The 144,179-nt window shown below is 43.9% G+C and overlaps 1 pseudogene; it reads right to left on the reverse strand.

The window, feature by feature from the left end:
* Nucleotides 1-11,493: 11,493 nt before the first annotated feature.
* On the reverse strand, nt 11,494-118,010 carry LOC118895528 (annotated as a pseudogene).
* Between the last annotated feature and the right edge of the window lie 26,169 nt (nt 118,011-144,179).

The raw sequence follows: 144,179 nt of genomic DNA on the forward strand, positions 1-144,179 counted from the left end.
TGGTTTTTATTCTTCAGTTTGTTAATATGGTGTATCACATTGGTTGATTTGTGTACGTTGAAGAATCCTTGCATCCCTAGGATAAATCCCATTTGATCATGGTGTATGATCCTTTTAAGGTGTTGTTGGATTCTGTTTGCTAGTATTTTGTTGAGGATTTTTGAATCTTTGTTCATCAGTGATATTGGTCTGTAGTTTTCTTTTTTTGTAGTATCTTTGTCTGGTTTTGGTATCAGGGTGGTGGTGGCCTCATCAGATGAGTTTGGGAGTGCTCCTTCCTCTGAAATTTTTTGGAACAGTTTGAGAAAGATGGGTGTTAGCTCTTCTCTAAATATTTGATAGAATTCACCTATGAAGCCATCTGGTCCTGGACTTGTGTTTGTTAGAAGATTTTTAATCACAGTTTCAATTTCATTACTTGTGATTGGTCTGTTCATATTTTCTATTTCTTCCTGTTTAAGTCTTGGAAGGTTATACCTTTCTAAGAATTTGTCCATTTCTTCCAGGTTGTCCAAATTATTGGCATAGAGTTGCTTGTAGTAGTCTCATATGATGCTTTGCATTTCTGCAGTGTCTGTTGTAACTTCTCCTTTTTCATTTCTAATTTTATTGATTTGAGTCCTCTCCCTCTTTTTCTTGATGTGTCTGGCTAAAGGTTTATCAATTTTGTTTATCTTCTCAAAGAACCAGTTTTTAGTTTTATTGATCTTTGTTGTTGTTTTCTTTGTTTCTATTTCATTTATTTCTGCTCTGATCTTTATGATTTCTTTCCTTCTGCTAACTTTGGGTTTTGTTTGTTCTTCTTTCTCTAGTTCCTTTAGATGTAAGGTTAGATTGTTTATTTGAGATTTTTCTTGTTTCTTGAGGTAGGATTGTATTGCTATAAACTTCCCTGTTAGAACTGCTTTTGCTGCATTCCATAGCTTTTGGATCATCGTGTTTTCATTGTCATTTGTCTCTAGTTATTTTTTGATTTCCTCTTTGATTTCTTCAGTAATCTCTTGGTTATTTAGTAACGTATTGTTAGGCTCCATGTGTTTCTATTTTTTACGTTTTTTCCCCTGTAATTGATTTCTAATCTCATAGCGCTGTGGTCAGAAAAGATGCTTGATATGATTCCAATTTTCTTAAATTTACTGAGGCTTTATTTGTGACCAAAAATATGATCTATCCTGGAGAATGTTCCATGTGCACTTGAGAAGAAAGTGTAATCTGATGGTTTTGGATGGAATGTCCTATAAATATCAATTAAGTCCATCTTGTTTAATGTGTCATTTAAAGCTTGTGTTTCCTTATTAATTTTCTGTCTGGATGATCTGTCCATTGGTGTAAGTGAGGTGTTAAAGTTCCCCACTGTTTTTCTGTTACAGTCGATTTCTTCTTTTAGAGCTGTTAGCATTTGCCTTTTATATTGAGGTGCTCCTATGTTGGGTGAATATATATTTATAATTGTTATATCTTCTTCTTGGATTGATCCCTTCATCATTATGTAGTGTCCTTCCTCGTCTCTTGTAACATTCTTTATTTTAAAGTCTATTTTATCTGATATGAGTATTGCTACTCCAACACTTTCTTTTGATTTCCATTTGCATGGAATATCTTTTTCCATCCCCTCACTTTCAGTCTGTATGTGTCCTTAGGTCTGAAGTGGGTCTCTTGTAGACATCATATATATGGGTCTTTTTTTTGTAACCATTCAGCGAGTCTGTGTCTTTTGGTTGGAGCATTTAATCCATTCACATTTAAGGTAATTGTCGATATGTATGTTCCTAGTACCATTTCCTTAATTGTTTTGGGTTTGTTTTTGTAGGTCCTTTTCTTCTCTTGTGTTTCCCACTTAGAGAAGTTCCTTTAGCATTTGTTGTAGGGCTGGTTTGGTGGTGCTGAATTCTCTTAGCTTTTGCTTGTCTGTAAAGCTTCTGATTTCTCCATCAAATCTGAATGAGATCCTTGCCAGGTAGAGTAATCTTTGTTGTAGGTTCTTCCCTTTTATCACTTTAAATATATCATGCTACTCCCTTCTGGCTTGTAGAGTTTCTGCTGAGAAATCAGCTGTTAATCTTATGGGAGTTCCCTTGTATGTTATCTGTTGTTTTTCCCTTGTTGCATTTAATAACTTTTCTTGGCCTTTAATTTTTGTCAATTTGATTACTCTGTGTCTCGGCGTGTTTCTCCTTGGGTTTATCCTGCCTGGGACTCTCTGTGCTTCCTGGACTTGGGTGGCTATTTCCTTTCCCTTGTTAGCGAAGTGTTCAACTATAATCTCTTCAAATATTTTCTCAGGTCCTTTCTCTATGTCTTCTCATTCCGGGGCCTCTATAATGTGAGTGTTGGTGCACGATGTTGTCCCAGAGGTCTCTTGGGCAGTCGTCATTTCTTTTCATTCTTTTTTCTTTATTCTGTTCTGTGGCAGTGAATTCCACCATTCTGTCTTCCAGGTCACTTATCTGTTCTTTTGCCTCAGTTATTCTGCTATTGATTCTTTCTAATGTATTTTTCATTTAAGTTATTGTATTGTTTATTTCTGTTTATTTGTTCTTTAATTCTTCTAGGTGTTTGTTAAACATTTCTTGCATCTTCTCCATCTTTGCCTCCATTCTTTTTCCGAGGTTCTGGATCATCTTCACTATCTTTATTCTGAATTCTTTTTCTGGAAGATTGCCTATCCCCACTTCATTTAGTTTTCTGGGGTTTTGTCTTGTTCCTTCATCTGGTACATAGTCCTCTGCTTTTTCATTTCGTCTATCTTTCTGTGAATGTGGTTTTCGTTCCACAGGCTGCAGGATTGTAATTCTTCTTGCTTCTGCTGTCTGCCCTCTGGTGGATGAGGCTATCTAAGAGGCTTGTGCAAGCTTCCTGATGGGAGGTACTTGTGGTGCATAGAGCTGGGTGTTGCTCTGGTGAGCAGAGCTCAGTGAAACTTTAATCTGATTGTCTGCTGATGAGTAGGGTTGAGTTCCCTCCCTGTTGGTTGTTTGGCCTGAGGTGACCCAGCACTAGAGGCTACAGTCTCTTTGATGGGGCTAATGGCGGACTCCAGGAGGGCTCATGCCACAGAGTACTTACCAGAACTTCTGCTGCCTGTGTCCTTGTCCCCACAGTGAGCCACATCCAACCCCTGCCTCTGCTGGAGACCCTCCAACTTTAGCAGATAGGTCTGGTTCAGTCTCCTATGGGGTCACTGCTCCTTCCCCCTGGGTCCTGATATGCACACTACTTTGTGTGTGCCCTCCAAGAGTCTCTGTTTCCCCCAGTCCTGTGGAAGTCCTGCAATCAAATCCCACTAGCCTTCAAGTCTAATTCTCTGGGAATTCCTTCTCCCATTGCCAGACCCCCAGATTGGGATGCCTGACATAGGGCTCAGAACCTTCACTCCAGTAGGTGGGCTTCTGAGGTATAACTGTTCTCCAGTTTGTGAGTCACCCACCCAGCAGTTATGAGATTTGATTTGATTGTGATTGCGCCCCTTATACCACCTCACTGTGGCTTCTCCTTTGTCTTTGGATGTGGGGGTATCTTTTTTGGTGAGTTCCAGTGTCTTCCTGTCGATGCTGTTCAGCAGTTAGTTGTGATTCCAGTGCTTTCGCAAGAGAGAGTGAGTGCACATCCTTCTACACTGCCATCTTGAACCAATGTCACAGCCAATTTAAAGTAGGCCTTTTCTACTTTCAAGTATACCAAGGTATCAAAGTCTGAAGCTAGCAGAGGGAAAAAATCATTCTTGTCCTGAGGAACTGGCCTGTGACCTCATTTCTGATCATCTGTGTTTTGTAACTTCCATATTTGACTTTTTGCCTGGACTTCTGGGAAGCTAAGTATGGTTCTGCTCCCAGTTCCAGTGTGTGGGTTTTTCCCACACCACCAAGCAATTCTGGGACATCAGCTGGCTGTCCTACAATTCTATTCAATTCTGAGATGATCTACCAAGTGCTAGCATCAGATCCCACAGGTTAAGGGCTCAGTCCTACAAAACTGCCCCCTACCCTGACACCAATCACAAGTCCAGGTTGTCACCTGTGCTTCCAACTGACCAACTATAGACTGGAGGTTTCAACAACCCCTTCCTTGGATTCAATCAATTTGCTAGAGTGGCTCACAGAACTCAGAGAAACATTTTACTTACTAGGTTACTGGCTTATTATAAAAGGCTATAACCCAGGAAGAGCCAGATGGAAGATATCCACAGGGCAAGGTACATGGGAAGGGACTCGGAGCTTCCATGGCCTCTCTGGACATACCACTCTCCAAGCATCAACATAGTTAATCAACCTGGAAGCTCTCAAAACCCTGTCCTTTGCATCTTTACAGAGACTTCATTACATAGGCATGCCTGATTAAATCATTGGCCATTGGTGATTGATTCCATCTCCAGCCCTGCTCCCCTCCCCTGAGATCAGGTGAGTGAGACTAAAAGTTCCAACCTCCTAATCACCCAGCTGATTCTCCAAGCAACCAACAACCCCCATCCTTAGATGCAGTCCAAAACTCACCTCATTAACATAACAAAAGAGCACTTTGTCTCTCTCATCACTTAGGAAATTCCAAATATTTTAGGAGCTTTGTGCCAGAAATGGGGACAATATCTATTTCTTATTATATATCTATATTTCTTATTATAAATCACAATATAACACTAAGTCAAGCTTTGTTGTTGTCATGTTTTAGTTTCTCTTTTATCCTTGGTCCCAAATTTTCCTTAGTGTCCATCCTTCACTAAAACAATTGAATATGTATGTTGTAGACAAAGTGTCTCAAATCTTTTGTAGAAAGAGGCAGCACATTAATTATGGACAAATTCTGAAGCTGCTCCCTGGACGAGCAGCACAGACTTTCATCAGCCTTCTCAGCCTCTTTACTGCCTTTGACTAGGTTAGTCCCACAGCCCTTCCCCCAGCCTCCTTTTTTGCTTTTTCTAACACATGATACTCTAGCTAGTTTTCTTCCTACATTTCTGTCCTTTCTTTCTGGGTCCCCTTTTCCCAATGTAGAAATTTCCCTGCCTGAAACATTTACTCTCTTTTCATATGTGTCCAATGGTGTCTAGAAAGCTAGGATGGTCCAAAAGCCATCTTGTCACATCAACAAAGTTTATCTTAAGGCCACTCTAGAGCTACTTATTCTTTTTTTTAAATTTTTATTTTATATTGGAGTATAGTTGATTAACAATGTTGTGTTAGTTTCAGGTGTACAGCAAAGTGATTCAGTTATACATATACATGTATCTATTCTTTTTCAAATTCTTTTCCCATTTAGGTTATTACAGAATATTGAGCAGCATTCCCTGTGCTATACAGTAGGTCCTTGTTGGTTATCTATTTTAAATATAGCAGTGTGTACATGTCAATCCCAAACACCCAATCTATCCGTCTCCCCCAACCCTTCCTCTCTGGTAACCATAAGTTTGTTCTCTAAGTATGTGTGAGTCTGTTTCTGATTGGTAAATAACTTCATTTGTAAAATTCCTTTTTTTAGATTATGTATATAAGAGATATCATATGATATTTGTCTTTCTCTGTCTGACTTCACTTACTATGATAATCTCCAGGTCCATCCATGTTGCTGCAAATGGCATTATTTCGTTCTTTTTAATGGCTGAGTAATATTCCATTGTATATATGTACCACCTTCTTTTTATCCATTCATCTGTCAATGGACATTTAGGTTGCTTCCATGTCTTGGCTATTGTAAACAGCACTACAATGAACATTGGGGTGCATGTATCCTTACAAGCAATTTTTTTCTCCAGATATATGCCCAGGAGTGGGATTGGTGGATCATATGATAGCTCTATTTTTGTTTATTAAGGAATCTCCATACTGTTCACAGTGCCTGTACCAATTTACATTCCCACCAACTGTGTAGGAGGGTTCCCTTTTCTCCACACCCTTAGAGTTACTTATTCTGATGCCCACTCTCTCAACCTGCCCAGACTCATTTTATTTTTTAGCCTATTATGTAGTATTTAAGGTAGACAAAAGGTTTAAAAATAATGCAATGAACGTTGTGCACCCTATCCAGCTTAAGCAATAAAACATGGCTACAGAGGTAATGCTTTCTACTTCCAGCTCATTTTCAATTATTAAAAGAAGCAGTGGGGGCAGAGTCAAGATGGCATACTAGGAGGATGTGGAATTCATGTCTCCACACAACTAGGGCACCTACCAGGCACCAGTGGGGGACCACGGACACCTAAGGGGACGGGAGGAACCCCCAGTGACTGGGTAGGACGTGGGGCATGGGGGGAGTGAAGGGGGAGGAGAAGTGTAGGCGGGAAGGGACTGGTGCCCCGAGGGGTGGCTGGGGGAGGGGAAGGGTTTCCCACACCCAAAGGGGGAAATTGGGGAACCACTGGGAGGGCAGAGGATCAAAAGGGAGCATGGCCAGGTTTCCCCTGCCCACTTGTTCTCCCAGGAACCTGCTGAGATCCCGGGCCTGATCCTCTGCCCACCAAGGCCCCCTCCAGCAGGGCGGGTCCTGAGGGAGTGGGAGGGGGGGAAGAGGAAGCAAAAGTAAAGGCTGGACCTCCGGGACAGCACCCCTGAGGGGTGGCTGGGGGAGGGGAGGAGTTCCTATACCCAGCAGGACCCACCCACAGTTAGGGGTCCAGCGGCAATGGGGGAAACCCTGGGGGAGGGGTGCAAAGGAACAGAAGGGAACGCAGCCAGTGCTTTCCCTGTCCACTTAGGCACTGGGGAGCCTGTTGGGATCCTGGGCCTAATCCTCTGCCCTCAGGGTCTCTCTCCTGCTGCACAGAACCCAAGCCCTGCCCCTACACCCCCACCCAGGGCCCTACCTCTACACTCAGAGACCCCCTCCAACGATCTGGGCCTAAACCCCACCCACACACCCTCACTCAGGGCCCTACCTCCAAACTCCGGAACTCCACACTCCAGAGGCCTTCCTTGTGACCGGCTGCCTCTCCCCTTCTGAGCAGGTCCCCAACAGAGGCCCCGCCCCATGCTTGAACATAGCCCCGCCTAGGCCCCGTCCCCCAGGGCCTTTTCCGGCTCCATGTGTCCTGAGCCTAGGCCCCACCCCACGCTCAAACGTAACCCCCCCCACCCGCCTAGGTCCCGCCCCAGCCTAAGTTCCACCCCCGCCTAAACTCCGCCCCCATAGCCAAGGCTTTTTTTTTTTTTCCTCTTTTAGATTGGGGTTCTGTTTTACCTTGTTGATTCATTGTTGCTCATTCTTTTATATTTTTATTTTTCCTAATAAATCTTTTATTTTTCTACTTTTATTTTATTTTTTATACTTTGTTATTGCTCTCTCCTTTTGGCTTGTTCCCCCCCCCTTTATTTGTTTCCTTTTTTCTGTTGTGGTTTTATTATACTTTATTGCAGTTGTTTCAATTACAGTTTTATTTTTCCTAATATATTTTTATATCTTTCTAATTTTATTTTGTTTTTTATTCTTTGATATTGTACTGCTTCTTTCTTTCTTTCTTTCTTTTTTTTACCATGCCACAAAGTTTGCAGGATCTTGGCTCCCAGGCCAGAGGTCGGGCCTGAGCTCCTGTGGTGGGAGCTCCAAGTCCAACCCTCTGGACTAACAGGGAACCTCAGAATCCAGGGAATATTAATTGGAGTGAGGCCTCCAAGAGTTCCTAACCCAGCTCCATCCAACTGCCTGCAAACTCCAGTGCTGGACATCTCAGGCCAAACAACCAGTAAGACAGGAACACAGCACCACCCATCAAAAAAAAAAAAATGAAATGACAAAACAATATGTTACAGAAGAAGGAGCAAGGTAAAAACCTACAAGACCAAATAAATGAAGACAAAATAGGCAAACTACCTGGAAAAGATTTCAGAGTAATGATAGTAAAGATGATCCAAAATCTCGGAAATGGAATGGAGAAAATACAAGAAATATTTAACAAGGATCTAGAAGAACTAAAGAACAAACAAACAGTGACAAAAAACATGCTTACTGAAATTAAAAATACTCTAGAAGGAATCAATAGCAGAATAACTGAGGCAGAGAATGGATAAGTGACCTGGAAGATAAAATGGTGGAAATAACTACCAGGGAGAAGAATAAAGAAAAAAGAATTGAAGACAATCTCAGAGACCTCTGGGAAAACATTAAACACACCAACATTCTAATTATAGGGGTTCCAGAAGAAGAAGAGAAAAAGAAAGGGTCTGAGAAAATATTTGAAGAGATTATAGTCAAAAACTTCCCTGACATGGGAAAGGAAATAGTCAATCAAGTCCAGGAAGCACAGAGAGTACCATACAGGATAAACCCAAAGAGAAACATGCCAAGACACATATTAATCAAACTATCAAAAATTAAATACAAAGAAAAAATATTAAAAGCAGCAAGGGAAAAGCAACAAATAACATACAAGGGAATCCCAATAAGGTTAACAGCTGATCTTTCAGCAGAAACTTGGCAAGCCAGAAGGAAGTGGCAGGACATATTTAAAGTGATGAAAGGAAAAACCTACAACAAAGATTACTCTACCCAGCAAGGATCTCATTCAGATTCGATAGAGAAATTAAAACCTATGCAGATAAGCAAAAGTTAAGAGAATTCAACACCACTGGCCTTCCCTGGTGGTGCAGTGATTAAGAATCCACCTGCCAGTGCAGGGGACACAGGTTTAAGCCCTGGACTGGGAAGATCCCACATGCAGCAGAGCAAGTAAGCCCGTGTGCCACAACTACTGATCCCACGTGCTGCAACTACTGAAGCCCACACACCTAGAGCCCGTGTTCCACAACAAGAGAAGCCACCACAATGAGAAGCCCGCACACCACACGGAGAGTAGTCCCCCACTCGCCACAACTAGAGAAAGCCTGCACACAGCAACAAAGACCCAACACAGCCAAAAATAAAATAAATAAATTGTTAAAAAAAGAGAGAGAGAATTCAGCACCACCAAACCAGCTCTACAACAAATGTTAAAGGAAATTCTCTAGGCAGGAAACACAAAAGAAGGAAAAGACCTAGAAAAACAAACTCAAAACAATTAAGAAAATGGTACTAGGAACATACATATTGATAATTACCTTAAATGTGAATGGATTAAATGCTCCAACCAAAAGACATAGACTGGTTGAATGGATACAAAAACAAGACCCGTATGTATAATGTCTACAAGAGACCCACTTCAGACCTAGGGACACATACAGACTGAAAGTGAGGGGATGGAAAAAGATATTCCATGCAAATGGAAATCAAAAGAACACTGAAGTAGCAATTCTCATATCAGACAAAATAGACTTTAAAATAAAGACTATTACAAGAGACAAAGAAGGACACTACATAATGATCAAGAGACCAATCCAAGAAGGCATAGCAATTGTAAATATTTATGCACCCAACATAGGAGCACCTCTATACATAAGGCAAATGCTAACAGCCATAAAAGGGGAAATCAACAGTAACACAATCATAGTAGGGGACTTTAACAGCCCACTTTCACCAATGGACAGATCATCCAAACTGAAAATAAATAAGGAAACACAAGCTTTAAATGACACATTAAACAAGATGGACTTAATTGATATTTATAGGACATTCCATCCAAAAACAACAGAATACACTTTCTTCTCCAGTGCTCATGGAACATTCTCCAGGGTAGACCATATCTTGGGTCACAAATTAAGCCTTGGTAAATTTAAGAAAATTGAAATGGTATCAAGTATCTTCTCCGACCACAATGCTATGAGACTAGATATCAATTACAGGAAAAAAATTGTAAAAAATACAAACACATGGAGGCTAAACAATACACTACTAAATAACCAAGAGATCATGGAAGAAATCAAAGAGGAAATCAAAAAATACCTAGAAACAAATGACAATGAAAACACAATGACCCAAAACCTATGGGATGCAGCAAAAGCAGTTCTAACAGGGAAGTTTATAGCAATACAATCCTACCTCAAGAAGCAAGAAAAATCTCAAATAAACAACCTAACATTTCACCTAAAGCAATTAGAGAAAGAAGAATTTTTTAAAAAACCAAAATTAGCAGAAGGAAAGAAATCATAAAGATCAGATGAGAAATAAATGAAAAAGAAATGAAGGAAACAATAGCAAAGATCAATAAAATAAAAGCTAGTTCTCTGAGACAATAAACAAAATTGATAAACCATTAGCCAGACTCATCACGAAAAAAAGGGAGAAGACTCAAATCAACAGAATTCGAAATGAAAAAGGAGAAGTAACAACTGACGCTGCAGAAATACAAAGGATCATGAGAGATTACTACAAGCAACTATATGCCTATAAAATGGGCAACCTGGAAGAAATGGACAAATTCTTAGAAAAGCACAACCTCTGAGACTGAACCAGGAAGAAATAGAAAATATGAACAGACCAATCACAAGCACTGAAATTGAAACTGCGATTAAAAATCTTCCAACAAACAATAGTCCAGGACCAGATGACTTCGCAGGTGAATTCTATTAAACATTTAGCGAAGAGCTAACACCTATCTTTCTCAAACTCTTCCAAAATATAGCAGAGGGAGGATCACTCCCAAACTCATTCTACGAGGCCACCATCACCCTAATACCAAAACCAGAAAAAGATGTTACAAAAAAGAAAACTACAGGCCAATAGCTCTGATGAACATAGATGCAAAAAAACTCAACAAAATACTAGCAAACAGAATCCAACAGCACATTAAAAGGATCATACACCATGATCAAGTGGGGTTTATCCCAGGAATGCAAGGATTCTTCAATATATGCAAATCAGTCAATGTGATACACCATATTAACAAATTGAAGGATAAAAACCATATGATCATCTCAACAGATGCAGAAAAAGCTTTTGACAAAATTCAACACTCATTTATGATAAAAACCCTCCAGAAAGTGGGCATAGAGGGAACTTACCTCAACATAATAAAGGCCATATATGACAAATCCACAGCCAACATCATTCTCAATGGTGAAAAACTGAAAGCATTTCCTCTAAGATCAGGAACAAGACAAGGTTGCCCACTCTCACCACTATTATTCAACATAGTTTTGGAAGTCCTAGCCACAGCAATCAGAGAAGAAAAAGAAATAAAAGGATTACAAATTAGAAAAGAAGAAGTAAAACTGTCACTGTTTACAGATGACATGATACTATACATAGAGAACCCTAAAGATGTTACTAGAAAACTACGAGAGCCAATCAATGAATTTGGTAAAGTAGCAGGGTACAAAATTAATGCACAGAAATCTCTAGCATTCCTATACACTAATGATGAAAAATCTGAAAGAGAAGTTAAGGAAACACTCCCATTTACCATTGCAACAAAATGCATAAAATACCTAGGAATAAACCTACCTAAGGAGACAAAAGACCTGTATGCAGAAAACTATAAGACACTGATGAAGGGTAGTTTTATTTTATTTTATTTTATTTTATTTTATTTTATTTTATTTTATTTTATTTTATTTTATTTTATTTATTTTATTTTATTTTATTTTATTTTATTTTATTTTATTTTATTTTATTTTATTTTATTTTATTGACAGTGAAATAATTCTTTATTTGGGTGGGTTGGGAGAGGGCAGGTGAGGCTAAGCTGGACCCCCATGGGGGGTGGCAACCAGGAGCTCCTCAGGGGGCCAGCCCCTGTGCCCCTTGGCTATGTCACAGGAGCAGCCACGGGCAGCCCCCTGGATGGACGTGGTGGCTCCCTCTGTCCTTCCTACTTGTGTGGCCAGGCCTCGGGGGCCCTCTGCAGGCAGTACTGGGTGGCAGGCAGTGACAAGACCAGGCTGCTGGCATGGCGCCCCAACCAGTACAGGCTGTAGCCCAGGAGGTCCAAGAAGGTGGCCTTCATGGCCAGCCAGGACACTCTGCCAGAGACGGACAACAGGGGGACAATCATTATCTCCTGGATGTTGAGGTCAGTGGTCCAGTTCTTCTCAATGCCGGGGATGTGGCCCAGGCCCACAATGCCCACCACCACGGAGGGGACGCACTTTCTGCGCTCGTCATCAGAGGCACGCGGCAACTCCAGGCACCAGGCCACCTGCCTCAGCATGTAGGTCAGGTAGATGTCCCGCTCAGACGCAATGGTGCAGTGCAAGTCGGGGAACTCGCCAGTCATCTCAGCCATCATCTGCTCCAGCAGGTCCTGCTTGCACCACTCCACATCATCCTTGCTGATAGGGTCTGACAGGAAACATAGGCCCCAGGCCAGCTTGATCTTCTGCCAGAAAGAGAGGGTGGTGATGGCCCTCTTGAAGGTGGCAGGGATAGGCTGGTCACCCAGGTGGAACTTGCAGAAAGGCACCTAGCTGGCCTCCTTGAAAGCCTCCCTGAACTCACCTCCAGGGGCCATGCCCAGCTTCTCAGTGATGTGGGTGGACACCTTCAGCAGCAGCATCTGCATGAGTCCTGACATGACCCCGTTCTGCCTGATGGCCTACTGCAGCTTCTCCAGGCTGATCTCCTTGGCCTCATGCAGCAGTGTACACTCGTTCATCTTCAGCATGGACACATGGTACTGCTACAACTCCACCACAACCACGTCAGGCTGCACCTCCCAGATGGTCTTCACCATGTCCTTCTTGCTGTCGTCGCTGAAGTGTGCCATGCCCACCATGTACACCCAGCTCCCATCCTCAGCCACCAGCTCGGTCACCAGGGAAGATGATACAAACGACAGAGAGATATACCATATTGTTGGATTGGAAAAATAAACATTGTGAAAATGACTATACAGATTCAACGCAATCCCTATCAAACTACCACTGGCATTTTTCACAGAACTAGAACAAAAAATTTCACAATTTGTATAGAAACACAAAAGACCCCGAATAGCCAAAGCAATCTTGAGAAAGAAAAACAGAGTTAGAGGAATCAGGCTCCCTGACTTCAGACTATACTGCAAAGCTACAGAAATCAAGACAGTATGGTACTGGCACAAAAACAGAAATATAGATCAATGGAACAGGATAGAAAGCCCATAGATAAACCCATGCACATATGGTCACCTTATCTTTGATAAAGGAGGCAAGAGTATACAATGGAGAAAAGACAGCCTCTTCAATTAGTGGTGCTGGGAAAACTGGACAGCTACATATAAATGAATGAAATTAGAACACTCCCTAACACCATACACAAAAGTAAACTTAACATGGATTAAAGACCTAAATGTAAGGCCAGACACTATCAGACTCTTAGAGGAAAACATAGACAGAACACTCTATGACATAAATCACAGCAAGATCCTTTTTGACCCACCTTCTAGAGAAATGGAAATAAAAACAAAAATAAACAAATGGGACCTAATGAAACTTAAAAGCTTTTGCATGGCAAAGGAAACCATAAAAAAGATGAAAAGACAACCATCAGAATAGAAGAAAATATTTGCAAACGAAGCAACTGACAAAGGATTAATCTCTAAAATTTAGAAGCAACTCATGCAGCTCAATATAAAAAAAAAAAAACCCAATCCAAAAATGGGCAGAAGACCTAAATAGACATTTCTCCAAAGAAGATATACAGATTGCCAACAAATACATGAAAGGATGCTCAACATCACCAATCATTAGAGAAATGCAAATCAAAACTACAATGAGGTATCACCTCACACCAGTCAGTGGCCATCATCAAAAAATCTAGAAACAATAAATGCTGGAGAGGGTGTGGAGAAAAGGGAACCCTCTTGCACTGTTGGTGGGAATGTAAGTTGAGACAGCCACTATGCAGAACAGTATGGAGGTTCCTTTCAAAACTAAAAATAGAACTACCATATGACCCAGCAATCCCACTACTGGGCATACACCCTGAGAAAACCATAATTCAAAAAATTCATGTACCACAATGTTCATTGCAGCTCTATTTACAATAGCCAGGACATGGAAGCAATCTAAGTGTCCATCGACAGATGAATGGATAAAGAAGATGTGGCACATATGTACAATGGAATATTACTCAGCCATAAAAAGAAACAAAACTGAGTTATTTGTAGTGAGGTGGATGGACCTAGAGTGTGTCATACAGAGTGAAGTAAGTCAGAAAGAGAAAAACAAATAACGTATGCTAACACATATATATGGAATGTAAAAAAAAAAAAAAAAAAAGAAATGGTTCTAAGAACCTAGGGGAAGGACAGGAATAAAGATGCAGACGTAGAGAACGGACTTGAGGATGCGGGGAAGGTGAAGGGTAAGCTGAGACAAAGTGAGAGAGTGGCATGGACATATATACGCAACCAAATGTAAAATAGATAGCTAGTGGGAAGCAGCTGCATAGCACAGGGAGATCAGCTTGGTGCTTTGTGACCACCTAGTGGGGTCGGATAGGGAGGATGGGAGGGAGATGCAAGAAGGAGGAGATATGGGGATATATGTATATGTATAGCTGATTCAGTTTGTTATAAAGCAGAAACTAACACACCATTGTAAAGCAATTATATTCCAATAAAGAAGTAAAATAAATAAATAAATAAATAAACAATAAAAACTATTCTTCCATGCAAAAAAAAAAAAAGTAATGGGGAAAAATAAAGACAAACAAACAAACAAGCAAATGGGACCTAATGAAACTTAAAACTTTTGCTCACAGGAAAAGATGCTCAACATCACTAACCATTAGAGAAATTCAAATTAAAACTACAATGAGGTATCACCACATACCTGTCAGAATGACCATCATCACAAATTCTACAAACAACAAATCCTAGAGAGGGTGTGGAGAAAAGGGAACCCTCTTGCACTGTTGGTGGGAATGTAAATTGATACAGCCACTATGGAGAACAGTATGGAGGTTCCTTAAAAAACTAAAAATAGAACTACCATATGACCCAGCAATCCCACTACTGGGCATATACCCTGAGAAAACCATAATTCAAAAAGAGTCATGTACCACAATGTTCACTGCAGCTCTATTTACAATAGCCAGGACATGGGAGCAACCTAAGTGTCCATCGACAGATGAATGGATAAAGAAGATGTGGCACATATATACAATGGAATATTACTCAGCCATAAAAAGAAACGAAATTGAGTTATCCGTAGTGAGGCAGATGGACCTAAAGTCTGTCATACAGAGTGAGATAAGTCAGAAAGAGAAAAACAAATACCATGTGGTAACACATATATATGGAATCTTAAAAAAAAAAAATGGTTCTGATGAACCTAGGGGCAGGACAGGAATAAAGACACAAGACGTAGAGAACGGACTTGAGGACACAGGGAGGGAGAAGGGTAAGCTGGGTCGAAGTAAGAGAGTAACATTGACATATATACACTACCAAATGTAAAATAGATAGCTAGTGGGAAGCTGCTGCATAGCACAGCTCGGTGCTTTGCGATCACCTAGAGGGGTGGGATAAGGAGGGTGGGAGGGAGATGCAAGAGGGAGGGGATATGGGGATATATCTATGCATATAGCTGATTCACTTTGTTATACAGCAGAAACTAACACAACATTGTAAAACAATTATACTCCAATAAAGATGTTAAAAAAAAAAAAAAAAAGCAAGCAGTGACTTCCCTGGTGGTACAGTGGTTAAGAATCCGCCTGCCAATGCAGGGGACACGGGTTCGATCCCTGGTCCAGGAAGATCCCAAATGCCACAGAGCAACTAAGCCCATGTGCACCACAACTACTGAGCCTGCACTCTAGAGTCTATGAGCCACAACTACTGAGCCCACGTGCCACAACTACTGAAGCCCGTGCGCCTAGAGCCCATGTTCCACAACAAGAGAAGCCACCACAATGAGAAGTCCACGCACCACAATGAAGAGTAGCCCCCACCCACCACAACTAGAGAAAGCCCGCACGCAGCAATGAAGATCCAGAGCAACCAAATATAAATAAATAAAAGCAATCATTTATTAAAAAAAGAAAAAGAAGAAGAAGAAGAAGAAGAAACAGGCAGAGGGGTTGTATTTGAGGGTAGCCTGGGGATTGTAGCAATCACGAATAATGAACATAGGGACCATAATTTCTGGCTTACATGTACTCCCACAGATATTTAATCTTCCCTACATTCTGATGAGGTGTCTATTGTTCTTCCCACTTAGGGATGAGTAAAAAAGTTCAGAAATCATCTGATGTGATAGATGCAGTAGGAAGATATGGACCACGGAGCAGATGCTTGGGTTTCAACTCTGTCTCCAATAAGTGCTGGCAGTGCAATACAGTTGCAACTACTTAAATGTTCTATGCCTCTAGCTTTCTCATCTCTAAAATGGGGTAATAATATTACTTACTTCATGAGATTTTCCTAAAGATTAAATGTATGCTTAGAAGGAGAGCTTGGCACATTATAAGTGGTATATAGGTGCTGTTGCTGTCACTACTACTATTACTACTGTGATTATTATTATTACCTGAATTGCCAACTAAGGAGAGCTGTATTCTCCTACATAATTCTCTGTCGCCAAGAGTCTCAAATGTCTACAGCTATAGCCAATCAGCTTCCACCACAGATTTAGCTACACCTCAGGCTCAGAACCCAATCATCTGGTACTTAGAAGAATTTAAGAAGCCCATAGCCTGCTGTTCAAGATTCATCTTGTCAGCCTTGGTGCTTGGACCCATTCTGATCTTGTGCCCCATGAACACTGGGTATCTGTCTCATGCCTCAGCATCCATTTTCCCAAGGCTATGAGGGACCGAGGTGCAGGGGTTGTCCTGCAACCAGCAAGCTAACCACCTGCTGAGACTACTCCATCCTGGCACATCCTTGCCTGGCTGGTGCGACACCCTTGAGCTTCTGATCATACCACCACCAAGTGAATCTCCTTCCCTGGTAAACATGCTTGCCCTCTGGATCTGAGACCTCCCTGGCCTACATCAGCCCTCCACTAACTAGGTCTTCTTCCAACAAGAGTCACCCAGTTTGGGAATGGCACTTCTTCATTTCTACCAAGTTCCAGTTTCCCTTTTAACTACATAATTTGATTTTTTTTAAAAATCAATGGCCTCTTGCTAATCAACCTCCTGCCTTGGCATTTGTGCCCTGAGCTTATACAGCAATCCAAAGCACTAGGCTAGGTTAGGCCTTCACACAAATGCAATTGCACTTTTATTGCTGCCATAATTTTGAGTTGCTGGGTAACGAGACTGATTTCTCAGAGAAGTGAAAGGCAAATATGTGACCACTCAGCAGCCAACTTCTTTTTTTTTTTTAATTTATTTATTTTATTTTTGGCTGTGTTTGGTCTTCGCTACTGTGTGCAGGCTTTCTCTAGTTGCGGTGAACAGGGGCTACTCTTTGCTGTGGTATGTGGGCTTCTCATTGCAGTGGCTTCTCTCGCTGTGGAGCATGGGCTCTAGGTGCGTGGGCTTCAGTAGTTGCAGCATGTGGGCTCAGTAGTTGTGGCTCACAGGCTCTAGAGAGCAGGCTCAGTAGTTGTGGTGCACGGGTTTAGTTGTTCCACGGCATGTGGGATCTTCCTGGATTAGGGCTCAAACTCATACCCCCTGCATTGGCAGGAGGATTATGAACCACTACACCACCAGGGAAGCCCATCAGCAGCCAACTTCTATTTTTTATAATTTGGTGCCACCAAGGACTATGTCTCGTTTTTCCTCCTTTCTGGTCACATCAACCTCAACTGTCGAGAATACCTGGGTGGTGTTCAACCCAAGCAGGCTACACTTAGTCCTATTTATTCTTTTAAAAATATACATGAAGGGGAAATACTTCCTGAAAGGTGCAAAAGGAGCTTGGCAGACTCTCTCTCCAGCAAAACAACTATTTAATTGGTGAAAATTATTTTTAAAAAATTATTTAAAGTCTCTAGAAATTGTCCTAAATATGTATAGCAATGGGAGAAACATTCATTCTAGAAAACCTACTAAACCTCAGTAAGAACAGTGAGAGTCTTTGGTATTTGAGCCACAACTCACTCCCTTACCCCCTACCCGACAGCTCTACATTACAGAAGCTCTGCCTCAAGTCAACGTGTCCAAGAAGAAGAGGGCTCCATCCCCTCCAGCTCCCAGTGTGGAGCTCCTGTTTCATCTTGTCAGGGGGCAGTCTACTGGTTTTTCTCATCCCCCTCCCCAGCCCCAGGTTGCAGAAGTTCTATTCTGGTTGATGCTGCAGAGAGGACCAGTCTCCCTTCCCTCACTCAGCCCCTACTCATAGGGGAAAAGCTCTACTCTAGGCTCAGCAGGCTGAGATGACTGGGGACCCAATCACTCTATCCCCAGTTTGCCTGTAGGGAAGAGGTTTCATGTTACTAGAGATAAAGAGGGACATTTTATAATGGTAAAAAAGTCAATCCATCAGAAAGTATAACAAGCATAAACATATATGCATCTAACAACACAGACCTAAAATACATGAAGCAAAAGCTGACAGAACTGAAGGGAAAAATAGACAATTCACCAATAATAACTGCAGGCTTATAAATACTCTTCTTTCAGTAACAGATGGAACAACTAGGCAAAAGCTCAAAAAGAAAATAGAAGAGTTGGACAATACTATAAACCAACTAGGCCTAAAAGACGTCTATAAACCACTCCACATATTGGCAGCAGAATACACATTCTTCTCACATGCACATGGAACATTCTCTAAGATAGGTCTTATTCTAGGCCGCAAAACAAGCCTCAGTAAGGAATTAAATTGGAAATCAATAACAGAAGGAAATATGGGAAATTTTAAAATATGTGGAAATTAAACAAAATACTACTATTTAACCAATGGGGCAAAGAAGAAATTGCAGGGAAAATTTGAAAATACTTTGAGATGAATGAGAACGAGTACACAACATACCAGAATTTATGGAATGTGTGAAAGTAGTGCTCAGAGGGAAATTTATAGCCGTAAACACCTATTTTTAAAAAAATAAGAAAGAACTCAAATTAATAACCTAGTCTTTCAACTAGAAAAATAAGAGTAAACCAAACCCCTAAAAATGCAGAAGGAAAGAAAGATTAGAGCAGAAAATAAAGATTAGAGCAGAAAAGATGAAATAGAGAATAGAAAAATGATTTAAAAAAATAAAAACAAAAATTTGGTCCTTTAAAAAGACTAAGAAAATTGACAAACCTTTAGCTAGAGTGACCAAGAAAAAAGCAGAGAAAGAATACTTGACACTAAAATTAGAAATGAAAATGAGAACATCACTACCGGCCTTACAGAAATAAAAAGAATTGTAAAGGAATACTACAAATAACTTTATGCCAACAAATCAGATAAAATAGATGAAGTAGGAAGTTCTTAGAAAAACACAAATTGCCAAATCTGACCTGAGAAGAAATAGAAAATCTGAATATACCTGTAACAAGTAAAGAAATCAAATTTGTAATTTTAAAACTTCCCACAAGGGAAAGCCGAGGCCCAAATAAGTTCACTGGTAAATTCTACCAAAACTCAAAGAAGAATCAATACTAATCCTTCATGACATCTTCCAAAAAATAGAAGAAGAGAAACATTTCTCAATTCATTCTGAGGTCATTACTACCCCGATATCAAAACAAAACAAAGACATCACAAGAAAACTACATACCAGTATCCCTTACGAATATATTTGCACAAATCATTAACAAAATACTAGCAAACTGATGCCAGCAACATGTGAAAAGGATTATATACCATAACCAAATGAGATTTATCCCAGGAATGCAAATTAGTTTAATATCTGAAAATCAGTTAATGTAATGCACCATATTAATAGAATAAATGGCAAAAAATATCATTTCAAAAGATGCAGAAAAATAATTTGACAGAATCCAATAACATTTCAAAATTTAAAAAAAAACCTCAAGAAATTATAAATAGAAGGAAACTTTTTCAACTTCCTAAAGGGATCGAAGAAAACCCACAGCATCTTACTTAATGGTGAAAGTCTGAGTGCTTTTCTCCTAATGTCAGGAACAAGACAAGGATGTCCACTCTTGCCACTTCTATTCAATATTGTACTGGGGCGGGGGGGGGGGCACTCAGCAAAGACGCAACACACATGATTAATTTATAAAAATGTTTTATTTCTATACATTGGCAATAAACATTATGGAAAAAATTAAGAAATCAATTCTATTTACAATAGCATGCTATTTCATACTAAGAAATAGAATGAAAAAGAATAACATAGTCAGGAAAAAGAAGTACAAGACTTGTACACTTAAAACTACAAAACATTGTTGAAAGAAATTAGAGATATAAATGAATGGAAAGACATTCCATGTTCATGGATTGGAAGGGTTAATATTAAGATAGCAATACTCACAAAATTAATCTACAGATTTAACACAACCCCTATCAAAATCCTAACTTCCTTTTTCGCAGAAACAGAAAAGCTGATCTTCAAATTCATATGGAAATTAAAGGGACCCAGAATAGCCAAAAGAATCTTGTAAAAAAAAGTTGGAAGACTCACACTCCCCAAGTTCAAAACTTGCTGCAAAATTACACTGCAATCAAGACAGTGTGGTACTGGCATAAGGGTAGATCAATGGAATTGAATTGAGAGTCTAGAATTAAACATTTACATTCGGCAAGACAACTCAATGGAGAAAGAACACTCTTTCAACAAATGAAGCTGGGACAACTGGATATCCACAAGCAAATGAATAAATTTGCACTCCTACCTCAATTATATACAAAAATTGGCTCAAAATGGAAAGTAGACTTAAATATAAGTGCTAAGTTATAAAAGTCTTAAACAAAAACATAGAAGCAAATTTGTGACTTTGGATTAAGTAATGGTTTCTAAGTACTATAACAAAAGTACAAGCAATAAAAGGGGGGGGGGAAAGGAAATTGGACTATATCAATATAAAAACTTTTGTGCCACAAATGATACCATCAAGAAAGTGAAAAGATGACCCATAGAATGAAATAAAATATTTGCAAATCTTATACCTAATATGGGACTTGTATTCAGAATATATTTTAAAATTCTTAAAACTAACAATGACAAAAACAAATAACAGTTTTTAAGTGGGTAAAGATCTGAATAGATATTTTTCCAAGGAAGATATACAAATGATCAATAAGTGCATAAAAAGATATTCAACATCATTATTCATAGGGAAATGCAAATCAAAACCACAATGAGATACCACTTTACACCCACTACGGTGGCTATAATTTAAAATACAGGCAATGACAAACATTGGTGAGAATGTGGAGAAATTAGAAGCCTCACACATTGCTGGCAGATTTTTAAATGGTGCAGCCACTTTGCATAAGAGTTTGGCAGCTACTCAAAACGTTAAATATAAAGTTACCATGTGACTCGGCAATTCCACTCCTAGGCATATACCCAAGAGAAATGAAAACATATATTCACACGCTTGTACAGAAATGTTCATGGCAGCATTAGTCATAACAGCCAAAAAGTAAAAACAATCCAAATGCCCATCAACTGATGAATGGTTAAATAAAATCTGGTATATCTATACAATGAAATATTATTCCACAATAAGAACGAATAATGTACAGATACATGCTACCACGTGCATGAACCTTGAAAACATTATGCTAAGTGAAAGAAGCTAGTCTCAAAGACAACACCTTGTGTTTATATGAACTATCCATTTATATAAAATGTCCAGAAATGTCCAGAATTGGAAAGTCTGTAGAGAGAGAAAGTATATTAGTCGTTGGGCCGGAGTAGTGGTTGGGAAGAAATGGGGAGTACTAACAGGCATGGAATTTATTTGGGGGAGACAAAAAATTTCTAAAATTAGATAGTGCTGATAGTTACACAAACTTGTGAATATACTAAAAAACATCGAAATCTACTCTTTAAATGGTTTAATTGTGTGGCATGTGAGTTATCTCTCAATAAAGCTGTCTAAAAATCATCATGGTTCATGGATAGGAAGACAACATTGTTAAGATGTCAGTTCTTCCCAACTTGACCTATAGATTCAATACAATGCAGTCAAAATCCAAGCAAGTCATTTTGTGGATATCAACAAAATGATTCTGAAGTTTATATGGAGAAGCAAAAGGCCTACGCTAGCCAACACAATATTGAAGGAGAGCAACAAAGTCACAGGACTGACACGACTTGACTTAAAGACTTACTATAAAGCTAAAGTAACCAAGATAACATGGTATTAGTGAGAGAACAGATAAATTAATGGGACAAAATAGAGAGCCCAGAAATAGATCCACACAAACACAGTCAACTGATCTTTGTCAAAAGAGCAAAGGCAATACAATGGAGAAAAGATAGTCTTTTCAACAAATGATGCTAGAAAAACTGGACAGCCACGTGCAGAAAAAAGCAAACAAACAAACAATTTAGACACAAACTTTATACCTTTTGCAAAATTTAACTCAAAAATGGATCACAGATATAAATGTAAAGCACAAAACTATAAAACTAGAAGATAATGTAAGAGATAATCCAAGTAACCATGGGCTTGGAGATGAACTTTTAGATACAACACCAAAAGCATAATCTATGAATGAAAAAAATTTGTATTAATTAAACTTCATTAAAACTAAAAATTTCTGCCTGCAAGACACACTGTTGAATGAAAAAAAAGAGCCACAATGGAAGAAAATATTTGCAAAACACATACCTGATAAATGATTTGTATTAAAAATATATGAAGAACTTTTAAAACTTAACGAGAAAAAAACTACCCACTCTAAAAATGCGCAAAAGATCTAAACAAACACCTCACCAAAGAAAACATAATAATGGCAAATAAACATAGGAAAAGATGCTAAATATCACATGCCATTAGGGAACTGCAAATTAAAACAAGATACCACTTCACACCTATTAGAATGGCAAAATCCAAAACACTGACAACAAATATTGACAATGCTGTGGAGCAACAGCAACACTCATTAGGTTCTGGTGGGAATGCAAAATGGTACAGCCACTTTGGAAGACAGTTTAGCAGTTTCTTACCAAACCAAACATACTCTTAATATACAATCCAGTAATTGCACTCCTTGGTATTTACCCAAATGAGTTGAAAATGTCTATCCACAGAAAAGCCTGCACACAGATGTTTATAGCAGCTTTATTCATAATTGCCAAAACAACAAATATGTCTTTCAATAGGTGAATAGGTAAACTGTAGCATATCCAAACAATGGAACACTATTCAGAGATAAAGACAAATGACCTATCAAGCCATGTAAAGACACGGAGGAAACTTAAATGCATATTGTTAAATGAAAGAAGCCAGTCTGGAAAAGTCTACGTACTGTATGATTCCAACTATATGATATCTGTAAAAGGCAAAACTACGGAGACAATAAAAAGATCAGTGATTGCCAGGAGTTGGGGAGAGGAAGGGACGAATAGGTGGAGCAAAGGGAATTTTTAGGGCAGTGAAACTATTCTTTATGATTCTATAATGGTAGATATTTGCCATTATGCATTTGTCAAGACCCATAGAATGTACAACACAAGAGTGAATCCTAATGTAAACTACGGGCTTTTGTTAATAACGATGTATAAATATTGTCATCAATTATAACAAATGTTCCACAATAATGCAATACTTCAATAATAGGGGAAACTAGGGATGGGGAACTCTCTGTACCTTCCACTAAATTTTTCTATAAACCTAAAACTGCTCTAAAAAAAAAATAAAGTCTCTTAATTAAAAAAGAAAAAGTTCGGGGCTTGCCTGGTGAAGTAGTGGTTAAGAATCCGCCTGCCAGTGCAGGGGACACAGGTTCGAGCCCTGGTCCGGGAAGACCCTATATGCTGCAGAGCAACTAAGCCTGTGCACCACAACTACCGAGCCTGCGCTCTAAAGCCCACCAGCCACAACTACTGAAGCCTGCACACCTAGAGCCCATGCTCCGCAACAAGAGAAGCCACTGCAATGAGAAGCCCGCGCACCGCAATGAAGAGTAGCGCCAGCTCGCTGCAACTAGAGAAAGCCCGTGCGCAGCAACGAAGACCCAACGCAGCCAAAAACAAATAAATAAATACAAAAAAAAGAAAAAAGAAAAAGTTCCCCAGTCGTTTCTCATGTGCAATCCTGTTGCATATCACCAATTCAAGCACATACAGATGCTTGATTCTTGAGAGTTAGTGTTTGCTCTTATCTCTTTCCACAAGGAAACAAGTAAATAAATTATAAAATAATAATAATTTGTCATGTAATATTTGGTACATCCAAAAGAAAACATGTAATCTGCATGTGAGTTATACAGTGTATAGTAAAGTGAATACCGACTTAAAAACTAGAATATCATCAGTATTGCTACATCCACCTATATGCTCCTCCTTATCCTATCTCTTTCCTCCCATCAAAGGGAATAACACTTTTCCTGAGTTCTGTGTTTACCATTCTTTTGCATCTTGTGAAACAGCTTGGTGTTAGGAAGGCAGCTCTGGAACTTCACTGCCTACATCACTGCCATGGTGGTAGGCAGCTTCTAAAATGACCGCCAATGATTCCAGCCAGCTGGCATATTTACTCCTTTGTGTAATCTCCTTCCCTTGAGCAAGGACTGGACTTAAAGGCTTGCTTCTCTTCTGAGGAGACTATGGCAACCATGATGGGATGTCATTTCCAAGACTGGGTTGCAGAAAGATTCTAGCAGCCATCGTGCTCTCTCTCTCTTGCTTTTTCTCTTGCTGGCCCTGATGGAAGCCAAGTGCCATGATCTGAGCTGCCCTATGGTAAGAATCACATACCGTCAGTCCAACAAGCCCAAGGACCTGCATCCTTCTGACAGCCACATGAGTGAGCTTGGAAACGGATCCTCCTCTAGTTGAGGCTTGAGATGACCCACTCTACCTAATGTGTATTCGTGTGATACTGACATTTTCCTGATCTGTTGATAATGGATATGCAAGAAGTCCAGGTGTAAGGACTCTGGGAGCCCTAGTGGACACTGTGACTGCACCCTTGTAAGGAACCCTGAGCAAGAGGACCCTGCTAAGCCATACCTAGATTTCTGACCCGCAGAAACTGTGAAATAATTTTGTTTTCTTAAGCTGCTAGATTTGGGAATACAATATTCTCCCCTTATCCACGGGGGAATACGTCCCAAGACCCCCAGTGGTTGCCTGAAACTATGGATGGTACCAAACCCTATATATAGTATGTTTTTTCCTATATATAATACCTATGATAAAGTTTAATCTATAAATTAAGCACAGTAAGAAACTAACAATAATCACAAATAATAAAATAGAACAATTATATTGTAATAAAAGTTTTCTGAATGTGGTCTCTCTCTCTCTCTTTCTGTCAAAATATCTTATTGTACACTGGACAAACAGATGATTCATGTCCTGGGCAGGACAGAGCAGAATGGCGAGAGATTTCATCACACTACGCAGAATGACATGTACCTTACAACTTATGAGTTGTCTCTTTCTGGAACTTTCCATTTAATATTTTTGGACCACAGCTGACCATGGGTAACTGAAGCCACAGAAAGTGAAACTGCAAATAAGGGGGTACTACTGGTAATTTGTTATGCAGCAATAGATAACTAATATGGGCATTTTATTAGCTATGTGATCTTGGGCAAATAACTTATAATTTCTGTGCCTCAGTTTCATAGCTATGAAATAAAGTTATCTTCTCATGGTGTCTAGAGAGGATAAAATAAGTTAATATACAAAGGCTTAAAGTTGTTTGTGGTGCATAGTAAGTGCATAGCAAATATGAGCTATCTGTTTGGGTTGCATGATATATGTATGGATTCCTCACTGAAGGTGCAGACAAGACCCAACCTCTCCTCACTTTAGCATGAACATGCACTGCTGATGTTGGGATATTGGAGAAGGGGCTGCAGGTCCACAACATTTATGCCTGTTTATAAGAGCTTGCCCCTCTTTTTTGAGGTGGGGGACTAGTTTCAGGAGCTGGTCCCCCACTGATAAGATGAAATTTGTTGAAGTTTGTCTAAACTGACTGTGTTCAATGTTCAGGGAGCTTCCATGTCAAGAACTTGGTGAGTCCCCACTGAAGACATTGATGTTACAAAAGGAGAGAAGACATCTCTGTTTAACCCTCAGTTTCCCTGACTGACAAACACAGATCTCTATACCTTCTTTTCATGGGTTATACCTACCATTCATCCCCAGCCTCTCTATAGCACCTCAGACCAGAAGTGCCAGAAGCAATACACAGGGATCTGGGTATGAACACATGGAAGTTAAACAAGATACTGAGATGTGTAATTCCAAAATTTAGTGATTTGCTTATGCTTCAGTCATTGATTTATGCCCACTGCAAGCCAGGCACTCTGCTAGTTCATGAGGTTCAACACCAAATAAGTTAAGGGGTTTCAGTTGGGATTTGAGGATTCATGCAGATCCCTCACCTAAGTGTAGGGGTCTGTGGTCCTGTTTGCCTGGGTTCACCATTCTTCCTTTCTTTTCCTAGCACTGGGTTCTGTTACTCCACCATCCTGCATTTCCTCCTTTGTTAAGCAGGGGTTCCTGGAAACCCACCCTCCTTTAGAACAGTTTCCAGACAGGCTGATGGCATTAGTCAGGTGGGTGTTTACTAAGTACAGATTCCCAGTTCTCACTCCAGACCTCTTGAATCCAAATCTCCTGGGGAAGAGTCTGGAATCTATTTTTAACAAGCACTTCCGGGCAATTCTTATCGTCAGCCAAGTTTGGGAAACACTGTCTTAGAACATTGTACTTTCAACTTTCCCCTGGTTCTGGGCTGGTGAATAACTTCCCAGGCAGACATCACTAATGGATCACAGGACTCTTTCATACCAAACCTGGTTAAGGCCTCAGAACCCTTAACAAGCACTTCAGGCAGACTCTACTTATCAGGTGGAACTACACTGGAGGTGAAATGTAATTGCTATTCCCACTCTACCTAATGTGTATTCATGTGATATTGACATTTTCCTGATCTGTTGCTAATGGATATGCAAGAAGTCCAGGTGTAAAGACTCTGGGAGAACCCAGCTCCATCTGGGACTTTATGCTCACAGTTGATTGACACCTCTACCGACAGATGTCTTCCGAGGGAGGTCAAAGCTCCTCATGATGGGTGTTTCTGTTTCTCCAGATAATAGGTCCACTCTGGCTGTGGGATGTGGTAGTTAAATAGTGATATGAGTGTGTTTGCTCGCCATCCTACGAGGACACTAGGAAAGTGTGGGGCAAGAGGTTTTGTAGGCTTTTGAAAACTTGCATAAGTCTTAGTGAAAATGTAGCCCTTTGAATTGGGCTTAGATGTCTGTGATGGTAACAGGTCCATAAATTTTCCTTGATTTCTGAGAAGTGTCTCTATCTTCTTTATATTATCCCAAGATGACAAAGTGTCACTATTGCTAAAGGAACTGGCTGGACCAGGACCAGATAACAGAATAAGAGAGCTCCTGACCTTGAAAGACACTGAGGTTAGTGGAGGAGACAAACAAGCAAGAAATCATGATATTGCAGCATTGGATTCCCACTGAGAACCTCTGGGAACTATTAGGGCAGACAGCAGGGAGAGGCTAACTCTGTCCTGGAATGGTGAGGAGGGGAAAATTGCAGAAACAAAAGAAATGATTATAACAGACTCTATTAAGTAAGTAAGAGTTTGCCCCGTGAAGGAGTTAGGGAGTGACAAAAGGCATTCCGAACAAACATATGCACAGAGAAGCCTACAACTGCTCACTTCTGGGGGTCAGCAGGGAGTGGCAGTATGGCTGGAGAACAGCCTAACTGCTTGGGTGGGGGAAAGGGTGGGGAGAGCAGAATATGGCTGTCCATGGAGCTGGAGAGGGCAGCAACTGATCAATCCAAAAGAAGAGACCTTATGGTATTGGCATTTATGAGTTCATAATTGAACAACTGGGTCCTGCTCGATCATCCTAGGGGAAGTCACTAGTCCGTAAAGCTATACTCATGGAACTTCCATTGAGCATTTTGGTGCCTCCCTTTTAAATACAAAAGGCACTGGGGCTCACCAGATGTTTGAGGAACTGCTCTATCATGGAAGAAAGACTAACATAAGCAAACGGGGGGAAAAAATTGGGAAATAGAAACAAGGTATTGATAGATTAAAAAAAAAAACCTGTAACTAATATCCTCAGAGAAATAGGGAAAACTATTGTATCCTTAAAACAAGAACTTATAATGATTAAAGAGAAATATTAAAAGAACTCTTGAAAATTAAAAATATTATAACAAGTAAACAACTCAGTAGAACGTTGTAAGAGTAAGTTAAGGGAACCTCCAAAGAGACGCACAGAGCACCAGAGAAGTGAAAAATGGGAGAAAGTACAAGAAGATTATAACACCAATGAGAATAGCCAATATTTGAATAACAGAGGCTCCTAATAAGTACCTACTGCACAGCACAGGGAACTCTACTCAATACTTTGTCACGGCCTATGTGGGAAAAGAATCTAAACAAGAGTGGATGTATGTACATGTGTAAAGATGCACTGTGCTGCACACCTGAAACTAGCACAACATTGTAAATCAACGATACCCCAACAAAAAGTTTAAAAAAATAACAGAAGCTCCAGAAAGAGAGAAACCAAGAGGGGAAATTATTGAAGCAATAAACCAGGACATGAATTTCCAGATTGAAAGGGCCCCCAAGTACCAGAACAAAGGATGGGAAACATCGCCCACCAAAGGACACTCAAAAAATCAGGAACAAGGGTTTCCCTGGTGGCACAGTGGTTGGGAATCCGCCTGCCAATGCAGGGGACACGGGTTCGAGCCCTGGTCCGGGAAGATCCCACATGCCACGGAGCAGCTAAGCCCGTGCGCCACAACTACTGAAGCCCACGCACCTGGAGCCTGTGCTCCCCAACAAGAGAGGCCACCGTGATGAGAGGCCCGCGCACCGCAGCGAAGAGTAGCCCCCTCGTTGCAACTAGAGAAAGTCCGCAAGCAGCAACGAAGACCCAACGCAGCCAAAAATAAATAAATAAATAATTTTTAAAAAAAATCAGAACAAGAATAGCATCAGACTTCTCAATATCAACACTGCAAGGCGGAAACAATGGAGAAATACGTTAAAAATCCTGAGAGTCAGGGGAGAGATGATCTCCATTCTATAATTTTATATTCAGCCAAACTGTTAAGAAAGTGGGAGGATATAATAAAAAATCACCTCACACATACAAGATCTCAAAAATAGTGCCTCCCATGAACCCTTCCTCAGAAAACTGCTAAAGGATGTTCTCCACCAAGATGAGGGAGAAAATCAAAAAAGAGAAAACCTGGCATCCAGGAAATCAAGAATTTAATACAGGAGAGAGACAAGGGAATTTCCAATTTGATGATGAAGGGAAGTTCCAGGATGACAGATGAGCGAGAAACCAAGTTGGAGCAGGAGGACCAAGCATTAAATCAATACATAATTTTACATGTGTCAACATATTTAAGAGAAAATTATAATTCTGCCAGGGAGCTTGGGGATAAAGTAGTGATAGGTACATAGAAAACCAAGTAAATGACAAATCAGGGCAATTACAACCCAAGGAAAACAACAAAGTTGTACAAGAAAAGAAATATAGTCATGATACACTATGTAACTCAAGCTGAGATTAATACAACCATAATAACATAAATACTGAATACTAATATTACCCAAAAATGATAATATAATCATATTAGGAAGATAGAAAGAAATGTGTTTTGTGAGATAAGAGAGATAAATCCTCTTCTTACACAAAAAGAAGTTAATAAATAGTAAGTAGATTTTTTTTTAAAAAAACAGAATAAGCATGTTATTTAGAAACATGGAGTTAATACTGGAAGAAAACAGCTAAAAGAGTTGGAAATGGTTGCCTGAGGGAGAAAAAAAATCAGGAGAAAGGAAAAGTGCTGCCTTCCCTTCAAAGACTTATATGGATATTTATTCTTTTAAACTAAGTACATGAAATTTAAATATGGACTGCATAGTAGATGATAATGTTGAATTAACTTTAAAATCCCTAGTTATTATAATGGTATTATGATTATATAGAAGAATGCCTTTAATTCTTAGGAGATACATGATGAAGTATATAGGTATAAAGCAATACAGTATCTGTAATATACTTTTAAATTATTCAGCAAAAATAAATAATAAGATAGGTAGATGATAGATGGGTAGGTAGATAGAGAGATAGATAGTTGATAGACTGACAGAGATGAGAATAAAGAAATGTAACAAAATGTAATTGGTGAGACTAGATAAAGGGTATGTAGATGTTCACTGTACTTTTCTTTCAACTTTTCAATCATCTTTTAAATTTTTCAAAATAAAATGTTTGTGGGAAAACCACAACATTTTATTAGGTACATTGTTACTCTGATAAAAATAAAACACTTGGCCCAATGCCTGATATATTTACATAGGCATACTAGCTATCATTAGTATTTTTATCATTATCACCTTTATTATTTCTCACCAAGTGGTCCAATTTAACAGATAAGAAAGTGATAGACCACTGATTTTACTCCTGGGTAATAAGAAAAAATATTAACCAAAGACAATTTTTACTTCACCACTCACCCACCCACCTATCTACCCAGGGTCTAGGGCCTAATGTGTAGCACTGGAAACATAAGCAAATATGATCTTTCCTCTTACATAATGCTCATGGGCCATACCTGAATGATAGTTGTGGTCACCTCTGGTTTGAGATGGTCCAGAAAATGACCAATGGCCTGGCTAAAGAGATATAAAGGAAACAGAATCACAAATGTTTAAAGGAAAGGTAGTTTAAGGTACCGCTCAGGTGTCCAACTTGGTGGATCTGGGTGAGTGATAGGATGTTGCCTAGAACGAGACCAGCCACCTTGACCTTTACAGTACCTTGTTCAGAGTTGTTTAAGGATCTACGCTGACTTCCCACCCCAAGAGCCATCCCGAGACCTGGAGCCTGTCGTGTCATAACTATTCATTCTAAATGTATTACATTCACACCTGGCCCTATTTCATGTTACCATTTTCTGTCTACTTGAGAAGAGTTGAAGGTCTTCCCAGAGTCTAGCTGAACAACTTAATAACTTATGTCCTAAAAAAGCTCAGTAGAACTGCAGATTTAGAAACACCAGTGTGCACCTCCCTACCCGGTCACTTATAAATGCTTAGAAGTCCGTTATAATAATGAGACAACTTCAAAGGAACTCATCTTCACGTGTCTCTGTTCCAAAGCATCAGGTCAAATCCAATTGGTGTTTTCTGCCTCTAGGTTGAGTCCCTAACCTCTGAGTAACATGTCATTTTTGTGTGTGTGTGTGAGTGTGAGTGTGTGTACACAGACTAGCAAGTATATATACAGCCGATCCTCACTATTCACAGATTCCATGTTCATGAATTCCCCTGCTTGGTAAAATTTATTTGTAACACCAAAATCAATACTTTCACAGTCATTTATGGACATGTCCAGAGCAGCAAAAAAATTGAGTGGCCTGACATGCACATTCCCAGCTGAGGTTGAACAAGGCAACACTCTTGTTTCAGCTCTTATACTATAAACAAGTGTCTTATCCGAAGTCTATTTAATGCCCCACCCCATTTTTCTTTTTTTGCATTTTTGTGCTTTTTCTGGTGATTTTGCTATTTTCTTCTTTTTTTTTTTTTATAGCTACTTTATTTATTTATTTATTATTTATTTTTGGCTGTGTTGGGTCTTCGGTTTGTGCGAGGGCTTTCTCCAGTTGCGGCAAGCGGGGGCCACTCTTCATCGCGGTGCGCGGGCCTTTCACTATCGCGGCCCCTCCCGTTGCGGGGCACAGGCTCCAGACGCGCAGGCTCAGTAGTTGTGGCTCACGGGCCCAGCCATTCCGTGGCATGTGGGATCTTCCCAGACCAGGGCTCGAACCCATGTCCCCTGCATTAGCAAGCAGATTCTCAACCACTGCGCCACCAGGGAAGCCCCTGATTTTGCTATTTTAAAAGGCCCCCCAAGCATAGCGATGAAGTGCTGTCTAGTGTTCCCAAGCACAAGAAAGTTGCGGTGGGCCTCGGGGAGAAAATACATGTGTTAGATGAGCTTCATTCAGGCGTGAGTTACAGTGCTGTTGGCCATGAGTTCAATGTTAGTGAGTCAACAAATATATTAGAGAAAGTGTCTTTAAAGAGAAACACATAAAACAAGGTTATGTATTGATTGGCTGACAGAAATGTTGCAACCTGAGGCTTGCAGGAACCTGACCCTTTTACTTCCCCTAGAAGCAATGATTCAGTATCCACTAAGTCAGTGTTTGTGGCAACTTTGTAGACCACAACCCCCAAAAATAATAAGAATCAACTATGCAATATGTGTTTGTGTGTCTATAGGTTTATGTACGTATATTATGTATGTATATATATATACATATGTATATATCTTTCCAATGGCTCTTTGAAAAGTAATATGAACAGGTCCTCCTTTGTTGCTTGATTTTTTTCAAAACAACCACCAAATGCACTTCCCCCAAGGTCACATGTTAAAATTCTAGGATGTAGCTGAAAAGGGGCAGGAATTCAAATGACACGGCTGACAAGGGATTAATCTCTAAAATATACAAATAGCTTATACAGCTCAATACCAAAAAACCAAACAACCCAATCAAAAAATGGGCAGAAGATCTAAAAAGACATTTCTCCAAAGAAGACATACAGATGGCCAATAGGCACATGAAGAGATGCTCATCATCCCTAATTATTAGAACAATGAAAATCAAAACTACAATGAGGTATCACCTCACACTGTTCAGAGTGGCCATCATCAAAAAATCTAGGAATAATAAATGCTAGAGAAGGTGTGGAGAAAAAGGAACCCTCCTACACTGTTGACGGGAATTCCTTTAAAAAACTAAAAATAGAGCTACCATACAATCCTGCAATCCCACTCCTAGGCATATATCCAGAGAAGAACACAATTCAAAAAGGTACATGCACTGCAGTGTTCATAGCAGCACTATTTATAACAGCCAAGACATGGAAGCAACCTAAGTGTTCATCAACAGATGAATGGATAAAGAAGATGTGGTATATATACACACAGTGGAATATTACTCAGCCATAAAAAAGAATGAAATAATGTCATTTGTAGCAACATGGATGGACCTAGAGATAATCATACTAAGTGAAGTAAGCCAGAGAAAGACAAATATCATATTATATCGCTTATATATGGAATCTAAAAAAAAAAAGGATACAAATGAACTTATTTACAAAACAAATAGACTCACAGACATAGAAAACAAACTTATGGTTACCAAAGGGGAGGCGGGGAGAGGGATAAGTTAGAAGTTTTAACTTCAAATATACACACTACTATATATAAAATAGATAACCAACAAGGACCTACTGTAATAGCACAGGGAACTCTACTCAATATCTTTTAATAACCTACAGTGCAAGAGAATGTAAAAGAAGAATATATATATTTATACATATATGTATAACTGAATCACTTTACTGTGCACCTGAAACTAATACAACATTGTGAAACAACTGTATTTCAATTCCAAAAAAAATTTTTTAAGGGGGCAGGAATGATATAGGAAAAGTGTGGACCTAATGAAACTTAAAAGCTTTTGCACAGCAAAGGAAACCATAAACAAGACCAAAAGACAACCCTCAGAATGGGAGAAAATATTTGCAAATGAAGCAACTGAAAAAGGATTAATCTCCAAGATTTACAAGCAGCTCATGCAGCTCAAAAAAACAAACAACCCAATCCAAAAATTGGCAGAAGACCTAAATAGACATTTCTTCAAAGAAGATATACAGATTGCCAACAAACACATGAAAGAATGCTCAACATCATTAATCATTAGAGAAATGCAAATCCAAACTACAATGAGATATCATCTCACACCAGTCAGAATGGCCAGCATCAAAAAATCTAGAAACAATAAATGCTGGAGAGGGTGTGGAGAAAAGGGAACCCTCTTGCACTGTTGGTGGGAATGTAAATTGATACAGCCACTATGGAGAACAGTATGGAGGTTCCTTAAAAAACTAAAAATAGAACTACCATACGACCCAGCAATCCCACTACTGGGCATATACCCTGAGAAAACCATAATTCATAAAGAGTCATGTACCAAAATGTTCATTGCAGCTCTATTTACAATAGCCAGGACATGGAAACAACCTAAATGTCCATAATCGGATGAATGGATAAAGAAGATGTGGCACATATATACAATGGAATATTACTCGGCCATAAAAAGAAACGAAATTGAGATATTTGTAGTGAGGTGGACGGACCTAGAGTCTATCATACAGAGTGAAGTAAGTCAGAAAGAGAAAAACAAATACGGTATGCTAACACATATATATGGAATCTAAGAAAAAAAAAAAAAGGTCATGAAGAAACTAGGGGCAAGATGGGAATAAAGACACAGACCTACTAGAGAATGGACTTGAGGATATGGGGAGGGGGGAGGGTAAGCTGTGACAAAGTGAAAGAGTGGCATGGACATATATACACTACCAAATGTAAAACAGATAGCTAGCGGGAAGCAGCCGCATAGCACAGGGAGATCAGCTCTGTGCTTTGTGACCACCTAGAGGGGTGGGATAGGGAGGGTGGGAGGGAGGGAGATGCAAGAGGGAAGAGATATGGGAACATATGTATATGTATAACTGATTCACTTTGTTGTAAAGCGGAAGCTAACACACCATTGTAAAGCAATTATACTCCAATAAAGATGTTTAAAAAAAAACAGTGTGGAAATGATAAGTGTAGCTAGATAAGTCAGAAAATCATCTCCCTTTGCAGAAGTGTTCAGGTCCCCTCACTCTGAGCTGCACCCCTCACAACCAGCACCTCTAAGACCCCCACGGCTCTGGTCTGCAATTGTGTACCTACCGTGGTCCTTCACACTGCCCTCAGCCTAGGCCCCTATAGATTAGGGGTAATGATTGTTTCCCATGAGAAGAAAGGATGAAGGGGAGAGTCTTCCCCACCTTCCTGGCCTCAGCCATGGAGCATTCACTTACAGTGGGTAACAAGTACACAAACAACCCCAGGTACTTTATCTTGAGCCCTGGTCATCTAGGTATGATTATTTATACAATGTCTGGCACATAGTAGGCATTCAGCAAGTATGAACAAATTAACATCTTAGCATAAATAGTCATTCTTTCCCTTTAAAATATGATCCTGAAAGATCTGTCCCATTCCTAATGATGGTTTTATTATTCTTAAGGACATTTTCTTTTCTTTGCATCAGAGAAACACATCTTCAATTCTGCATCAAAAGTCACTGGGTAAAGACAGTTTGATTCAGTGACCTTGATTTACTGAAACTGCTTGAAGAGAACATCAGGGCCATCAACAGTGGTAAGTGCGCAGCCGAGACACCATCCAGTCTCAACTTGGTCCATGCTGGCACCCCTGTTCTCACAGCTGGCACCCCAGTCCACACAGCTGGCTGGCACCCCAGCCCACACAGTGAGCACCTAGTTTACACAGCTGGCTGCTAATCCAGTCCACACCTGGCTGGCACCCCAAGGCACACAACTGGCACTCCAGTCCCTTCAACCGGCTGGCACTTGGATTCTCACAGCTGGCACCCCAGTCCACTCAGATGGTGACCCAGTCCACACACCTGGCTGGAATCCAGGCCCTCACAGCTGGCACCCACTCCACACAACTGGTGCCCCAGAATGGCTCCTGCTCCACTGGGAAGCTTCTTCTCACCGTTCCTTGCTCTTGACAACAAAGTCTGTACTGGCCTCTGAACACACCTCAGGGGACTTCTCTGTTCTCACTAAACAAAACAAGCTTCGATGACACTGAAAGGGGGTTAGGTAAGACACCTAGCAAAGCTTTCCAGGCAGAAGAGTTTAAGACACGACCACAAGGAACGTCTTTTATGGAGGATTCCCAGAAAGGAAAGCACTTACAGGTTTCTCAGATGGTGTGAATGCAGTTCTAGTAAGGGGCCTCTTGGAGCCCCTTTGACCCGAGCTGGGATGCAGGTTGTTCTCTTCAGGGTGTCCAGGCTACTCCAGGCACAGCAAAGTCAAAAGCATGGCTCAGGCCTGCATCAGGAGCAAAGGCCCTGTGAAGTCAGGCCCTGACCCTTGTGGAGGTATAGTGACCATGGTGTGGGGACTCCACGTTGTCCAAAAAACCCACCAGGCAAGCCTAGCACAGATGAACACTGGAGTCCAACTGCAGGTAGAAAGGAGCATCATGGGAGTCTCGGACGCTGGACTAGACAGTGCACAGTGGGTCTGGAACAGTGTTCTTCTCAGATGGAACATACTTTGAAGGGCACACACACCCGTTCCTAACTCTTTATGATCTTTAGAGAGACACCTGAATACAACACCTGTTGGAAACATGTAGAAGGGGAAACGCAGAAAGTACTTCCCTAAGCCCAGGCCAGGAATGTTGCTGAGAGAATATCCAGGAAGGGCAGCTCCCCTGAGCTCAGTGGCACTGTCACTCATTATCTTGGGAGTGCATCTTCCCCTCTATCAGCCTTGGTTTGTTTAACTTGGAAATGAAAATGATAGTGCTTATCTCTCAGCAGCTCCTTCCACCATTGCCTCAGTCTGAGCTGATCCAATTAGATTCTCCCTCTTGGGCATTTGAAAGTGAGATGGAAAGACCACATAAGTTAGCCATGGATATCCTCCATTTGCCCCTCCAAATCCACTCCCTATCCTTCTCTGCCCTGCTCTGTGCCCTGGGAAGCTGACCTCTATCTGGATTGTATCAGCTGGCCTCCCTGACCTCCTGGATTCTAGCCTGATCTGGCCAACATGAGGCACCAGCAAGAGAGAGAAGAGTGGAAGGAGAGAAAGGTAGGGGGACTTATTCCCACAGTTCCCTCTCTTCCAGGTTATGGTTTGGCAGTGGCTGAATTCCTCTACCAAAGGCCATGACTCGTGTCAGGCAGCCCTTCTCCCATTGCCACAGGCTTTGCCAGGTTCAAGGGCACCACTCCCTCCCCTTGCCCCTTCTGATGTACAAGAAGAAATGGTTTCCCACTTTGCCAGCCCCAAGGTGCTTCAGGGTCCCTTGTTGGTTTCCCTGAACCCTTTACTGGTAAGTAATCTCTGCTCTAAGCTCTCTTTGACCTCCCCTTTCGAGCAGACTGTCTGTGTCCTGCTGGACCCCTGACAATATAGGCAGCCAAGCTGGAAAGCCTCAAAGATTTAATGACCTGAGGTCACAACTTGGGAGCATTATGATAGCCCTTGTAGAAGCAGGATCATGTAACAGTAGAGAGCATCCAAGGAACAGATGGCTGCCTGGTGACTTTCCAGGACCCACAAGGCATGACCACGCGTCCCATACGTCAGAGTCCCTTCCAGCAACCTCTCTGGCTGAGCTAGCTTGAGCAGGCTTCTGAGTCTTGCGCTCATGGGTCCCTGATTGAAACACACGCCTGTCTTTATCCGGCTCTAGGAGAGTGGCTGCCTGTTATTTCTCACAAGGACTGGAATTCCTACCGGTGAAAAGGCCTATCCCTTTTTAGGTATGAAGTGCCAAATGGGTGGGTTCCATGTCTGATCTTGAGCACGCAGGATGATCAGTACCCAGCCTAGCACATGGCAGAGTAGACACTCAAAAATATATCCTATTGAAGGAATAAAAAAATAATCTCCAAGCAAATGTGTTTGTTGGGTGCACAAACACAAGATCATTTCGAAGATGCTTAGTTGAGAAGGACTGTTGGGCATTTTGCTAACTGGCTGAATGTACACTGGAGTCCACTTTTCTCTTCCATCCAAACTGCCTTTGATTTATCAATGTTCTATAAAGCCGGCTGCCACAGATGACCAGGAATGCCTTCCCGGGCACGTAGGGGTCACTGGAAGAGGAGCAACTTGCCTCCAGGTACACAAGACCTGAGCATTCTGCTTTCTGGTTTTGAAATGTAGGAGAAACAACAAAGGGTTGAAGGAAGAAATTTTGGCTGGATGTAGAGGATAAATATTCCTAGAACTGTAGGTTCTCAGAATTGGAAGGAATGTTCAAGGTTGGCAAGTCCAATCTTCCACAAGTGGTAAAATAGCCCTCAGCAAAGGCTGGGGACCCCTCTTGGCCAGCCCAGGGAGGTGTTGTATCTCCTCAGAATCCTCCCTCTCCCAGCAAAGGCCTGGCGTTCCAAAGGAGGCAGGCAGGGGGGTGTCCTAGGCTCACCTGCACCTGTGGAAGACGGGGTGATGGCATCCTCACTGTGGGTTCCACGGGACACAGGCAGCACATGGAAGTGGCAGAGACAGGGTCAGGCATGGCAGTCACGGTCATGCTCTGTCCATGCCCCTGTGAACACGGGGTCTCACAGGGCAGGGGCTTTGGCTAAGCAGGCCCAGTCATGGGTGCCCACACCAGCCCAGGCAGGTCCTCTTCACAGAACTCAAGGGCTCGTCGAATGTTGCCACGTCTCTGTCTCTCGGCTTGCAGTGGTCAGGTGCGGCCTCCACCACCCTCAGGAGCCTGGACTGGAGCTGCTGTCAAAGAATGTACCACCCCCCCAGGTTGCCATCCAGAATGAGCCGGCAGTGCCAGGTCCATCTCACAAAAGAGATGCTCAGAACTGCTCTATCGTACGTATATATCATATCATACTCTATCATATCATATTGTATCATGTATCATATCGTACCATGTCATATCATATATCATATTGTATAGTATCATATGTTATTACATCATATCGTATCATATCACATCATGTGGTATTATATTGTATCATATCTTATTATCATCTCTATTTTACAGATAAAGAAACTGAGGCCCAGAGGGACTAAGTCACTTGTCAATGGCTAGGAAGAGGGGAACCAAGAATGTGAATCACAGTTGGGCTCAGAAGCACGTGATCTTTCAAGAGCAACAGGTGTTTGGTGGAGAGTGAATGGGGGGCAGGGCAGGGAGGATCAAAACCTGCCTGGAGAATAGGAGAGGCTTGGAGGAAAACATGGGCCAAGCTCTCAAAGTCAGGCAGAGGTTCTCCTGGTATCACAGAAAGGGCATTCCAGTCAGGGCACAAGTTTGCCTCCTGGGTGCCAAACGCTTTTCTAGGAGTTGGGAATTCAGCCTTCAACAAGATATACAGAATTTCCTGCCCTGGGGAAGCTTATACTCTGGTGAGAAAGATAGACAACAAAAAATAATAATAATTAACTCTGTAGTGTGTTGGGTGATAAATGCTGTGCAGAAAAATTAAGCAGGGAATGGGAGTTAAGGAAGGAGTTCTGGAAGAATAAGATGGTCAGGGAAGGCTTCAAATATCCATTTGAGCAAATACTTGAAGGGCTAAGAATGAGCCATTCAAGTATGTACAAGAAGGGCATTCCAGGCAGAGGAAATAGCAAGTGCAAAGGCCCTGAGGCAGAGGCATTCTGGGTATTTGCAGAGCATCAAGAATCCAGGGGAAGGAGTGGGAAGAAGGTAACTGGACTGAATGGACTCTAGGGTTACCCATTGGGGGAACCTTTCTGTGCCTCAGTCTTTTCATCTATATAAGGAATGCACCCTCCCCAGGCATTCAGGGACCAGGATGCTCCAAGCCTATGATTTCCACTGCCTTCTCCCCTGAGGTCTGAGTCTTCTTCTGTCTCAGTAAAAAGGACCTCAAGTAAAAGCCAAGGGGCAGCTGGCTGGGAAGCCAGAGCAGGCAGCACAGGGAAGGGGCAGGATAAAGAGGGGAGTGAGGGGGTGCACTCCAGGGAGAGAGGGGCAGCGGACAACTCCCATGTCCTCTGGACAGGACTCGTGGTCCAGGAGGAGGGAGTGGGGAAGAGGGTAGGGAGGAGGCTGAGTCAGCTTCTTCAGTCCTGGGGCTGCCATCTTGCCTGGGGCAGGAGCCCTACTCAGGAAACCAGTGTCGGGAGGGTCTCACCTGGAAAGTGAGTACTCCTCCCTTCCCCAGGCCAAGCCAGAAGGAGGGAGCATGGTCCATCAAAGGGCCACTAAAGGAGTCTCTCAGAGATTCCCACTGAAGCCCTGACTCTACAGCTGCACCTTGCCTTTCTCCGCCCATGTCCACCCCAGGCCCCTCCCCTGCCTGTCCATGGGGCCTGCAACTTCCAAAAGCCACCAACCCTCACCCCAGCCCCGGGATTGGAGAAAGGGCTGTCATTTCCAGGGGCTTGGCTTCTGACTTTTAGAAATGCCCCCAGGGAATGGGGCATGGCAAGAGGAGGAGGATTTCCCAACAAGGGGTGGGGATGCATAGCTTCAATTATGCCCCGCTGTTCCCCTCACTCCCCTTAGTTCTCCAATAGAGAAACTAGGAGACCCATGTCCTGTGCAGAGAGGCTGAGACACATAGAGAAACAGGAAAGACACACCAGAGAGGTAGAGAACTAGCACGACAGACACAAGGAGAGGCAGCAAAGGAGAGAGAGAAACAGAGGCAGAGAGAGGGAGTGACACAGAGAGGGAGAGATGGAAAACAGAGTGACAGCCAGACAGACAGAGAAATAGAGGGGAAGACAGACAAAAGTGTGAGTGGGGAAGCAATGAGTCGGAGACAGAGAGGCAGAAAAAACAGGCAAATTCTGGGCTTCAGCAGGAGAACCAGCGATGGCTGTCCCTGCTATGGGAATCCCTTCATCTATTTGTAGAGAACACAGAAGACATAGGATAAAGGGACCCCAACCCAAGACTCCCAGTAAAGCCTCTTAAAGGAGAGCTCTCACCCCATACAGTCTTTGTGTCCCTCCAAATCCAGACGGATCCCATCACCTGCCCTCTCCCAAACCTTGCCCCTCCCACCCATGCGGGCTCTGGGCTCACTCCCCTTGCCAGTGGGTACCTGGGGCAGGGCAGTGGGGAAGTCCACCCCAGCGCAGGAAATACAGGGATGTGTTGTCTGTACAGATGCTTAAAACAGTAATAAAGCCAACTAAAAGTCCGTCTCTTTTTATTATCACCAGGAACTGACAATTCTAAACATTGCAGTGATAAAAATACTCTTCCACCAAAAATCCTTTTGTTGGTAAAATGCTAACAATTGCTGTGGTTACTGTTGAGTTTTAACATATACATTTAATATAGATACAATATATATTCAGATTATCTCTTTTTATTACTTGTCCTTTAATGAACATTGTATTCTTCATGGATGGTAATACAGAGCCCTTTCAGTCATACAGTTGGCTCCCACACGTGGGGCCTCAGTTACACATGTTTATTTTCAGAGTGTTCCAACATTCAGAATCACTCAAGCCCACTTCAGGGGCACTTTATGTCTCTAACCCCCATGATACTACATATTCCTGTGTTTAAATAGAAGCTTCTAAATAAACAATGATAGCACAGTGATGGTAAAGATAGTCTTTGGAAAACAAAGAAACTGAGCTTGAGTTACTTCCATTCTGTCTTTCCATGTGACCACATAGAATTTTTATTTGTATATAAATTTTTAAAGCAGTGAAACAGAATGCAAACTGCAAGGGTACTATCTTTTGTTTAGGAGGTGCAAATTTTAGTTCAGAAACTACTTTACTGGATTTGGATCATATCTTTAACATTGAAGTGAATTCTTTTTCAATTGTTGCCTATTTTAAAGCTAAAAAGTGAATCAAGAAAAGAGAAATTGTAGTGCTATCATCTGTTATTGCAACAGACCAATAAGTAAGTTGAAGTTTCCCCTTTCTTTCAAAACATATGTTAATACAATTTAAAAGTATTAATCCATTACTTCTTAAAATTTTTGTACTGTAATATTTTACTTATTTTACTTTTTTACTGGCATAATGATATATATGAAGTTCAATACAAGATAACTTTTACTGAGTTTCTTCTCTGGTCATTATCATCATCATTATTATTATTATTATTGGTTTTATTTCATAATTAGTACTAAAAATAATTTTATTAAATAGAGGAGGGGGACTGTTTAAAGACTGATCTATTCCAGGTGTCAAAATGCACCATTGCCCCTGACCAAACTTCAGCGGACCGGATGGGCCCCCATCTTGCACACCTCACCCCTGCATCCCCTCCCCTTCTTAGTTCCCCTCCATTTCTTGGGAGAAGTGAGACCAACTCTGCTCCAGGCCTCATTCTCTTAAGCCCCCAGGGCTTCAGTGTAGAGGGGTGGGCAGCGTGGGAGGAAGTCTCCACCCTCCTCGCCATGGTTACCGTCTCACATAGGGACGCCTTCCTAGGGGCTCGGCCACCCCACCCCCACCTCACTGCTGCCACACCTGACCTCCCAGTCACACCTTCACCTCCCTGGAGGACTCTGGCCCTGGCTCAGGGTCTTGCTCTCTGCTCAGCCTCAGCCAGGCCGACCTCACTGTCCATGTGGGCTCCACAATCCCTATGCCTTTGCAGCAACTTGATAATCTCAAACCCAGTGAAGGTCTGCATCCCACACAGTACATCTCAACTAATGGCACCCACATTCACTCCAATACTCAAACCCACATTCACTCCCACACCTAGACCAGCAGCAAGTCCAGGCAGCTCTACCCTGGACTTGGCCATCCTCTGGAACTGTCCAGTATCTTCAAATCTTAAATTTTAGTATTTCAGGATCTGGCCATCATCTCTGATTTTTCCAGGTCTTTCCCACCCTCTCCTGCCCTTTCACACACTCCTCCTTCAAAGTTCCATTTTTAGCCAATGGACCACCATCCGTTAGTTCCAAAAGTCAGAAACTTGGGAATCGGGACTTCCTTGGTGGTGCAGTGGTTAAGAATCTGCCTGCCAATGCAGGGGACACGGGTTTGATCCCTGGCCCGGGAAGATCCCGCGTGCCGCGGAGCAACTAAGCCCGTGCACCACAGCTACTGAGCCTGCACTCTAGAGCCCATGAGCCACAACTACTGAGCCCGAGTGCCACAACTACTGAAGCCCACGCGCCTAGAGCCCGTGCTCCACAACAAGAGAAGCCACCACAATGAGAAGCCTGCACACCACAACGAAGAGTAGCCCCAACTTGACGCAACTAGAGAAAGCCTGCACGCAGCAACGAAGACCCCAAGCAGCCAAAAATACATAAATAAATATAAAAAAGAGAGAAACTTGGGAATGCTCCTTACCTCTTCCCCCTTCCCACCTTCTATGTCCAAATCTATTTCCACATCCCACCCATTCTACCTCATACATATCATTTGAATTCATCTACTTCTCTCCACCTCGTTGTCACCCCCTGAGTCCAAGGCATTTTATCTCCAAGCTGGAACACAAAAGCTTCCTAACCAGTCTCCATCCCTCCACATCCCCTACCCCCAGCAAGCTATTTGTCCCATAGAATCCAGAAAATTCTTTTAAAATGGTAATTTCATCACAATACTCCCACTCCTCAAAACCTTCAGTGACTTTCCATTATCCATAGAATGAAGATGAAACTCTTGAATAGAGACCATTATTATCCAACAGTGCCCTGGCCTCCACCTACCTGTCTCCCTTTTCTCTTACCATCCGCCCTCTTGCTCATTAAAATCCAGCCATACTATTTTCCCTTCTATTCCTATATGTACCTTGCTCCTTTTAACTCAATAATTTAATATATATTTATTGAGGCAAACTATATATTGGACACTGGGGTGGATATACAGTGGTGAACAAAAGAGGTGAAAATAGTTGCCCTCATGAAGCTTATATTCTAGTGAGTGAAGACAGATCATAAACAAATCTGTATATAATATAAAAGCATGGGATGAATAAGTGCTATGAAGAAACACGAAGCAGGGAAAGGGAATAACAAATGTCCAGGGATGCTGTTCTAGCCAAAAAGCCAGGAAAGGCATCTCTGAGGATGTGATCTTTGAGCAAAGAGTGAGTCATCAGATTATCTGGAGAGAGGGCTTTCTAGGCAGAAGAAACAGCAAAGACCAAAGGAAGAAAAATGCTGAACACATATATCTGAAGAACAGCAAGAAATGCCAGGGCATTTGTAAGGGTCTGGAACCCTTTTCTCAGCCCCAGCTTTGCCCTTTTAAACCTCCAAATCGCCTTTAGATGTCCAATCAAAGATCATTTCCTCGGGCAGCCTTTTCTGACCCCTGCCCTAAATCAAATCCACTGTCCCAAGCTCCCAAGTTTCTCTGCTCTCTTCCTTAGTAGCCTTAAGCACCATTTAGCTTATGTATGTGGGAAACTAATTAAGGTCTGTCTACTTTGCTAGACTCTCTGGCTCACACTTAACATTATGCCACCCTGTTCATTGGCCTCTTTCCCCTGGCCAGGGCAGAAGAGAGTCTGTCACATCTTGCTCTCTGATTGACCGCTTGCTATCTCCTCCCTGCTAGTTAAAACACCCTATTTTCAAGCACGATTCAGTATAATTGATCAGGCTACAGCTTGCTTCACCACAATCACATCTTCCTGGGACTACTGCTTCATTCCCTTGATTGGACTCAGATGTTTTGTCATCACTCAAGATGGGTCTCTACCATCTCAAGATGCTGATTTAGTCCATCAAATGTTGAGTCTTCATAGTTTCAGTCTCAGAGATTGTTGAATTTAGCAGTCTCCTTATTTGCCCACCCATACCCTCTTCTAAAAGAGATTACGCCCATATCCCTGCTACACAACTTCCATGCTTTATTTTACCTGACCCTTTTCTTGACCTGCCATATTCAAGTGGGTCAGAGAGTGAACACATGAGCAAAGGCCAGAACCACCTTAGATCCAGAAGTAGCCACTCCTTCCAAGCCTTGTAGAGCTCAGTCCACTATTCCTTCTCTTCTTGGATGGCTTTGAGAGTTCCCATCTCTGCATTTATTCTTAAAATCCATGGGCCATCCAGAGACCGTGTGGCCTGGCTTTAAAAAGAAAAAAAAATAAAAATAAAAGCTGGATCAATTTAATGCTTTCTTGAGACTTTGACCAAAAGGAAAAAAGTTTTTCAGTTAGTGGCCAAGAAAGAATTTGAAAGGATGCTTTGAGTTGGGACAATGGCAAACCAAGGCCAAATGCAATGGAAAATTAGAAGGAAAAGAACTAGACATTGGCTGGAAGTAGCTGATGCATATTAATGGCAGAACAGGGGAGGGATTCTGCTGCTTGAAGAATCCAGAACCACAACAAATCCAAAAGCAGCCACCAACATTCCACCTTTATGGGATGGAAAATAAAAGGAGATGTCAAGGTCAAGGTTGGTTTCTGACAACCAAAATGGGACTTGACTTGTATAGAAGGTAACTGATATCCAAACCACAAGGCTCCTTGACTGGACAGCCTCTACACTGACTGAAGGTCTCTAATCCACTCTAGGGAAAGGTGGGGTGAGCATGCCAAGGTAATGGGCTGTTCCCTTCTCCCCCACCTCCATCCCAGCTGGGCTCTGAGAACTTCAGCGTTACTGAAGTGACCTGGAAATACTTGGAGCAAGGCTCTGCAGTGCAATTACGGCCTGAGCAGACCCCACCCTTCATTACCCTCTGCGATCAGGGCAGGGAAACACTGCTCAAAAGACGTGTGCAATTGATAAAGTGAAGTAATGTGGAGGCACTGCTAACTGGGGAGAGGAATAATTTTATTATTTCATGGCTCTACTAGCAGCCCAGTGTGAAGGCAGAGAGGGGGTGAGAAGCAGCAAACACAATCTAAGCTACTCCCTGAAGGGTTGACAAAGAAAAGAACAAGCCTGGAAATTTTTCAGCAAATATTCGCAGTTGGTGAAAACATCTGGCAGCTGCTCTTACACAGATCCAGGAAAAGGGAAACTGAAGCAGACACAGGGGTGGACCCCTCCACATGTACCAGGCTGTTGATCATCACTATGCTGGGTACTCTGTACACATTTTGTCATTTAATTCCCACAAACTCTATACCAAGGGTATAAATACACTCATCTTATAGATGTGGCTCATAAGTGAAGGGCTGCCAATAATTGAGAATTTGCCATTTATTGAGAATTTAGAACATGCAGATCCCAGGCTATTGCACTGTGTTATTTCATTAACCCACAGAGCAGCTGTGTCAGTTAAGTACCGTTATCTCCACTTTACAGGTGAGGAAATGGAGGCACAAAGACGCTTGCCCAAGGTCAACAGGGAAAGAAGATGCTTCGAGGTGATTTGGTATAGTAGAAAGTCTCCACGGCTCCTAAAGAGCAGAGCTTGGGTTTAAACCCAGAGAGATCTGACCCTGAAACTCATGCCCTTTCACTACACTGTGCTGCTTCCTGCCGTGACCAAGAGAGGTCATGTGATGTCTGGGTATGTGGACCTGTGAACACCAGAGCTTTTGACCCCTGAGTCCTGCAGACCTGAATTCTATCCCTGTGGGGCTCCAGAAGGGTGTGGGAGGCTGTGCCAGCCCCCAGGAGCTGGAAGGCTCACCATCGCTGTCTGCCAGCACAGGGATGCCCCGGACCTCTGCAGCTGCCCTTGTCTTGGCTCCAGTGTGTCTTCCCCAAGCAGCACCCAGGGCCTGGGATGACGCTCTGAGGCAAGAGAAGAGTTTCTCTTAAGTTTCCAGAAAGGACCTAGAAGAATAAACTTGACTTGCAGCCCAGTAATTGGGGGAAAAGTCCCAGTTGTACCACTCACTTGGTGTTCTTGGAAAAACTGCTTCACCTCTGAGGTTAGAATCCTTACCTTAAAATGAGGATAACCGTCCCTACCTCCTAGATGATCACATGGATTAACCACCCCCAGCTCTGTGCCTAGAATGCAGAAGGGACTCCACAATGTCCGTGTCTGCCTCTTCCTCTCCCCACTTATATCTAAAATGAGACTCTTTTTTTTTTTTGCACGCCTCATAAGGCTGCTGTGAGCATGAAATGACATAATCCAGCCTGGCCAATTTTAGGCACTCAGTAAATGTTAATTAAAACCGAATATTCTAAAATGATTGACTTGATGCTGTCCCCAGGAAGCCTCAGCGTTTGCACAGGGAGCTGGAAGGAGAGTCCAGCCCATTTCGCCCAGGCCTTTGATCTTGGGTCCTGGCTGCACTTTGCTGTCTTTCAACACCATCACAGAGGCTCTGAAAGGGCCCTGGTTCTAGGAAAAGACTCAGCATGCACAGTGAAGCCAGAATGATCTTCCTAGAAGGCAAAATGAAGCATGCCCCTCCCAAAAGCTAAAAACTCTTCAATGGCTCCCTGTGGGCTCAGGATCAAGTTCAAATCCTTGAACATATTTTCAAGCCCTGTGTGATCTGGCCTGCGTCCATTTCCAGCCTGATCTTCTGTCACTCTCTTCCTCCTTCTCTACAACTCCAAACACTCTGAGTTTCTTTCAGGTCCTTCAAGGGGCTGGGTTCCTCCCCTTATCACACACTCCCAGAGCATCCCAAGTGTCCTCCTTCATAACGTGCATCCCATGTACCAGACATGTTTTACATCCGTCGACACCATAAGAACATCGGGTGTGTGAGGGCAGAAGGGTCGAGTCCATGCCTTCTTTGCTTATTGTTATATGTCCAGTGCCTAGCACAGAGCCTGGCACATGGTGAAGACTGAGAATATTACTTTTACAAGCAGAAATATGTGTTCTTATTCAGGTTAGTGAGAAATGTCACTTTTCTCTGTGTACCTCACCATCTTGCTCAGTCTGGTACGCCAATACAGTGTTCTGAGCTCCACTTCTGCAAACCTAGCAATTCTGATCCCAGCAGGGTCTCGTGGTGTGGGGGAAGTGGAAGGGTGAAGGGTTAATACAGACGACATGTTCATAAGGCTTAGAGAGCAGCTGTCTCATACACACACACACACACACACACACACACACACACACACATGGATTCACTTGCATGCATCCAAATAACTTCATGCTTGTATGTGAGGATGTCTCAGTGTAACACATGTCTCAGTGTAACATCTCTAATACAAGGGTGCATCTCTGTGCATGTATATTTATGTGAGTAGCCCAACCCCTTTTTAAAGTCCCTCTGAAATGCTTCCATCTTTTCCTCAAAGTCTCTTCTCTCTTGGGCCACCACTTGACTCTTTCTTCTCTCCCATAGCCCCATGAATGTCCCTCTCCCCCACCATTCAGACTAATTCAGCTCTGCTCCCAGACTCACAGGCCTCACTCAGTCTCTGCTCAGCAAGACAAAACTCCTGCAATTAACAGGACTTACCCTCTTTAGAAGGCAGTTTAGCTATAATCCGTTTTACTTAAGGACAATCGCAAAGGTTTCACCCAATCCCCAACCCAAGCCACTTATCAAAGCAGCTCTTCCAAACACATCTATCATTTGGTCCAAGAATCTTTCATCCCAGCGGCTTAGAGGATAACATGAAAGGTAACACTTCCTCTTTAGAATTACAAACTCATACATAAAATCAAGGTGGGGTCCTCCCTAATCCATCTAGCAGTGCTGTGGGTGACGCAGTTTATGTAGGATCTGGGCATAGGAAGAGGAAGGAAATTCATACTGGGTGTGCACCTATGTTTGCCCAGCCTATTCTTTGATAATTTATGACACTAATTTCATCTTCACAACATTATTCCTAGGTTTAGATAAAGAGGCTGAGGGTCAGAAAGGGTAAGTAACTTGTCCAAGGTCCAGCAAGTAAAAGGCAGAACCAGGACTTGAACCCATGCTTGTCTGACTCCTGGGTCCATACTCTTTACACTACACCAGGATGCCTCCTCTCCCCATCCTCTCCACCTCGGTATAACAAATGCACTGACTTACTTCACTCTGTATGACAGACTCTAGGACCATCCACATCTCTACAAATGACCCAATTTCACTCCTTTTCATGGCTGAGTAATATTCCATTGTATATATGTACCACGTCTTATTTATCCATTCATCTTTTGATAGACATTTAGGTTGTTTCCATGTCCTGGATATTGTAAATAGTGCTGCAAAGAACATAGGGGTACATGTGTCTTTTTGAATTATGGTTTTCTCAGGTATATTGACACATATATGTGAAATCTAGAAAAATGGTACAGATGAACCTATTTGTAGGGCAGGAATAGAGACGCAGACTTAGAGAACGGATGTGTGGACACGGAGGGAAGGGGAGGGTGGGATGAATTTGGAGATTAGGTTTGACATAAATACACTACCATGTGTAAAATAGATAGCTAGTGGGAACCTGTGGTATAGCACAGGGAGCTCAGCTCGGTGCTCTGTGATGACCTAGATGGGTGGGATGGGGGGAGAGGGAGGTCCAAGAAGGAGAGGATGTAAGTATACCTATAGCTGATTCACTTCACTGTACAGCAGAAACCAACACAACATTGTAAAGCAATTATACTCCAATAAAAAAATGCACTGGGTCCAACATTGTAATAAGGGGTCTGAATATGTGTAAAATACATAAGTCATATTTGGAGAGAGGGATAGATAGAAAGAGGGAAGTTTTGGGGGCATGATCAATAAGGAGACACAGATCACAGCACATTGGAAGTAGGCAGGACCTCAGATTCTTTTGTCTAACCACCTCATTTTACAGGTAGGGAAACTGAGGTCCAGAGAAGAAAAGTGACTTGCTTGCTAATCATCACACAAGTGCCAAGTCAGACAACGTCTCAGGTGTGATAACAGCCTTGCCAAGCTCTTCCAACTATATCCCCTTGCTGTTCTACAAATAATTTATATCTTATTCTGATGTTGACTTGCATAAAATCTCCAGTGTCGTCCAGAACTTGAAATCAAAAATTTATCAGTCCCACCCAGGAAAAAACTGCTGAAAGAGCTCTTCCCTGGAAGCCCCTACATTTCCTGCCTCCAGAGCGCATCACTTCAGGACTGGAAGCCCCACCAGAAAAGTCACGTCTAGTGCAGCCTTTGGATGGTCCAGCAGCTGATGAGGGTCATGACTGATGCTACGGATGCTAAGTCTTGGTCAACATCCTGTCTGGAGATGCAGGCATCATGCTTTGCTTTCCAGTGAAAAAGGCTGGAGTGTCTCCTATCCCAACAGTCAAATCTTTCCCACTTTCATGGGGCAGATTTAAGGCTGCTCCTGGGAGGACTGATGATGGGATGGTGGTTTCTATCCTGCAGGCCAATTTTGGCGGCAGCCCAGAACTCTCCATCTCTGGTGCAGTGCGGCTCTCTTGAAACCAAAGACTGAGTACAAAAAGATATGCCTTTGGCTCAATATGTAAAAACTCTTCAGCAATAAATTTAAGCAGTTCCATTTGGGGCTCTCACAATTTCCTCCACTCAGACAAACTGCTTTCTATTTCAAACGTTCCTGAAGGAAATTGGCCAATTGCTTACTTCAACTGTCAATGCCATTACGCTGAGCCTGGAGGCAAGACACATATACAACCTGGGGATTTCTCTGAGTTGAATCCTTGCAAAACTGGCCACTAGAACAAGGGTCCAGCCCAGAGAGTCTGTGGACATTGACCCCCTAGGAACTCCTCAGAGAAAGAGAACAAAGGTGGCCGGGGCCAGGACGGGGCTCTGGAGAACGAGGAATAAAGGAATGTAGCATCCAGCTTGACTCTTCAGATTGACAGTCATGTCCTAAATCCAAGGGGGTGGGGTGATCTCTGGCCACCCTGGGATGGCATCAGCAGTCAAGGAGACTGGCTAGAGGAGGCAGGGGTGATATTAGTGTCTGAGGAGTCTGAAATTAACAACAGCAGCTCCATATTGATCACTTCCATGTGCCAGGGGCTGTGCTAGGCATTTTACATGTATAACTGCAATAAATCCAAACCCCTTACCATGTTCCCTGGACAGTGCCTGGTGCCTAGTAAGTATTATACAAGTGTTAGCAAATGTTGTGGCTGTTAGCAGGAGACTCCCAATGAACCACCAAGCCAACCCTCTCTGGCTTGGAGTAGGCAAGCTGACCCTACAAGTTCCTGTCACCATACCATCAGAGATGAACCTGACTGAAGGCACTGATCAGCTTGGGTCAGGAAGTGATTGGTCAGTTGTGTGATCCCTGGTTTCTTGACCCTGACGGATGATGCGCTCTGAGCACCTCTTTCCCTGGGCGCCCGCGTAGGCTGGCTCAGAAGTGGTGCATGTCCAGTCACCTGTATCAGTAGGCGTGCTTCTCCCACCTTTACCCCACAGCAGGAAAGGTTTCACCTGACACTTCAGGAGAAAGGAAGGAGGAGTTTACTCTTTACAGTCAAAGCAGAGTCCTGGGGAGTGACTCCTGATTCCAGCATTGCCATGACAACACCTGGAAAACATCCCTGGCTGAAAGTTGAAGTCTGCAAAGCTGAGTGGTTGTCTCAGGTGAGCAGGTTCTGGGAAGGCTACTCCAGACTAAGGAGAAGGGGGCAAGCAGGGACTTCATACATTAACCACTCCCCCTTCACAGGGCTGGTCGGGAACACTGGACGTTAGAAGCAGGTGTCCTGGTGACCAGTCCCTTTTGAAATGCGCCATATACAGAGCTTCTGAGTTCCAATCCTCATTTCCCTCCTAGAGGGCACTCACTGCTTGCTTTCCTTCCATTGCCTTCCAACCTTCAGAGTGAGTCTTGGATGACTGATCTGACACCCCCCAATACCAAAGCCGGATCATAATCACAAGAATACACTGAGCACCTACTATTTTCTGGCTCTAGGCCAGACACCAGGGATACAGTGATTTTTTTTTAAATGGGCATGCCTGGGTTCTCTAGAAAACAGAGCTTGAGACCAAAATAAACACCAGAGACTCCACTGACGTCAACGTCCAAGGAAAGAGTGGAGAAGAATAAATGAAAAGGGGGCGGGCTTATCAAATCTAACCCAATGCATTAGAGACTTGGACACATTGTTAGATATGTAATGATACGGAGAAAATTATGTTCCCAGAACTCCTCTTGGGGAGAATATCCTCCGCTTAGAGAAGACTTTGATAGCCAGCTGTGGGGTTGAGCCTCAAGACACACGCTTAAGAAATAATAAGTGCCTTACCAGCTTCTCAGGAGGCTGGGCCTCTTAGCTGCAGCACTTCTGTTGTGCTGAATGGGGTATGAGGGTTTGGGCAAGAGCTGAACTGCTCAGGACCCATCCCTCCCTCTACCCTTACCCCCTCCTCCCTATGGCTACTGAGCAGACAGGTAAAGAGTGCTGATTTGAAGCAGGGACCACATTTTCATCCCTTCTGGGGTACCCCCAGTCTGACTCCACTGTGGGGAGCCACCCTAACGCTGGGAGACAAAGCAGCTAAAAGGCAGGTACCTAAAGGGTGACCAGCTACAGCGTCCTAAGGACTGAAGTGGCCTGGGGCTTAATCCGCACTGTTCACATGGGCCAAGTGGCCAGAGATGCTTCAGGCTCTAGAGGGAAGTTCAGCCAGTGGCTAAGCATACAGGACCTGCTCTGGGTCAAGGAGGCACCAATGCAGAGGCAGCAGCAGTGGCCTTTCCAGAGAAGTGGGCTGTGGTTCGGTTCACAAAGCAGGTAGCGCTGTCTTCACCATCCGGGGCACAGAGGTATGTAAGTTAAGGACTCCCCTGCCCCTGAGTTGCTCATAACGATTGGGGGAAACAGCTAGGCCAACAGAAAATTACCATACACCAAGACGATTAGGGACTCTGGCCACATTGTACTTGGTGCTGCCAGAGCACAGAGGAGCCCTTTCTGGAAAGGGAAAGCTTCTCAGAAGAGGTGAGGCTGGGGACAGGGCGGGGGTGGGGGGGAGAAGGGAGTAGGGAAGGGGAGGGGAGGAGAGGCTGAGCGAGGGTGAAGCTGTCCCAAACCAAAGGAACAGGATGAGCAAAGGAACAAAGGCATGTAATACCATAATATGGACAAGGAACAAGTCCTTCTGAATGTTGGATCAGAAAGTCTGTACCCGTGAGTGACGGAAGATGATTCTGCAAAGAGAAGAAAGAAGGAGCCGGGTCGTGAAGGAGCTTGGATATCATGTGATACCTGGACTCATTGTTTTTGTTGTTGTTATTACTATTTTTTTAAATCAGTCATCAATTTTATACACAACACTGTATACATGTCAATCCCAATCGCCCAATTCAGCACACCACCATCCCCACCCCACCGCAGTTTTCCCCCCTTGGTGTCCATACGTTTGTTCTCTACATCTGTGTCTCAACTTCTGCCCTGCAACCCGGTTCATCTGTACCATTTTTCTAGGTTCCACATACATTTGTTAATATACGATATTTGTTTTTCTCTTTCTGACTTACTTCACTCTGTATGACAGTCTCTAGATCCATCCATGTCTCAACAAATGACTCAATTTCGTTCCTTTTTATGGCTGAGTAATATTTCATTGTATATATGTACCACATCTTCTTTATCCATTCGTCTGTCAATGGGCATTTAGGTTGCTTCCATGACTTGGCTATTGTAAATAGTGCTGCAAATGAACATTGGGGTGCATGTGTCTTTTTGAATTATGGTTTTCTCTGGGTATATGCCCAGTAGTGGGATTGCTGGGTCATATGGTAATTCTATTTTTAGTTTTTTAAGGAACCTCCATATTGTTCTCCATAGTGGCTGTATCAATTTACATTCCCACCAACAGTGCAAGAGGGTTCCCTTTTCTCCACACCCCCTCCAGCATATGTTGTTTGCAGATTTTCTGATGATGCCCATTCTAACTGGTGTGAGGTGATACCTCATTGTAGTTTTGATTTGCATTTCTCTAATAATTAGTGATGTTGAGCATCTTTTCATGTCTTCTTTGGAGAAATGTCTATTTAGGTCTTCTGCCCATTTTTGGATTGGGGTGTTTGTTTCTTTAATATTGAGCTGAATGAGCTGTTTATATATTTTGGAGATTAATCCTTTGTCCGTTGATTCGTTTGCAAATATTTTCTCCCATTCTGAGGGTTGTCTTTTCGTCTTGTTTATGGTTTCCTTTGCTGTGCAAAAGCTTTGAAGTTTCATCAGGTCCCATTTGTTTATTTTTGTTTTTATTTCCATTACTCTAGGAGGTGGATCAAAAAAGATCTTGCTGTGATTTATGTCAAAGAGTGTTCTTCCTATGTTTTCCTCTAAGCGTTTTATAGTGTCCAGTCTTACATTTAGGTCTCTAATCCATTTTGAGTTTATTTTTGTGTATGGTGTTAGGGAGTATTCTAATTTCATTCTTTTACATGTAGCTGTCCAGTTTTCCCAGCACCACTATTGAAGAGACTGTCTTTTCTCCATTGTATATCCTTGCCTCCTTTGTCATAGATTAGTTGACCATAGGTGCGTGGGTTTATCTCTGGGCCTTCTATCTTGTTCCATTGATCTATGTTTCTGTTTTTATGCCAGTACCATATTGTCTTGATTGCTGTAGCTTTGTAGTATAGTCTGAAGTCAGGGAGTCTGATTCCTCCAGCTCCGTTTTTTTCCCTCAAGACTGCTTTGGCTATTCGGGGTCTTTTGTGTCTCCATACAAATTTTAAGATGATTTGTTCTAGTTCCATAAAAAATGCCATTGGTAATTTGATAGGGATTGCATTGAATCTGTAGATTGCTTTGGGTAGTATACTCATTTTCACAATATTGGTTCTTCCAATCCAAGAACATGGTATATCTCTCCATCTGTTGGTATCATCTTTAATTTCTTTCATCAGTGTCTTATAGTTTTCTGCATACAGGTCTTTTGTCTCCCTAGGTAGGTTTATTCCTAGGTATTTCATTCTTTTTGTTGCAATGGTAAATGGGAGTGTTCCCATAATTTCTCTTTCAGATTTTTCATCATTAGTGTATAGGAATGCAAGAGATTTCTGTGCATTAATTTTGTATCCTGCAACTTTACCAAATTCATTAATTAGCTCTAGTAGTTTTCTGGTGGCAGTTTTAGGATTCTCTATGTATAGTATCATGTCATCTGCAAACAGTGACAGTTTTACTTCTTCTTTTCCAATTTGTATTCCTTTTATTTCTTTTTCTTCTCTGATTGCCGTGGCTAGGACTTCCAAAACTATGTTGAATAATAGTGGCGAGAGTGGACATCCTTGTCTCATTCCTGATCTTAGGGGAAATGCTTTCAGTTTTTCACTGTTGAGAATGATGTTTGCTGTGAGTTATGTATTGAGGTGCTCCTATGTTGGGTGCATATATATTTATAACTGTTCTATCTTCTTATTGGATTGATCCCTTGGTCATTATGTGGTGTCCTTCCTTGTCTCTTGTAACATTCTTTATTTTAAAGTCTATTTTATCTGATATGAGTATAGCTACTCCAGCTTTCTTTTGATTTCCGTTTGCATGGAATATCTTTTTCCATCCCCTCACTTTCAGTCTGTATGTGTCCCTAGGTCTAAAGTGGGTCTCTTGTAGACAGCATATATATGGGTCTTGTTTTTGTATCCATTCAGCAAGCCTGTGTCTTTTGGTTGGAGCATTTAATCCATTCACGTTTAAGGTAATTATCGATATGTATGTTCCTATGACCATTTTCTTAATTGTTTTGGGTTTGTTTTTGTAGGCCCTTTTCTTCTCTTGTGTTTCCCACTTACAGAAGTTCCTTTAGCATTTGCTGTAGAGCTGGTGTGGTGGTGCTGAATTCTCTTAGCTTTTGCTTGTCTGTAAAGCTTTTGATTTCTCCATTGAATATGAATGAGATCCTTGCCAGGTAGAGTAATCTTGGTTGTAGGTTCTTCCCTTTCATCACTTTAAGTATATCATGCCACTCCCTTCTGGCTTGTAGAGTTTCTGCTGAGAAATCAGCTGTTAACCTTATGAGAGTTCCCTTGTATGTTATTTGTCGTTTTTCCCTTGCTGCTTTCAATAATTTTTCTTTGTCTTTAATTTTTGCCACTTTGATTACTATGTGTCTTGGCGTGTTTCTCCTTGGGTTTATCCTGTATGGGACTCTCTGCGCTTCCTGGACTTGGGTGGCTATTTCCTTTCCCATGTTAGGGAAGTTTTCGACTATAATCTCTTCAAATATTTTCTCTGGTCCTTTCTCTCTCTCTTCTCTTTCTGGGACCCCTATAATGCAAATGTTGTTGTGTTTAATGTTATCCCAGAGGTCTCTTAGGCTGTCTTCATTTCTTTTCATTCTTTTTTCTTTAGTCTGTTCCACAGCAGTGAATTCCACCATTCTGTCTTCCAGGTCACTTATCCGTTCTTCTGCCTCAGTTATTCTGCTATTGACTCCTTCTAGTGTAGTTTTCATTTCATTTATTGTATTGGTCATCTCTGTTTGTTTGTTCTTTAATTCTTCTAGGTGTTTGTTAATCATTTCTTGCATCTTCTCGATCTTTGCCTCCATTCTTATTCCGAGGTCCTGGATCATCCTCACTACCATTATTCTGAATTCTTTTTCTGGAAGGTTGCCTATCTCCACTTCATTTAGTTGTTTTTCTGGGGTTTTTTCTTGTTCCTTCATCTGGTATATAGCCCTCTGCCTTTTCATCTTGTCTATCTTTCTGTGAATGTGGTTTTTGTTCCACAGGCTGCAGGATTGTAGTTTTTCTTGCTTCTGCTGTCTGCCCTCTGGTGGTTGAGGCTATCTAAGAGGCTTGATGGGAGGCTCTCGATAGCTGGACTCTTATCTTGAAAGATGATAGAGACCACTGAAGGATTTTCAACTTGAGGATGACACAGTCCCATCTCTAAGACTTATCTCTCAAACTTCCTGACCTTAATGCCCTATTTCTTTCTTCCATCTGCCTGAACCTTGGCTATTCTTCAAGGCTTCCCTGAAACCCCACTTCCCTCAGCAAGACTTCAGGACTTACACAGGAAACTCACCATCTTTCATTTGACTTTCAATGGGTCTTAGTGGACTCATTTCTGGATCTGGCCCTCTCACTAGACTATGGGGTCCTAAAAGACAGGGCTTTGCCATAATCATTCCTGTGTTCCAGTTCCTTTGTGCAGCTGGAGGAAGGCACTCCGAAATGCAAAGCACGGCATAAACGTCTACTACTGCCACGACTATTAGGACAACAATTATTATCCTCAGTATTATTTGCATTATTGGAGTTCTTTAAATACTGAGTAATCCCTTAACCATGGAGACCCCAGCTTCTGCCAGTGAAGCCCCATTGGAGTTGATTCACCGGAATGGAAAGAGTTTAGGATTTGTTGTCTGGAGGTGAATTAAAATTCTGATTCCACCACTAACCAAATGAGGAGACCCCAAATTACAAAAGGTCTGTTGAAGGAGAACAAAAGGGTTACGAAGTCTCTGCAGTTCAGATTCCCCAAGAGTAACACCTAGTAAAAGCCTGGACCCTTATTCCAGATGGTCAACACAATGTTTACACATCAGAAGCATTTTGGGAAGCAAGTTCCCAACCCCAGTCAAGTGGAACAGACTCCATCCCCAGCACCTTGCAAATGAAGCCAGGAGGCTGCCCCTCTGAACCCCTTTAGAAGCCTCCATGCATGTAAAATGGGCACTGTGGCGGCCCAGCTGTGAGTTCCCCAAGAATGTACTAGGACGGGTCAGAAGTGCCCATATGATCAGAAGAGGCCCAGAAGTCAAGGCATCCCTGTGACCTGTGTCTTCTTCAGCCACTCAGAGACTGAGCAACTGGAAAAACCAAGACAGCACAGTGGAAGTACTGAGTCTTGACGCTCCGTAGGAGCAGGTGCGAGCTTGCTGACCGGTCCTACCTGCAGCTCCCCATCATCATCTCCCCGGGGAACTCATGGTTTCTGCAAGAGACGAAGCAACCCTAGCTTGGATGGAAATTGTCAACAAAGACCTGACCTCCCTCTTCCTCCCAAAGCTACTGACTTGTCAGAATCTGTGGCTTTCTCTGATAGAAGAGCATGCCCACTACGCCATTAAAATAAAAACAAGTACATGCAGGGGACTTCCCTGGTGGTCCAGCGGTTAAGACTCTGAGCTTCCACTGCAGGGGGCGCAGGTTCGATCCCTGGTTGGGGAACTAAGATCCCACATGCCCTGTGGTGCAGCATACACACACACAAAGAAAAACAAGTACATGCAATATGGACTGGGGGAGGGGGAGTGCCTATAAGAGATGGAGGAGTGATGGAGGATCACATGACCCAGGGCTGCCCTTCCTGGCTCTCCGCCTACTTCTCCACCATCTCCAGCCTTCTTTAATGAACACTTGCTTAATTACAAGGGGCCTTATCAGACTGCCAATGAATCTGAGTACCATTCACGTTGAATTGTTGTGTTGTCTTTTTGTTTTTTATGTGAAGGGTCTCAGGAAAAGTCTAAATTCTTTCTGAATTAGAGTGGTCCTGATTTGGTACCTGATTCTCATACTTTCTCTGGTATGTTTGGGCTCAAGGCTGGTAAAATGACCCAACTGCAAAGGGACCTGATGAACTGATCAGTGCTGACCTGGAGCAGGAGAGATTACAGGCCACTCTATGGGACACTTTTCTAAGTATCTTTCTTCAGAACTGCCTGAAGAAAGGGCATGCTGACTTCACAGATAGTGATCTCCCCATCACTGGAGAGGTTCAAGGAAAAGCTGGCTAACTACCTGATGGTGAAGTTGTAGAAGAAAGGCACGGATCTGTAGGGGTCTTTCCCAGCCCTGAGCCCTGATTGATTCTGTGTCTCTTACTACCTCCCCACTTAGGATGCTCTCCTCCTGCCGAAGTTTTGTGAGCCCTTGCCACTCTGAGGATCCATTTCTTTGGCAGAAAAGACTGCGCCAAATGGCAGCAGAAGTCTGCTTTCCCTCTGTGTGTGATTCCTCCCCAGTGGCAGGCAACACTTCCCTTATTCTTCTTCCTGATCCAAACACAACTAGGGTTTAGTCCAAGGAAGGGCGTTTTATTTTTCTTTAAAGCCTTGTTCTTCACCAAGAAATAAATAAAGAGGATGTGAGTAAGCAGAAGAGGCAGGAATCCAGGTAATCTGCAGCATTCTCCCAGGATTTCACTTCCTGGAGAGATAACCAGTGGGATCACTGTACGCTGTCCCTAAATATGCAATGTTCCACTGAGAGGAGAGAACTCCTGTGACCCTGCCCTGTATCAAAAGCAGACCTACTGCTAGGGCGAGAGGCCCTTCTGGCAGAGGAAAGCAAGGGTACAGCCCAGCTACCAGCTACCGAGCTACTGACTCAGAAAAGAACCAGGAGTCATCAACTACACCTTACCACCATAAAGGATTTAGACAATTCCAGAATGTGTGCAACTTCTCAGAAGTTGGTTAGATTTTTTTTTTAACCTCTTCCAAGTTCCTGGTAGGAATTATCAGTAAAACCCTTAAAATGTAAAGGCCCTACTTACTTACTTTAAGGGACAGGAAGACAATGTCCTACTTGAAGGCTAATTTGAGTAGGGAGAGTCCCAAGGGATAGAGTGGAACTTAAAGACAAACGCCACAGAATGAACTCCAGAGCTGAAGACTCAGACACCTGGCTGCACCAGTTGAGAGAAGTGGAATCACAGACACCTTCTGGTACATCCACCAAGTCCTACCTATCTTTGAACTGTTCCTGATACACTAGAATGGCCCTCAGACAGCCGGGGCTGTACTATGTGGCTCCACCCCCTGGCCATCAATGATTGGACAAGAGGAGGACATGCAACTAAAATGAGCCAATCCATTCTCCACTCAAAAATTTGAACTGAGGGACAGGGCTGGGAGTTGAGAACTGAGTCAGGCTAAGAGCAGTGCTCTTGGGCCAAGAGCAGCATCACCTGGGACCAGATGAGAAATGCAGATTCTTGCTGGGCGTTGGGCCCAGCAAGTCCGCCAGGTAATTCTGATGCTAGCTAAAGTTAGAGAAGCTTTGCCCTAGAGGAAAGGAAGTCCAAGAACTCCTACTGCTAAATCCCTCTCTCAACTGAATTCTGTGAGACATTCAAATACATTTCCAATATATAGAATATATTTTCCCTTAAGCTACTTCAAATTGGTTTCTATTACTTGCAACCAGAGAACCTTAACAAATACAGTGGCTTGAGCCTGAGATAACAGAGGCAGACCCTCCATCCCCCAAGTCATCACCACCACTTCCCAATACTGGTATCCCATTCCCATTCCCAGTTCACCCTATGCTCTTTCAGTGGGAATCGCCCTAATCCCACTCCTGGAATCTGACATGTTACTGTAACACCTTGATTTCTCCTCTTATGCCATAAAGGCTAGGCTCCTCCCAGATTCTCCCTCTGTTCTCTAAAGCACAGGCATCCCCTATTTTTTTCCCAGGAATGCATTTCTCTTTCATTGCCTTGAAGGAGTGGGAAGCTTCTCTCACAGGGGCACCCAGGTTCACACAGTAAGTAAGGGACACATTCAGACACCAAACCAAGTCTGGCTGACTGCAAAACTCACGTTCATTCCACTCTATCTCAGCTTTTCATCTGCAAACTGTCTCCTTAATCCTCCCTCCTTCGCCTGAGTGAAGAGCAAGGGCTGAACTGAGAGCCTCTCCATCCCTCCCCCAACCTGAAGATTGTGCTCTGCAAAGCAATAGATTCTGCCCTTTATTTCTCTACCCTCTCTTATGGTTCTGTGTGTGTGTGTGTGTGTGTGTGCGTGTGTGCTCATGCAGGCATGTGTGCATGTGAGTGTTAATAATAAGTTCAGTTCCTCGAGACAAGGATGTCCACTCTCACCACTATTATTCAACATAGTTCTGGAAGTCCTAGCCACGGCAATCAGAGAAGAAAAAGAAATAAAAGGAATACAAATTGGAAAAGAAGAAGTAAAACTGTCACTGTTTGCAGATGACATGATACTATACATAGAGAATCCTAAAACTGCCACCAGAAAACTACTAGAGCTAATTAATGAATATGGTAAAGTTGCAGGATACAAAATTAATGCACAGAAATCTCTTGCATTCCTATACACTAATGATGAAAAATCTGAAAGAGAAATTATGGAAACACTCCCATTTACCACTGCAACAAAAAGAATAAAATACCTAGGAATAAACCTACCTAGGGAGACAAAAGACCTGTATGCAGAAAACTATAAGACACTGATGAAAGAAATTAAAGATGATACCAACAGATGGAGAGATATACCATGTTCTTGGATTGGAAGAATCAACATTGTGAAAATGAGTATACTACCCAAAGCAATCTACAGATTCAATGCAATCCCTATCAAATTACCAATGGCATTTTTTACGGAGCTAGAACAAATCATCTTAAAATTTGTATGGAGACACAAAAGACCCCGAATAGCCAAAGCAGTCTTGAGGGAAAAAACGGAGCTGGAGGAATCAGACTCCCTGACTTCAGACTATACTACAAAGCTACAGTAATCAAGACAATATGGTACTGGCACCAAAACAGAAACATAGATCAATGGAACAAGATAGAAAGCCCAGAGATAAACCCATGCACCTATGGTCAACTAATCTATGACAAAGGAGGCAAAGATATACAATGGAGAAAAGACAGTCTCTTCAATAGTGGTGCTGGGAAAACTGGACAGCTACATGTAAAAGAGTGAAATTAGAATACTCCCTAACACCATACACAAAAATAAACTCAAAATGGATTAGAGACCTAAATGTAAGACTGGACACTATAAAACTCTTAGAGGAAAACATAGGAAGAACACTCTTTGACATAAATCACAGCAAGATCTTTTTTGATCCACCTCCTAGAGTAATGGAAATAAAAACAAAAATAAACAAATGGGACCTAATGAAACTTCAAAGCTTTTGCACAGCAAAGGAAACCATAAACAAGACGAAAAGACAACCCTCAGAATGGGAGAAAATATTTGCAAACGAATCAACGGACAAAGGATTAATCTCCAAAATATATAAACAGCTCATTCAGCTCAATATTAAAGAAACAAACAACCCAATCCAAAAATGGGCAGAAGACCTAAATAGACATTTCTCCAAAGAAGACATACAGATGGCCACGAAGCACATGAAAAGATGCTCAACATCACTAATTATTAGAGAAATGCAAATCAAAACTACAATGAGGTATCACCTCACACCAGTTAGAATGGGCATCATCAGAAAATCTACAAACAACAAATGCTGGAGAGGGTGTGGAGAAAAGGGAACCCTCTTGCACTGTTGGTGGGAATGTAAATTGGTACAGCCACTATGGAGAACAATATGGAGGTTCCTTAAAAAACTAAAAATAGAATTACCATATGACCCTGCAATCCCACTACTGGGCATATACCCAGAGAAAACCGTAATTCAAAAAGACACATGCACCCGAATGTTCATTTGCAGCACTATTTACAATAGCCAGGTCATGGAAGCAACCTAAATGCCCATCAACAGACGAATGGATAAAGAAGAGGTGGTACATATATACAATGGAATATTACTCAGCCATAAAAAGGAACGAAATTGAGTCATTTGTTGAGACGTGGATGGATCTAGAGACTGTCATACAGAGTGAAGTAAGTCAGAAAGAGAAAAACAAATATCGTATATTAATGCATGTATGTGGAACCTAGAAAAATGGTACAGATGAGCCGGTTTGCAGGGCAGAAGTTGAGACACAGATGTAGAGAACGGACATATGGACACCAAGGGGGGAAAACTGCGGTGGGGTGGGGATGGTGGTGTGCTGAATTGGGCGATTGGGATTGACATGTATACACTGATGTGTATAAAATTGATGCCTAATAAGAACCTGCGGTATAATAAAACAAACAAACAAAACAACTAATACTAAACTTTCCTTGGGTTATGTGTATGGAAATACATTAATGTAAATGTTTCAGACATTACATGAAATTTCTAAAAATCTTATATGTTCTAGTATAATGTTATAAGTCATAATCCTAGCTATTACTTTAAAATGTATATCTCAGAAATAACTAATTTTCTTGTCAACTGCATTATTATGAACTTTCATCAAATCTTTAACCATGGTCATTTTTAAGTCTTTTGTCATTTACAGACAGTTCTGGTTGTACTCTGATGCTTTTGCAAATATGTTCCTATAAAAGGGTTTCATCTTCAAGAAATTCATGGAAAAGACTCTGACAAGTACAGGTTTCTGGTAACTGACTGTACTGCTGAACTGAATGAATAAGCATTTTCAGAACTCTAATGAAAAACTGATGAACTTGTAAAAGTGCTAACAAAAGATCAAGATAAAAAAAATTAATTACATGGGACTGAGTGAACTGATGAGGATGAGTATAATTTTTGTGACTTTCTGTCTGAATTAAAAAAAAAAAAAATCCCACAATAATAAGTTCAGTTTCAAACAGCTGTTTGTAAGGCCATTTGTTTGCAAGTCCAAAGAACCTAGTGAAGGTTAAGTTTGTAATCCCCAGGTACGTTTTCCACCAAATAGAAAAGTGAGTTGATGCTTCACACAATCTTCTGTTTGGCTCAATATGTGTTCTTTTTCCAAAATCTCCTAGTTCCCCCACTTTGAAGATCTGTTGAAGCAGGCAAAGCCCTCCTTCAAGATCTTTACAAGAGAAGCCCTTGGCAGCTATAGTATCAACATCATTTTGGCCGTGGGGAGACATTAGGGGCACTCAGCCTATGGAATCATTCATAGCTCACAACAGCAGTAAGACTTTTACTGTGACCAAGTTCTCAAATAGACTCCTAGGTGTCTCCTGGACTCATGTTAGGCTAATGAGCCTCCCTTGATGCCACTCCTTTCTAGCCAAATACTCAAAAGTTTTTCTACTTTTTTGATTTTGTCAATTGCTTCCCATCATATTTTACTGGCTATTGTCGATAGCACGGGTGCAGCATTTTTTTTTTTTTTGTATGTTGCCTGATTCATTCTTTGTCCTTCACAATCATACCACTGTCAAAAAGTGTATCCCATTTTTGCTTGCAACATCCATTTTCTCATCACCTTCAATTTTCGAAATTATTATTCCACTTTGGTTTCCATCGTAACCATATGTCTCTTCTGACTAGCATTTTCAGTGCACTCTCACTCACTGCTTCTCCACTTATCGGTCATGATGATAACAACATTTGTAAAGCACCTTCATTCTAAGCACCAACACTGCAAACAAGCCCTAACAAATCAAGTGACAACCAACTATAACCACTGTCGCCATCTGTTGGTGGCAGGAAGAGCTGAAGCGCTTTTGCTGTGGAGCAGGGGTCAGCAAACCTTATTTGCAAATAAAGTTTTATTGGAACACAACCGTGCCTAGGTATTTATTATTGTATATGTTAGCTTTTGAGCTACAATGGCAGAATTGGACAGCTGTGACAGAAACCGTGTGGTCCTTAAAGCCAAAAGTATTAATGATCTTTATGGGAAAAGTCTGCCAGCCCCTACTCTAGAGCACTTGTGGAAATTAATAAATTTAAAGTTTGCAAGGAAGGAACATACAGCTTGAGTCCATGCATGACTCAAATAGATGGTCCTCATGACGCTCGTTTGCATGAGAGCCTTTGAGAGAATTCACCCTAAGTAAAGAACGGACCAAACCCAAATAGCCTGACCCAGTCAGAAAGTTTAAGTCAGTGCACAGAATAGAATTTCTCATTACTAGTAGTGGCTATAACTCCAACCTGTCCTGAGCTCATTTCCACTGATGTATGTCTGGGTCTTGGAGGGAAGAGGGCTTATCTCAGTCTGCTATAGTCTAAATAATGCCGCATAACAAACCATCTCAAAACTCAGTGGCACACAGTCATAAGCATTTATTCCTCACTCTAGCATCTGCAGGTCAACTAGGGAGGCTCTGCCTCAGTCACAGGTCTGCCCTGTCTGGCTCAGTCCCCCATGTCTCTCATTCTTCCAGGACAGTGGTCTATCTAGGAGGGCATGTTCTTCTCCCGACAATGGCAACAGCCCAAGAAGGTAAGTCCAAATGCACAGGCACATTTCAAGCCCTTCCTTGTTCTACATCTGCTCATGTCCCATTAGCCAAAGCAAGTCACGTGGTCAAGCCCAACGTGAATGGTTGGGAAATACACGCCTCTCATAGAGGTTTGGGGGAAGGAAATGAATATTTGCTGAACAATAAGATACCTAAGTAAAGACCGTTTCATCAGGCTCTATAGAATTGGGGGATGATTCCAAGACAGTGCAGCACAAAGGAGGAAGAGGCTTTCTCCTTTGCTCTCCACCCTCATTCACTATAGACCACCATTCAGCTTTGACATTCAGACTGTGTCCCTTGAGAGATGGCAGCAATGAAAGAGCCCAGTGAGGCAATGGTGGTGCCTGTTGGCCACTGCTGGGCCTGGCAGATCAGCAGAACTCGACAGGTTGCCCAGGAGTACAGAAGGAGAGGCTGCAGTGCCCAGCCGAACAGCGACAGTGCCCGAAGTTTCCAGTACCTGCGGAGCAGCCGTGGCATCTGCAGGGGTTAGCCATACCCAGTGGAGCAGCAGCGCCCCCTAGAGCGAACATGGGGCTCAGCAAAACAGCCACATAGCCGTCCAGAGGCGCCAGGAACACAGCGGGGGAGTCTCAGGAAACAGTGAGATCTTTTACAGGAGTCTAAGGTGAGGGCACACGGCAGTGAAATCTGAGTCACCTCATTGATACCCACAAACTGGTGGATCCCGGGGAAATTTATATTATACAAACTGGGATATCTAACCCTAAATCCCAGAGAACACATTCCCTTAAATACACACGCACAATACAGAGTGAAGTAACTCAGAAAGAGAAACACAAATACCGTATGCTAACACATATGTATGGAATCTCAAAAAAAAAAAAAAAGGTTCTGAAGAACCTAGGGGCAGGACAGAAATGAAGACACAGACGTAGAGAATGGACTTGAGGACACGGGGAGGGGGAAGGGTAAGCTGGGACGAAGTGAGAGAGTAGCACTGACAAATATACACTACCAAATGTAAAACAGATAACTAGTGGGAAGCAACCGCATGGCACAGAGAGATCAGCTCGGTGCTTTGTGACCACCTAGAGGGGTGGGATAGGGAGGGTGGGAGGGAGGGAGACACAAGAGGGAAGAGATATGGGGATATATGTATATGTATAGCTGATTCACTTTGTTATAAAGCAGAAACTAACACACCATTGTAAAGCAATTATACTCCAATAAAGATGTTAAAAATAAAAATTTTTTTTAAAAATACACACACACACACAGCACAAACACCCTTAGGTCCCACCCATTAGAAAGAAGCAGGAGCATTAGATTCTCATAGAATTTCCTTCCTTCCTTTGGTAGACTCATCAGACAGAGATTCCTACCTATTCTAACCAAGACAGAACCGTGAGCTGTAACTAAGCCTGTGCCTGAGGGCAGAGCCTGCATCCTGGAGTCTCCGGAGAAGCGCGCTGGAACACCTCTTTATGGGGGAAGCTCCTCCCCGCTCTCCATCTGTCCAGCCCCACCAGGCCCTGGAGCTGCTTCTCATTAAGCAGTAAGTACAGTCCTAATTGTAGCTAACGGCGGGCTTAAGTACTTGTTACGGAAGGAACTCCTAAGGTTGGCTGACGTACATGTATCGAGTGGTCCGGCAGACCCAGGGAACAGTTCCTCCTAATGAGACGATCGACTAAATGCTGAATTTGAGCCCAGGAAATGGCTGGGGAGAGGGAGGAAACCCTGCCAGCGCCCTCTGTGAGGGCCCAGTGTGAAAGTACAGCCTCCTTTGCTATCCCCCGGGGGTCCCGTTGGACGAGCACCCCTGTAGGAGTTGAAGAGTTAAGGTGCTGTTAGGAGTTAATAGGTAACAGTAAGGCTGCCAGGCTAGTCTCGATTTTCACCTCTGCTGCACCTCAGTCATACCCCCCCCCCCAGGACAACCCTGTGTTCATGCTTACTCAGAACTGCCCTGCCTGCCTCAGAAATTCATCCTGCTCATGGTCCCCTGCCCTCCGGCTCTCTCCCACCTGCCTCCCACCACTCCTGCCTTTCCTTTGACATTCTCCAACCCAGCAATGACCACATATATCTCCCAAGTATTTAAGCCGGAAAGCCAGAATCCTAAGAGTCATTCTAAATACCTTCCTCTCCCTTGAACCCCTATGTCAATCCATCACCAAGTCCTACTGATTCTACCTCCTAAATGTTTCTTAAATCTGCCCATCCCTCTCCATCTTCCTTGTCCAACTTCCCATCATCTCTTGCTTGGACTACTTTGATGGACCCCAATGGCAGGGACTCCATTGTATCCATCTTTGTATCTCAAATGTTGCACCTGGGTCTGGCACAAGCTGAGAACTCAGAAAATGCTTGCTGAATGAATGAGTAAGTGAATGAATGAATGAATGAATGAATAAAAGGGCCCAAATATATTCATGTGCAATTATTCTCAGCTTCTCTCTCCTTCCCAGTACTAGCTGTATGCAATTGGACTAGTCACTGCTCTGAGCCCGTTTCCTCACCTGTTAAACAGAGATAATCCAATCTTAGGTAGAGTTGCTGTAAAGATGAAAGGAAATAATACTAAAGGAATTTTTTTTGGCTGCTGATAATAATCTGAGAAACAATGACCTACGCCAAGCGGGCTTTTTCTTTCTTCTCTGGTAAGAAGCTTAGAAGAGGCTGTTGCTGGCATTGGCCCAGAGGCTCAAGACATCTAGGCCAAGACCTGTATAATATTCTTGGCTTTTTCCTTATGATTAGGTTACAAAATGGCGGCTGTACTTCCAACATCAGCCCACATTCCAAGTAAAAAGAAGAGGAAATACCAAAGGCAAAGGGCAAAAAAGGTACATGTCAACTCTGTTTATCCCTTTTGAAGAGCTCCACACACTTCCAATTTGGTTAAAAAGTAAAGAAAGCTTTGGATCAGACACCAAACATCTGCTTGAACAGCTGTATCAGTCAGGGTTCTTGGTTGCAAACACTGGAAACATCTTTGGCTATATTAATTTTTTTTAAGAATTTCTTAGAATGATATTGAAGGCTCACAAAATTATTAGGAAACTAGGCGCCAGGGTTGGAAAATAAGCAAGAACCAAGGGCTCCCCCGAGGGCCCAACACAGGAAATGATCTGGTCAGGATGCTATGGCCACTACAGCAGGACACCACTGACACTAGCCACAACTACTGCCACTACTAAGCCCCACAATGGCTACCACAAATGAATTCCCAACTATAGTTCTTTTTTGAATAATTTGCTCCATTTTCAAAGTCCTGGGCAGAACAACCAACTGGCCAAGTCCATTGTATCAGTAAAGGTCTTGGCAGGAATTGGGTGATTAAGAATTTAATAAAGGGGCTATTTACAAAGGGGAAGGGAGGGTATAGGGAAACCACAGGAATGGTTCAGCATTCTGCAGTTTGTAATGGCACGGGGCCATGATAGGCCTGAACAGGCAAGGGAAGGGAGTGGTTACAGAAACCCAGAAGAGTCTTACAGAGATAGAGGGCCACCTACGGGGGCTGTGACCTTAGGGAGAGGGACATAGTCAGCCCGAGTGATCCAGCAGAGAGGGATAAAGAAAAATAAAGACTCAGACCTCACTCTCTTCTCTATTTCTCTCTCTCTCTCTCTCTCTCTCTCTCTCTCTCTCTCCCACTCTCTCTCTCTCTCTCCTCTCTCTCTATAGTCTCCTGCAACAGTCCTCCATCGGACACACTCAACCGGAACCCAGAGAGCAACAGGCCCATTGATGTTGATAAAAGTCAGCCTCTGGGAGCACAGAGCAGAGCAGGGCAGGGTGGCAAAAAGATCTGAAGAAGCAAATGTAAGATATCTAGCAAGAGCCACTCTTTCTACCTCTTAGCGTCCACTTTTGCCATTCTTCTGGGTCAAAAGCTCAAAAGTTCATGTCTTCGATACAGAGAACAACCAAAGTCCATCTGCCCCTATATCATTGCAGGGCTAAAAATTTAGCCACCACAAGTGTTCTTCATATAAGGTAGTAGAAGAAGAAGAAAAGGGGGAAATTTTGACATAAAACTTAGCTGCTACTGTCCATACTTTTATAGCTGGACCTGAGACCTAAGTTGGTAATAACAGTGGCCCTCTTCTACTACCAATCCGTGTTCCCTTGGCCTCTAAGAACACCCTGGATGGATGGGGTTTATTGCCTGGTAGGGTTACCCAACCCTCATTCCTGTTAGATCTGAGTCCCTGGTAGTCTTGTCTTTACTGGTTTGCCACAGTTTTACTTTCATCAGGACTATTGGGTAAGGGAATATTAAGAGGAGCCCCAGTGACCCTGGGGTTCTAAGCGGGTCTGTCTTACCCCAGGATGTGGCAAAAAGCAAATTTTCCTCTGGTAGCCAGGATCAACCACCTGGGCCAGTACAGATATGCCCTCTTCAACCTGGTGGTTCAGCAGCACAGAGATCCCAGAATGGCTAAGGGACTCTCTCAGCTTCTAGTTCCCAGTGAAGCCCAAAGTCAAGGAGACAGCAAGCAAAAAGTTTCCAGTTAAGTTATTGGGTGTAATAGTGAAAGAACTACTTCTGCCTCTACCTTGGTGCCCAGATCCATGCATTCTGGCTACAAGAGAGGCAGCAGCAGACATTGGCTACTGGTTTAAGGCATATACTGTACCCTGTAGAACCCCACCCAACTTCACAGATGCTATCCCCCAGTTGGTGTTGTAATTTAACCTTCAACAGACTTCTCCACCATATTGTCAAGCCAACTGCTTCTGGGTGATGGGCCACATGGGTTGAGTGAATTCCAACAGTTGAGTGAATTCCAACAAATCAACAGTGAATTCCATGGGTTGAGTCCATTGTCTTACTTCTTGGAAGCCTTGAAAAGTGTCCCCTCGTTGGAGATATGATTGCGTAAGATACCAAGGAGATAGATTAGGAATTCTCTAAGTCCAGAAATGATAGTTCTGGAAGGAGTACTGTGGGGAGGAATGGCAAGTCCATACTTGTGCAACCTACTCAGCCACGCTGCATTAGCAAACCACGAGAGGGCTTTGGTTTCACCAAAGTATTAGGAAATGCATTGGCCAGAGGGCACCAGAATTCATGGAAGTCCATGGGCTTATCACCTGCCCCATCTCCCAGAAGTCGCTGTCCTGACAGGAAAGTGAAACAGCCTGATGAAAGTTCAGGGTAAGCATCTCCATGTTGGGTTATTGTGGGAAATGCACTCACCTTGTCTCTGATGGTTCAGCATCTCCATTCGGCCTCAACAATGCTAGGATCCCATTATTCCCACTAAGAACAGGGACCCTGGTTCCATACCCAGCTTACAGATGAGTCAACTACAGAACTCTTTAAGGATTTTGGTGCCTGTTGACAATGCACTTCTCAATACTTTGGTGAAAGGAGCTTCAGGCCCTCCCAGGTTACAGGGGCCAGGGCGGGGTGGGGGTCAGGAAGTGCTGGGAGGGAGAGCAGTTTACATATCAATGATCCCCTCCTCCCTTCCCATCTCACTGAGGCTTCGGACACCTTTTGCAGCGGTAGTTCTCAGCCCCCCAGGGGACATTTGGCAATGTCTGGAGACATTTTTGGTTGTCACATCTTGAGGAGTGCTACTGGAATCTAGAGGCCAAGGATGTTGCTAAATATCCCTCAGTGTTCAAGACAGCCCCCGACACCACACACACACCCGTGCGCGCACACACACACACACACACACACACACACACACACAAAATGAAGTATGCCGGAGACATTCTGGGTCCTTGATCTCATTCAGTGTAGGCCACTGCGACCAGCTTTCCCTTAGCCAACCCAGTAGACCAGTGCTTCTCAAACTGTGGTCCCTGGGCCAGCAGCATCAGGAGCAGCTGTGAAATTATTAGCAGAGTAAATTCTCAAGCTCCACCGCAGACCTACAGAATCAGAAACTCTGGGGGTGGGGCGCAGCAGTCTATGACTTAAAAAGCCCTCGAGGTAATTCTGTTCCTCAAGTTTGAGAAGCACTCCAGTAGACCAGGGGGTGGCAAACTTTGTAAAGGGCCAGAGAGTAAATATTTTCGACTATGAAGGCCAAATGATCTCTGTTGCAACTATTCAACTCTGAAAAAAAAAAGCAGCTACAGACAACACAATCAAATAAGCAAAGCTGTGTTTCAATAAAACTTTACTTATGGATACCTTAATTTGAATTTCATAGAATTTTCACATATAACAAACAATTCTTCTTTTGAATTTGTCAAGTATTTTAAAATACAAAAACCATTCTTAGCACCGGGTCATACAAAAACACACAGCGGGCTGGATGTGACCCACGGGTGTAGTTTGCCAACCCCTGGAATAGACTATTAACACCACCCCCAGTGCTCAAGCTGGCGTGTTCAGTTCTGAATCCCAGGAGAATACATCGTGTGGATGAATCTTGCCTGAAGAAACAGTTCAAACCGTATTCTCGTCTCTCTCCCACATCTGCCAGTGGTCCCCAGTGGCTGAACTGCTTCCTGGGACACAGACAGGGTGGGGAGTAGATCGAGTGGGGATTGGGAGTAGTTTCAAGTCAGGGGCAGGAAAAGGGAGCTCCCTAGAGGGGGCGCTGCCTCACAAAAGGGGATGGGGTATTGCAAAAATTTTAATATCAAATATCTACTACAGTGGTGTATTTTCATCAAGCATCAATTGATCTTCTTAATGTCATATTGATACAACCCAAATTTCACACAGACTGGATCTACGAATGCTCTCTGCCACAGCAGAGTTAAGATAGAAAGATAGTCCCCCATGTGCCCAGGGGGCATTCAGAGAAAGCTTGGTCCCTGCAGAGCTCCCAGGCCACCAGCACCGCTGGCTGGGTGGACTTCAGACCCGGTCCTCAGCAGGCAGGCCCATGCGTGCGCATGTGAGTCTCCCTAATGTCCCACCGCAGCGGAAGGGGCAGTGCAGGGTCCAGCAAAGCCAAAACACAACCATCTCCTGGTGTGAAGTGGGCACCATTTCATTTTCCCTGGGGAACTCAGAAAAGCCACAGTCATAACATCCATGACAGTGCTTTCACACCCGAGGGGACTCCTTGACAGCGGTTCGCTTGGAACGTTGACCAGCCCTCGAGGCTACTGCTAGACTAAGGCCACGGTGGGGAACGGTAGCTGTCAACAACCTTGTACACACATACCTCACGCTCAGCGCACAGTCACCGTGGTCACACCTGCACCTCTCAGAGGTCCCCCAGACAGCACACCACAAGCAGAGCTGCACACACACTCATACAGAAATACAGATGTGTGTATCTTTCTTTAAAATAGAACTGAGCTGCAGAAAACCCTTTAAACTATCTACTTAGAAAGCCCAGAGGTGCTGCATGGGAGCCGAGTCAAGGGCTGGGTGAGAGGAGGAATATTGAATCCAGGCATAAACAGAGTGGAGGCAGCCAGGTGTATCCTAAAGTTGTGTTATGCCTCCCACAACGGTTATTGATGTCTCAGAAGTTAGGAAACAAAGAAGGGAACAGCTTATACTAACCATTTAGCAGAATGGCTATCTGGAAGTGAGTTTCCCAAAAAGGAGAGCGAGAGATAAAGGGGTGGGGAAGTCATTTGTCCTCAGAGATGGGCCAAGAGGGAGCTCTCTGGAACGAAGACAGCTCTGATGCTAGAGACACCCAGGTCTGATTTCCAACTGCACTGATCAGCTGTGTGATCTTAGGCAAGCTACTGAGCTCAGTTTCCCAGGTTTATAAACAGGGTTACTGTGAAAGTTCAGTGAGATAACCTATAGGAAGTAGCGGGTGCAATGCCTGGCATAAAGTAGGCGTTCAACAAATGCTGTTTCTCTTGTCTTCCCCCTTCCCATGAAACCTCCTCTCCAGGAAACACTGAGCCTTACCTGCCACACTGTCACCACATCCTGGACATTCTGGCATAATTTCGTTTCTGTTCCTGAGTTGATTCATCTCGAGATAGTGGATCTCCTCTTGCCCCTGGTATTTTGGGTCCCTGTCTAATTTTTGGCTCCACACTGGAATTTCATTTTCTGTCTGTATCTCCTCCTGTGAGCCCCTTTTGCTTGCCCTGCTTCCTGACTCAAGTCCATCCTGCCTTTTTCCTGTTTGTTTCTCCCTCCCCTCCCCCCTCCCTCCATCCTTCCTTCCTTCCCTCTTGCCTACAATAGTTATAGAGAATCTGCTGCATTCCCAGTACTGTGCTGGGCATGCAGCCTAATAGGTCATCCTAGAAACAAGACAAATGCAGTCCCTGATCTCAAGGACCTTCAGTCAGGTAGGAGAGACAGTCAATGAACAAATATATTACAGGATGTTTAAATGGAAGTGTTAGCCAGGGCATCAAGAGACAGTAGCTCTCATATTTCAAAGAAGGTGCTAAACCATATGCAGAATTTACAAATGAGGTTGTCAAAACCAGTTTCACATTCAAGTGTACATACAGGTCAAAAGTTGGATTTGGGGGAAATATTTTAGCAAAGAATTTCTTGAAATAAGCTGTGTTGTGAATCCCACCCCCTTCCAGGGGAAGGAGTGCGAGGCTGTGGTAGTCACTACTACTCTTCGCTGGTGTTTGGTTTTTCTCTACTTCTGGGCACCAGAGATATTGTATCCCACCCACACACACCCCCTTGAAATTAGGGATGACCATTAATTTGCTTTGGCCAATGAATTTCATGGCAATGCACATCCTTCCAGCCCCATCTTCCCTTGTTGTGGCAATGGTAGAAGAATTTTTTCTTATTATTTAATTCTATTAAGGTTATTCCACCCATCAATTTACACCAAGTGCTGAAAAGGGAAAATATTGATAATATCCGAATGAATATCTAGCATCTAGTTAAGGTAAAAATTATTTTCTCTTACGAAGCAAAAGTTAAGTTCACAGAAAATAACGTTTTTCTCCATGCAACATTTGTTTTTAATTGCAGTCAAGTATATACAACATAAAATTTACCATTTTCGCCATTGGTAAGTGTACAGTTCAGTGGCGTTGAGTACATTCATTTTGTTGTGCAAACGTCACTACTCTCCATCTCCAGAATTTTTTTGTAGAAGCATTTTTGATATGGAGATGCCATAGATCAAAGCAGCCTGGAATGCTGGGTCAACACTTGGAGGACCACTGCCCATAAGGGTTGTCTGGGTCCATGGGGCACTGAGAGCAGGAAATGCACTTGTGTGGTATTAAGTCATTTTGGTTGGATGCTGTTAACTCAGAGTAACCTAGCTTAGTCTTAGTGCGCGGATGCTACCTCCTACCCGCAGGGTGACAAGAGATTGGCTTTGAGAGACTATGTGGAGAATTTAAGTGGGATGCCCGTAGTTTCACTTGAGAAAGCCAAATGTCAAGAGGTTGGCCGCAGCAGCCTGTAGAGCAAAGGAGAGAGCTACAGTTTGGGAAGTAACTTACTCCCAGAGTTCACCAAGCAAAGAAATGGCAAAGGCAAAGAAATGTAAGTCAAGTGCAAGAGTGAGCCAGTGTGGAGGTCATCTTGGGTCCTGTCGGTCCTGTCAAAGGGAGAAACCAGAGGCACTGCTGGGTTCCCAGGAGAAAGCAAAGAGCCAAAATAGAGATGCATGTGTTCTAGACCTGTAGGCTGAAAGATGCCCAGTGATGAGATGGCCATCTCCAACGGCCCACAAAAGCACCCAGGAGAGAAAGAGTTCACTTTTAACATCTGCCAAGTCCAAAGAGTGTTGAAACTGGTCACCACCATGGAAACAGTCCCTCCTCCCCTTACCTCTTCTAGCACTCCTCCATCCCATCCTGGAGGTGTCATACATGGCTAGCAAGATGGGAGAGGAGGAGAAGTACTAGGTGAAGGAAGAGAGAAAACACAATCATACATCTCCCTTCCCCAACAGCTTCCAGCCTGCAGTAGACCTCAGTGGAGGGCATCTTTATGGCAAAATTGCAGGGCTGCATATTTTAATCACTAAGTTAGAAATACAGTAGAAACATAAAATACACATAATACTTTTTCTTGCTGAATAACAATCAGAGATGTCAAGTTTTCATCCAGAGGCAGGAGAACTAGCCCCACAGAATGGATCTAAACTGGGACAGTGGGAGACAAAAATGAAGTCGTTTATGATGACATCCCACAAGTCATCATAACTTATTCAACATAATGATACAAATAAATCTACAAATATTTTCTGAAATCAGCAAAGTCAGGTTAAAGATTTGACAGGGATGTTGTGACTAAAGAAACTATTTGTGAATCAAAATAGGAAGTGGTCAGCCACAGGCACAGAACAAGAAGAGAACCATGGCGTGTCCATCTGAGCCCCGATGACTCAGGTCAGTATGTTCCATGGCCTTGATCCTCCAGTTTCCGAAGGCATATGGGTGGCAAATGTAGAGGTTAATTGTTTATTATGTGTCAGCTTCACACTATGCAGCTTTCAAATCACATAATTAAATCCTATTATTCTAATTCCACACATGTCAGATGTAAATGGTCAGTTGGCTCTCAGCAGCTGTTCCCATCTCCTTCTACTGGGCATTCCTCTACTGCAGAAGCTGAAAAGATTTTTTATGTGTATACTTACATTTCCCACGCTCCCTTGAAGATTGGTTCTGGGTAAGAAATGGGTTTCAACAATCAAGTGATGAGACAGGCTGGAACTTGGGACCCTTTGCTGCAGTGCTGCAATGCTTGCACCTGGGCAAACATCTCCTTGAGCTACAAAATACAAAGAAACTATAAGGGACTAAAAATAACTGTGGGGCAAATTATAGACAAAAAGATACAAAAAGACCAGAAACCTCAACTGCCACTTCTGAAGAGCCAGGAGCAAAAACAGGGTACTGCCCATGCCCACTGCACTCAACACCACCTAAGGGGTGGGCAAAACACCTAACTCATCCCTCCGGCCAGACTCCTGGACAAACCCCTACCCTTACCCCATATAAGGAACCAGCTCGCCCCACTTCGGGGAGTGAGCAAGCAAGGGAACCTGTTACTTGTTCTCGCTTCCCCCTGCTACAGCAGGGGCCCCAATAAAGCCTTGCCTGAATTTCTTGATTAGGGAAGGCCAAGAACCCTGGTCAGTATCAGTGAGATATTTGCAGATGAAAATAAAGCAGATACTATCTTCCTGGTGACAAGCAAGAGGGTAGAAACACCAGTAGGCCTTTTTCAGATTCTGTTTCAGTGCCCAGGAAATAGTGGTGGCAGCAGCAGCAAATTCCTGAGTCCTGGATCATATCACTGTGTACGCTGTGCCTCTGTGATTTTAGGGTCAACCCCTGATCTCCCACAGTCCAGATTATGTCAAAGGCAATAGCTCTCTTGATGGATCCCTTCTACTGGGAGTCATTCTCGAGGCCCATTTTAGAGTCTCTCCTCCAACCCTTCCAACAAATTTGGAAGTACCTAATTCCCCATAATAAAGAAATCTCTTTCTTCTTAAAATATGCAGAGTTTCTATTTCCAGCATTGAACACTGACTGATACACAAAAGCACCTTCTGACTGTAATCTGACTTCTCACTTGGCATGGCCACAAAGAGAGAATGCTCTAGCTAACCTATGAGTAACCATTCCCCAAAGTGGTAATATTTTTCAATGAGGTCTGATGTCATACATCAGATTCTTATGAAGTTCATGGGCATTCCTGAGTTTGAGTAATTCAGGGGCATGCACTAAACTGCGTTTCTATGTTTAAGGCTTGACTAAAGTCTGGATATGGGTGAATTCACCAAGGAAGGTGCCACCTTGGAAGATCTTGGGGGAAGAGGACACCCAGATTTCTCTGGTGGCACTTCAGCTTCATAAATACCTCAACATTCAAACACTCCTTCTATGTCTACAGTCCAATCCTGGTAAGACCAGCCCTAACAGGCTCCATTGCCCATGGAGCAAATCCGGATGATCTAATCATGCTCTCCATCCCCGTCATACTCCTCTTCTTCCTTCTTCTCCTGCTTCTCCCTCCTATGAAAAGATCACCACACAGTTAGTGACTCATCAGGATAACCCTTCATTTTAGCTGGAAAAGTCCAGTTTTAAGGCATTTCCACCCAGGTGTAACACACCCCAAGAAACAAAGTGGCTGTGCTTCCCTCAGCTACAGCAGGGAGTTATGCATGAAAGTCAGTGAGTTGGCAGAGACCACCTGGACAATATTCTCTTAACCCTTCCTTTGTGGTCTCCATTTGAGCTCCCTGGACAGTAGATGATTTGGAAGGCAGAAACTGTCCTGTTTGTCTTTACATTCCCAACACCCATCTCTGGACCTTGAAGAGCAGATGCTTAGGGATGGTTTGTTGAATGAATGGATGAATGAATAACACTTCTATTTCTCTGCCTCTTTTTTTCCCTACACTCCTCTTGCGCTCTACATACCAGCCACACAGGATAGCTTTCATCTCATGCTCTCTCTTACCGTCTGCCTCCATATACCCTTTTCCCACTATACTATGCATACATCCATCTTCAAGTTATGCTTGGACCTCCACATTTTCCAGGGACCTTCCCCAACCACTTAGACTAGTTTCTCCCAGTAGACATTCCCATAGCTCCCGTATCTTCTGCTTCATACCACTCATCACCCCTGTGTGTCACTACTTGTCCAAGTGTCTGTCTTTTCCACTATAAGTTAAACTGCAAGGAGGCAGTGGACCACATGGTCTACAATTATTTGTTGAATGAATAAATAAATGTCTCTTTCAAAGGCATGCATTAAGAGTAGAACCGATTCCGAGAGAAGATGGCGGAAGAGTAAGACGCGGAGATCACCTTCCTTCCCACAGATACAGTAGAAATACATCTACACGTGGAACTGCTCCTACAGAACACCCACTGAACGCTGGCAGAAAACGTCAGACCTCCCAAAAGGCAAGAAACTCCCCCCGTACTTGGGTAGGGCAAAAGAAAAAAGAAATAACAGAGACAAAAGAATAGGGACGGCACCTGCACCAGTGGGAGGGAGCTGTGAAGGAGGAAAGGTTTCCACACACTAGGAGCCCCTTCGCGGGCAGAGACTGCGGGTGGCAGAGGGGGGAAACTTCGGAGCCACGGAGGAGAGCGCAGCCACAGGGGTGTAGAGGGCAAAGCAGAGAGATTCCCGCACTTCCCGCACGGAGGCTCGGCGCTGACCAGCACTCACCAGCCCGAGAGGCTTGTCTGCTCAGCTGCCGGGGCGGGCGGGGCTGGGAGCTGAGGCTCGGGCTTCGGTCGGATCGCAGGGAGAGGACTGGGGTTGGCGGCGTGAACACAGCCTGAAGGGGTTGGCGCACCACAGCTGGCTGGGAGGGAGACCGGGAAAAGGTCTGCAGCTGCCGAAGAGGCAAGAGACTTTTTCTTGCCTCTTTGTTTCGCGGCGCGCAAGGAGAGGGGATTCAGAGCGCCGCCGAAACGAACTCCAGAGACTGGCACGAGCCGCGGCGGTCAGCGCGGACCCCAGAGACGGGCGTGAGACGCTGGGGCTGCTGCTGCCGCCACCAGAAAGCCTGTGTGCGAGCACAGGTCACTCTCCTTGCCGCCCCTCCCGGAAGCCCGTGCAGCCCGCCACTGCCAGCGTCCCGTGATCCCGGGACAACATCCCCAGGAGAACGCACTGCGCGCCTCAGGCTGCTGCAACGTCACGCCGGCCTCTGACGCCGCAGGCTCGCCCCGCCTCCTCTGTACCCCTCCCTCCCCGCGGCCTGGGTGAGCCAGAACCCCCGAAGCAGCTGCTCCTTTAACCCCGTCCTGTCTGGGCGGGGAACAGACGCCCTCAGGCGACCTACACGCAGAGGCGGGTCCAAATCCAAAGCTGATCCCCAGGAGCTGTGCGAACAGAGAAGAGGAGGGGAAATCTCTCCCAGCAGCCTCAGAAGAAGCGGATTAAAACTCCACAAACAACTTGATGTGCCTGCATCTGTTGAATACCTGAATAGACAACGAATCATCCCAAATTCAGGAGGTGGACTTTGGGAGCAGGATATATTAATTTTTCCCCTTTTCCTTTTTTTTTTGTGAGTGTATATGTATATGCTTCTGGGAGAGATTTTGTCTGTATAGCTTTGCTTTATAATAGCTTTATTTTACTTCACTATATTATAGCCTCTTTCTTTCTTTCTTTCTTTCTATTTTTTCTCCCTTTTACTCTGAGCCGTGTGGATGAAAGGCTCTTGGTGCTTCAGCCAGGCATCAGGGCCGTACCTCGGAGGTGGGAGAGCCAACTTCAGGACACTGGTCCACAAGAGACCTCCCAGCTCCACGTAATACCAAACGGCAAAAATCTCTCAGAGATCTCCATCTCAACATCAAGACCCAGCATCACTCAATGACCAGCAAGCTACAGTGCTGAACACCCTATGCCAAACAACTAGCAAGACAGGAACACAGCCCCATCCATTAGCAGAGAGGCTGCCTAAAATCATAATAAGGCCACAGACACCCCAAAATACACCACCAGACGTGGACGTGCCCACCAGAAAGACAAGATCCAGCCTCATCCACCAGAGCTCAGGCACTAGTTCCCTCCACCAGGAAGCCTACACAACCCACTGAACCAACCTTAGCCACTGGGGACAGATACCAAAAACAACGGGGACTACGAACCTGCAACCTGTGATAAGGAGACCCCAAACACAGTAAGATAAGCAAAATGAGACGACAGAAAAACACACAGCAGATGAAGGAGCAAGGTCAAAATACATGACTTAACAAATGAAGAGGAAATAGGTAGTCTACCTGAAAAAGAATTCAGAATAATGATAGTAAGGATGATCCAAAATCTTGGAAATAGAATAGACAAAATGCAAGAAACATTTAACAAGGACGTAGAAGAACTAAAGAGGAACCAAGCAATGATGAAAAACACAGTAAATGAAATTAAAAATACTCTAGATGGGATCAATAGCAGAATAACTGAGGCAGAAGAAAGGATAAGTGATCTGTAAGATAAAATGGTGGAAATAACTACTGCAGAGCAGGATAAAGAAAAAAGAATGAAAAGAACTGAGGACAGTCTCAGAGACCTCTGGGACAACATTAAACGCACCAACATTCGAATTATAGGGGTCCCAGAAGAAGAAGAGAAAAAGAAAGGGACTGAGAAAATATTTGAAGAGATTATAGTTGAAAACTTCCCTAATATGGGAAAGGAAATAGTTAATCAAGTCCTGGAAGCACAGAGAGTCCCATACAGGATAAACCCAAGGAGAAACACGCCAAGACACATATTAATCAAACTGTCAAAAATTAAATATAAGGAAAACATATTAAAGGCAGCAAGGGAAAAAAAACAAATAACACACAAGGGAATCCCCATAAGGTTAACATCTGATCTTTCAGCAGAAACTCTGCAAGCCAGAAGGGAGTGGCAGGATATACTTAAAGTGATGAAGGAGAAGAACCTACAACCAAAATTACTCTACCCAGCAAGGATCTCATTCAGATGTGATGGAGAAATTAAAACCTTTACAGACAAGCAAAAGCTGAGAGAGTTCAGCACCACCAAACCAGCTTTACAACAAATGCTAAAGGAACTTCTCTAGGCAAGAAACACAAGAGAAGGAAAACACCTACAATAACAAACCCAAAACATTTAAGAAAATGGGAATAGGAACATACATATCGATAATTACCTTGAATGTAAATGGATTAAATGCTCCCACCAAAAGACACAGGCTGGCTGAATGGATACAAAAACAAGACCCATATATATGCTGTCTACAAGAGACCCACTTCAGACCTAGAGACACATACAGACTGAAAGTGAGGGGATGGAAAAAGATATTCCATGCAAATGGAAATCAAAAGAAAGCTGGAGTAGCAATTCTCATATCAGACAAAATAGACTTTAAAATAAAGACTATTACAAGAGACAAAGAAGGACACTATATAATGATCAAGGGATCGATCCAAGAGGAAGGTATAACAATTGTAAATATTTATGCACCCAACATAGGAGCACCTCAATACATAAGGCAAATACTAACAGCCATAAAAGGGGAAATCGACAGCAACACAATCATAGTAGGGGACTTTAACACCCCACTTTCACCAATGGACAGATCATCCAAAATGAAAATAAATAAGGAAACACAAGCTTTAAATGATACATTAAACAAGATGGATTTAATTGATATTTATAGGACATTCCACCCAAAAACAACAGAATACACATTTTTCTCAAGTGCTCATGGAACATTCTCCAGGATAGATCATATCTTGGGTCACAAATCAAGCCTTGGTAAATTTAAGAAAATTGAAATAGTATCAAGTATCTTTTCCGACCACAACGCTATGAGACTAGATATCAATTACAGGAAAAGATCTGTAAAAAATACAAACACATGGAGGCTACACAATACACTACTTAATAACGAAGTGATCACTGAAGAAATCAAAGGGGAAATCAAAAAATACCTAGAAACAAATGACAATGGAGATACGACGACCCAAAACCTATGGGACGCAGCAAAAGCAGTGCTAAGAGGGAAGTTTATAGCAATACAAGCCTACCTCAAGAAACAGGAAACATCTCGAATAAACAACCTAACCTTGCACCTAAAGCAATTAGAGAAAGAAGAACAAAAAAACCCCAAAGCTAGCAGAAGGAAAGAAATTATAAAGATCAGGTCAGAAATAAATGAAAAAGAAATGAAGGAAACAATAGCAAAAATCAATGAAACTAAAAGCTGGTTCTTTGAGAAGATAAACAAAATTGATAAACCATTAGCCAGACTCATCAAGAGAAAAAGGGAGAAGACTCAGATCAGTAGAATTAGAAATGAAAAAGGAGAGGTAACCACTGACACTGCAGAAATACAAAAGATAATGAGAGATTACTACAAGCAACTCTATGCCAATAAAATGGACAACCTGGAAGAAATGGACAGATTCTTAGAAATGCACAAACTGCCGAGATTGAACCAGGAAGAAATAGAAAATATGAACAGACGAATCACAAGCACTGAAATTGAAACTGTGATTAAAAACCTTCCAACAAACAAAAGCCCAGGACCAGATGGCTTCACAGGTGAATTCTATCAAACATTTAGAGAAGAGCTAACACCTATCCTTCTCAAACTCTTCCAAAATATTGCAGAGGGAGGAACACTCCCAAACTCATTCTACGAGGCCACCATCACCCTGATACCAAAACCAGACAAAGATGTCACAAAGAAAGAAAACTACAGGCCAATATCACTGATGAACATAGATGCAAAAATCCTCAACAAAATACTCGCAAACAGAATCCAACAGCACATTAAAAGGATCATACACCATGATCAAGTGGGGTTTATCCCAGGAATGCAAGGATTCTTCAATATACGCAAATCAATCAATGTGATACACCATATTAACAAATTGAAGGAGAAAAACCATATGATCATCTCAATAGATGCAGAGAAAGCTTTCGACAAAATTCAACACCCATTTATGATAAAAGCCCTGCAGAAAGTAGGCATAGAGGGAACTTTCCTCAACATAATAAAGGCCATATATGACAAACCCACAGCCAACATTGTCCTCAATGGTGAAAAACTGAAACCATTTCCACTAAGATCAGGAACAAGACAAGGTTGCCCACTCTCACCACTATTATTCAACATAGTTTTGGAAGTGTTAGCCACAGCAATCAGAGAAGACAAAGAAATAAAAGGAATCCAAATCGGAAAAGAAGAAGTAAAGCTGTCACTATTTGCAGATGACATGATACTATACATAGAGAATCCTAAAGATGCTACCAGAAAACTCCTAGAGCTAATCAATGAATTTGGTAAAGTAGCAGGATACAAAATTAATGCACAGAAATCTCTTGCATTTCTATACACTAATGACGAAAAATCTGAAAGTGAAATTAAGAAAACACTCCCGTTTACCATTGCAACAAAAAGAATAAAATATCTAGGAATAAACCTACCTAAGGAGACAAAAGACCTGTATGCAGAAAATTATAAGACACTGATGAAAGAAATTAAAGATGATACAAATAGATGGAGAGATATACCATGTTCCTGGATTGGAAGAATCAACATTGTGAAAATGACTCTACTACCCAAAGCAATCTACAGATTCAATGCAATCCCTATCAAACTACCACTGGCATTTTTCACAGAACTAGAACAAAAAATTTCACAATTTGTATGGAAACACAAAAGACCCCGAATAGCCAAAGCAATCTTGAGAACGAAAAATGGAGCTGGGGGAATCAGGCTCCCTGACTTCAGACTATATTACAAAGCTTCAGTAATCAAGACAGTTTGGTACTGGCACAAAAACAGAAATATAGATCAATGGAACAGGATAGAAAGCCCAGAGATAAACCCACACACATATGGTCACCTTATCTTTGATAAAGGAGGCAAGCATATACAGTGGAGAAAAGACAGCCTCTTCAATAAGTGGTGCTGGGAAAATTGGACAGGTACATGTAAAAGTATGAAATTAGAACACTCCCTGACACCATGCACAAAAATAAACTCAAAATGGATTAAAGACCTAAGTGTAAGGGCAGACACTATCAAACTCTTAGAGGAAAACATAGGCAGAACACTCTATGACATACATCACAGCAAGATTCTTTTTGACCCAGCTCCCAGAGAAATGGAAATAAGAACACAAATAAACAAATGGGACCTAATGAAACTTAAAAGCTTTTGCACAGCAAAGGAAACCATAAACAAGACCAAAAGACAACCATCAGAATGGGAGAAAATATTTGCAAATGAAGCAGCTGACAAAGGATTAATCTCCAAGATTTACAAGCAGCTCATGCAGCTCAATAACAAAAAAACGAACAACCCAATCCAAAAATGGGCAGAAGACCTAAATAGACATTTCTCCAAAGAAGATATACAGATGGCCTACAGACACATGAAAGAATGCTCAACATCATTAATCATTAGAGAAATGCAAATCCAAACTACAATGAGATATCATCTGACACTGGTCAGAATGGCCATCATCAAAAAATCTAGAAACAATAAATGCTGGAGAGGGTGTGGAGGAAAGGGAACACTCTTGCACTGTTGGTGGGAATGTAAATTGATACAGCCACTATGGAGAACAGTATGGAGGTTCCTTAAAAAACTACAAATAGAACTACCATACGACCCAGCAATCCCACTACTGGGCATATACCCTGAGAAAACCATAGGTCAAAAAGTGTCATGTACCACAATGTTCATTGCCGCTCTATTTACAATAGCCAGGACATGGAAGCAACCTAAATGTCCATCGACAGATGAATGGATAAAGAAGATGTGGCACATATATACAATGGAATATTACTCAGCCATAAAAAGAAATGAAATGGAGGTATTTGTAATGAGGTGGATGGAGTTAGAGTCTGTCATACAGAGTGAAGTAAGTCAGAAAGAGAAAAACAAATACAGTATGCTAACACATATATACGGAATCTAAGGAAAAAAAAAAAAAGGCCATGAAGAACCTAGTGGCAAGATGGGAATAAAGACACAGACCTACTAGAGAATGGACTTGAGGATATGGGGAGGGGGTGGGGTGAGATGTGACAGGGTAAGAGAGTGTCATGGACATATATACACTACCAAATATAAAATAGATAGCTAGTGGGAAGCAGCCGCATAGCACAGGAAGATCAGCTCGGTGCTTTGTGACCACCTAGAGGGGTGGGATGGGGAGGGTGGGAGGGAGGGAGATGCAAGAGGGAAGAGAAATGGGAACATATTGTATATGTATAACTGATTCACTTTGTTATAAAGCAGAAGCTAACACACCATTGTAAGGCAATTATACTTCAATAAAGATGTTTAAAAATAAATAAATAAATAAATAAATAATAAAAAATAAAAAAAAAATAAAAAATAAAGAGTAGAACCTTTCTCCCAAGAACTCTCAGCCAGATTTTCTAACCACAGAGCATGGAAGCGAACTCCAATCTACATCTCTGCCCTTCTAGAGGATAGCACACCTTGTCTCTCACCTGCCACCAGGTTTACCATGCTTAATTCACCCACCGGGTCCCATTGGTCCCTTGGAGGTTGGCACTTGTGTTATCTTCTATACTGTGTTTACTACATCAGTTTTCTTTTGTTCTTTATTTTCCTTGCATTGTGTCATTTTTAGACTATTTTATTCCCTTATATTATGTTTTCTCCTGTTTTTTATATTACTATTTAAAAGGAAGTTCCATTTTAAGAAGTCATAGCTTTAAGCAGCTGATTTATCCTAAGTCAGGAACACTAAATGTCACCCCCATCTCTACCCATCACTCCCCACCAGCTAGTGCTACAGAGCCATTTCCTGTGTCCAAACAAGAACTTCTGGTCCAGTCCTGGGAGAGCCCCTAGACTATAAAGACTTTCAGTAGGGTCATGAAAAGTTTCCCACCAAAAGTCACTATGTCTGATCACAAAGGAGAGCAAAAGAGACATAGAGATAAGACTTGTGGTTGCCAAGGGAGTGGGGAGGGGGAGGAATGGACTGGGAATTTGGGGTTGGTAGACGCAAACTATTACATTTAGAATAGATGAACAACAAGGGCCTAATGTATAGCACAGGGAACTATATCCAATCTCCTGGGATAAACCATAATGTAAATGAATATTTTAAAAAAGAATGTATATATGTGTAAAACTAAGTCACTTTGCTGAACAGAGAGATTGGCACAACATTGTAGATCGATGTTATACTTCAATTAAAACAAAAACAAAAACAAAGGAGAGCAAAAGGCCAGGATTCTCTGGCCCCAGAGTGTGAATAAGTCCAGCCTCCAAATACTATCCTGCTGCCTGTGCCTTCATCTGTATTCCCCCAGAGCCAGGCTCAGGAGCCTTCATCTCTAACGTGTCAGAAAACGGCTGAAAAGCGGATAAATCAACAAATAATGAATGTATGAGCAAATGACTGAGAGAATAAATGGATGGACAAATGGATGAACTAATGAGCGACTGAATAAATAAGAGGAAGGAATCGGTGAATGAATCAATGAGTAAATAAATGGATAAATAGACAGACAGGATGGGCAGAAGAATGGATGAACGAATGAATGAATGAGTGGAGGAGAGAATAAGTGAATTAGAGGATGAGTGATTGAGTGAACAAATAAATGAGTGCAGTAATAAATAAATTTGAGTGAGGCCTGTAACTCAGGCATCAACCAGGCATGAATTCCTAGCAGGAACCATAAACCAGTCAGTTCCAGAAAATGGAACTGGATACTAAAAATACAATAAAGAAATGAAAAACAAAAACCCAATACGGAAGATATTGATCAGGGCCCAGAATCAATAGTCTCCTGGACAAGTCTTCAACATGGCCTCAGCCCCACTCATTGACTGTCACTGGAGCTGTAGACCTTCTGAAAAAGACAGACTGAGAGAGACAGCCTGTGCGTGTTGAGAGTCTGTACACTTGATCAAGACAGCAGTACTTTACCCTAGCTTTTCCAAAAAAAATCATAATGCTTGGTCCCCACACCCAAAGATTCTGATTTACCTAGATTGAGGGCAGAGGGCAGTGAGCAGGAGACAGGGGAAGGCAGACACTGCTTTGTTTGATCTTTTTAAAAATTCCCACAGGAATCTAAAATGCAACCAGAGTTGAGAACCACGGTTTCCAAGATAAATGAAATTTTAATGTGGGCACTTGGATGCAATCATTTAGAAGCTGGTGACATCCTCATGTCACCAAAAAAAAAGAAAAATTAGCCTTTCTGTTTTTCACCAAGTAATATGTGAAACTTACAGCCCAGCCCCCAACAAGACTTACTTCATTGCCTACCCTACTCACACCCTCTGAGAGGCGCAGCTTGACCACGTGACTCCTCCTCCTGCACCCACACTAGGTGGATTTCCTGGAGATGGACCTTTGGCCTAGAGACAGAGTTCTGGGGTAGAACTCAGATGGAGTAAGGCTCAGGAAAGGGGCACAATTCCAAGAAGGAGAGAGATACAAGGGTCAGAGAGGTTCAAAGATATCCAGAATTCAAACTACCTGGTCATTAAGAATATTTTTTTACATTTGATGTAGCCACTTTGACATGGTAACATCAACATGGATGAACAAAATGTCACCTCTGTCAAAATGTCTTGCTTGGAGACAAGATGGCAGACAAGCTTTGGTGACACAAGAAAACAACAAGATCCCTGGCAACCAACCACCTGGCCAAAAGACAGGCAAGAAATCAGGTGGAAATCAGCAAGCCAACCACTTAGAAAATAAACGCAGTGTTTTTGGTGCCTGGGAACCAGAGGCCTGGGGAGGTGCTTCTCTGCTTCAGCTGCGGGGGGCTTAAGCACTGTACTTTCTGCTTCTTTCTTATCTGGGTTGCCTTCATTTTTAGGAAAGTTCTTTTTAGAAGGCCATTCTACTATCTCCATCATGCTAAAGAGATGAAAGGAAAGGTTAGGAGGAAAATGAGAACAGAGAAAATCTTCAGATCTCTTGGGATGAACAATAGGGTTGATGCAAGACTGGCGTAGAATGTAGGAAACTGCTTATCTATCCCCAGGTTCTCGTTTTAGCAGAAGATAAAGGAATGGGGAGGGGAGGAACCTTGGAACTTGAAATTTGCAGGAGGTAAATTCAGGATCCTTCACTCAGCAGGGGGCAAGCTTATAGAGCTTATCATCCCAAGAGGGGATGCAGCTGGGACGCAAGGAGGTTCCTCAAACTTGTAAATATATTTTGGGTTATTGAAAGAAGAGAGTGATGTTAAGTTGACATCTAGGAGAACAATCCTGTTTTCTCCTAATTTGCTCTTTAGTGTCCTGGACTCAAGATCCTGCACTGCAGGCACCATGGAGATGACCTAGTGTGGTGATCCAATGATCTCATGTTTGATCTGGGGTTAACAATTGCCTAGGAAACTAACTTCCTTCCTTCTCGCTTCCTTCTTATAAGCGCCAGTGACAGACTCCATCTGTTAAACACCTTCTATTTTCCAGGCACTATTACTTTGCACCCACTGTTTAATTTAAATCAAGCATTCAAAGTGCACTTATTGAGTACTTTTTTGTGCTCACCACTCTACGAGTTTCTATGGGTAGTGAAGAATTAAAAGACTCCATCAAGGTCTTTAAGGAGTCCATGATATATTTGAGAAGGCAGAATAAATATGCATAATTAATTAAACAATTGACAGATACAGAAAACCACTAGAAATGATGGATAGATACAGGAAACCACTACACATGTGAGGCATGTAAGATAAGGAACCAGTGGGGGCCGAGGACTTAGCAATCATGAGTTTAATAGAGTTACAGCAAAGTGATTAAGAGCAAAGCCCTGACTCCAGATGGCCTGATTTCAAATCCCAGCTGTTCCATTTACTAGCTGTGGCATTTGGGTAAGTTACTCAATCTCTCTGAACCTCAGTTTCTTTATCTGTGAAATGTGGATGCTAACAATTCCTTCCCCACAGAGTTGTTGATTAAATGAATCAGTGCACTGAAGCACTTAGACCAATGCCTGGAACGTACTGAGTAATGTTCATTATCACTATGTTTATCTCTGGTAAGGGCTACCACGAGGGGAGTGGTGACCAGAAGGCATATTAAGAACTTCCTTGCCTGTCTGGCTGTGGTCAAGGTGAAATTCAGATACCTTAAACGGTCTGCAAAGCTCCAGATGCTCTACCCTCAACCTACTCTTAAGGCTTATCTCATGCCCTTTTCCCCTGCTTGTTGTGCCCTAGACACACTGCCCTTCTCTCTCTTCTGTTCCTTGAACACGAGGATGAGCTCTTTTCCACCTCAGGGTTTCACATATGACTTCCTTCTGCCTGGATCCTCATTCCTCCCCCGTTCTTCACATAGCTGGCTCCCTTTCATCCTACAAGTCTAGCTTAAATGTCACTTCCTCGGAAAGGCTTTCTGTTGCCATCTGTATCCGTCGGGGTCCTGGCGGGAAACAATGGCACACTCACATAAGGATAATTCAAGGAGTATTTATAAGGGCATGGAGCCAGACAAAGGGATATCACAGGGACAGAGCAGAAACAACCCTCGGCCAGAAGGATGAAGGAGCAGGACAGTGGCTGCAGCCAGCCCAGGTGATTCTGCACAGAGAAGCTAGGAGAATCAATACCCCAACCTCATCCTCCTCTCTAATATCCTGCTGGAGATCTCCTTCGGCAGAACCCACTAGAAGCAGAGGACAAGAGAGCCCACTGACGTGCTCCATCCAGGTCAGCCTTCCAGGGCAGAGACCAGGGTAAGAAGGGTGGAGGGAGTGCCTGGAGAAGGAAGAGGAAGACACCAGGTGAGTTCCCCTTATTACCCTCAAAGTTGGAACCTTAAACTTTTTTATATCACAGAACAATTTATTTTTAAGATTCATCTCTAGAACCATATTGGCTTTGCTTACCACTGGGTATCCATTGGGATACATCCTTGCAGACATAGTGTATAATTGGTAAAGGCTTGAGACAAACTAATGAGTGAATGAAATTGTTGCTACCCACGAAGTGATACTAAAAGGTCCAAAGTGCATTGTCCAAAAATGTGGGGCCATCTCCAGCTTGGGCCAGGCCAGTCGCCAAGAATTTCAGTGTGCAAGAGACCCAATCAAGTGAACAGAGACCCCCTATAGGTAGAGACCAAACCTGGAGTGGCAGGACCCTAGTTCCAGGTCACTTGTGCATTTTGAGCAAGACTTGACTCAAGAGCTGAGAATAAGAGGCAGAGTCCAGCCCCCAGGAGGGGGCCTGACAAGAACTAGGCAGGGGGTCAAGCACAGGTGAGAACTGGGATGCTTGGGAAAAGAAGTGAGGCCAACTCTCTATCATGGCGGTGACAAACCAGCCTCCCTCCATTCTCCACACCGCAGCCAGTGTGATTTTTCTAAATTATAAATCTGATCATGCCACTCCCCCACTGAAACACTCCCACTCACTTTCTCAAAAAAATTTTATTGCATGCCTATGATGTGCAAGCCCAACCTTCTAAAGACAGTATATATAAGTCCCTGCCTATCCTGGCCCCTGCTGCCTCTCCAGCCTCATCTCACACTTCCACCTCCAATGTGCATGCTCTCTCTCTCTCTCTCTCTCTCCCTCTCTCCATCCAGCTTTCCAATACACTATTCCCTCTTTCCCCTCTGTATCTTTTCACATACAGTTTCCTCAACTGAAACACTCTTTACCTGTAATTCCCTTTCACCTGGCTAAATTTTGCTCATTCTTTGAGTCTCAGTTTAGACCTTATTTCCTCTGGGAAGTCATCCCTGATCTTCTAAGGAAGAGTTAAGAGAGTCCCCTTCAGGCTTTTAGGTTATCTCAGCACCCTGTACTTTCCTCATCCGAACGCTTGCCTCTCTGTATCATAGCTGCCTGCATAAGTGTCTGTCTCCCACTTAGACAATGATTTTGTGAAGGTGGGACAGAGTCTGTCTTGTCCAGCCTGGTATACCCAACACCAAGCACAGTGCCTGGCACAAAATAGGTGTTCAAAATATTGCTGAATGATTGAGCGAATGGATTGATAGGTGGATGGATAGGTGGATGGTACATGATTGATGTTAAGGAAAGCTTTGACTCAGCCCTGTTCAGTGGAAACTCAGCAAAACATATTGCATACTGAGCCAAAATTAGGCAGAAAGCACTAGTCATCCCAGGCCCACCCATGGGGTCAGACACTCTGAAAAGACTCTGATGGGATTCGCCAGGTGAGGTTTTATCACCTGTGAGTGAGCAGGGTCCGGGAGGGCTAGACTGATGTTACTCAAGAAAGACTTTTTGAAAGAAGTGGATACTGGGATGTATGTATATGTATGGCTGGTTCACTTTGCTGTGCAGTAGAAGCTAACACAACATTGTAAAACAACTATACTCCAATAAAAATTAATTTAAAAATTAAATACTAAATTAAAATTTAAGAAAAGAAGAAGTGAATAGTGACACTTGAAGAAAATGATGCACGGAGGTAGTAAATACTGTCACAGCCTGCATTATGGAGCACTTATTTCATATCAGGCTCTGTGCTAAGAGATTTATGTATTTTATTTCATTTAAGTGACAGAGGTAGGATGTGAACCCAAGGAGTCTAATTCAAGGGCTACACGTTTAATGAATATACTACAAAGTCTCTCAAAGCTTGGGTGGAGAGGAAACAGGAAGATATCCCAAGCAGAGACATCTAACAAAGACGAAGATGGCAATAAGCAAGTCTTGGACAAGATCTGGCAGAGTGTCAGCCCTGGCAGGTGTAGGGAAACTGAGGGCAAAAGACAAGGGAAAGACGGATGCATAAGATTATCAGGCTAAATAAAGACTTTAGCGTTGGGCCCGCAGGCAATAGGATGTTGGGTAGAATCATAATTACCTGGGGCTTGAAAAAGAACATCCCATGGGTGATGTGCAGGAGGGGTCAAAATGGAGGGAAAGACAGAGGACCACTTCGGAGACTTCAGGGTGACCCAGGTGACAGGTGACAAGTAACTGAACTTGGAAGGCAGCCTGGGGAAATAAAGGAGCCCCGGCAGAAGAACACAGGGGAGTATGTGGGGTAGTGAGTGGCAGTGGTTCACAGCCCCGTTCAGTCCTGTAATTCTGTTTTTACTCTCAACACAAGCTATTGACTCGATTCTGCTCCTGCCCCAGACCCAAAAGCTGCTTCTGTTTTCATTTGTCAACTTAAGTGGAACAAAAGTCATCAACGTCGGTTAATCACCTTGCTGCTGCACGGAGGGGTCCTTGGATCTGAAAGTCATTAGCCAGGTCTGGTTTTTGGATTCACTGACCTCCAGTCTCTCTAGGATATGGAGAGGGAAACTTAATTTGATTGACCTGATTTAAACTACAATTTCTGTGATGACTTTCATGGAAATAGGCCACTAGCAGAGAGATCTTGGTGACACATTAAAAATTCAAATGACTGGAGAGCTTCAACGGTCAACATGTCTACCACTGTGAGCTTGAATTCCCTGGCAGCTTGGTTGACTCCCAGGGGTACTGACTCTTCTCCTAGGTGTGCCCCCTTGACCAAGTGGGAACAGCCCTCCCAGTAAAGGGGTCACTTTGGAATTAGAGGTAAAGGGCAGAGCTTGATGGAGACACACGGGGATGTGAAAGAGAAGATCTGAACCTTCCCCATGTTCCCTGAGTGGAGGGAACCAGCATTTACTCCAACCAGTACACAAGCCAGAAACCTAGGACTCCTCTCCCTTCCATGGATCACCAAGTCCTGCCTATTCTAACCCCTCAGCATCTCTCAGAGCACATACTTTCTCCATCTTTCTATCATGTCTCTCTTGGTTACTACAAAATAGCTTCCTACCCGTATAATCTTATGTTCTTTGCTGAGCCACAGTGAATGGCTTTCGCATTTCTCCAGGGCACCAAGGCTCTGTCATTGCAACTAGAGGCCACACGTGCACTGGGCATCCCGACAATGGGGGCAGATGGAGCCCCAGTAAGTGTCAATGTCTTCACACTTAACCCTTGTGTCCCTGTGTTCATTTCCAGGAGCTGCTGTAACAAATTACCACAAATTTAGTGGCTTAAAACAATAGAAGTTTATTCTGTCACAGTTATGGAGGCCACAAGTTCAAAATCAAGGTGTTGGTAGGGCCACAGACCCTCCAAAGTCTCAAGGGGAGAATCTGTCCTTGCCCTTCCAGCTCCGGGTAGCTGTAAGCATTCCTTGGCTTGTGGCTGCATCACTCCACTCTCTGCCTCCGTCTTCACATGGCCTTCTCCTCTTCTCTCCCCATGTCTTCTCTTCTTCTGTCTCTTATGTGGACACTAGTCACTGGATTATGGCCCACCCAGATCATCCAGGATGAGCTCATCTCAAGATCCTTATTTACATCTGCAAAGATACTTTTTCCAAATAAGGTCACATTCACAGGTTCCGTGATTAGAACATGAGCATATCTTTTGGGGCCTGACCAGAGAAGGGCACGATAGGGGTAACTCTTGAGCAAGAGAATGACTAGAGACTGGATGTCTGTGTCACCTCAAAATTCATATGTGGAGGGCTTCCCTGGTGGCGCAGTGGTTGAGAGTCTGCCTGCCAATGCAGGGGACACGGGTTCGAGCCCTGGTCTGGGAAGATCCCACATGCCGCAGAGCAACTAGGCCTGTGAGCCACAGCTACTGAGCCTGCGCGTCTGGAGCCTGTGCTCCACAACAAGAGAGGCCGCGATGGTGAGAGGCCCGCGCACCGCGATGAAGAGTGGCCCCCGCTCGCCGCAACTAGAGAAAGCCCTCGCACAGAAACGAAGACCCAACACAGCCATAAATAAATTAATTAATTAACTTTAAAAAAATTCATATGTGGAAACTTAATCCTCAATGTGGTAGCATTTGGATTTGGGGTCTTTGGAAAGTGAGTAGGTTGTGAAGGCAGAGTCCTCATAAATGTGATCAGTGCCCTTATAAAAGAGACCTCAGAGAGCTCTCTCAGCCCTTCTGCCATGCGAGGACACATCGAAAAGACCGCCATCCATGAACCATACACCAAATCTGTTGGCACTTTAATCTCGGACTTCCCAGCCTCCAGAACTGTGAGAAATAAATTTCTGTTGTTTATAAGCCACGCAGTCTATGGTAGTTTCTTTGTTTTGGTTTGGTTTGGTTTGGTTTGGTTATTTTGGCTGTGTTGGGTCTTCGCTGCTGTGCGCAGGGGCTACTCTTTGTTGCAGTGCATGGGCTTCTCATTGTGGTGGCTTCTCTTGTTGCGGAGCACGGGCTCTAGGCATGCAGGCTTCAGTAGTTGTGGCTGGTGGGCTCTAGAGCGCAGGTTCAGTAGTTGTGGCGCATGGGCTTAGTTGCTCTGCGGCATGTGGTATCTTCCCGGACCAGGGCTCGAACCCATGTCCCCTGCATTAGCAGGCATATTCTTAATCACTGCCACCAGGGAGGTCCTGTGGTAGTTTGTTAAAGCAGCCCAAATGGACTAAGACAAGGATCTTTCTGGAAATATAAGTCACAGATGAGGTATGGCAGTATGACCCAGGGAAGTGCCAGGAAGGGCAAAGGTGTCAGCCAAATTGTTCTTTAAAATGCACCCCAGTTTTGCACTGAAACCCTGACCCCCACGGAACCCTGGAAATGACCAGAAGTCGGCCAGAGCCTAAAGCTTGAGCCTGTCCCTGCTTCCTGTGGATTTGGGATCCCGTGCCACCACCTGCCCATCATCAGCCCTTGTCCTAAAAGCTCTGAGACCCCACATCCTTTAGCCTATCTTATGAGCATAAGGGAAGGAGCTGATAGAGGGGAAAAACCATAAACTTGGGAGTCAGCAGACTGGATTTGAATCCCAGCTCAGCCACTGCCTCGTTGCTTCCATTTCCTTTGCCATAAAAGAGGGTAATGACAGCCCCTTCTCAGGGCCATTAGAGCATGTGAAGTATGAACACGGTGCCCGGCACAAGATGGAGGTTCTAAAAACAGTCTCCCACCACTTTCAAAGTCACCCATTCCTTCTGTCCCTATCCAGGAAAGATGGTCTTACACCTCCCCATCCTGCAAGTATCCAGTCTGATGGGGAGGCTTAAGAAGACAGATAATCGATGAGAAGGGGGAAGCTATAATAGACTCCACTGAAGCAGCACCAAACAAGCTTGAGCGAAAACTCCTCCTCCTTTGTTCTTTACAACCAGGCCATGCTGCAGCCCCTGCCATCCTGCATTAAGCCGTGTTTCAACTCTCTGTCTTTCTTTATCTAATAAACGGGACCACTGGGTGAAAGCTTGCACTCCCTTGGTACCTTAGTGTGCTTTCCTCTTCCCTCCTGGTTCTTATATATGATTTCATTCACTTAATTTACTATTGCTGGACCAAGAAGGGACTGTCCAGGTCATACCCTTGGTGTGGAAAAAGTCTAACAAAGCTCATATCCTTCAGGTGTGACAGGTGCAAAAAATCCCAAGATCTCATGAGATGTTTGTAAGCAAAGAGACAGAAGGGGGACCAGTGAAAACCAACATCACCAAATTGGGCATGAAAGTCCCCTGATGTTCCACCACCACGACCCCACCACTCCTATCCACTGCTGTGTATTGGGAAATATCACAGTATCAGAAGATGACTGACATTAGGGAGAGTGTGCAATTCTTGGCAATGACTATAAAATATTGCCTGTGGGAGGGGTTTCCTGCATCTTATGTCAGTCTTAAGGGGGATCATCCCTCTTTAGACTCAAGGCTTCGTGTTGCCTGCCTCCATGCAACTGGCTCTTGGACTCCACCTGGATAACAGTATTTCCCAAGTGACTGCAGGCCAGAGAGTCTTTGTCATCATTTAGCTACCCTAGTGCCCCAGGGTCCACAGTGACTGAAAGGTATCCTTGTCCAGCTGGCACAATGCACCTTTATTGAAGGGAACTCTAGTCTGGCCCAGTGGGTCTCAACTGGGGGAAATTTTGCTCTCCCCACCCCACCCCAGGAGACTTTTGGTAACGTCTGGAGATATTCTTGATCTTCATAGCTAGGGAGGTGCTAGTGGCATCTAATGGATATCTCACCCTACAATACACAGCACAGCCCCCCACCACAAAGAAGTATCCAACCCCAAATGTCCATAGCCTGAGAGGCTGAGAAACTAGTCTAGACTCTTCACCCAGAACAATGCAGAAATGCTTCTCTGAGTCGGATCCAACTTGCTCCATCAGCACTGGTCATGCTCCAGCAATGCAAGCTTGTTGGGTGAGCTGGTTTTCCCTCCCAGCACTGGGCCTACCCCACTCTGCTGCCTGCAGCCCCGCCCCCTTGGGGACAGCATCATATGGCTAAGATGAAAGGCTGGTGCCGCAGGCCCCCATGCCAACTCACCACTTGATTGCTTTTAATTAATTCTGCTTGATTACAGCACATGGGAGTCGCATCGGAGAGATAAGACAGGCCCTTTATATTCTGTCTTCATTAAAAAGTTTGGATCCAGAAGCTTTTTCAAAGAGCCATGTGTCTCCTTTACTTTTGTGTCATTTATTGAGGAGGGCACAGGGAGATGTGCCGAGCTGTGCTGAGCAGAGACTTCGTAAATGAAAGATGAAATGTCTGAGGCCCATTTTAGGGGAGAAGCAGCCAGGATTGGGATCCAGTTGCGATAGCCAGGACAAGGCCAGCCCGCTGCGGCTGAAAGAGGTGTGGGAAGAGAAGCATCTCTCTTAGTCCATTACCAATAGTGCGTTAATCCGGATCTACGGAATGACATGACTGGGTTACTTCGCAAGGCGAGAAGAACTCTCGGGGAGGAGCTGGGAGATTGTGCAGTGGTGATAAAAGAAAGGAGATGGGGAAGATGAACCACCACAAATTATCTGTACCCATCTCTAACTAGAGCACCATCCCAATCACAGGGGAACCTTGCCCAACTTCTCCATGCAGATTTAATCACTCCTACCTCAGTACTCCTACAATACATGCTTTATCTCTTGAGCAAAGCATCATGTTGTATTAGTTACCTATCGCTGCATAACAAATTACCCCACAACTTAGTGGCTTAAAACAGCAAACAACATTCATTATCTCACAGTGTCTATGCATCAGGAACCTGGGTGTGGCTTAGCTCGGTGCATCTGGCTAAGTGCCTCGGGATGCTGCCGTCAAGAGGGGTAGGAGGCACCTCCAAGTCCACTCACATGGCTGTTGGTAGACCTCAGAAGATCCATTTCCAAGCTCATTCCTGTGGCTGTTGACAGGCCTCAGGTCCTCACCAGCTATTGGCCAGAGATATCAGTTCCTTCCACATGAGCCTATCCATAGAGCAGGCCTCCCTCAGAGAAAGAGGTGGAGAGAGGGAGGAGGGCAGCCCAAGACGAAAGCCAGAGCCTTTCTGTAACCTGGTCACAAAAGTAACATTCCATCCCTTTTCCTGTATTTGTTAAAAATGAGTCACTAGGTCCAGCCCGCACACAGGAGAAGGGAGTACACAAGGGTATGAACACAGGAGGCAGGGACCACGGAGGGCCATTGGAGAGGCTGCTTACCACACGTGTTGCATTGTAATAATCTGCCTCTTCTTCTGGAACAGTTGCTCCTTGAGATTGGCACCACTGTTGACCTACCTCCGAATCACCAACAACTAGCCCAGTGTCTGGGACGTGCTGGGCACTCTAGGGGTGTTTGGTAGAGTGAACAAATGCATAAACACATGCATGTATAATTAATAAATGAATGAATGAATGGATGCACAAATAAACAAAATAATCATTTCTTAAACCTTACTTATACTCAGCAAACCAGTCCTCAGCAAAGAAAACCTGTTTGCCTCCAAAACTACCATAGCAGGAGTAGATATATCCAGGTCATCTAAAAACTCAATTAGGTTATTTAAACATAAATTTGAAATAACAGAGTGTAATCATATTTTATTCCATTGAACATGGGGCCATTACTATTCTCTCCTATTATGATTTAATCTGCATCCACTCAAATATTTTCTCTTTGGGGACTAATGACTGATGGTAAATCAATAATGCTGGAAAAAAACTAAAGCTTTTCATTATTTTAAGCTGCCATCTGGGTGACACTAAACGGTATAGCAAAGATCAGTATTCAAGCAGTTCTGTCTAGACCTAGTTAGTCTTCATGCAAGATCGATCAGCAGGGAGCTGGAAACAAGGGAGCAGGGGTTTGAGTGGAACCAGGAGAGGCTGGTGCCTGAAGACCCAGCATATCAGCTAGAATGTGGCCAGGGCCAGAAGTTGAGCCCAGCTGAAGCTGATTGAAATAAGTCAACCCATGCCAGGGGTGCCCCAGGATCCAGAGAAGGGCTAACAAGTAATCAACAGATAAACAGTTTTCCAAGCAAGTTCAGCTGCAAAAGGATTTAGGCAAAAATAAGTGCTTCAAAGGTGAGTGGAACAGGCCAATGCAAAGAACCTGGCAGGGAGTAAGGAAGATTAAGGTCCCAGAGACCAGGACTCAGAGACAGAATCCCATACCCACAAAGATGGTCTGAACCAGGTAAGACCTCAGTGTTAGTAGGACTGGGGTACAAGGCAAGAACATAAGGTGAGGAGGGAGGAGCCAATTAAGCCCCAGATACCAGGGGTACAAAGGAGGGCTTTGGTTTGAGGATTAAGCAGAAGGCTTCTCTCCAAGATTGGACTGAGTCCTTGAGACACTGAACCCTAAATTAGAGTTCCTTCGAGTCCCCTTCCTCAGAACTGAATTGGGCCCAGGGCCTGGAGGTGGTGAGAAGGAAGATACTGGGATCTAGGGAGAGATCAAAGAACCTGTACCTTCCCATCCACCTGATTCCCCACCTCCTGGAGGAGGGGTGTCGCTCAGCAGAGTTCAAATTCAGGGCCACCACAGTCCCACTGAATGGGGCTTTAAAGGGGTTGTGCAAACATGGGTGTGGTCATTTTATGGATGTTCTCTCTTCTCCTATGAGAGTAGGTAAGAGGGGTGCAAAGGAAACGTCCCAGGGGAAAAAGCCTTGGGTGATCTAGGCGAGCTCAGCTCTAAGCACCAAGGTAACTTGGTGCTCAGCTGTAAGCACCAAGGAACTTCTGGTTCCACTCGCTGACCCTGAAGCTTTGGACTAATCTGTCCTCCCACTGAAATCATAGGAGCTGAGACGGGGGTCCAAGCTTTGGGCGGAAGAAAATGAAGCAGACAAAACGTTTAGGTCATTGCTGCCCACATAGCTAAGGCAGAGGTGGTCCCTCACAGCCAAGGCTGCTGACTCATGCATCACACTGGGTTTACAGCCAAGGCCCCTGGTAAGAAAGCCTTCCTGTGCACAGAACACCCTCAGGTTGTCCTGAGTTCCTAGCCTGCGACCATCACACTATCCTATCTCAGTCACAATGCAGTATCACTTCTGGGAGTCAATGAGGCCAAAACTCCTGCCCAGGCATCCAGCTGGGAGCCCAGGAGGGCTCTTGGCTTGCAGAGTCCAGCTGGTTATTACAGTTGGGGTTGGAGAGACCTGCATGGGTAGTTTATGGAGACCAATGATACAGAACCTGGAATGACCATAATTTGGTGCGGATAAAGGGTAAGCCTTTTAGAAGATGTGAGAAGCCACATATTGAATCCATCCTGAGGGAACTATTTCCAAGGAGTTAATTAGGATAAATCATTCAGAGTGGGTTATTTATTTATTTATTTATTTATTTAACAACCCTTTGTTGATGTCTGCCTGTGAAGTGGCAGGCACCGTGGGGAATACAAACATGCCCAAGGTATGGTCTCTGGCCTCAAAGGAGCATGTAATCTGGCAGGGGAGACAGATGCCTACACAGTTAACACAGGGAGGAAGGAAGCAGGGGAAGGAGGTGAGCATGCAACTAATCAGCCTTCCCATTACAATTAGAACACTTGGGCTCAGATGCCAGGGACCAATTTAGAATTCCAACTCAGTGGCAGAGTTGATAAGATGAAGCCCTCCCAGGTCTGGGGGTAGGAGACATCCTGAATTATGAAGAGTTCAAAGGCAAAGTGCAGGTGGTTCTAGTGTGAATCTGATCTTTCCTGGTAGATTTCTAAGTCATGTTGTCTGGTTTTGCAGAGTGTGGCTAGGTCTTACTCTAGACAAGAGGTGTTATGGGTAAATTGAATTATTGAGTTACTGCAAATACTGGGTATGGGATAGGCATGAAGGAATAGGGAGCATGAAAAAGAATATTCATTCATTCATTCAAAAATTATTTCTTGTTTTGCAATATTAAAAAGAGTTCTGAAGATGGATGGTGGTGATAGTCACACAACAATATGAATGTACCTAATACTACTGAACTGTACACTTAAAAATGGTTAAGATGGTAAATTTTATGTTATGTGTATTTTCCCATGATAAGAAAAATTGAAAAAAAATGTATTGAGTTAATTAATATGTGCACTGTGTTACATGCTGGCCCAGATAAAAACATGAATGGTACAAGATCCTTGCCCTTAGGAAGCTCACAATCTGAGGGAGAAAGGCAAGAAAAAAATAAAGCTCAGCTCAGACATCACCTCTCCCAAGAAGCCTTCCCTGATCCTCCCACACTGGATTAAGTCTGCTCCAATTGTCCCTCAATAGTCTGTGCTGGTTTGTTTCATAATTATCTTCATTTATTCAGCAAACATTTATTAAGCTAGGCATTAGGGATATAAAAGCAAATGAGGCTTTCAATGCAAAGGAAGAAACAAACATGCAGATGGTTAAGTATTAAAAAAAAAAATTACTGTGCTTCTCTAAACCGTAGACTGAGCATCTATAGGTTGTTTTCAGTAAATGTTTGCTGGCTGGCTGGCTGGATGGATGGATGGATGGATGAGTATCTGTGGTATGGAGAAGTGAGTTACAAACTATGTGCCTGTGAATATAAACAAGGATCATTTAAATTGGGTTTCAAAAGATGAATAGGAGTCTGCATGGAGAAAGAGAAGAAAGGCACCCCACACAAGGACATGTGTGTGGGAAGAAGTCTGCAAGTCTGGGAAGCAGTGGAGAACTTGGTGCTAGGAGTTCTGGGAGAGAAGCAGAGGAGCCTGACCAGGAAAGCCCATGTAGGCCATTCTAAGTAGGATGCAGTTTGTTGTGATGCTAATCAGAGGCTATGAGAGGTTTTTAAGCAGAAGAATGTTGCCTCGCTTTTTATTTCAGCTTGCTCACTCTGCTGTGGGTTGGAGGAAGTGAGACTGAGTCCACATAGTCTGGTACAAGGGACCAGATGAGAGATTATCTTTACTTATGTGGTGGAAATAGAGAAATGTGGCCAAAATTAAGAAATGTTTATGAAATATTATAGACGGATTTGGCAAAAAACTGGACTGGAAGGCTTATTCATTTATTCAACAAATATTTATGGAACACCTACTCTGTAGTAGGCACCATTCTAGACACTGGGAATTTAGCGATGAACAAGGGAGCCAAAGTCTTATCCCCGTAAAACTTATGGTGGGGTGAAAAAAGAATAATAAAATAAAGAAGCAAACAAAAACAAACGTGATTAAAGATGTGTGAGCTTAGGGACTTCCCTGGCAGTCCAGTGGTTAAGACTTCACCTTCTAATGCAGGGGTTGCAGGTTCGATCCCTGGTCGGGGAGCTAAGATCTCACATGCCTCACAGCCATGCCAAAAAATCAAAACATAAAACAGAAGCAATATTGTAACAAATTCAATAAAGACTTAAAAAAAAAAAAGATGTGTGAGCTTGAACAAGTGAATTTTTCTGTGCCTCAGTTTCCTCATCTGCAAAATGAAGCTGTTAATAGTATCTACCTCACAGGATGGTTGTGAGGATGCAATGAGCTGATATACATAAAGGACTTCAAACTGGCCTGGCCCCTAGTAAGCACTATGTAAGTATTAGCCATTATAATTAAGAAAAATAATACAGGACCCATGCATTAGAGAGAGACTTTCATGGTGGAGGTAGGGAAAGATGATTTTGGTTAACAGGTTAAGAAATGGATTTCTGGGCTGCCATTCTTGAGCTGAAACCTAAAAAATGGATGAAGGAGCCAAAATGGCTAAGTTCTATAGATTAGCATTCTAGAGGGAAAGATCCTGAGGCTGGAATGAGCTAAGAGCATCCAAGAAGTAGAGAAAAGGCCAGTGTGACCAGAGCACAGTGAACCAAGGCTAGGGGTGATGGATAAAACTAAAGAGGCCAGCAGGGACCAGATCATGGAGGGCCTGCAGGGCCATGTGTTTTTATTTCAGTAGCAGCAGGAAGGAAGCCATTAGAGTGTTTTACATAGGAGAGCGATATTCTCTGATTCCTACTTTTAAACTTTTTTTTTTTTAATTTATTTATTTATTTATTTTTGGCTGTGTTGGGTCTTCATTTCTGTGCGAGGGCTTTCTCTAGTTGTGGCAAGCGGGGGCCACTCTTCATCGCGGTGCGCGGGCCTCTCACTATCGCGGCCTCTCTTGTTGCGGAGCACAGGCTCCAGACGCGCAGGCTCAGTAGTTGTGGCTCACGGGCCTAGTTGCTCCACGGCATGTGGGATCTTCCCAGACCAGGGCTCGAACCCGTGTCCCCTGCATTGGCAGGCAGATTCTCAACCACTGCGCCACCAGGGAAGCCCTCTGATTCCTACTTTTAAAACATCATTCTGGCTGCCTGTAAAATGTTCCAAAATATGGCTCCAATTTCCTCCAATCCCTGTATACACATCCCTTTGCTGTGTGATTTGCCACTCCCCCACCAACAGGAGAAGCCTGTTTCCCCATCCTCCTTGAACCTGAGCTGGCCTTATGACTTACTTTGATCAATGCAGTGAAATGTTTGGGAAGTCCAAAGCTAAACCTCAAAAGAAACTGTACAGTTTCCTTCCACCCTTACCATCTTGCCACCCTGTGTACTAATCGTATTTATTATTTTCTATATTTTATGATGTCTAGGCATCTTTAGAGGACCTTGCTGGCTGGGGAGTGACTGCCCTCCCAGGGCTGGCTAGTTTCTAGACAGTAAACAACAGTAAACTTGTCAGTGAGCCCAATTTTCATTTATAAATGAACCAGTCCCAAGTCCATAACCCCAACCACCTCCTTTATCTAACTCTCATACCAGGCCAATATTTCCCTTGCCCTAAATCAACCAGGACCTGCTACCAGACAAGTAAAGACAGCTCCTATGCCTCAAAGCCTGCTAGAATTATTCAAACCAGCCAATCCTAAGCTGTTTGCCCAGGCCGGCCTTGCTTCCCACAGAAATTCTAATAAAGGCTGTGGCTGATGGCCCTGCATTCCTTTCTGCCTCCTGAATGACACTGGTGCTTCTCCCTGTGGCCCTGCATGGAGTGCTGTGCCTCTCACTTCTAATGAAACTGTAACTTTAAATTATTCTTTCAATGGCACTGACTTCTCCATATCATCACCCAGTCATCTTTATAAATTAAGACTCAGGCACAAATCACCCTACCATGTGAAGAAACCCAGGCTAGCCTACTGGAGGATGAGACCACAGAGAGTAGAGAAAAGATGCCCTAGCTGACTGTCCCTACTCCAACCAGCCCCAGCTGATCTGTCAGCTGACTGCAGTGGAATGAGTGGCCCTGGGTCAGACCAGCAGAAAAACCACCCGGCTGAGCCTGGCCCAAACTGCTGACCCACAGAATTGTGAGCAAATAAAATGATTATTGTTTTATGCCACTAAAGTTAGGGATGACTTGTTACACAGCAGTAGATAACTGATACAGTGCTCTATGGGGACGGGGCTCTATAGGAATCAGAGTAAAGGCCAATGTTAGGAGACATCGGTCCAGGCAAGAACAGACATGACTAGGCCTGGAATGGTAGCAGTGGAGATGGAGGGGAGTGGCCAGAATAAAGATATGGTTTGGAGGTAACACTTGCTGGTTAGATGTGAGTAGGAGAGGAGGAACAGACTCAAGAAAGATGCCACGTTTTCAGCTTGAGTAATTGTGCAAGCAATGGGGGCATTTACTGAGATGTGAAGAAACTGGGGGTGGGGGGGGGTGTGTTTAGGTGTGGAGGGAGATAAGCAGTTCACTTTGGCATGGATTCAATTAGAAATATCTATTAGATAACCAAGCAGAAATGTGGAATTCCAAGTTGGACATTCACACTGGAGCTCAAGCGAGAGATTTAGGCTGGAGATAAGAATGTGTGAGTCATTCAGCTTAGAGAAAGTATCTAAAGCCATGGTATTGAAGCCAAGTCTTATGAGATCACCTAAAGAGAGCATAGAAAGAGGAGAGAAAGAGGAGAAAAAGATGGTGCAGAATCCCTAGGGTTTCAACGTGGAGTTGAGGAGGGGAGAGCAAGGCAGACTGAGAAGGAGCAGATAGCGAGGCAGGAGAAGAACCAGGCCAGCATTTCAGGGAGAAACGGGTGATAGTGGTTATGCTGCTGAGAGCTTGGGTAAGAGGAGAAAGAGAAAGAGCCATTGGATTGGGCAACGTGTGGGTTGTTGGCTGCAATAAGAGCAATTTCAGTGACCTAGGGAGGACAGAAGCCAAGTTCAAGTATGTGGAGGAGAGAACAGGGGATGTGGGCGTTAAGACAATGAATCCAAACAACTCCTCTGAGAAACTTTGCTGTAAAGGATGGTAGGAAAATGGGCATCACAGGGATGGGACGTGGGATCAGGGGAAGGAACTTTTGTTTTATTTTTTATGATTGTGAAGTGCATCCGACATTCAAAAGAATAACTATATATATATATATATATATAACTATGTGCTGTTTGAAGGGAGTTTTTCTTTTTTCTGTTTTTTTTTTTAAGATAAGAGGTACTACAGCATTTTGTATGCTAATGGGAATGATCCAGTTGAGAGGGGAGAAACTGATGATGCAGGAAAGAGAGAGGATATTTACAGGAACGAAGTCCTTGAGAAGGTGAGAAAGAACGGGATCCAGGGCCACGTGGAGGGGTCAGCCTCTGTTAAGGGTAGGGACACGTCTTCCATTGTAATAGGAGGAGGTATGTCAATTTAGTGATGGGAAGGCACAGGAGTTCTTGTCTGATTGTTTCTGTGTCTCAGTGAAGTATAAGGCGAGGTCGTGAGCTGACAGTGAGGAAGTGGGGGAGGGTTGGGGGTTTGAGCAGAGAGAGACTGATGTCTCCGAATGGGAAAGGGAACACAGGGAGGCAGTGTTGTGGCATTGCTGGGCAGTGTCGAGTGCCCATCTGAGGTCTGAGGTCATGAATTCAGAGCGAGACCGGTCAGCAGGGTTATAGGGTTTCTATAGCAATGCTCAGAGGTGCCAGTTCATGGAGAACCAATGAGTGGAGTTAGCCAGGATGGGGCTCTTGCCAGGATGGAGGTTTTGCTAGGAAGGCAATTAAGGACATTTATAAGGAAATGATTATAATACATCCCGAGCAGGCTAAGGAGGGGGCAAGGGAGACGGAGGGTCACTCCTAGGTTTCTGCAGGGCACCTACAGGTAGGTGTCATTTGCCAAGACGCCATTCCCATCCAGGAGGAAGCCCAGGTTTGGGGAAGGGAAGACCCTGAGTGATGACACTGATAGTTGTGTCTGTGGGAATGCAGGCAGGCAGGACGCCACCTCCCCTTCCTTCGCCCTCTCACCTGCCCTGGGCCCCTACCTGGGAAGGTGGAATCCAACCTCAGTGGTCCCAATGCCCACTGCCCTGCACAGCCAGCTGCAGCTTCCCTCCTTCTTTGGGAACCTGCCAAGGCCTGTTTGCTGGTTTTTTTAGTTTAATACATTTTAATCAGAAAATTAATCAGGAAACACCAGTTCAGCAGGTAATTGAACAATGAGGAGACACGATAATTGCTGTTTAGTCTAATTAACTTTGTTAAGTCTTTATTGGTAACAGAGACTTCCTGAGTGAAACTTATTAAATGTCCTCCCCTGGAAAACTCAATTCCTATTCAAAGGAAAAGTCATAGGTTCTGTCTTTGTCTGCGTTATTTCAAGAAAAAGGACATCAGCCTCGCGGCAGTCCAGAACATCTCTCCTCTGCTCTGGGGGCAGAGGAGACCTGTCAATCTCTCCTTGGGCTCTGGTCAGCTTCCTTCTCCTGAAATCACAAGCAATCCAGCTCCAAGGGGCAGGGCTTGCTGCCTCCGCCTTTCACTGCCCCTTTACCTACTTTTTCTTTCTTTAATCCCCTTCCCATGATGACTCCACTTCTCCTGTATCTGCTGCCTTGATTTTTGAAAGCAGGCTGTTGATGTGAATTTTCCAAATAAAGTGCTGCTTCTTCCATGCAATCCCTCTGCAAAGGACATGGTACCTTCAGGGCCCCAAAAGTGTGCGAAGTGCTTGGTTCATGCACTAAATGTTTTTCTCCTTAGAGTTTCTTCTCACCCTTTCCTCTGTGATTATTTCTCATGTAGGTCCTCTCAGAGACAACTTGCTTCTAATCTACTGCCTTGCTACACAGAGCTAGTTCCTGCCCAGATCCCATTTCCCCCACAGAGAATGATCTGGTACCAGGAACAGCAGACACAGTCAGGGCGTTTAGCTCATGGAAGCCCTGGAGATTTTACTGAATGATGGGAACTAGAAAATAGGTGTTACGTGCCAAGCTCAAAAAGTGGACATTCAGAAGATGCTTCAGTAAGAAAGAGAAAGCTACCCTCTCCCATTGCAACTTGCACAGCCACCTTCATTTTCAACCCCCTCTCACCAACATGACAATCACCCTGGGCCTTTACCCCAGGGATGGTTGTCCTGAGAGGTCCCCTCCTCCCTCCACCTTGTGAACTCTTGGCACCTGACCTTGAGCGCCTGTTCACATGTGCTGAAGGGTTTGGTTGCTCTAGACAGTCTGTCACAGGTGGTTTTATTTATCACAATTGCTCTCTGTCAGGTCTAACATCAATAGGCCAAACAGATATTAAATGTATTTAGATCCAGCCTGTCAACCAGGGGAAAGGTGACAGTGAAATATTCCAAGGCAAAAGGAAGTACAGATCATTACCAAGTGGTTTGGTTTAGCAGGCAAAGAAATGAAGAGTGACAGACTGCTGTTTCTGCCTGATCTGGGAGAACATTCCCCTCACTGCTGGAAATGAACCCCTCAACCTGTCCTCCAGCTCCTCCCAAGAGTCTCCCAAGGTACAGCCCAGGGTGTTCCAGAACAAGCTGTTGCCACGGCCTCCAGTGAGGTCAAGAGGCTGCTGAGCCCAGCCGACCTTGCCTGATGCCACCAGATGGCCATCTCTGATGCCCTTGCTCAGGAATTGACTGCTCTTCTGAACCTGGGTCATCTCCTCCCCCCAATTTGCTAACACCGATTACCTATGTTACTGCTGCAAACAAGCTAGAACTTTAGCAGGACTTTACTGAAGATTTGGGACTAAAGAAAAGGAAGGACAGCATAAGGCACAAGTTAGAGCTACTCCTAGTAGTGGCCACGCTTGGAACATCCAGGTCCAAACGTGACCTCAAAACCTCTTGCGGGACTGGTTCCCTGCTTGACTGCTGGCCAGCCCTTCCTCTCCAAGCACAGATCTGCATCCCAAGTCCTCAAATCCTATCCCCAAATGGTAGACAATGGGGACCCCTACCCACCCACAGGGGTGAGGTCTGGCAGCAGGTCCCCAACAAGACAACCCTGCGAGAATCCCACGGCACATTTCCCAAAGTCTGGGTGTCCGGGAGAGCCAGGCTGTGCTGGCTGAGGCCAGTCCAGCCCTTTCCCCACTCTTTCCCTGGCAGTGCCCAGAAGTCCAGGCTACACAGCCCTTCCGTGCTCTCCACTTTCCCAGTTCCACCTTCCCTTCCAACAAGGGCACTAAGAAAAACTTCACCATCTTGGTACAAATGCAAAAATTTACAGGCACGGGGCAGTCTGGATTCAGAATTAGAAAGGAAACATTTCTCTAAAGGGAACATAATTTGCAGAGGAATGGTTCTGCTAAGATACCCTTCTGATTTACATTACTAAGCAGTACACCTAACATCACATTTAGGTCTTCTCCAAGAAGCAGGGAGAGCACTTGCTTCTCATTTACATAACCACAAGGGCCCACTCAAGAGGTTTTGCCAAGAACAAAGCGACAGTCTCCACCCTAAAAGACAGACACTGTGCATTATTTTTAAAATAAGTTTTTCTGCTTCAGAAATTGTAAGGTCCGATCTACCAGGAGCCCTGTTATATAAGGAGTGGAAGGAGGGTGATAAATCTGAAGGCAGGGATGATGTCATATTTATCTCTAGACATGGGAATGCCCAGCTCAAGAGTTTCTGCACACATAGTAGGTTCTCAATAAATAGTCAAATGAGATGGCATAGACAGGGGCAGGTGTGAGATTCCAGGTCTAGGGCAGCCTGGAAATAAAAACTAGAGAGACACCACAGGCCTATCTATGCAAGCCAGAAGGAGCCAGAGAAGATCTTCTCAGGCCGGAAGATGCTATGGGTTTAGAGAAGCTGAGGTCCTCCATCAAGGCTGTGTGCTTGGGCCTTGGGCCCTGATTACACCCCTAGCTGAGAGCACAGGGCTCTGAGTCCGTGGAATCTGGCTACACTTTTGTATAATAATAATACTAATACTCATGTAATAATAATACTCATAGCCAATGCAGCATGGTATGTATCAGATCATTAAATAATCATAACAACTCCATTGTAATAGGAGGAAGGTACCAGGAGGAAGGTATCATTACCACTTCCAATTAATAAATTGCAAAGTGAGGCACAAGAGGTTAAAATATTTGCCTTTTTGCATAACAAGACAGATAGTATTTTCAGCTTTGCAGGCCATATAGTCTCTGTTGCAAGTATGCAACTCTGCATTTGTAAAGCAAAAGCAGTCATAGACAATATGTAAATGAAAGGGTGTGGCTGTGTCCCAATAAAACTTTATTTACAAAATCAGGCAGTGGGCCACATATGGCCCATAGGCTGTAGTTTGCCAGTCCTTGAGCTGGGAGGTAACTGGCTTTAGGGTCCACGTTCTTAACCCTTATCCACATCCTCTTTTAGAGGCTGAAGTGAGCAAGTCCCAGAGTGAAGACCATCAAAGATGAGGGAGGCAGGCTTCACTTATCAGCCAGGAACCAGCAGCCTGGACCTGTGGTCCACACACCCGATGATCTCAACCTTTCACGCCATTTATCACTGATCCTTTCTGTGTTGAGGATGGCGATTGAATCCTCAAGTAAGGAAGGAGAGGAGATAGAAGTTAGGGTGGGAATGAATAGGGTAGGAAGCATTGGGGAACAGGCAGGATATTGCGGCTAAAACAGAGCATGAGATGGGGGGATAGAGGCTAGGGATTGTGGTGGTGACAACGATGATGATTTACAGCATGCTTAGTCTGTACTATCTAACTCCATACTTAAGTGTCTTGATTGCAATATCTCAGTTATGAGTTAAATTTTGTGCCTCCCCTAAAATTCATAAATTGAAGCCCTAACCCCAAGTACTTCAGAACATGACCTTATCTGGAGATAGGGTCTTTATGGAAGTAATCATGTTGAAATGAGGTCTTTAGGGTGGGCCCTAATCCATATGACTGATGTCCTTATAAAAAGGGGTAATTTGGAGACAGATACACATAACGGGAGAATGCCACATGAACGTGAAGATGGCCATCTACAAGAGGCCTGGAGAGAGGAAAGGAACAGATTCTCCCTCACAGCCCTCAGAAGGAACCAACTCTGCTGACACCTTGATTCAGACTTCTAGCCTCCAGAACTACAAGACAATAAAGTTCTGTTGTTTAAGCCATCCAGTTTGTGGTACTTTATTATGGCAGCCCCTGCAAATGAATACAATCTCATCAAGTCATTGCTACCATTCTGGGAGGTCAGCTCTGTTATTATCCCCATTTTACATAAACTGAAATTCATAGGTGTTGAGTAACTTGCCTACGAGAAGTGAAATTTGAACCAAGGTTCGCCAGATTTCAGACAGAGGTTCCAAACAGACATCTCCAAACAGAATATGCCACCCCAGAGAATGCTGCTTTGACATAAGGATTATTTTGAACTGAAGGCAATTGAGAAGAGGCAGATACAAGAAAAGCTCTCTGCCCTCCCCTATTTGCCTAAAAGCAGGATGTAAATTTACAAATGTGTCCCTCCTCTGCTCTGGACCAGGAAGAACAAAGGTTACTTCATGGAGACAACTTTAGACTCCTACCAGTGAAGAAGGCACCAACTTAAATCTGCATAACAAACTTTACTCGTCTTTACTGTGCTTTTCCTGGTCACCACCCCAGAACTGGCCTCCCCCATACCTTTCTTTCTTTTGCCTTTAGCTGAAGATGGCATTTAGGCTTGAGTTCTAAGCCACCTCCTGGAGTTACTCGTTTTTCTCTGGGTCTCTCCCATGTAGACATGAGTATACAGGTTAATAAACTTCTGTTTATTTTTCTCTTATTAATCTCTTTTATTCCAGGAGTCTCAGCCAAGCATTCAAAAGAGTAGGGGGGATTATTTTCCTCCCCTATACATATTTTAACCACTAATCTACACCACACTGCATACAGTGTTGGGGTATATGAGAATGTTGAGTGGCTCTTATCATGTCTTACATATATCTGCTACCTGTACCCTCTCCCTTGAAGGACAAGCCCTGACCTCTCACATCTCTTGAAGTCCCCACTCTTGCTCCTCAACTATCAGTGCTCTGTCTTGGGGGAAGGCTCAGCTCTGAACTCAGCAGAGTTGGTTCCAGGAGTAGGGAGCTTGGTGACTGTGCAGTGTGCTATGTTCCCACAGGAGGAAGGTAATTTCCCCTCCAGTGCTAAGAGACCAGTGGGGCTGTCAGCCTGCCCAGGGTAGGATCTGCCTGCTCCACATGGACAACCCTGCACTCCCCACCCCACCCCATCCCCCATCCAGCAGACACTGTGGTTGGCCTGTCTCTTCTCATTAGGCGGGAGGGGACAGGAAGAAGCTCAGCCAGCAGCTTGCTGCAGAATCTTCTGCCTGGAGACCAGGATTCCACCGTGGAGATGCTGTGGCTGCCAGCCCTGAGTCACCTTGTCTGCTCCAGGAGCCTCAGCCTTCCTGGCTAATCACTCCAGGACCAGCACTATCCAGAGGCCTTCTGCACAGAGACAACCACATGCTTGGCCTTTCACGGACAGGAGGAGTCTGCTGAGGCTGTTTTAAGAAAGCAGAATTGTCAGAGTCCGAGAGGTAATTAGTACTTAAGAAGCACAAGTTGCCAAGGTTAAAAGCTAATAAATAAACACACACACACGTGTATACTGTCATACACAATTTCAAATGATTCTTAAAAGCTAAACAGAGACATATGGCCCCTACCTGGAAACCTATTAAAGAAAGATAGGATTTCACACCGAAGAAGACCAGGCATCACTGCTTGGGACAGCTTGGCTGGGCACCTTTAGGTTGCAGAGGTCCATGTTCCCCTAAAACCTGTTCTTCCTCAACCTTCCTTGTCTCTGCAAATGGCTCCACCATCTTGTCAACACATAACTGACATCCTCAGAATTCTCTACCCCACTGTGCACTCAGACCCCACATTCCAAGGATTTGCCCTTGCAAATGTAGTTCATATCACACCCCCTTCTCCAGGCCTGTGGACTCTGCCCTCACTCTGGCCTCATCCCTAGCATGGACCACTATCACTCCTCCTATCTGGTCACTCCCCCACTCACTCCATCTTCCATAAAGAATTCAATCATGTCGTCCTCCTACTTCAAATCCTTTCATGGTGCCCCACTGCCAAGATGCAACATAGAATGGCACATTCACCCTTAATCTTCAGCACTGGGTTTGAACTGCAGCTCTCCCTGGTTTCCCTGTGGCCTTGAGGAAGTTACTAAATCTCTCCAAACATGGCTTCCTCATCTGTAAAATGAGGATTATCTTACCTACCTCAAAGGACCATTATGAGAGATTAAAATGATTAGCACCTTGAAGATGTAAATGACTCAGTAAAGCATAGCTTTTATGATTATCAATCCAGGAAGGAGAAGGGGCTTGTCCAAGGTTACCAGGTGGATTAGTAGCAAGTCCAGATCTTCCTACTCCCATGGCACTCCAGGGCCTCATGTAGAGACTCTCAACAGCTATTTGTTGGATGAATGATCATCAGTCAATCAATCAGTCAATCCCAGCCTCCTGTGCTAGAGCCTCCTTAATCCCCTCTAGGGATTAAGTACCATGAGTCTGTTAAAAACCACTCAAGACAAAGGAAACCCACCTTCCTTTTTTGGCCTGTGCTAATCTTTCTCAAGACTCAAGGGAGCCCCCTGGTGCTCTTATCTGGCATTGTATGAACAAGCCCAGATTGGTTCAGACCTTCTAAACCCTGTCCTGACTCATCTGGGCATTTCAGACTGAGAAGGCGCTGTCCCTCTGGTTTCCACATGAGGATGCCTTTCTCTGCACTGCAGCCCAGCAGAGATTGCCTGAGCTCCTGTAGCTGACTCAGGTGGGACTTCAGGTGGCCTGACAGAGGGACCAGAACTGCTATCTGTAATGGGATGATGTCTAGCTGTGGAGGGTGGAGCTCCTGAGCCCTTGAATTCGAGCCTTATCAGGGGCCCAGCTCAGAGCACTCCTCTGAGATGTGTAAGAGGTCAAGAGCCCTGAGGGAACCAGACCTCCACCTGCCACTGAGCATTAGCCTGGACCCACCACACCCCTGCTCAAACCCTCAGCCCTTTGCTGCCTGGGCTACAGACCCGAGTGTCTCCCTCCACCCCTTTCTCAACTCAGCCCCACACCAAGTCCCATCCATTCTATCTCCCAAATGTGTCCATTTCCCACCAACACCACTGCCACCAACCTATTCCAAGCCACACTCATCCCTCTCCTGGAATGGTGCCACAGCCTCCTTCATGGTCTCCCTGCCTCCAGCCTCACCACTTGCTAAAACCAGAACAATCTTGCTATAACACAGATCCTACCTCGTCACTCCCTGGCTTGCAAAATTTTCTCACTGCACCTGGGAGAAAGTCCCCAATCCTCAACCAGGTTGACGATGTCTGAACCATCTGCCCTTGCCTTTGGCCCAATCTGACCAGACCCTTGACTTGCCTGCTTTTAGAGTTTCAGATTCCTTCTCTCCTCTGGGCCTTGGCATGTGTTATTCCCTCTGCCTGGAACGCCTTTCCCCCCTCTTCTTCACCTGCTGAGGTTATTCAGTGGGTGTCTGTAGAGTGCCAGGGATGTGTCAGGCGCTGTCCTCTTGAGGCTTTGAGTCTCATGGAAGAGTCATAGATTAATCAAATAACCACATGGTGTATAAGTTAAAACTGTGATCAGTGCAATGGAGGAAAATGACACGGCAACCTAACCTTGCAATCTGGGAGGGCTTCCCTGAGGAAGGGATCTTTGAGCTGAGAGGTGAGAGTAGTTCTGGAACTGGCAGGATAGGCACCTGGGACTGTGAGTGGCCCTGTTCCCCACTAAGTGGGAAAAGCCCACCTGCCGTGAGAGTAAAGGAAGCAAAATACGAGAGGATCCTGAAGGTCAGTGCAGCTCTAGTTCCTGGCCTGAGGCTCCTGACGCTTCTGCCTCTTATTTTCTGAAGCTACCCCATCTTTCTTTCATAGACTAGTAATAAGCAACCCCTGAACAACAAATAATAAGGCTCCCGGCAGACAGTGGCATGGCCTTTGAGATCATAGAGGCTTGGATTCAAATCTTGGAGTGTCCACTCTTTATTGTGTGTCCCTGGGCCAGTTAACTTCCTCTCTGTGAGCTTCAGTCACCCTATCTATAAAATAGGACCACAGACCTCCCTTTGCAGGGTTCTTGTGAGGATGAAGCGAGATGGAAGGCACATCCCTTGCATAATGAGCTGCAAAGGGATGGCAGGGCTTGGGCAGTTTGCCATCTGAGTGGGGGTAAAAGAGTGAGGGGACCCTCATGCTCTGGGCCAGAAGCCAGACCCAGAAGCTGTGTGGGCTCAGAGAGGCAAAACTCGAGAGTTTGAACTTTCTCATCACAGAGAAAAGTCAGCAATGCCATTTAAATTGTTGATGTATTCCATTAAAATTGGTTCACTTTCTGGTAGCAAAAAAGTGTAATTGAATCTCTGGACCTCCCAATCTTAAAGAGGTTCCCGGACTCCTCTCCCACACTCCCAACCCTCCATCTATGAAGGAGAAACAGGTTGTATTGAAAATATCTGCTAGCCCTCCAAACTGAGAAACAATGGGCTCTGGGCCCGAGAATGGAGAAAGGGAGGGTGGCTGATGAGGACTTGTGACACTGCTTTCTGATTCTGCCTGAATACAGAACTTAGGGAGGCCAGCAGATGGAGGGTGAAATAGCAGCTGTACTATCTCGAGCGCTGGGGACTCCACTGGGGACTGTGGTTCAAGTGGCAACACTGGGCTTCCTGATTCTGCCCTCCGCATAAGACAGCCTCACACCTCCAGCCACAGGGAGCTGTAGGACCGCGAGCTCCACCCCACAGGGGCAGAAGATGCCTAAAGGAGACACAGGGGGCGGTTGAACACTCAGCCCCTTTCCCCAAACTCACTAGTCAGAATGATCACTTGTCCTCTCTGAGAGGAGGGAGAGAGGAAATGGGGCAGAAGGAGGCTGGGATTCACCAGGTGTGGAAAATAGGAACATCCCCCAACATCATTCACCCCATTCTATACCCTCTCTACACTGGTCTTCCTTTTGATTCTACAAAAATGCATGCTTCTTCCCACCCCAGGACTTTTGCACATAACTTTGTGTGTGTGTGTGTGTGTGTGTGTGTGTGTGTGTGTGTGTACTTAGAACACTCTCCTCTTTTCTCCCTTTGTCTATTGACCCCTTACTTGTCTTTCAGGTCTGAGCTTAAACATCACTTCCCCAGGAAACCCTTCCTGATCTCCCGCACAAGGTCACATCCCCCTGTTATATGCTCTCCTAGCTTCTGTACGTCCTCTTTGCAGCATTTGTCATGAGTTTAGGTACATAATTATTTCTATGATTATCTGACCAATGTCTGCTTTCTGGAGAAGACTAAGTGCATTGAGAGCAGAGGCTATGTCCATGAGGGTGTCTGCTGTATCTCCAGCAACAGCACATGGTGGGTGCTCAAAATAGTGGTTTTACTGTTTATTTATTTGTTTGTGTGTTTGTTTTAATGATACTTCCCTGTTGTTTTGAGTTTTATTTCTTTTTAACAACTATACTGAGATATAATTGATATACAAAAATTGCACATAGTTAATTTATTGTATACAATGTGATGAGTTTGGGCATATGCATACGCTCATGAAAGCACTACCACGATCAGCCTAATAAACGCATCCAACATCTCCAAAAGTTTCCTCATGCCCCTTTGTTTTCTAATTTTTTAGGGTTTTATTTTTGGTTTTGCTTTCACTATAAAAACACTTAAGAAAAATTTTAAGTGCAAAATACAGTATTGTTAAGTACAGGCACTATGTTGTACAGCAGACCCTGGAATTGATTCCTCTTGCAGAAATGACACTCCATACCCACTGAGTAGCAACTCCCCACTTTCCCCCCCTCCAGCCCTGACAACCACCATTCTACTCTCTGCTTCTGTGAAATCGACTATTTTAGATACCTCACATAAGTGGAATCATGTAATATTTGTCCTGTAACTGGCTTATTTCACTTAGGATAATGCCCTCCAGGTTCATCCATATGGCAGCATGTTGCAGAATTTCTTTCTTTTTTTAATGGCTGAATAATATTCCATCGTATGTATATACCACATTTTCTTCATCCATTCATCCATCGATGGACATTTAGATTGTTTCCACATCTTGACTATTGTGACTAATGCTGCAATCAATATGAGAGTGCAGATATTTCTTTGAGATCCTCAATTCAATTCTTTTGGATATATACCCAGAAGTGGGATTGCTGGATCACATGATGGTTCTATTTTTAATTCTTTGAGGAACTTCCATACCATTTTCCATAGCTGCTGCACCATTTTACAGTCTGTGACTGCTCAAAATATTAATGAAGTAAAATTAGTTAACACTAAAGTCATTTTACACACATTAACTTCTTGAAGGTTTATAATTCTAAGGTGGATACTTTTAGTACCTCCATTTTACAAGTGTGGAAGCCAAGGCACAGAGAGGTTAGATAACTTGCTCAAGGTCACACAGCTAACAAGAGGAGCTGGGATTACAAGGCAGGCAGTCAAACTCCAGCTGCATGTTATTCACCACTGCACTATGTTGCCCCTTGAGGAAGGGGGCATTGGAGAAGCGTGTACCTAGGAATAGAGAGGTGGAGGAGGGCTGTGATGCAGAGGGCTTTTGTTGCACAAGAGACTAGCCAGAGGAAAACAAAGGCTGTGAGAAAAGACATACAAGAACATCCCAGCTGCTACATTGTGGTAATGAGTCAGGAGACATTTGGGGACCAAATGTGGGGCCATAGAGAGCCCCAGTGCTCACTTCTGCCTCTGGAATCTTAAGCCTGGTCATCAGCTCCTGTCCTTAGAGTAGGTACATGGGCATGGCTATCCAGTTGCCATGGCAACTGGCTCTCTCAGCCCTTTGGAGTGGCCCAGCTGTGGCGACCTCTGCCTCTTGGGCATTCTCAGTGCACCTGAGAGATAATACCCACCTCGTACCAGTTGTCGTGAGATGATGTACACAAAACACTCAGCACAGCACCTGATATAGTAAAAGTTTGATAAGTGTTTTTAAATCCTTTTAGAAGGGCTCACGTGGGTGGCACAGCCCTGACAAAAGCCTAATAGATGTCAGGGGGTGTCTCTTCCTGGAGGGAAATCTCCCTGGGGGGCTAATGTTTCATTAACTCCGCCAAAGAAGTCCAACAGAGATGAAATGCTGCCACCTCCCCCTGCCCGCACCTGCGCGGTCAGCATCTGGCAGGCTCATTGTTTTAAGTGATGAGCAATTGTCATTTTCTGTCACCTCCATGATAAATCACTTTAAGTAAGAACTCCCTTCTCTCGACAGCATAAGTAATTACATCCCTGGTGTCTGGGGGCCTGGCACCGATTAGGAGGGAAGCAAACTACGCTGGAGCTGATGTTGACTCTTTTGTCTTTTTCACAAGGGCCTAGAGGCCACAAGGGTCAGAACCGGCTGACTGGACCCTTCCTGGGCTGAAAGACCAAGCAGCCCTTCAGCACTTCCAGAGCTAAAGCCTAGAGACTGAGCCCTCCACTATGCAGCCCACGAAGCCCCCCACCCCCTTTTCCCTAACTGTCTTCAAGACATGATTCCCAAATGGACCAGTGATTGGGAGGAAAATGTATTGTACTATAACAGGGAGAAATAATTAGGCTAGATAATAAGAAAGGGAAGCGTACCTTGTAAGAGGTTCTGCATGTGGTAATGTGAGCTTGGTATATTTTATCTATTATGTTTCCTTAGTAGACAAGGAATGTATTGTATTGAATCGGTAGAATTAATAAACATCTTGCAAGAGGGAAGAGATATGGGAACATATGTATATGTATAACTGATTCACTTTGTTATAAAGCAGAAACTAACACACCATTGTAAAGCAATTATACGCCAATAAAGATGTTAAAAAAAAAAATCTTGGTCAGCAAGAACAACATGTCTCTAAGAATCTTGGTGACCCAGAAATGACAATGAGGAAAAGATTAGATGATCTGGACGCTCTTGTAAACTGAGAAGGAGATCCAGGAACCAAACTGGGCAACGTTTGCACATAGGATAGAGAATTAAAGCACAGGGGGCAGGCTTGAGTGGTATAAAGGATAAACAAAACCCAAATGCTCAGCAAAGTCGTGGGCTCGGTGCCCGCTGTCATTTCCCCTACTGCCATGTTGCTACCAGCCTAAATAAACCCAGAGAAACCACATCTTGCACCTGCATGCCTACCCCTGTCCAGGAGTTGGGGAAGGTCATTCTCTTTGTAGCTTCTGTGATTCCACTTGGGTGCTAGCTATCATGACAGCCTCCTGTCTTGATTATTCTCCCTGCCCCCTTATCAAGAGCCAGGGAGGTGTGAGCTTTCCCAAAAGTGATTAGCTTAGAGAGTCAGCAAACAGTCCTGAGCAATGATGCCAAAAATAAAAGGATGGAGAGATGTACATGATTAAATAAATTTGGGGGTGCTGCATACCGTAGCCTTCTTTAGGAGCGTCACAGTACTCATTAGCTTTTTTTTTTTTTTTTCTTGGCTGCATTGGGTCTTCGTTGCTGCGCGCGGGCTTTCTCTAGTTGCGGCAAGAGGGGGCTACTCTTCGTTGCGGTGCGTGGGCTTCTCATTGCGGTGGCTTCTCTTGTTGCAGAGCATGGGCTCTAGGCGTGCAGACTTCAGTAGTTGTGGCTTGCGGGCTCTAGAGCACAGGCTCAGTAGTTGTGGCGCACAGGCTTAGTTGCTCTGCTGCATGTGGGATCTTCCCAGACCAGGGATTGAACCCGTATGCCCTACACTGGCAGGCGGATTCTTAACCACTGTGCCCTACACTGGCAGGCGGATTCTTAACCACTGTGCCACCAGGGAAGTCCCGGCATTAGCATTATAAAAGCTCTGAGAAGTCCTGCAGTAAATAACCTACTTAGCTTTGTTTAACCCATCGTTTCCCAAACTGCTTTGATTAAGGGATCTTTTTCACAGATACCTACCAACATCCTGCGGAACCCTCTTTGAAAAAATGTTCTTGGCACAGCTAAGACTTTTGACTGCAGGTAAGAAGAGGAACTGGAGCCTGATTCAACCCCGGACCACAGTGACCTAATCTAAGAGGAGATGCTGAAATCAGCCGTGTTCACCTGAAAATAGCAGTAGCACATATTTGCTGGGCACTTACAGAGTTCACGGGTTTCCAGTCGCAGAAACTGAGATTAGAGGAACTAAAAGTGACGTGCCCAGTGACATATAAGAAGTGGTCAGGCCAGGACTGAACCTTGGCCTTCCTGACTTGGGTCTGTCTCATAAACCCTCTGGGCTTTAATTTCCTTATGTATATAACATGATCAGTGTACCTACCCTTATAAAGTTGCGTTGAGGAGTAACTGAGATAATAAAGGGCTTAATGCAGGGCTTAGCACATACTAAGCTTTTAACAAGTGTTTTCAGCACAACAGACCCCACAGAAGGCTGGACTTACCCTCTCCAGTGACAGTGACGGGGAGCTCAGTATCTTACGAAGCCCTTTGGGGCAGCTCTAGCTATTATTAGAATAGTCACCCGGCTATTGAGCCAAATACATGTCTCCCCTTCCCCCTAAGTTTAACTCTGCCCTGGAAGCAGCCCCCAACTCTTGTCCACAAGAGTTGCTCCACAGGGACCTCAGACCAGGATGGCATCCCTGAGTCCCTTCCTCTTCCCCACTCGTCCCCTCCCCCAATGCATTGAGCTTGGAGGACAAGACATTTTGCCATCAGCTTAGGACCTGTGAGCATTTCTTTCTCTTTATCCCTCCCCTGGGCAGAACCCCTGGTTTCTCTACCTGGAAAGGTCAGCCTCTGCCACAGGGCACTCAGCCCATGAGGAGAGGGGAAGGACTTCAAGCACAGCTCACCTGGGATGACCTTGAGGAGAGCCAAGGTCAGGAGCAGGGACATGCCGGCCAGCCCTCCCTGCACACTTCATTTCAGGCTGACTGAGATCCACAGACCATTGCCAAGGCCCATGGGGGAAGGTCCAGTCTGAGTGCTGGACCCGGAGCCAGGGGACGCAGGTTCAGGGAGGATGAGAGCAGGACAAGGCACCCATCGCCAACAGCATCCTGAAGGTGAGGAGTCCCTGAGAGGCCCAGAAGGTGGAGGGAGAGAGCGACATTATGTGGTTTAACCCTTAGGTGGCCCATGCCATGTACCAGCACTGTTCTTTATCTGTAGATTATCTCATTTATCTTCACACGACCCTATCTGCTCCCTTTTGAGAGATGAGCAAACCAGGCCAAAGAGAGGTTAAGTAACTGGCCCAAGACCACACAGGAAAGAAACAATACAGCTGGCGTGTGAACCCAGGCCATCTAGCTCCAGAGCCTACAGATCTGAACTACAGATCTTCCCAACACTATACCATCTGGAACAGTCCAGGGAAGAAAGGACCAGAGGAAGAAAAGGTTAGAACAGAGACTAAAAAGGTGCAGAAAATTCAGAACATTGGAGACAAAAAGAAAGCCCATCATCCAGGGGAACATACGGCAAACAGCATAGACATGGGCCTGGATGTACAGTGCACCGAGGTTGCCGGCTGGACAAGCGGAGGCCAAGGGTAAGTTGGTTTCACCCTCCCTTCAAGGTGAGGATTATCACCACACAGAGGAGACAGGCTAGAGTGGATGGAAGGCAGAGTCCCAGCTATGCCTCTTCTGGGACAGAGACACAGAGACAAATAAAGTCCCCACACCAAGGAGCTCACAGTCTGTGGGCAAAGGCCATTGCACTGGCCATAGCAATGAGATGAACTTGAGAGGGCCCCTCCCGCAGGTCTAGTCCCTGTGACTCTGAAAGACAGCATCTCCCCATGAAGGGAGTTTGGTAGCTTGCTCGGCTGCATCATAAAGCAAGTCAGACTCCAGAGGGAAAGTTTCCGGAGTCCCATTAGTGCCGAAACAGCCCAGTGTCGCCTCCCTCCACACTCTCAATGAATTAACTCCATGACGGAGATGGAGGAGATGCCAGAGTCCCCCATCGTCTTCCCTAACCTTGGGACAAATTAAATCAAATTCCACTGCAAGGCCTGAAGGCGTAAACATCGTAGGCTGCACCAATATATTGTGCCAGGCAGGCAGGCTCCCAGGTCCTAACTACTTCATTCAGCAAGTTAAACAAATGATATGATATCTAAATTCAAGGAGAGGCACCCAGGAATTATGGAGTACATACCACTGGGACTTGACAATGAACAAAGCAAAACAGAACTGCTAAACTAATGGTTCAAAGTATTTATCTGTCTATCCTTTAAGATTTAGCTTGGGGCCTCCGTTCACCTCTCCTCCGGGAAGCCCTCCCTACTGACACCATCTCTATGGATCTTTTCTCTCCAGAAGGCTGTATGGTCTGATGGTTAAGAGAGTGGCTTTGGTCTTGGCTAGAGTGGGGTTTTACCATGGACCAGTTGTGTGACTTGGCACATTACTTAACCTTCAAGCCACTCCAAGCTTCAGTTACTTTAACTGTAAAACGGAGATGATAATAGCTTCCATCTCCTCAGGTGGCTGCCAGGGTTTCTAGTTAATCCATGTAAGGATGTTAGCACATAGGAAGATCTCCATAAATGAGAATTATTTCTATTATTATCTTTATTGTTGTTACCATCCTTTTGTTATCCTATTTATATTGTTAGTAACTATTGCAATGTTGGGGTCTCCAAGGGATTCCCAATAAGTAGCAGCCTTCTTTTTCACTGAGTCTAGAAAAAAAAGTTTAATGAAACAAATAGATGGAGATCAAAATATTGACAGTGTAACAGACAGAGGCTGCGTTGGAAAATGTAACTTAATGTAAGAGAGGATGGGCGGGAGAATGAATCCAGGGTTTAAGGGTCACGGCAATGCCGAACAGGGCAGACTTCTGTGTGGGAGGCCAAGCCTGTCTACTGCAGGGTAGAGCCCTCAGGTTCTCTTCTGGAGCAGATCACTCCCATGAGAGAGGAGGCACCACACAGGCATTGTGGGGTTTCTTCCTAAATTTACCAATTGGTAAGATGAGTCATTCCATATCCCCAGGGTAGAAAAATAAATGGGTGAAAAGGGACCCAGAGTTAGGCTAATTGAACTCCCTTCACAGGAAGAACCATCCAGAGTTGGGGAAAAGCCTTTCCCAATAACACATAGGAGACAATGAGATGTGGTGACTTTGGAGTCCAACAGGATGGATTTGAACCCATTCTCCCCTCACTTACGTGTTATGTGATTTGGGGAAAGAACCTTAATCTTTTAGATTAAGGCTCCAATAAAACCTGGCTTTAGCAGCACACAAATCATTCAGAAGAAGTCACCAGCACTTCCCTGAGCTTGATCCTTGGTTCTTTGTTCCCAGAATCCAGGCACATCCATGGATCCTGAGCCTGGTATTGCCTGGGCTTTGGCTTTCCGACTTCCTCCACTCATGTCCTCATTGCTGACCCTGCTGCCTACTTCTAGAGCTTCTAGAGCAGAGACAAAGCTCACACTTACCCAAGCAGAACCATGACCAGCCCAGCCATCTCAGATATATGTCCACTTGTTCCCAGTCAAAATGCAGCTTAATATCAATCCTGTACTGGCGGATAAGCATACAGCCCCTCCTGCTTCTTCCAGCTCCTGGACGTCTCCCTCACTGAGGGGTGGCAAGGTGAGGAAGCATGTGCCTCCAGTCCCAGAGAAGAAATGGATATAGGGTAGCAATTTGTATGTGGTGCTACAGAGTTGAAAAAGAACTTCCACATACGTACATTAGCTCCTTTGGCCTTCACTGTAAGTAGGAATTATCATCCCACTTTTGAGAAGAGAAAACTGAGTCTGGGAATAGTAGAGCCTTTTGGAGGATGGTGAGTCCCTTTCTGGATACCCCTGATGGTTGACCATGGCAACATTAATTGTAGGAAATGACTTCATCTTCCTGGTTACAGCTGATTGGACAAAAGTGAGCACATGACTCAAGCTGAGCCAATCAGGTTCTCCTCCCAGTAATGTGTGGAATTCATAATTCACACTCCTGGGGAAGTTGGAAACAGTGGGGCAAGCATTTGATGTGTCAAAAGGATAGATGAAACCAGACCAGAGAGAATGAGATTGAAATGTGAAGCACAGTCCCAGAGAAAATCCAAGATGAAAGACTCTCTGGCTCCAGAGAAAGCAAGATACACAGACAGGGTGACTGCAATGTCTCTTGGTGGCTTCCCAGTCAATGATCTCTGTATCCCTGCAAAAATATTCTGTTTTTGTTTAGGCCAAGCTGGTCTCTGATACTTGCAAGTGAAAGAATATTAATTAAAACACTCAGAATGGTTAAGAGTCAAGCTATCGAGTCTCTAATCTCCTCCAGCTCCAAACCCCACCCTCCTGGCTGGCTATGGGGAAGGTGGGTTCTGGAGGGACCTGTGGCCCCTTCCAGGAGGGAGGAGGGAAATCCTGAAAGCAAAGCTAATGAGGAGAGGTACAGACTCAAAGCCTACTCCCCGTGTCCCAGACCCAGTAGAATCTGGAATCGCAAACCAGGAGACAGTTCCCATCCTGTGACTCCTATCATGGCAATTCTCCGCTAGGGAGGATGGTGATTCTCAGCTCTCCTGAGGATCTTCTTCTAACTAGTTTTGTTTGTGTTTTACCAAAAAAGACATGATTCTGAACTTTTCATTGGAACAATCTATAGTCATTCACTCCCATGCTCCTGAATCTGAAGACCTGCTCATTAATCTACCATAAGAGAGAAATTCACCTTTTCTTTTCCTGATTTTGGCATCAACCACGCTGGCAGTCTGGATGCTTCTGGTAGAAGGCAGCGGCACCATGGAGTCACCTGCTCCCCAGCGTGCACACCAAGGAGTGGATGTGGGGACTCATCAGAGTTGTTAGTGGGGGCAAGTCAGAGGCTACGGGGGAATTCTACCCCTGGGCAGGGGACCCGGAACTCCTGATCAAGTCCTGACTCATGTTTCTCAATAAACATTACGCCAATAAATTAATCCCATCCATCACTCAGGCCCTCATCCCCACCACCAACCTTCACTGGCCCAATCCAACCCACACTCCCTCCCTAAACATCCTTCAGATCTTCTTGCTTTCATCAGAACTGCTATTATTCTTGATTAGATTCTTCATTCTTATCACGGAGATTAGCAAAAAATAATTCTCTGGACTCCCCATCAATCCTCTCTCTCTGCCCCAATCTAGCTTCCACACCAGTGGCTGCCCAGTGGTCTTCCTAAAAGAGCCCTATCACTCCCAGATTAACAGCCACAGGAGCTCCAACCAAGGTCCCCTGAGTCCTGCCCCTGCCCATCGCTCGAGCTCCACCTCTTACCTTACCCCTTGCACTGGGGCGGCACTGAGCTGTTGACCTCATGAAGCTCTTTCAAGACTCCATGCCTTTGCACAGACAGCTCCCTTTGCCTGAAGTGCCTTATCCCTCCTCTTCCCTTGGCCTGTCTAACTCCTGCACAGCCTTCCTGACTCACCTCTGGCACACATCCTCTGGGAAGTTTTTCCCAACTCCATTCCTCTGTTCCCACCCAGGGGCCTGGGTTCATCTTACTTGGTCCTCGGCACTGCTCACCCATAAGGTAACAACGGTTTACTTGTCTGTAGCCGCCACCCAGCTGTGAGCACCTTGAGGGCAAGGATGCATCTTATTCATCTTTAGTATCAAGAAGAAACAGGGGGATTAACCAAGATGGCGGAGTAGAAGGACGTGCTCTCTCTCCCTCTTGCGAGAGCACCAGAATCACAACTGGCTGCTGGACAATCATTGACAGGAAGACCCTGGACTTCACCAAGGAGGATACCCCACGTCCAAGGACAGAGGAGAAGCCACAGTGAGATGGTAGGAGGGGCGGAATCAGAGTAAAATCTAATCCCATAACTGCTGGGTGGGTGACTCACAGACTGGCGAACACTTATACCACAGAAGTCCACCCACTGGAGTGAAGGTTCTGAGCCCCACGTCAGGCTTCCCAACCTGGGGGTCCGGCAACAGGAGGAGGAATTCCTAGAGAATCAGACTTTGAAGCCTAGTGGGAACTGATTGCAGGACTTCGACACGACTGGGGGAAACAGAGACCCCACTCTTGGAGGGCACACACAAAGTAGTGTGTGCATCGGGACCCAGGGGAAGGAGCAGTGACCCTGGGGGAGACTGAACCAGACCTACCTGCTGGTGTTGGGGGGGGTCTCCTGCAGAGGCGGGGGGTGGCTCTGTTTCACTGTGGGGACAAGGACTCTGGCAGCGGAGGTTCTGGGAAGTGCTCCTTGGCGTGAGCCCTCCCAGAGTCTGCCATTAACCCCACCAAAGAGCCCAGGTAGGCTCCAGTGTTGGGTTGCCTCAGGCAAAACAACCAACAGGGAGGGAACCCAGCCCCACCCATCAACAGTCAAGTGGATTAAAGTTTTACTGAGCTCTGACCGCCACAGCAACAGTCAGCTCTACCCACCACCAGAGCCTCCCATCAAGCCTCTTAGATAGCCTCAACCACCAGAGGGCAGACAGCAGAAGCAAGAAAAACTACAATCCTGCAGCCTGTGGACCAAAAACCACAGTTACAGAAAGATAGACAAGATGAAAAGGCAGAGGGCTATGTACCAGATGAAGGAACAAGAAAAAACCCCAGAAAAACAACTAAATGAAGTGGAGATAGGCAACCTTCCAGAAAAAGAATTCAGAATAATGATAGTGAAGATGATCCAGGACCTCGGAATAAGAATGGAGGCAAAGATTGAGAAGATGTAAGAAATGATTAACAAAGACCTAGAAGAATTAAAGAACAAACAAACAGAGATGAACAATACAATAACTGAAATGAAAACTACACTAGAAGGAATCAATAGCAGAATAACTGAGGCAGAAGAACGGATAAGTGACCTGGAAGACAGAATGGTGGAATTCACTGCTGTGGAACAGACTAAAGAAAAAAGAATGAAAAGAAATGAAGACAGCCTAAGAGACCTCTGGGACAACATTAAACGCAACAACATTCGCATTATAGGGGTCCCAGAAGGAGAAGAGAGAGAGAAAGGACCAGAGAAAATATTTGAAGAGATTATAGTCGAAAACTTCCCTAACATGGGAAAGGCAATAGCCACCCAAGTCCAGGAAGCGCAGAGAGTCCCATACAGGATAAACCCAAGGAGAAACACGCCGAGACACATAGTAATCAAAGTGGCAAAAATTAAAGACAAAGAAAAATTATTGAAAGCAGCAAGGGAAAAACGACAAATAACGTACAAGGGAACTCCCATAAGGTTAACAGCTGATTTCTCAGCAGAAACTCTGCAAGCCAGAAGGGAGTGGCATGATATATTTAAAGTGATGAAAGGGAAGAACCTACAACCAAGATTACTCTACCCGGCAAGGATCTCATTTAGATTTGATGGAGAAATCAAAAGCTTTACAGACAAGCAAAAGCTAAGAGAATTCAGCACCACCAAACCAGCTCTACAACAAATGCTAAAGGAACTTCTCTAAGTGGGAAACACAAGAGAAGAAAAGGACCTACAAAAACAAACCCAAAACAATTAAGAAAATGGTCATAGGAACATACATATCGATAATTACCTTAAACGTGAATGGATTAAATGCCCCAACCAAAAGACATAGACTGGCTGAATGGATACAAAAACAAGACCCATATATATGCTGTCTACAAGAGACCCACTTTAGACCTAGGGACACATACAGACTGAAAGTGAGGGGATGGAAAAAGATATTCCATGCAAATGGAAATCAAAAGAAAGCTGGAGTAGCTATACTCATATCAGATAAAATAGACTTTAAAATAAAGAATGTTACAAGAGACAAGGAAGGACACTACATAATGATCAAGGGATCAATCCAAGAAGAAGATATAACAATTATAAATATATATGCACCCAACATAGGAGTACCTCAATACATAAGGCAACTACTAACAGCTATAAAAGAGGAAATTGACAGTAACACAATCATAGTGGGGGACTTTAACACCTCACTTACACCAATGGACAGATCATCCAAAATGAAAATAAATAAGGAAACAGAAGCTTTAAATGACACAATAGACCAGATAGATTTAATTGATATATATAGGACATTCCATCCAAAAACAGCAGATTACACGTTCTTCTCAAGTGCGCACGGAACATTCTCCAGGATAGATCACATCTTGGGTCACAAATCAAGCCTCAGTAAATTTAAGAAAATTGAAATCATATCAAACATCTTTTCTGACCACAACGCTATGAGATTAGAAATGAATTACAGGGAAAAAAACGTAAAAAAGACAAACACATGGAGGCTAAACAATACGTTACTAAATAACCAAGAGATCACTGAAGAAATAAAAGAGGAAATAAAAAAATACCTAGAGACAAATGACAATGAAAACACGACAACCCAAAACCTATGGGATGCAGTGAAAGCAGTTCTAAGAGGGAAGTTTATAGCTATACAAGCCTACCTAAAGAAACAAGAAAAATCTCAAGTAAACAATCTAACTTTACACCTAAAGAAACTAGAGAAAGAAGAACAAACAAAACCCAAAGTTAGCAGAAGGAAAGAAATCATAAAGATCAGAGCAGAAATAAATGAAATAGAAACAAAGAAAACAATAGCAAAGATCAATAAAACTAAAAGTTGGTTCTTTGAGAAGATAAACAAAATTGATAAGCCATTAGCCAGACTCATCAAGAAAAAGAGGGAGAGGACTCAAATCAATAAAATCAGAAATGAAAAAGGAGAAGTTACAACAGACACCGCAGAAATACAAAGCATCCTAAGAGACTACTACAAGCAACTTTATGCCAATAAAATGGACAACCTGGACGAAATGGACAAATTCTTAGAAAGGTATAACCTTCCAAGACTGAACCAGGAAGAAACAGAAAATATGCACAGACCAATCACAAGTAATGAAATTGAAACTGTGATTAAAAATCTTCCAACAAACAAAAGTCCAGGACCAGATGGCTTCACAGGTGAATTCTATCAAACATTTAGAGAAGAGCTAACACCCATCCTTCTCAAACTCTTCCAAAAAATTGCAGAGGAAGGAACACTCCCAAACTCATTCTATGAGGCCACCATCACCCTGATACCAAAACCAGACAAAGACACTACAAAAAAAGAAAATTACAGACCAATATCACTGATGAATATAGATGCAAAAATCCTCAACAAAACACTAGCAAACAGAATCCAGCAACACATTAAAAGGATCATACACCACGATCAAGTGGGATTTATCCCAGGGATGCAAGGATTCTTCAATATACGCAAATCAATCAATGTGATACACCATATTAACAAATTGAATAAGAAAAACCATATGATCATCTCAATAGATGCAGAAAAAGCTTTTGACAAAATTCAACACCCATTTCTGATAAAAACTCTCCAGAAAGTGGGCATAGAGGGAACCTACCTCAACATAATAAAGGCCATATATGACAAACCCACAGCAAACATCATTCTCAATGGTGAAAAACTGAAAGCATTTCCTCTAAGATCAGGAACGAGACAAGGATGTCCACTCTCACCACTATTATTCAACATAGTTCTGGAAGTCCTAGCCACGGCAATCAGAGAAGAAAAAGAAATAAAAGGAATACAAATTGGAAAAGAAGAAGTAAAACTGTCACTGTTTGCGGATGACATGATACTATACATAGAGAATCCTAAAACTGCCACCAGAAAACTGCTAGAGCTAATTAATGAATATGGTAACGTTGCAGGATACAAAATTAATGCACAGAAATCTCTTGCATTCCTATACACTAATGATGAAAAATCTGAAAGAGAAATTATGGGAACACTCCCATTTACCATTGCAACAAAAAGAATAAAATACCTAGGAATAAACCTACCTAGGGAGACAAAAGACCTGTATGCAGAAAACTATAAGACACTGATGAAAGAAATTAAAGATGATACCAACAGATGGAGAGATATACCATGTTCTTGGATTGGAAGAATCAACATTGTGAAAATGAGTATACTACCCAAAGCAATCTACAGATTCAATGCAATCCCTATCAAATTACCAATGGCATTTTTTACGGAGCTAGAACAAATCATCTTAAAATTTGTATGGAGACACAAAAGACCCCGAATAGCCAAAGCAGTCTTGAGGCAAAAAAATGGAGCTGGAGGAATCAGACTCCCTGACTTCAGACTATACTACAAAGCTACAGTAATCAAGACAATATGGTACTGGCATAAAAACAGAAACATAGATCAATGGAACAAGATAGAAAGCCCAGAGATTAACCCACGCACCTATGGTCAACTAATCTATGACAAAGGAGGCAAGGATATACAATGGAGAAAAGACAGTCTCTTCAATAAGTGGTGCTGGGAAAACTGGACAGCTACATGTAAAAGAATGAAATTAGAATACTCCCTAACACCATACACAAAAATAAACTCAAAATGGATTAGAGATCTAAATATAAGACTGGACACTATAAAACTCTTAGAGGAAAACATAGGAAGAACACTCTTTGACATAAATCACAGCAAGATCTTTTTTGATCCACCTCCTAGAGTAATGGAACTAAAAACAAAAATAAACAAATGGGACCTAATGAAACTTCAAAGCTTTTGCACAGCAAAGGTAACCATAAACAAGACGAAAAGACAACCCTCAGAATGGGAGAAAATATTTGCAAACGAATCAACGGACAAAGGATTAATCTCCAAAATATATAAACAGCTCATTCAGCTCAATATTAAAGAAACAAACACCCCAATCCAAAAATGGGCAGAAGACCTAAATAGACATTTCTCCAAAGAAGACATACAGACAGCCACGAAGCACATGAAAAGACGCTCAACATCACTAATTATTAGAGAAATGCAAATCAAAACTACAATGAGGTATCACCTCACTCCTGTTAGAATGGGCATCATCAGAAAATCTACAAACAACAAATGCTGGAGAGGATGTGGAGAAAAGGGAACCCTCTTGCACTGTTGGTGGGAATGTAAATTGATACAGCCACTATGGAGAACAATATGGAGGTTCCTTAAAAAACTAAAAATAGAATTACCATATGACCCTGCAATCCCACTACTGGGCATATACCCAGAGAAAACCGTAATTCAAAAAGACACATGCACCCGAACGTTCATTGCAGCACTATTTACAATAGCCAGGTCATGGAAGCAACCTAAATGCCCATCAACAGACGAATGGATAAAGAAGAGGTGGTACATATATACAGTGGAATATTACTCAGCCATAAAAAGGAACGAAATTGAGTCATTTGTTGAGAAGTGGATGGATCTAGAGACTGTCATACAGAGTGAAGTAAGTCAGAAAGAGAAAAACAAATATCGTATATTAATGCATGTATGTGGAACCTAGAAAAATGGTACAGATGAGCCGGTTTGCAGGGCAGAAGTTGAGACACAGATGTAGAGAATGGACATATGGCCACCAAGGGGGGAAAACTGCGGTGGGGTGGGGATGGTGGTGTGCTGAATTGGGCGATTGGGATTGACATGTATACACTGATGTGTATAAAATTGATGCCTAATAAGAACCTGCAGTATAAAAAAACAAACAAACAAAACAACTAATACTAAACTTTCATTGGGTTATTTGTATGGAAATATGTTAATATAAATGTTTCAGACATTACATGAAATTTCTAAAAATCTAAAAAAAAATATATATATATCATGATCTTCAACTTCAAGTCATTGCAATTTAACAAATGTTGCAGTGCTTACTACATGCAAGGCACTGTGCTAGCTGGTTAACTTCCCTCCTCCCCCACTCTCAGTGTTGTCAGACATGTGTCAGACATGGTCCTGTTGCTTTGTTGCTTTTCACTTGCCTCTCAGAGAGTATTAAAGATATGAATCGTGAAAAAAAAAAAAAAAAGAAGACACTGATTTTCTGAGACAAACCTCTTGTACAACATAAATTGAGAGATAATAAATCTCTATATAAAAATGATTGTAGGGCTTCCCTGGTGGCGCAGTGGTTGAGAATCCGCCTGCCAATGCAGGGGACACGGGTTCGAGCCCTGGTCCAGGAAGATCCCACGTGCTGCGGAGCAACTGGGCCCGTGCGCCACAACTACTGAGCCTGCGCTCTGGAGCCCATGAGCCACAACTGCTGAAGCCCGTGCGCCTAGAGCCTGTGCTCCGCAACAGGGGAAGCCACCACAATGAGAAGCCCGCGCACTGCAACGAAGAGTGGCCCCTGCTCGCCGCAACTAGAGAAAGCCCACGCGCAGCAACAAAGATGCAGCCAAAAACAAATAAATAAATTAAAAAAAAAAAAAAAAAAAGATTGTACACACACACACTTATATGCCCACAAACACATATTTACCTTTCATTTTAAACAAATCACTAGGAAAATAAGGGTTGAAGGAAAAGTTCCTTGCTCCTTTACAAGGTAGGCAAATCAACATAGGGTAAAAATAATACCCCAAGTCACCTAATCTATTTTGGAATAGTAAAACCAAAAGAGATGAAGAATCAGTTTTATCTTGGGGAAGTTGTTTCTGATTTTAAAATGTAAGCACAATACACATGATGATAAAATGGACTTCTCAACTGAGAATAAATGAACTTTTATGAGTGTACATAACTCTAAAGTAATAATAATGAAGTAATTCAAATAAAGGGAAGGTTGGTGTGTGAGATGTCTCCAAAATTTTTCATAATATTTGGTTTTCCCTTTACTTAGGACTTCTTTTAAACAAGGCGAAAACTTAAGGTTTTCTGGCCTGTTTTGGACAAGTTGTTATGAATTTTAGCATCTCATCTTTAAATCTCTATTCTTGAACTCCAAATGTTTCCCTCGATTACAGTGTACAGTAATAAACAACTGCTACTCTCTGCTTGTTCCCACCCACTTGTACAAGTAAGTCTGTAGTATTTCAGGACCTCTGATTTGGTTTTCAAGAGGCTTTTTCTTGTCACTGGCTCTCCTCCATTTCTGCTGATCCAGGCTTCCAAGAGTGTGAGGGATAATGGGATACACTCTCCGAAGAGTTTGATGCCTCTCTTTTTATTTGTTTTGCTCATCACTGTATTAAAAACATAAAATTCTAACTGAGTAAATTTGAAGATCGAATTGGCTTTATTCAATGATTTATGAATTGGGCAGCATCCCATTGAGCAAGTAGAAAGGAGCTCTGCGGAGCTGTAAAAAATGCAAGAACTTTACAGGCAGGAGGGGGCAGAAAAGGGAAGTTTCTAGCTAAGAGTGGATTGTTTCAGGCAGGGTCACCTTCCTTTTGGGGGAAGGTGGGGGGTCACCCCTCTAGTGCTGACCAGGTAATTCCAGATCTATTGGTGAAAGGTCCCATTCCTGAGAGAGGCTGAAACTGCAATTAGGTTAGCTATTAAGTCTTGGTTTGCTGACGTGGGACTTAGCACAAGTGACTCCATTTGGGGTTTGTTGTTTCTTTACTAACAACTGTATCTCATTCCTAGCTCTTAACCCCAGTACCTAGATACTTGCTGGTGAATGGATGACCAGACCAGTGAATTCAGAATTTCAGAGAAGTTCTTTATAATGAGAGACAGGCAGAGAAATGGCAGTTCTACCACCCAGTAAGTTTTGAACTCTTGCAGGTCTGATGCCCAAATCAAGCGTGGGAACGTGAACAGTGAGACTGAGTGAAAACACAGCAGTTCTTTGTGTTTCTGTTAGAGAAACACTGGTGGGAGACAGAGGACAAAGGAAGGAGACACAGGACTGGAGTGACCTCAGCTGGGGGTGGGGTTTCACAGTGTTGGGTGCTGCAGAGAGGTAGTCAGCAGGAGCAGGTGCTGTGTACATCATCAGAGGCATTTTTTATTTTATTTTATTGTTTTTATTGATGTATAGTTGATTTACAATCTTGTGCCAATCTGCTGTATGGCAAAGTGACTCAGTTATACACATATAGACATTCTTTTTTTATATTCTTTTCCATTACAGTTTATCACAGGATATTGACACTAGTTCCCTGTGCTGTAGAGTAGGACCTTGTTGTTTATCCCTCCTATATATAATAGTTTACATCTGCTAATGCCACACTCCCAGCCCTTCCCTCTCCCACCCCCTTCCTCCTTGGCAACCACAAGTCTGTTCTCTATGTCTGTGAGTCTGTTGCTGTTTCATAGATAGGTTCATTTGTGCCATACTTTAGATTCCACATGTAAGTGGTATCACATGGTATTTGTCTTTCTCTTTCTGACTTACTTCACTTAATAATCTCTAGTTGCATCCATGTTGCTGCAGTCATCAAAGGCATTTTAGAAGAGGCTCTGCTTGCCATAGCTTCTGGCAGCGTTGCTTCCTACAGTGGAAAGAAGAATGTTGTTGATGGGAATTCCCAAAGTTAGGCTAAAGTGGGGGTGAAGTAACTTTTCTAGGTGAAGAGGTGATCTTTTTTTTTTTTTTGATTTGTATGTGTGTGTTTTATTATATATTAGTCTCTTAAATCAAATAGAAGACAAAAAGTGGAGCTACAAACCAAAGTTACAACAGTACTAGCTTTTCTCATTGCCCGTCTGTCTACTTTTACCAGAGGTCTTTATTTCTTCATAAGGCTTTGAGCTACTGTCCAGGGTCCTTGACTGCAACCTGAAGAACTCCCTGTGGCAGGCGGGTCTGGTGGTTAAGAACTCTCTCAACTCTTGATTAACTGGGAATGTCTTGATTTCTCCCTCATTTTCGAAGGAAAGTTTTGCTAGATATAGGATTCTTGGTTGACGGTTTCTTTCCTTCAACACTTCAAGTACATTGAGTCATGCCATCTGGCCTCTGAGGCTCCTGATGAGAAATCTGCTCAATGACCTTCCTGGCAAACCTTCTCTCAGCTTCATAGACTTTCATAATGTACCGTATCATGTCTTATGCAACAGAACATTTTGTATAGTATCGTGAAGTCAGTTAAGTTGTAACATTATTTTGAGACCAGAATTTAAAGAAAAGGAATTGAACATTTCAAGTGTAGACATTATGAGGTCTCTAAAATTATTACACATTTTCAAACTAGAAATAAAAAGGCCACTGAAATATCCTGCAGATTTTTATTTATAACAAAGTGAATACCAATATCTAATAACACACATAAAGAAAAATTTCTTTGGGATCCTTTTTCCTAAGTGTAAAGGGGCCTTGAACTCAAAAAGTGAGAAAACCACTGTGGTGTATCCGCAGCGGTGATGGGTCCATTTCTTGCTCTGACCTCAGAGTGCACCATTGTGATGTACTTCACAAAGCCCTATGAAAGAGAAAGGTGGGCCCAGGTTTTTGGTCCTTAGAGCCCAGGAAGCTGCTTTTGGTGACCTGACGGCCTTGGACCTACAGTTAGCTTGTGTTTTCCTTGTTTCTGCCATTTTGTTGATTTTCGTTTCTCTTTTCTCTACTCTTTTTTATTTGTGTCATTGTTCTTTCTACAGTTAGCATAGTGAGTATTGTTGGTATAGTTAATACTTGATTAGCATAGTTAGTGTAGTTAGTACTAGTTAGCGCTGTTGGTACAGTTAGCGTAGTTAGCGTTGTTAGTAGAGATAGCATACTTAGCCCTGTTAGTACAGTTAGCATTGTTAGTTAGCGTAGTTAGCGTTGCTAGGTAGTGCTGTCAGTCAGTGTAATTAGCAGATCACCATGATGCAGGGCCTCACAGCAAAATCTGGTGGCAAGGCGGCTCATATTGATGACTTCGAGATCCTCCACACCATTGGTGAAGGCACCTTCGGTAAAGTGAAGTTGGCCCGGCACATTCTGACCGGGACACAGGTGGCTGTGAAGGTCATAAAGAAAAGGCGTCAGAGCTTCTCAAGTGTCCAGGCACTTTTCCAGGAAGTGTGCAGTCTGAAGGCTCTGAATCACCCCAATATTGTAAAACTGCTGGGGGTGATTGACACAGAGGAGACATTTTTCGTGGTGATGGAGTACCTCAGTGGGGGGGACATGTACCGCTATTTGAAGACCCATGGCCGTATGACAGAGGCGGAGGCCCGAGGCCCATTCCAGCAGCTGGCCTCCGCCCTGCAGCACTGCCACCAGAGGGGCATCGTGCACCGGGACCTGAAGCCAGTGAGCCTCCTCTTTGATTCCAACATGAATATCAAACTTACAGACTTTGGCCTCAGCAACAAGTGTGATGACATTGTCCAACTGGACACGATCTGCGGCACACACCCTTATGCTGCCCCGGAACTCTTCCTGGGGCAGAGCTACAGCGGCCCTGCGGTGGACGTGTGGAGCTTGGGAGTAGTGCTCTACACCATGGTAACTGGGTCCCAGCCCTTTGTGGGAAAAGACTTCCAGGAGCTGCGGAAGCAAATCCTACAAGGGCAATACCCCATCCCACCTTATCTGTCTGTGAAGATAAGGGATCTGTTACAAAAAATGATTGCCCTCAACCCCAGTGACAGAGGCACCTTACCTGACCTCATGAGGCATCCATGGGTCAACATGGGCCAGAAGGAGCCACTCCAGCCACCCTGTGAAGAGGACCTGGAGGTGACAATGGTGAGGACTCCGGGCTTGACTTGCGACCAGATCCAGGACACTGGGACAGGCAGTGTGAGCTCCAAGAAACCCAAGGTGGAGGTCTCCATCATAACTCTGAAGCCCTTCTCTTGCGGGGACCTCTGTGGCAGTGAACTTGAGCCTTCTCCAAGCCCTGTGGTGTCCTCCCTGCAAACCAGGTGGCTCTACCACAGAAAAAATGTGCAGCTGCAGGAAGACCAGCAGGCAGGGCAGAAGACCGGTGAGTCTGCCTGTCCCCCACCCAGCCTGGAGGCGAGGACTGCCACCCCCAGCCCAGCCCCCCAGTGTGGCACTGGGACATCCACCTCCAGCAGCAGCAGCAGGATTGGAGCCCCAGAGGGAAGCAGCTGCCCCCTGGGTGTGTCCAACACTGGAAGGTCCTCCCACGCTGGGCAGCCTGAGAGTGTGTCCTCATCCACTCTCTCTGGCCAGAGCCAGAAAAAGCAAGGGGTGGCTGGGAGAATCTGGAACTTTATTTTGAAACATCTTTGTTGCAAGCTGCCCAGCATGAGGCGTCATAATAAAGTGAGCCCATGTGAACCCCATGGATGACCGAGGCAGGAAGGTCAGGCCGCCGCGCTCCCTGGGGCCCGGTGCAGGGGAAGAGGAGTGTGTTCTCTGCACGGCCTTCAGAAGCATCGTATCCAAGACCCTGGCCAGCTCAGAGGATGGTCCGGAGCAGCCCGGGCGACCGAAAGCGAGGCCACCGTGGCTGCAGGTCTGCCCCTCAACCCCCACCTGGGTGAAACTTGAGAGACTGGACTGTCATTCCTGGGGCACGTCTCCCCTCCCCCACTCTTCTGTCTTCCGTGTTGGTGGGGGAGGGGGATAGTTCTTGTTCCAAGAACTCCTGGGTTCTTCCAATTCTAGTTAATAAACTTGATGCTCCAGAGAGATGCATCACACTCTGCTTTGCGTCGTCCCTGCACAGAATTGGGGCTGTGCATTTTCCAGTGAGACAAGCGTGCAGCCATGGAGCGCTTGGAGGTAGTCAGAACTACTAAAGGGAAAAATGACCTAAGAGAATTAGCACAGTGACTCCCAACAGCAACAACTGCTGCACTGCAGGGCAGAAATGCAGAAAGTGTGTATTACCTTCCTGCACTACCATTCCCGAACATTTTCAGAAGGGCCGAGGGGAACTTTTGGTCCCTGCGGCCTGTGTTAATTACAACAGAGAGGCCCATTAATAGGATCACAAGGTCCCGTGAACCAGCCTCTGCGCGGTGTGGTAAGGTCCCTGTGCAGCTGAGTTTCATGACTGTCGTGCAGCAATAAAGCAGTCTTTATTGAATTTGTTAAAAAAAAAAAAAAAAAGAAGAAACAATGATTGCTCTTCAAAATAAGAACCGACTATGGCTGCTTTTACATCCTGGAAGAATGGCAAAATTCCTATCAGAGGAGATGGCGTCTTATCTAGGAAAATACATGGAGGCACTTCTTTGGACTCAAAGGAATTGTATAATAAGGTAAGGCAATGTTCTAGTTCCCCGGACAGTCCAGGACAGGAGGCACGCAGCTCTCGGGAAAACAGAGGGAAATGGGGGAGAGTGTGAGAAAGGGTATAGGGGATAGTGGACCCAGCAAGTAGGCTGAGGGCCTTAGGGGGAAAGGAGGACAGTGGACATCTCTGGGGCAGTGTGGGCTGAGGGACATGGAGAAACAGGGTGATGAATATTCCAGTTTAAAGTGTTTCTTGTACTGTGCTTTCCCAGGCTGCAATCCCTCCTCTGCCCTCCCCTCCCCCAGTGACTGCAAACCTTCAGGACAAGTCTATCGCATGACAGCAGCCATGTGGTGATGGTGCTTTGAAAGGAATGAAGGAAACGAGGCCCTGTCCAGCATGGAGAGAGACAATACATAGAGGGACAGCTACAGAGGGGTGCTGACAGGTGCATGACTGAGAAGTCAGGGAAGCAAAAAGTCAGAGCTGAAAGGTAAGCATGAGAACAAAAACTGCCCCAGGAATTTGCAGAAAGCTTGGGGAAGGCACTGAAGGAAGGAGAGGGCTTGTCATTTTCTTTAAATGTTCGACCCATGTTCAAATGAATTGAATCAAAACTGTGGTCAGTTTGGGGACCTCTGAGACTGGCTTGCATGCATATGGGGCAGCTGTCTTCCGTGGCACATGGGAGAGGAGAAGAATGTCCAAAATGCTTAGCAAAGAGTATTCCCCATGGCTGTAGCAGAGCATGTAAGAAGAGGGAGGCTTTGGAAAGAGATGAGCGCTGACAAGGTTTTCTTAGAAAGGCTGGTGAGAACAGCAGAGGAAACAAAATCTTCAAATGTCTGAGCAAGAGCAAACCTTAGGGAACATCTGGTCCTCAGATGGCAAATAGAGCTCAACGTAAGTACCAACTCTGATCGGCTGGTAGAGGCTGTCAGAGTACTACCTTAAGAATTCTAAGGCTCATCTGGAGTCAGCAATAAAGAATTCAGTGATCAATTAATACTGTCTGCCACTGGTGCAGGAAGGGGAATGAGATCATGTGTGCCACATATTTGCCATCTCTAATCTAGCCCAACTCCTCGTTTTATAGATGGAAAAGGGGAGGAACTTACCCAAAGTCACATAGTCAGTGGCCAGAGCAAGTCTAGTGTCGAGTTCTGGATTCTTCTGTGCACTGTGCTACCTACATACACATGAAACACAAGGTGGGGAAGTGGGAAAATTAACATCTTGGCTAACTATCTGGTCAGACTATCCAGTGCAGAAGCACAGACTATGCCAGAGGAAGGGGCAAAGGGAAACTGTATTAGGTTTATATCAGGAACAGGATTTGGCCAATCTCTTTGTTCCCTTTGAAGACAGGTTCACCCGCTTTAGGGTGCAGAATTGTTACAGTTTGGGTTAACACAGCAGTGTGACCAGGACCCAAGCTCAGGTGTAGGGCTTGAAACCCCCATGACGAGGAAAGAAGAAGACAGGGTGACCTGGGTAGTTCGTGTCTTTAGAGTCTTATGCATTCATTCAACGAACATTTTTTGAGCACCTTTGAACAAACTACCGAGCTGGAAGCTGGGGCTACAGTTCTCGAGGCGTGCCCATCAAGGATCGGGCGGAGACAGGCATGAAACAGCTAATTATACAATTAGTTATTTAATTATGAACGGCAATACATGCCATGAAGAGGTACAGGGAGCTCTGACAGCAAACAACCCAGGGATCGGATGTAATCTGGAGAAGGAGGGAAAGCTTTCCCGAGGAAGTGACATTTCAGCTGAGACTCAAAGGACTGGAACAGGAGTTAGTGATGGATGGGGAGTAGAGGGAAGCAGCAAGAGGAAGGAAGACAGGGCGACAGAGGGCAGAGGGAAGAGCCTGTTAAAGGGCCTAAGGAGGGAAGAAACATGACATATTTGAGGAACTGAAAGACCAAAAGGCCAGAAGGGCTAGAACACAAAACATACATTTTCTTTTTCAGATTGCTGTTGTCGGGGAAGAAGAGTTAGGAACCAACAAAGGCTAAAGCTGTGACAATGGGACTCAGCAGAAATGGCAGCCTACGCCCTCCCCACCTCCCCCACTCCCACCTGCAGCCTACGTGGAGCCTCGGCATGAGTTTTTAGAAGGCACTCCTTCGGGACTGACAGCTCGGGCACACACCTGGGCGAGTGGAGCCCAGGCTGGCTTTGAGCCCTCCCTTGCCCCCTCAGCCGGTCCCCTTTGCGCAGCATATAACGGCACAGCCATACATGGCAGTCCATCCCCACCCCCTCATCCCAGCCCCCAGAAAGTACGCTAGATCCCTGTGCATAGGAAACACCTGGAGAGCCTGTTAAAATGCAGGTTCTGACTGTAGCCTGGGGTAGGGGTCACACTCCCTTATCTCTAGACCATGCTTTGAATAGCAAAGAACTAGCAGACAAGTTGTGAATGTCTGGGCTTTAACATCCCAGAGCAAACTGTGAAGAAAAAGAAATCCATGGAAAACGATTCTGCTTGATTAAATGAAATCCTTTTGGATTATTTCCCATTGTGCGCCAGGCCTTTTCATGCTGGAGACAGGCAAACATGGCACAGCCCTTGTCCACAAGAGAAGGCGCCCAGAACCTGTGGGACAGATGAGTATGCACCCAACACCCGGGCAGGAGGTAATCACTTCCATTAAAAGAGCCATGGAGCCCAGAAGTGCTAATCAGAAAAATCTGGGAAGACTCCTAGGGAGAGGTGACATTTGTGGTATGAACAGGATTTCAACAGGTAGAAGGTGGGAAAAGGTAAAAAAAGAGCCAAGGTATACCTCAACCAATCAACCAATCAATATGTAAGTGCATGAAATTTTTTTAATTAAAAAAATGAATACAAAGAACCAAAATGTAAAGAGATGTGAAGATCCCAAGCATACAGACCTTGCCATTCATGGAAAAGGGGGGTTCATGGGAGGCAGAGCTAAAATATTAGTTCAACGTCAGGCTATTCTGGGCCTTGAATGTCAGGCTTAGAGAAGAGAAACAGGAGATTCATGTATTTTACTAAAAATGAAAAAGTGAAGCCCCACCAAGCAGAGTCTGGGGCCACCTTTGTGAGCTGCGGTCCTGTGCGGTCCCCATCAGGGCTCCCAGGACTGACGTGTCCCAGGCAGCTTGCGGAGGCTTGAGGCCCCAGCAGGTTCGATATAGAACCGCTTTCCAGTGTCTGGGCTTGTGTTGTCAACACAAGAAGGTCAGGACAACAATGCCGGAGGCCAGACATCACACTGCACCTGTGGGGAAAGCAGGCTGGGGGCACGCCGCCGCTGGAGAGAAAAGCTTTCAGCCACAGAAGAGGCGACCTCTGAAAAGAACTCACTGAGGAGATGTGAAAGATAAAGCCCAAGGCCCTCAAAAAAGAAACCGTCAAGTTGTGTTTACAAGATAGAAGGCGATGAAGAGCAATGGATGGTTTGACAGGGAGGAGCTCTTCAGGGCTCCTGCATGAAATAACGGAGGCAGCGCCAGAACTGAGCCTCCTCCCCAGGTTCCCCCGCCCAGGATCTCCACCTCACCCCATCCCCACCACCCGGTCATGTGGCCCGCTCCTGCAGCCCCTCCAACCCCGGACCCCAGACCCCAGTCCTGCCCCAGCTCTGACCTTGTGCTCCCTTCCGCCAGTGGCCTCCGTCTTGCCCCAGAGAGGCAACTAGCACACCAGGCACCTAGATCTTGTTTCCTAAATACCATTCTCCACCAAAAGAGACCAGGGTTCTTTAAAGAAAAGGCTAATCCCAGGACTCGGGCAGGGAAAATACAAGCTGAGCCCGGAACACCTTGCCTGTGCCCTGGCTGTCCCCTCTTCCTGGGCTTCCCTTCCTCCAGTTCTTCTCACTCCCTTCCAATGACACCCCATCAGATAAACAGCACACCTGCGCCCACGTTCAACCCTCTGGTGCTGATCAGAGACCTGGCAACACACTGTAGGCCAGGACAGCACCTTTGGAGATCCAGAGGAGCTGGGTGCAAACCCCTGGCTCTGTCTGGTACTAACTTCACCTGTCTGAGCCTCAGTTGTTTCCTCTAGAAAATGGGGATACTGATACCTTCCTCCTGGGATTCTGGGAGGCCTCAGGTAGGTGGTCCGTGCTGAGCCACTAGGCTCAGTGCTTACCCAGCAAACACTAAATGGCGGTATTTTATTCACCATGATGTGTTCACCTGCCCTGTGAGATCCTGAGCTCGGCCTCATCTACTCTTCCCATCCCCGGACGCCCAGCACTGTGTCTGGCACCCCAAGAGTGATCAGTCTGTGTTTCTTAGATTGCTTAATTGAATTTCAGGCTGATATTTACCGACCAACCCTCATGGACTGGAATGTACTGACCGGCACCTTCCAGCTGACCTTTGGCGTGTGTCCACACATTGATTGGGCTTGTCCTGCCAATGTCCACTGATTGACACCTACCTGGGACAGCCCCTCAGAGCATCTCCCAGGGCCCCAGCCTCCGCAGTGAAAGCCCACAGGAAAAAAAACTCTCTCTGATTCTCCCTCCACCTGCCTTTCTCGTGCTCTCTCTGATACTCCTGTTTCTCCGTGTCTCCATCCCATCTCATCTCTGCCTCTGTCCTTTGTCGGCATCACAGTGTCTGGCTTTCTCTGTGTCTCTGTGACCCTGTTCTTTCGCTGGGTCTCTGCCACCTTTGTGGGCTCCTTCTCTGTGGCTTTTCTCCTTGCCACCGTCTTCCCCTCCTACAGAAAAGCTGCCCCCTCCCCTTGCTGGTGGCCCTCCCTGTCCACCCTCAAGGACATGACACTCAGTGACACAATCGCACATTTGTTGTTACCTCTTTATTGTTCTCCTGGCGACAGACTGTCTTTTCATCCCTACTCTTTAGGGATTCGATGCAGATGGTTTTCTTATCTGCTCCATCTGGGATGCCTGCTCTCCCCCTCCTGTCCCCTTCCCCCAATCCTAGAACTTCCAGCAGTGGCATCATCTAGAGATCAGGGGAGGAAGCTCAAGATCTGGGAAGGGGAAGACCTCCAAAGGTCCAAGAGATGATTGTAGGAAGCAGCCTGAGGCTCCCCCAGCTAACACATCAGGGAGGGAAGGATGTGGTCACATGTGCTATGTACACAGGGAGGCGTGCTTGGGGAGGAGGAACACATGCTCCACTCCAAAGTCGTCACGGACAGTTCATACATCATGTATCTCAGCCACTTATTTAAGGGCACAGACAGACGCTCTATGTATTGGAGGACATGGTATAGGAGGGTGAAAATGTGAATGTTGGAGGGAAAGGAGCACGCACATGATATTCGATCCTTTGTTCTAATGAAACCAATTAGTGACGTGTGCCACACCTGAACAGAGCTTCTAGTGCTATCACGTTGCCTGCTTTTGCTCTTTTCCTCCTCCCTAAGGACCACAAGTCCTAGATGGGGGCTGCTCCTTCAGCCCAGCTGCCAGAATGAAGAAGACATACAGAGCAAAACAGAGCAGAGACATGGCATCTGACCTGCAGGTAATAGGTAAAGAGATGGGAACATAAACACGTGTTCTTTATGAACCACTGAAAATTTAGGGATTGTTTGTTACAGCAGCATAACCTAATGAAAGCTGACTGAAACATCTCACGTAGTCCAGAGGCTTTAAATACTATTCATATGCTGATGGTTCTTGTATGTATATCACCAGGCAGGCCCTCTTCTCTGAGCTTTAGACTCATACATTCAACTGCATATTCCCATCTCCGCTTGGGTATCTAACAGGCATTTCAAACACAGCATCCACCATGTAACTAAACAAAAATTTGAGAACCATTGCTCTTCTACTTGCCATCATATACAAAATGTCCTGAGCCATCACTTAAAACACACTATGTGACATTATAGATGTCTGTTGTCAAGTTAGTGTCACACCTACATACATCATGCCACATGCCGTTGTATCAAAGTGGACCTATCCTTTATTTTATTTTCAGGTTTTTTGCGAAATATTTTTCAGATTGTAAGAGGAATATAGGCCTGTTGTAACAATTGAAATGTACAATAGAAAGGTTATAAATTACAGCTTTCCCAGTCCCCACTCCACTACCTCTCCTCTGATGTAACCCATGTTAATATCCTGTTATGTGACCTTCAAGTGGACATTTATGATGAACAATTTTAGATATCCCTAAAATCATCAGTGCAAAAATCTGCCCTCTATAATGGCAATTGGTATGAGCAAGGCAGGGTGTGAAAATACATTCCTCCTTTTCACGCACAAGTTAAGGAATCCCCGGAAGTTACCTATGGCTCCAACAAGAAAGAGTAATCAGAGCTGGCTGGTGCCCATGCAGTTTAAGCGGATCAGCAAACTGGCAGGCTCTGCCTCTAAGAGGGACGCCCACACTGATAGTTAACCCTGGGGCTGGAGTTCTGGGAGACAGCCAGCTTTGCATGTATGAGGTTATGAGTAAGGTTCAAGTGCCTGGATCTCCAGGTTATGTTCAGAAATAGTGGAATCTGGTGATGGAAATCCTGCATCAGGCAGACGTGGGTTTAAATTCCACTCTGCCTTTTTCTGTGTGCACCTGGGCAATTCACTTCTCTAAACCTCAGTTTACTCACCTGACAAACAGAAATAAGAATAACACCTATGTATTAGTCAGTGTCCAATCAAAAACACGGAAGCCACTCGATATATTCCACGTATTGATAGAAAGGGCTTTAATGAAGGGAATTAGAAGCTTCCACGGCTGTTGGAAGGGCTGGGAAAGCAACAGTTGGGAAAAGTACATTGAAGACCTCAGCTACATCACTACAGCAGCTATTTTTTCCTTGGAAAGCTCCTGCTGACCTTCTCAGGCTGCAGGAGGGAAGCAGGTGAATCTCGGAAGCTCATCTGGAAGGTGCTTCAAAACTCATGTCTATGTATCTACCTGACTTTCTTCTTCACTTTCCAAATCTCCTACGAGCATCTTTCTTGGCCAACTCAAACCAGGAACCATATGAGGAAGGGCATTCTGGGAAATGTAGGTCCCAGTTTCTCCTCTGCAATGCAAGAAACACCTGATGACAGGTGGCCATGATGCCACACAGACAACACACAACCCAGTGTGACCTGCCACATAGGATTCTTAGGAGATTAAATGAAATAATGCAGATAAATTCTTAGTCAATTGTCTGACACACAGTTAATTCTCAATAAGTGGTAGTTATTACAATTATTTTTATAATTTTGATCCTGGAACTGGTGGTTTTCTACCCAGCCCAGCGCACCCACTGCATTTCACGTTACAGAAAGCCCTAGGCATTTAGGTTCCTGTCAAAAGATACATTCCCCATCGCCTCACATCACTCAGCAGGTTCTAACATTTCTTTTTCAGATCCTATTATAATGGCAGCATTTGTAAATTGCTGATCCTTTAATTCCCCATAAGCACACATTCTGACTGAATGTATTGAAATCAATTACACTCAGGGACATGAACTAAATTCTCTACTTCTGCGTCTCATAGCTTTGGATTCCGTGACAATTGTGCCCAAAATCACCACCCAAAAAGAGCCTTATGCTACAGGTGTGCCTTCTCCATCATCCATCAATCCAGGCACAAGGAAATCCAATAACAACCCCATTTGTGAGCAAGCAGTTCTAGCCTTACGATTGCTATCACCAAAACAAATACATTTCAGAATAATAAAATGTTTCCAATAAGACTTAATTTTTAAAACCCAAACTGCATGCAAGCTTACTCTCATGAAACTTAAATTCAAGCCATTCCATGGGTAGCAAAATTATACTTGGAAAGAATTCAAACTGATTGGACCTCAAAATTCAAAATTCAATTGTAGACAATAAAATCGGTTATAAACTACAAGGGCCTTTGCCAAGTCGTCCCCTGCTCTGAAGCATAATCCAAACATCACATGGTCACAGGTCAGCGCTTCCCGCAAAGAAATCCATTTTACAAACAAACCTAGGGTAATAGCACCCAGATCTGTAATTCCTTATCCTGATTAATGATGGGCCCACACACTGTCGCATCCATGGTGACCAAGTAAAGCTAACATTCTGAGGAGCAGCATTATCCTTAAAATTGCAATAATCTCCAGGGAAAATGACCCAATTTAAACTTATTCTCTCTTTAGCTTGAATTTGTTTGGCTCTTTTAAACTTGTTCTGTGCTGTTACCCGTGTCCTGCAAAGACAGGCCCCTTGTTGTTCTACATAACTCTCCTTTCAGTCAGAAGTCTTCAGTGATTTTAAAAGCAAGTTAACCCCTGTTTACCATGATGCCTTCAAAGGGCAAGTCAGTGCCTCTAACTAATCTTAGGCAGTCAACTTCCAATTGGCCTTCTTTTTTAAACCCTAAATTCCTGTGCACAAATATCCTTTCAGTCTGCCAGCCCATGTCTAGGTGCTGGGGTGAATGAGTCAGCAAATGTCCCAGACCTCAGGGAGCTGACATTCTAATCAGGAGAGACAGGTAAATAAGTAAACAAACAAGATCACTTCAGAATGTGTAAGGGCTGATGTGAGAGTCTTTTCATTTCCATTGGTCAGTCTACTCTTAACCAAGGTCACTCGGTCTTGATTACTAGAGTGTTATCATGATATTTAATACGACTAGCGCTCCACCTTATTCTTTTCTGGCAATATTTTGGCTATTCCTGATGCTTTATTCTTCCATAGATACTTTAGAATCACTTTGTTGAGATCCTTGAAAAAGAAACCTATTGAATTTTGATTGGAATTGCATTGAATCTAGATCCATTTCAGAGAACTGACATGTGTGCTTTATTGTCTCTCAATCCATGAACTTAGTATACTATTACTTAATCATTTTTAAATGTCTTTCAATAGTTTTCTAATTTTCTACATAAAGTTCCTGCATGTATTTTTTAGATTTATTCCCAGGTATTTCATTTTATTGGAAGTATTATTGGAAGTATTATACCATTATAAATGGTATCTATATTTAAGTGCAGTTTTTACTGTTCATTGTTGATAGAGAAAATGCAATTAACTTTTTGTACTAGCTTTATATATAGCAAACTTGATAAGCTTTTATTAATTCTATTAATGTATCTGCATATTCTTTGGAGATTTCTATGTTTATAATCAGATCATCTCAAAATAATAACAGTATGATTTTTCTTCACAATTATTATTTCTTTTTTTTTAAATCTT

This window comes from Balaenoptera musculus, chromosome 1 (genome assembly GCF_009873245.2).
Source record: "Balaenoptera musculus isolate JJ_BM4_2016_0621 chromosome 1, mBalMus1.pri.v3, whole genome shotgun sequence".
NCBI lineage: Eukaryota > Metazoa > Chordata > Mammalia > Artiodactyla > Balaenopteridae > Balaenoptera > Balaenoptera musculus.